This window comes from Mobula hypostoma, chromosome 6, assembly GCF_963921235.1.
Source record: "Mobula hypostoma chromosome 6, sMobHyp1.1, whole genome shotgun sequence".
In the NCBI taxonomy this organism is placed as follows: Eukaryota; Metazoa; Chordata; class Chondrichthyes; order Myliobatiformes; family Myliobatidae; genus Mobula; species Mobula hypostoma.
In genome coordinates, this window is record NC_086102.1 from 141573901 (window position 1) to 141718079 (window position 144179).

At 41.0% G+C, this 144179-nt stretch overlaps 3 protein-coding genes across 10 annotated transcripts; 2 read left to right on the forward strand and 1 right to left on the reverse strand.

Moving 5' to 3' along the window:
* Window positions 1-1662: 1662 nt before the first annotated feature.
* Window positions 1663-27721, reverse strand: LOC134347666 (shugoshin 2-like). Of its 3 annotated transcripts, XM_063050033.1 has the most exons (9): window positions 27415-27721; window positions 24831-24998; window positions 23527-23702; window positions 23001-23105; window positions 21213-21283; window positions 16816-17036; window positions 11726-13948; window positions 7597-7756; window positions 1663-2471 (listed from the first exon to the last, which is right to left on the reverse strand). In XM_063050033.1, the coding sequence occupies exons 2-9, from the start codon at window positions 24970-24972 to the stop codon at window positions 2366-2368; spliced, it is 3204 nt and encodes a 1067-aa protein (XP_062906103.1). In that variant the 5' UTR covers window positions 24973-24998; window positions 27415-27721; the 3' UTR covers window positions 1663-2365. The 3 variants fall into 3 exon arrangements, with proteins under 3 accessions (XP_062906103.1, XP_062906104.1, XP_062906105.1); XM_063050034.1 differs by lacking the exons at window positions 24831-24998; window positions 27415-27721 and having other exon boundaries at window positions 23001-23111; window positions 23527-23645; XM_063050035.1 differs by lacking the exons at window positions 24831-24998; window positions 27415-27721 and having other exon boundaries at window positions 23001-23167; window positions 23527-23581.
* A 221-nt stretch (window positions 27722-27942) lies between these two features.
* Window positions 27943-82758, forward strand: LOC134347667 (uncharacterized protein C2orf80-like). 4 transcript variants are annotated; one of them, XM_063050038.1, is made up of 9 exons: window positions 27943-28065; window positions 43346-43455; window positions 43773-43854; window positions 48972-49054; window positions 52023-52110; window positions 55985-56062; window positions 60823-60907; window positions 66010-66158; window positions 82167-82758. In XM_063050038.1, the coding sequence occupies exons 2-8, from the start codon at window positions 43403-43405 to the stop codon at window positions 66150-66152; spliced, it is 612 nt and encodes a 203-aa protein (XP_062906108.1). In that variant the 5' UTR covers window positions 27943-28065; window positions 43346-43402; the 3' UTR covers window positions 66153-66158; window positions 82167-82758. The 4 variants fall into 4 exon arrangements, with proteins under 4 accessions (XP_062906108.1, XP_062906106.1, XP_062906107.1 ...); XM_063050036.1 differs by lacking the exon at window positions 66010-66158; XM_063050037.1 differs by lacking the exon at window positions 82167-82758 and having other exon boundaries at window positions 66010-68369.
* A 57223-nt stretch (window positions 82759-139981) lies between these two features.
* Window positions 139982-141302, forward strand: LOC134347668 (gamma-crystallin S-1-like). Of its 3 annotated transcripts, none has more exons than XM_063050043.1 (3): window positions 139982-139990; window positions 140096-140342; window positions 141034-141302. In XM_063050043.1, the coding sequence occupies exons 1-3, from the start codon at window positions 139982-139984 to the stop codon at window positions 141300-141302; spliced, it is 525 nt and encodes a 174-aa protein (XP_062906113.1). The 3 variants fall into 3 exon arrangements, with proteins under 3 accessions (XP_062906113.1, XP_062906112.1, XP_062906111.1); XM_063050042.1 differs by having other exon boundaries at window positions 140096-140338; window positions 141027-141302; XM_063050041.1 differs by lacking the exon at window positions 139982-139990 and having other exon boundaries at window positions 140075-140338; window positions 141027-141302.
* The last annotated feature ends 2877 nt before the right edge of the window (window positions 141303-144179 follow it).

The window sequence follows — 144179 nt, forward strand, 5'->3', positions numbered from 1 at the left end:
GCCCAAGTCTCATACTCCTCTTCCCCCCCGGGGGTGGGTGTTATTTCAGAGAATAGGCGGAGCCTACCATAGCAGGGACTTTGAACCTGGGCATTTTTCCATTTATTTGCCAGAAAGGTAAGAGCGGATACTACCTCAGGATTCTCAGATTTCAATGGGGGACACAGATAAATTAGACATTCCAAATCCGACCACTCCTCAGAAACGACAGAACCCTGTCTTTGAAGTCTCCACCCCTAGCTACGGGAAGCTCGACTTGTGACTCAGCCCACTCTGCTACATTCCCCTCCTCCCTGACAGTATGGACAGGCCTGCCTCACCTGGGGCACTGACAGACGCTGGCAGTTCCATTACCGTTACGTCAGCACTAGTCTGAACTAAAACAAGGTCTGAGCCCACTGTTTTATCAAATCTCCGCCCTACAACAGCAACTTTGCCAGCAGCTTTAACCGTACTCAAAAATCGAATTAACAATTCATCCAGGGTATGACTATCCACCCCACTCAATATGTACACATTAGTTACTGGTAACCCCATGGAAGCACACCACCGCTCCACCCCGCCAACATCCACACCAGCACAGACTTAAACATACAACCCACTGGTTCAACGCTCAGGGCAATCACACAGCATCCAATGGAATCAATCCCGAATGATACTCCCACAATTGTAACCCTCAGGTTTGGCCAGCATGCATTTGTCTAGGGGAGGACAGCCTCTGGCCCAGCCAAACTGAGAAATCTTGTTTGTGTGGATGCTGCGTGATGTGTTGCCTGGTTACAAATTCAAACCACAAAGTATCAGACAGTACACCATATGCAATTTAACGACTGAACTTTATAAATCTTAATCTGACTAGTAAAGAAAATAAAAATAAAAAAGGCATATTTTAATGAAACAGTCTAATGTGCATGTTGGAGCTCACGGATTCAGCCATTCGTTCCCCATCCACCTCCTCCGAGCGTTACTGACTGTCAGCCCCTCATTCTGAGCCCACTCTATCTGCCAGTCTACCAACTCTTTCCATTCACATCTTCTCTCATCTCTCACTGACAAAAGACCGCAAAATCCCTGCTCCCAGATCCACAAGAAAGAACAACATGCCTCTCATTGGATAGCACACATTTCAAAGCCCCCGATATCTCTAGTCATAACCCAAATATTGCTGCTACAGAGAAACCATTACCTTAGCAGTGAAACATTACAGAGAGGCCATTACATTAGCAGTGAAACCTTACAGCGCGTTACACACTCAAGCCCATTGACACATCAGGTTGATATATCAACATTTTGTTGGTGATGTCTGTCATGTGGAACCACTAAGGTAAAAGCTGCCTTGTGCTTGAACTATTTTTTTGCTCTTGCTGGCAAAGTATTAGCTCCTGAACACTGTTCTAAAATGCTTGACTGGATGTTATATCCAGAACATTGTCAAAAAAAAACAGATTTTTGATCTCTATCTGCTGAATATAAATACACAAAGGGCAGAAGATTAAAATAGAGCAGAACAGCAGTTTTGCAAATAAGTCCAATGAAAATGATCACCTGCAATTCCAATTTATACATCTTGGGAGGTTTTAGCTTTCCTTAATTAAACTGGTATGAGTCAACGATTATACAATTGTGATTAAACATTTTCACAGAGCATTATATTTAATGCATCTCAAGTATTTATTCAGGTTCAACTGTCAAGTTCAATGCAATACAAAACTTAAGACAAGTATACTTAGAAATCCGTGACAATGCACAGTATATCAACTGAACTCAGAGAATGAACAGAAAATGGCTAACATACATTTAACAAGTTTACCCAATCTACACAAAACTAATTACATGAGCTACAGCAACAAAGCAGAACCCATTCTATATACAAAACTATTGTTGAACTAGGTTCTCCACTGCATTGTCACCTATTCAAGGATTGCCTCTTCCTGCAAGGTGCAAACTGATCACAGCGACCTCAGATATGTAGGTTGTCACAATCTTAGTACAATAAGGCTTAGCTTTCCAGCACATACTTAGGTGAGCTCTGCTGCATTAATTCTGCACAAAACTAGGTAGAATAACTATCTGTACAAGTAGGATGCTTGAGTTGTACTCCATCCATTACATAGTAACAATGGTAGTGCTGGTATTAGCATTTTTGCAACAGTCTTAATATTTACACAAGTACATTAACCTAGTTACAAAATCTTTACCTACATAATCAAACCTAAAGTAATACTGAAATATCAAAACAGCTATTCAGTTCTGATATCTTAGCAGTTGACATCTAAGTATTACTTCAACTGCCATTTTAGGAAGTTTAGAAGATTATAAAACCAAAGAAAATAAAATACAAGTTGTTTCTCTCCGCCTCATGTACCTAATTGTGACTTTTTGGTATTCGGCACTTGTCTTTCTGTCCACTTTTATATACAGGTGAATGTAGAAATTTTGTATCTGTGAAATCATCCCCTCGACGCAGTTTCCTGCAATAAGAAATATCAAGTTCATGAATTGTCGCAGCAATAATTTCTTTACATTTGAACATTTCTGCACAGTTCATAAATATGAAAATATTGCAAAAATGATAAATCCACAGAACAAATATCAAACTGATGAGGTAATCCAAATTTCATGATCAACCACACACACATGAAAGAAAGCAATATTGGGAATGCTGTGAATACGCCTACTTGAAAAAGACTTCTATTTTGAGTCCAAATGGCTGCAAGCAATTATTGAAGCTGAAGCTTTAAATAAACTTTAAATCCAGTCCTAACTCAAGAAGAAGAGAGGGCAAAATGTATAAAATGCAGGAGGAACTCAGCAAGCCAGGCAGCACCTATGGAAAAAAACAGTCGACGTTCAGCTTGAAACGTTGACTGTGTTTTGTTCCATAGATGCTGTCTGGCCTGCTGAGTTCCTCCAGCATTTTGTGTGTGTTGCTCGGATTTCCAGCATCTGCAGATTTTCTCTTGTTTGTGAAGACAGGGCTACTGTCAACTGAGTAAGATTGGCTGCTCGGGGCGTGCACTGCCTTTTTTCATAACAGTGAAAACACTTTCTGTTAGCGAAAACAGGTAACTAATGTAGGTCTTTTGTAACAGTGAGGTTTTGTAAAGCGAGCGTTCAAAAAGCTGGGGACACCTCTATTGGAATGGAAATGGTAAGTGGAATTGAAATAGGTGGCCAATGGGAGATCTCGCCTGTTCTGGTGGACAAAGCATAGATGCTTGGCGAAGTGGTGTCCCAATCTATATCGGGTCTCACTGATATATAGGGGGCCACACCAGGAGTACCAAACACAGTATAGGACCCTGACAGACTCACAGGTGAAGTGTTGCCTCACCTGGAAGGACTGTTTGGGGCCCTGAATGGTAGTGAGGGAGGAGGTGCAGGGGCAGGTGTAGCACTTGTTCTGCTTGCAAGAAGTGGCAGAAGGGAGATCAGTGGGGAGGGTCGAATAGACAAGGGTGTTGCATAGAGAACAATCCCTGTGGAAAGCAGAAAGTGGGAAGGAGGGAAAGATGTGCTTGGTGGTGGAATTCAGTTGTAGGTGGCGGATATTTTGGAGAATTATGTGCTGGACGTGGAGGCTGGGAGGGTGGTAGGTGAGGACAAGAGGAACCCTATCTCTGGTAGGGTGGCAGGAGGATGGGGTAAGAGCAGACATGCGTGAAATGGAAGAGATGCAGTTGAGGAAGCTCTTTGCTTCATCCCTCCCCCTCTAAGTTTCACTTAACGCCTGGTGTTTCTCTCTCCCCTACCCCCACCTTTCAAATCTACTCCTCAGCATTTTTTCTCCAGTCCTGCCAAAGGGTTTCGGCCGGAAATGTCAACTGCGCCTTTTTCCATAGATGTCGCCTGAGCTGCTGAGTTCCTCCAGCGTTTTGTGTGTGTTAGATTAGATTAGATTAGATTCAACTTTATTGTCATTGTGCTGGGTACAGATACAAAGCCAATGAAATGCACTTAGCATCTGACCAGAAATGCAAAGGATTGTGTTATTTACAAAATAACTGCGAATAAAAAGTAAGTGCTACAGCACACAAATATAAAAGTACTGAGACAGTACAATACGGATGCAATACTGCTTAGCGCTGTGATGTGAGGTTCAGCAGGGTCACAGCCTCAGGGAAGAAACTCTTCCTTGTGCCTGCCGGTGCGGGACCAGAGGCTCCTGTAGCGCCTACCGGATGGGAGGAGAGTAAAAAGTCCATGGTTAGGGTGAGATGCATCCCTGATAATGCTTTTTGCCCTGCCCAGGCAGTGTTTATGATAGATGTTCTCAATGGTGGGCAATAGGGTGCCGATAATCTGCTGGGCAGTTTTCACCACACGCTGGAGTGCTTTGCGGTCTGATACAGGACAATTGCCATACCACACTGAGATGCAGTTGGTGAGTATGCTCTCAATGGTACAGCGGTAAAAGTCCGTCAGTATCCTGGGACAGAGGTGAGCTTTCTTCATGCTCCGCAGGAAATAAAGACGCTGTTGTGTCTTTTTGATCAGGATGGAGGAGTTCAGGGACCAGGTGAGATCCTCGGAAATGTGGACACCAAGGAATTTGAAGCTTGATACATGCTCCACTACAGTTCCGTTGATGTAGATGGGGACATGAGTGTGACTCCTGGCATGCCTTAAGTCCACAATGATCTCCTTGGTCTTCTGGGTGTTAAGGACCAGCTTGTTGCGGGCACACCACGCAGCCAGGTGCTGGACCTCGTCCCTGTAGGCCGTCTCGTCATCCCCTCTGATCAGACCAACCACCGTGGTGTCTGCGAACTTGATTATGGAGTTAGAACAATGTACAGGAACACAGTCATAGGTGAAAAGGGAGTACAGAAGAGGGCTCAGCACACAGCCTTGAGGCACACCAGTGTTCAGGGTGACAGTGGAGGAGGAGAGGTTGTCTACCTTAACTGATTGGGGTCTGTTAGTCAGAAAGTCCAAAGTCCAATTGCAGAGGGATGAGCTGATACCAAGCTGGTGAGATTTGGCAATCAGCTTGGAGGGGATCATAGTATTGAATGCTGAACTAAAGTCAATGAACTTTAGTTCAGCATTCAATACTATGATCCCCTCCAAGAAAAGATGAACTATGAAGGTTACTTAGCTAATAATATCAAAGGGGATACCAGAAGTATTTTTCAGATGTATGAAGAGTAAAAGGGAAGCAAGTGTAGATATTGGACAGCTGAAAAATGATGACAGAGTGGTAGTAATAGGAGAGAAGGAAATGGTGGACAAACTGAATAAATATTTTGCATCAGTCTAAACCATAAAAGACACTAGCAGTATGCCAGAAGTTCGAAGAGTGCCGGAGGCAGAAGTGAGTGTAGTTGCTATTACTAGGAAGAAGGTGCTTTGGGAATTGAAAGATCTGAAGCCAGATAAGACACCTGAACCAAATGGACAACATCCCAGTGTTCTGAAAGAGGTAGCTGAAGAGACTGTGGAGGCATTAGTAATGATCTTTCAAGAATCAATAGATTCTGGCATGGTTCTGGAGGACTGAAAAATTGCAAATGTCATTTCACTCTTCAAGAAGGGAGGGAGGCAGAATAAGAGACATTATAGTCCAGTTCGCCTGAGCTCAGTGGTAGAGATGATGTTGGAATTGATTAAGAATGTGGTTTTGAGGTATATGGAAGCACATGATAAAAGAGACCAAAGTCAGCATGGTTTCCTTAAGGGAAAACTTTGGTTGACAAATCTGTTGGAATTCTTTGAAGAAATAACAAACAGGTTAGACAAAGGAGAATCGATTTCAGCAGGCGTTTTGACAAGGTGCTACACATGAGCCTGCTTAACAAGCTAGGAGCCCAGGAAAGAATCTAGTATGGATAAAGTGGTGGTTGATTGGCAGGAGGCAAAGAGTGGGAAAGAAGGGAAGCTTTTCTGGTTGGCTGCCAGTGACTAGTGGTATTCCACAGGAGTCTGTGTGGGGACTGATTCTTTTTACGTTATATGTCAACGATTTGAATGACAGAATTAATGGCTTTGTGGCCACATTTGCAGACAATATGAAGATAGGTGGAGGGGTAGGTAGTTTTGAGGAAGTAGAGAGGCTAAAGAGGATGTAAGACAGATTAGGAGGATGGGCAAAGAAGTGGCAGATGGAATACAGTGTCGGGAAGTATATGATAATGAACTTTGGCAGAAGAAAAAAAAGTAGACTATTTTCTAAATGGAGAGAAAATTCAAAACTCTGAGGTGCAATGGGACTTAGGAGTCCTTGAGCAGGATTCTGTAAAGGTTAATTTGCAGGTTCAAAGTTCACATTCAGAGTACCTTATTTATGTACATTTACGTATAAATTATACAACCTTGAGATTCATCTGCTTACAGGTAGCCACAAAACAAGAAACCCAAAAGAACCCAATTTTTAAAAGACCAACATATAATGCGCAGAGAGAAGAAATAAAAACACATATTGTGCAAACAAGAAAAGCAAGCAACAGCATTCAGAACGAAATGGGAGTCCACAGACCCAAAGCCCGGAGCCTCCAGCATTTGTGTGTATTGCTCAAGCTTTCCAGCATCTGCAGAATTTGTGTTTTGTAGTTAAAGTGCTGTGCAGTTTTAAGTCTGCTTAAACATTAAAATTGAGTACAGCATTAATTAACTGTAAATCATTAAAGACAGTATTTCTTAGTAGAACAGGAAATTAGAGAATTTGGTGGTGTTAAAATAAAAAGGGTAAATGGAAACAGACTCTTCAACAGTTGAGGAATCTACAATGAAGAGATTCATTAGAATTAAGATGTGGAAAAAATGGACAGGATTTAAAAATGTAGTTGTGAAATTGAAATGCTGGAAAAATACAGATTAAAGTCAGCTCATAATAGGTTGTGTTGGCAGTCAGTAGGTCAATGGTATATATATATATTAACATGTGGTTAGAAGGAGCTGCTGCTTATGAGGATATTAAAACAGATAGAAACAGTTGAGCTGAACAGAAATCGGTTCCATGTTATAATTTCTAATTTCTTAAGGTTCTAGGGCATTTCATCAAATGTTAGCATAAGATGTATTTTTAATCAGGAGACTGAAATCCACTATTGGCAAATATACTCAGCCCAATACAAATCTTTTAGCTCACAGATCCCTACCAGGTGTGGATGGCAGAACCTGGAATTAAATCAATTGGTGCACTGCCATATTTAAGCTACAGTTTTTCTCATTCATTTATTAATTTTGGTCTCAAAGTTTTCACCCTCAATGCAGCAACATTGGCATCAAGAACAAAGAGTCCCATCCCCATCTGGGTTGTCCACAGCTCTGAACCACTGAGCACTACTCTTAAAATGCTTTTAAATTTCAAGTTTCAAGTAGTTGGGCAATTTATATGGAAAATGAAATAGTTGCAATTAGCATCCTTAATTTGACCTTTCCTGCAAAAATTGAGACTTTCTCTGCAGGACATGCGAGGGAGCCTTCTTTGCTTAGCCACTGCATTTTCAAACAGGATTAGAATCTTGTTTGAGAACAGCAAAAACATTCTCTAAGTTTAGGTAAAGAAGCACAACTTTTTGAAGTGATTTTAATCCAACATGCTTTGCCAGTATATTGCTTTTGAGTAAAACTAAATTAACAAAATTCACATACCTATTGAGGGTTGGCTCTCTGTAGTTTGCTACTGCAGTGGCCTGGCGTTTGCTGCGTAAACACACAAGTCCTTGTTTTCCTTCTGAAAGTTGTGACTGACGGTTAAATTTGCTGGGAGTTAAGTTTGACACATCTTTGAGAACTTTATATTCTTTCTTTTCTGTATGGGGTAAAAGGAGAAGGAAACAGGCCATTGGTATATTACACCAGGTTGACATGAAAACAGTAGAAAATGTCAAGCACTACTGATTAAAAAGCTATTTCAGTAACTTGGCTTTTAAATGTAGGAACACATCCAATGACTCCATAGGGGAATTTATTTTATCCATTTATGGCAGGATGATCATTGGAAACAAAAAGCATTTTGTGCAAAGTCTGGAAAGAAAATTCATTTGTAGTCTCTAATCTCCATTTTAGGATCATGAGGTTTCAGTGAAAGTATTTTTCCTGATCAACAATTTTGTCTCATTTAAAATGCTGTTTCGGTGCTGATCCACTTGATAAGTCTGACCTAATGATCAAACTTTGATTTTACCGCAAAATTCTAGAGGAATTGTGCAGGAAATACAGAATTCTGAGGATAGGTAAGTTTACATTATTCTACAGGAAAATATGGTTAATGTGAAACTGGAAGCCAACTTTACAAGATGTGGACTTCATGGGCAACACCAGTATTTATTCAGTTCCTAGTTGTTCTTGGGAAGATGATGGTGAACTACTTTCATGAACTAGTACAGTTCTCCTTAGTGACGAAATTCCCAGTGTTGTTTGGTTGGGATCAAAGAATTTAGATAAGCAACAATAAAGGAATGGAAGTATTTCTAAAACAAGCCCAGAGAATATACTTAACTGCTATTTTATTTTTTGTAATAGAGTGGATTCTGGTTCATTGAGATACATTAGGACCAGTATACTTTGCAGCTACCCCAATTGGCCAGTCTCATGGAAATAGTTAAAAAGATGTAAAGAAAGACTAAATACCATTGAACTGAGTAACAAATTAAATATGTGTATGAAATGCAGAACAACTGGTGGTCGTCCATCGTCTCTGACAATGACGTGAAACCTGTGTGGGAAAGTTTTTGAGAAGTGGAAAAGCCATAGCACTAGGCAATTCCACTCTCTCAACCTTGGAGGTGCAGGTCCAGTGGGACGAGTGGGTCACGACTGGAGTCTTCCCTGGTTGCAGTGGATTTCCATGACTTCTTCAGTGCCTCATCTTGCCCTTCGCTCTCTACGCAGCATTGCAGAACCACTTCCCAGTCCATTGAATCTCTCTGTAGATCTGATCTGCCCAGCCCACCAAAGCTGACTTTGCATGCCCCTATCTCACTGCGGTATGACACCTGCTGGCTACCCTCATCTAGTTTAGCTTGCCTGTTGAAATGGTGTACTGAGGTATAGCCACTGTCACATGCAAACAGCTACTTGGAGCCACAGGTGAGAGCTGAGTGTCTGGTGTGGACCAAAGGCAATGTTCCTTCTAGATTTTTCAGCTGCCTGAACCAACCATTGCTCTGATCAGAATATTTTGGTATTTTGTTAAAACACGACCTGAAAACTGAGTGACACTTAATTTTTTTTGTAACATGCATACAATGAATATTAAGTTTGGAAATTCAAAAATCATATACTATTGATTTTATTTATAAATTGAAGTGTGTAATGAAATACAGTACACTTTCACATTGTGTAAACTTTTACTCATGTCTTTATTACAAATCTATTGTCTATAAACTCAGTCCAAATTAATTTTGCATCCAAATGAAAGCTGCATCTTAATCCTCATTAGATCATCCAAATGTCCCACTTCTAGTCTGTTTCTGGATTTATATGTGACTGACTTCACAATACTGAATCCATGCTTTCAGTTAGCACCAAAAGTTTGAAATGTTCCAATGATGCCAACAAGAATTGACAGTTCTTCAAATTTGTTTCCAAGCATGAGATTCAATATAATCAGTGAAAGTCTTAACTTTCTCAGAAGTGACAAATTTTAAATCACAGCATTGCTCTGATATTTTTGAGACAATGCTTTTATCGTATATAAAAGCAATTTCCAGCTGTGCAGCAACAAAGGCTACGTGTGTGCAGGAGTATTTCAGTCACTGCGCAGTGACGCATCCTAAAGGGACCAGTGACCAAAGGCAGCATCCAAGTTGATTGCTTATACCTTCAAATTCTTCATCGTTCCTAACTTGTTGAAGCAGTGAAATTGTTTCTTTTCACAGCTAGCTGTTTATGGTATTTCGAAGTCTGAATGTCTGAAACTGCAGTGAGCAAAACAGTTCTGAATTGTCTTACTGTTTATTTCTCACCAACTAGAAGAGACAAAGATCACTGCTTTTGACTATAAATACACACAACTGGCCCCATTTAAAAACTTTTTGCTCCAAGAACAGTATTAGCCACAGAATGGCCATACAAGCAGACACACCTGACACTAGTTAGAAACTTAAACACAAAATAATCTGCAGATGCTGTGATCAAAGCAACACTTTCAGTATGCTGGATGAACTCAGCAGGTCGGACAGCATCAGTTAGAAATGATGAGTCGACGTTTCGGGCTGGAACCCTTCGTCAGGACTGAAGAATGAAAGATGAGGAAAGATTTGAAGAATGCTTGTAGCTTCAGTTGAAAGACCAGTAATTTGAAAGACAAAGGGGCGGGGGAGGAGAAGCATTGACGTCATAGCCCTGAAAACAATGGTTAGCCTCCTTCTTCTACTACCCATTGTAGTAGCCCAATGAACCAGATTCCACTGTACTCCTATTACTCACTAATGGATTTAAATTGTTCCTGGAGTTACATATCAAGCTGAAAGAGTACAAATGTTACTTGCTTTTTACCATTTGCGAGAATAACCTTGTACAATTTGTAGCATGTGTGTGAAAATGAGTACTTCTTGCTGGGTTTTGAACATTCTCAATTTAGAAAATGTATAAACCACTCTATTCAGTGCAATGACCACCAGAAATGCGATGTAATCTAATACACATCTTAAAATTGGATAACTAATGTTGACTGGTCAGACCAAAGCGTCAGTACAGATGCAGATAAGTATCAGAAAATTAGTACTTATTTCTCCCTTCAAATTAATGATTCATTGAAATAATTTACAGACAAGAGCTTTTTTTCCTCCAAATATTGTTAGCAGTTAATAATGGATAAAACAGGATCCAATGAACTTTAAGAAAAGCATTCAACATCAGAACAATCACACAATTTTATTTATTCAAATACATCTTTTGCTGTAGTATTCAAGTTCAAATCTGCAATTCATTTAATGCAATTTTACCTGATTAGATGAACTATTTTGCTCATGTCCCAATTCTTTTATTAATATTTTAAAGATGTTCATCTGTTACATAGTCCATTTGGCTTCCTCTCAATTGCTTGCCATTGCCCTTAGGGCTTTATTTGTACATTAACCGAACATTTAGTTGGAAACCAAATGTATAATTGACAACCAGATTCAATCAAATGTGCCTCTATCATACTATAAAGTATATAATGGATTATTTCTTTCTCCACCTACCACAATCAATTTCACCCCTTCATTTGCCCTCCCTCTTTCATTCCACAAATATAGCCAATACACAACTCATTTACAGTTTCTCAGAAATGCCAGTAAAATGTTGATTTTTTGCTGCATTCTTGTTAAAGATTAACAATATCACCACTTTTAAATTCCAGACTAAATTATGTAACTCACAGACTCAAATTTAATGGAGTGAATTTTAATTCAGTTGGACCAAATTCACATTTATTTTTTCCAACTGCTCCAATATATTTTGCATTATCAGTGTTATAGCAAGTTTGTCAAAATTTACAAGTGGATTTGAAAGAGTGGACTTAAAAATGAAGTATTACCTAGCCAGGCAAGAATGTAGCCTAATGAGTACAGGTGATATGTGAATGGGATTTAACACCAGCGAGGACTCAAGCAACAGAATTTTAAATTGACTTACGTTTTAATAAGTAAAATTACCTGATATTTTTCTTTGCCCTAGCTCATTCTTGACATCTACATTCAGAGTAATTTGCTATATTTTGGAAAATACTTTATTTACACCAATTAGTTGAAGTAATTGTATCAGAATTGTTTGAACAGAAATAAAAGCATACCTAAAACTTCTGAAAATTGTGTTGCTGCAAGATCCACTCCAGTATTATCCACGCTGAACAGTTGCTGGTCAGAGTGATTAGAACCATTAATGCAGGTTTTCTCTTCAAAATTGTTTCCATTTTTTGAAAGAGCCATCTGATCATTTTTTGAATTCATACAGTTGATCTCCTCACACAATCCTGGTTCATTATTCACTTTATAATACCCTGCATTTTTCTCCAGCACTGTTGAATGGATTGGGCATTTAATGCTTTTACAAAAAACAGTTGTTTCAACCAGCCCCTCTTTTTTATTAGGGTTTTCCAGAGTTGTTTTTGATTTGCAACATTTTTGATTCCTCTTCACCAGACTATTCAAGCACTGGTTAATTGCCACTGGATACTGTTCTTTTTTTTGCTTTTTCTCAGGTTGGCTTGATGAATTTTCAACATTGTCATGCATTTGGTATGTTAGCAATGTTCTTTTATCTGAGATTTCCTTCATATTCTCTTGTAACACATTGGTAGCTTCAATGCTATCTTTTGAATTTGGCACGTTTTCAGCTTTTATGGCCTGTTGTCCACATTCATTGTTAATTACTTCAGAGGAACTGTCTTTAATGGTATTATGCCATTTACGTATTATAAAGGTTTTTCTATTTTCCTTGTACCTTTTATTGCTAATTTCTTTGTGAGAGACTTCACAACTTACGTTATCTACCCCCACACATTTATCTGGTACCATTTCAGGTGGCTGTATATATTTCTGTAGGGTAGGTGAATTTTTGTGCATTTCAAACACTTGGCATGCTTCAAATGCAGTGTCAACTTTTCTACAACTTGTACCCTCTGCCATGTGCAATTCACGTTTGGTATCATTCTGACATATTACTGAGCATTCTTTCATGGTGTTGCCTTGTTTATACACAGATGTACCACCTTTAGCCTTGCCTTTACTGACAGTATTTTCTTCGGAGGCACCACTTCTCACTTCTGGACATTGTGAGCCTATTGCCATCACTTGTTGCTTTTCAAATTTCTCCTGACCAGTTGATTTAGACTGGTTCTCTTTTATAGTCACATGCTCTTCTGTCACCACAAGAGTCTTTTGGCCAGCTTTCCTGTTACATACATTACCATAGCCATCACCATCCATCTCCTCAGTTTCAGGTTCTCTATTTTGATGCGCAAGTTGCTTAGATTTCCCTTCCTTGATGTTTTTGTGCTTTTTTGTCTTAGATGTTTTTGGGGCAATCTTTCCTTTCAGATTAGCATGGGTTTCTTGACAAGCGTTTGAAATTACATTGCTTTCTTGTGCATCATCTGGATTTTCATTTACCTTCAGTTCATTATAATCACTCCTATTCAACGGTACCATTATATTGGATAAACATCCTTCAACACTCTTCTTCCCTTTTTGAATCGCAAGCGGTGTTTCCTCAACATTTTTCTTTATATTAGCTGGCAAACTATTTACAACCTGGCTATATTTCTCAGCACTACTTTTATGGATGTTCTCTTTATCTACTGACCAATTACTCAGTCCAATATTGGACACCTCATTAATATTTTCAAATGCTTGGTCCAAATTCGAAAGTGTCTGGAAACAATTTTTTGGCTCCTTTTCACACACAAGAGGATTTGTATTACAACTGCCTTTAGCTCTGGATTTTTTTCCTTTGGATCGTTTTACTTTTTGCAGAGATTCCACACTATCAGGTTGTGTTTCAATTTCCAGATTTCCTTCTGGTGTTTTAAATCTGCCTTTTGTGGATTTGGTTGCAACAGTAAAAATTTCTGCTACATCATCAGCTATTAGATCCATTTCTGCATCAAAGGCCATCTCCTCCAGTTTCTGTAGCTCAACTGACTGTTCCTCCATGAACTCATCGGCAGCACATGTTTTCATGTCAGAAACTTGTGAAGCAGACTGTTCTGGTATAGTTACGGCTTCTAACATGGGCAAACTTGTCCTGCTGAACTCCAAGCTCTCACTGGATACAGAATTCCTTGATAAGGATTCTTTAGCCTGAGATGTGTTGCTTTTCTTGATTACTTCCATGGACATTTTAGAATGTTGAGAATGTGAATCTTTTCTTCTTAGTGTGATATTTTGATTTGCATATGCAGCCCCACTCAGCTCTGCTGCAGGGTTTTGCTGAACAAATGATGCCAGATGACCATGAGTATCAGTTGTTGACGTTTTGAAATTGTAGAGAACCATAGGATGACTTGAAACACCATCTAAAATACAAAAGTAAAACTTAATGAAATGGACAACATAATCACTATCAACCACATAATCATACATAAAACTAAGACTGTGCGAATGAAGAACAAAAAAAAATCCAGTAACTTTTACTTTCATCATTATTCTTTAATAAAACTGAAGCAACAACATCACTCCTGCTTTTTCTCACAAGCCCTGAAGCTGTAAAGGCATAACAGCAGTTAAAACTCCATAGACCCAAGAACAAAAAAGAAATCTTGACCAACACTCCAGTGTAATGTCAAGGAAGAGATAAATTGTCAGAAGAGTCAGTCATTGACTTCAGGAAGTAGGGCAGTGAACATGCTCAGCAGTGGAGGCAGAGAGGGTTGCAAGTTTAAGTTCTTGTAAGTGAACATCAATGATAGTCTGTCCTGATCCAACCACGTAGATACCAGTCAAAAAGGCTCACCAACCAACACTTCTACAGGAGGCTAAACAAATTTGGCATCCCCATCGACCCTTATCAACTTTTAATGATGCATTAAAAAAGCAATCCATCTGGGTGCATAGTTAGGTATGGCAACTGCTCTGTATACGACTATAAGAAATGCAGACATTTGTGGACACAGTTCAGTGCATCATCGAAACCAGCCTCCCCTTTATGGGCTCTGTCTACACTTCTCACTGCCTCAGTAAAGCAGCCGGCAAAATCAAAGGCACTACCCACCCATAACATTCACTCTTCTCCCCTCTACCACAATCTACCTTATGTCCTTACATTTAGTTTACCTGCATCGCTCTTTCTCTGTAGCTGCTACACTTTATTCTACATTGTTATTGTTTTACCGTGTTCTACCTCAATGCACTGTGTAATGAATGAATTGACCCATATGAACAGTCTGAAAGACAAATTTTCCCAGTTTCTCAGTACATGATAATAATAAACTGACCCTAACACCAGTGTTCTTATTTGATTTATATTTAGATACAGCATGGAGTAGATCCTTCCAGACACACCTCCCGATTGAATGACAGGACAATTTACAATCGTTAGTTAAATTATCAATCAGTATGTCTTTGGATTGTGGGAGGAAACTGAAGCACCTGGAGGAAACCAGGTGGTCACAGGGAAAAGGTACAAACTCCTCACAGTGGTGGGAACTGAACCTGGGTTGCTCGTACTGTAAAGCATTATGCTAACCACAACACTATCATACCGTTCTGATGAAAGAGAATTCCTAATCTGCTCTAATGAATACCAACAACCTCAGTGAATTGTTACGAAGATTGTCTCTGAAGTCCTGATCAACACCACCCTCAAAGCACTGAAACGAGATGTCTTTGTCAGAAGTTGTTGTTAGTGTACAACCTGTCACATTTCCTAATAGGCAAACCAACTAGCCCCTATTGTCCCAGATAGTAAAAACACTACAAGTATACTATTTGAATACAAGGCTCGCTTATTTCAAGAGATGCATGCACCTATGCAGATTCTTTATAATCCCATGGCACTTTGCAAAGTATAATCAAAGCTAAAGGAGGAGCTTAGTCACACCATTGAGTTTAAAGTCATTGGGCTGTCAGAAGGCACTGGGCAGCGAATGCCATAGAAAAGGTCACTGCTGCCAATAGTGGAATGAAGGCTGCAACACTGGTAGGGGGGATTAGTTTTGGATGATAATAAGTGTACAGAAAACAGCAGTGGGAGGCTGGCCAGGACAGTGTTAGAATTCACCGAACCATATTTGAACATTAAGCAATGGGCCAAGATGGTGATATGGATAGACAATAGTATTGAGATGAATAACACTGTTTAGGACTGAAAAGAACACAGGAGATGCAATCTTGCAAAATTTGACACCAAGGCCAGAAAGGAAAAGGTGATTGTATTTGACGCCAATAGCAAAGGTTTCACTTCAGTGCTAAACCAAAGTTATTAGATTTCCCAGTAGTAATCTAACACAATAAAATTATTTACAAGTTATAGTTGTGCAAAGAATACATCGAACCGGCTGAACAGCACAGTCAAGGTACTCTCAGTAATTACCAAAGTGGTAAAGTCCCAAAGATGTTTGCATTTTCATGAAGATTTGATTTTGCTTCCTCTCTAGATTAAAAAGTACGGCAGCAGAACGTGGGGAATGTATTAATTTAAAACTCTTGTGAAAATGTCTAGAAAAATGCTTTAGTGTTCAGCAAGTTCCATTAACTGTACTTGAACAGCTTTACCAGTGCTCACTGGGATCAAAGCAAGGCCTATCCATTGTGCTCCATAATTCAATACGATCATGGTTCATCCTATAATTTAATGCCACGTAACCTGCTGATACCTTTTGTATCTATTCAGTTTTAGAATTCTACAAAGAGAGTTTCTGATCGAGATAGACAGTGGCCAAAACAGAAAGCCAAATAAGGAGAAACCAGTTTTGTAGCCAGCTCACCACACATAGTTCAAACCTTCAAAGGTTTCAAAAGGTACATTTAATGTCAGAGAAATGTATACAACATACGTCCTGAAATGCTTTTTCTTTGCAACCATCCACGAAAACAGAAGTGCCCCAAAGAATGAATTACAGTCAAATGTTAGAAGCCCAAACCTCCTCCCCCCCCCGAGCTCCCCTCCCTCACACGCGTAAGCGGCAGCAAGCAACAATCCCCCCTCCGGCAAAAAAAAAGCATCTGCACCACCACCGAGCACCCAAGCGTGAGCAAAGCAACAGCAAAGACACAGACTTGCAGTTACCCCAAAGACTTCGTGCTTCAACAGGTATTCGACATACTCTCTCCCGTAAGAATGATTAAATGTTCAACAATTTATTTGTATACATTCTAGTACTACATGAATACACATGGTACACAATGATAACATTCAATTATTTTTAAAATTAGACATGCATACCTTGAATAGGCTGTTGTCCATTTCCCATATTTAAGTTTTCTAAGGAAAAATTTTCTTGGAAACTCAGGTTAAACGTTTGAGATGGAGGAGCACAGACTGAAGATTCAGCATTTTCCAATGGCATGTTTGCAGCTTCATTAACAGAAGCAAAGTTCCTCTTAATGCCACCACTTTGATGAATTTCAAGATTTTGTGGGATTCCTGATGGTAACTGAGTATTTCTGCAAGCAAAGAGAATCATTTATGGTATCAATTTCTTTTACATTCATTTTAAAATACATATTCCCATTTCCTTTCATTGTACTTCATGAAAGAACAAGGCTCCATATACTCCAAGATAAAGAAACAGTATCTTCAGTTCACTGGGACTAATTTGGCTAAAAGGATTAGGGCTTCCCCACCCCGTACCCCAAAAAGGCCGATTTCAGCAAAAAATAAAAAGGACAAATCTGAATGGTTTAGAACAGTATTCTTTTTTTTAAAGCCCAAAAAACCTTCATGCCTGCCATTGCCCGTCTTAGGCAGAATATACTTTCCTGCACCCCCATAATATAACAAAATGTCTACTATAAGCCAACATGAGAAAAATGATTTTGCTTTAAATTTCTACTTGTCTTTAAGCCTAGCTTACACAGTCCCTGTGAACTGTACGGCAGCTTTGAAATCAATGTGATTCTTGAGCTTGATTGTTTTTAGCAAGAGTTGAAATATCTGGTTCAAATTATGACAGCAAAAGGCTCAAGTCCCACGGTAACAACATCCAAGCGGTTTCTGTTTTGTTTTGGTTTTTTTTAGTATGTGGTTCACTGCACTGAAGCCTCTTTCAAAAAGATAGGAGGATGGAAATGCAATGAAGAGTAGTTCTCCAAACACCAGGAAACTTTGTATGACAGTGTAGCCACATACCACAAAAGACAACATTTTTGAAAAAGCATTTTTGCTGCTTCTTCATTCTGAATTTCGATAATTTCTTCTTGCTAGCTTTCTTCCTGTTCTTCCACCTTGAAAAGGCATAGGTTAATTACCCAGTCCAGAATTTCCAGTTTGTTCAAATCCTTGAATAGATTCTGACAACCCTTCTTCAATGACACAAGTGTAAAGCAGTACTCTTTCAAATCACCATCTGTGAAAGATAGTGCCATACTTTCCATGCAGGGAAACTGTGAACATTCTCTTCCCAATGTTTTGCTTATATATTTACAGTGTTCCAATAAAAGTGGAAAATGCACTTTTTGCCTGGATAAAATTGAAATTCTCACCCTATTTAGAATGCTCATTTTGTTATATAGATCGGCTAGGTATGCCGCATCTCCATGTAGAAGGTCAATCTTGTTTTCCAAGCTCTTGTCAACTGAGCAAAAATTCAATCAGTGTCAAAAAGATCAAAGAAATGTTTTAAGCAGCAGCCTTTTGACAGCCAATGCACTTCAGTGTGAAGAAGAGTTCAAACTCTATCATTATCTTGGTATAACTGGCAAAATAATCTGCTATTTAAGGGATGAGCTTTAATTTTGTTTATAGCAGATATCACAAGAGTCATGCTTGAAAAAAGTCACTGGCTGAGGTTTTTGGCTGCAAGATGTTTATGATGAATTACGCAATGGATTGCAAACAGACTTGGAACTTCCTTTTTCATAGATGCCACTAATCTAGCATGGCGACCTGTCATATATGCTGCTCCATCTGTTGCACAAGAAATCATGTTCCTAATTCGAATAGTTTTACCCTCTGTCATATTTTGCTGTCAGGTGTGGGTAAGCATGCCCAACAAGGGTCACCAGTTGGAGAAAAAAAGACAGATGGTAAGCTGTAACAGCATGTTAGTGCAAGGCGTTTCATTTAGTGCCAGGTGAAAAAAAAAAGGAGCAGAAGCTGCTCAAAAGTTGTGTATTTACAAATAGACAAACATGTACAAAAACTTACAAATATACAGAGGCTTTCTCCACATCACAGCTTGTCGTTAACTTTCCAATATAACTATTCACCAGCTGTCAAATCCAGCCTCCACACCTCTCAGCAAGGCCAAACTGAGGGTTTAAATCTGTCTATGTAGGGTGTGGTGCGCCTGCTCCCACTAACCCAGGCGTTATTTTAGGGTGCCCCAAATTGTTCCTTGGGTCTCCTGGGGCCACTCTGCTGGCTACAAACTGATGTAACGGTGTGAGTGAAAATAAATGAAACTGTCAGGAATGCCTGTGTCTAGAATCCTTATTTTTATAAGTTATAAACCAGTAGAGCACAATATCTAAAGCCAAGCTAGTGATTGTTTTACTGTTGGGGTGAACTCCAAGAACTACGGAATGAGAGGGCAAAGTGTGTGAACTACTGGGGAAACTGGATGAGGGACAGAATGAGGAGCAGTGACTAACCGGGCAAAGGGGCAAGGCTAGTGGGACAATTAGTATTGCCAACCCGTTTTATCACATCTTCAATATACTTTGAGCTTACCTTAGGTTGATTCTCTGTTGATATTTGTTGTCAACTTCTTACAAAAGAGAACGTCTTCATAAACTTTTCAATTTTTGATAAACTGTACATATGCCATTATCAATGACTCGTTGTCTTACATCTAATTGTATCCCATATGCTGTTTGTTGTAGCTCTGTCCATAGTGGATTGTAGCTCTGTCCATAGTGTCCATAATGCCTTCACCATTTTGTCAATACAGCCAGCTACATATTACACAGGAACTGATTTTAAGATACTGGTATCCATTTTGAGAACAGTGGTGAGCACTTCTGATACAGCAGACCTAATTAATCTTCCACCAATTATATGAAATCTTCTACAATTTGCTATCAGTTTGGAAATGTTATAAGAAGCAATGACTACCAAAGTCATTTGTAGCTTACTTGGCAAATAACTCAAGTGTGCAACACTTTTCAAATGCTTCTTTCATCTTCTAGAACTGAAGATGAAATACCATAAGTAGCCTTTTCAGGGTGTCTTTTACAGAAGTGTTCCTGCAATCTTGATGGCTTCATTGGACATTGCAGTATTTCAAATAAGACATATGGGGTGTAGCTAACCTGACCAGAATGGAATAAAACCCTTACTCCAGGTAAGTAATGTTGTATTGATGCACCTTCTACAGTTTCTTTTGCTTAGCAGGATTAAAATTCTAGACTTCAGTGCCTTCAGACTCAGATCGCACTGTATGCAGTTATCCATCTCTAATGGGGCTAAATTAAAATTAAAAAATTAACACAAGCTGGGAAGACCTATCAGATGTTGACGATGGCAGCGAGTTAACAGGGATGGAAAGATGTAGCAGCACACAAAGGAACAGCGAGGCAAAGCTGAAGAGGATCACAACAGAGAAAATGATGTTGACAAGGATTCAGATTGGAATCTGAATGTTAGTTGGGATAGAGCTGGTGCTTGACAAGCTACCTGTATTCTATTGCAGTTAGCGTGATTGACCAATCATGCGAGGTCTCAATCCCCAAAGATGGTTCTCAATCACACACATGAAGCCAATGTCACTTTGTATATCTCAGGAAGAAACCTTGGGGTCAGCAGGCTCACTGATTGACTATTTCACTGTCTGATTTCAGCCAGTGCTGTATCATTGCATGACCAGTTTTCTGTAGATCTGCTGAGAAAGTTGAGAGGGTGTATTTGACTTAACAACTATAAAATTGCATGAGCTCATTCCATACGAGTCAAGGAGAACTGTTAAGACCCTGGTTTCTAATTTATACATCTCCAATAACGTATGTTTGGTTGGCAAGGTCGAACGAGATTGAAGTTTCAGATCCGTTGTGACAATGAGTGCTCACCACCCACAGATCTGTGGTTCTTCCTGTGTTCTAGTGTCTCATTCTTATTTTTTGGAAGTGCCTGCTCTTCTAACGGTTGGTCAGGTCTTGTGCCACTTACCACCCACCAAGAAACTTGAACGCTCCCGCCCACCCCCATTTCCCCTAATTCCTCTTGGGACACTTAACCACTCCCACTGAGAATCACTGGCCTAGAACCTATTTACCCATAGCGACCTGAGAGACTTCACTAATCTCAGTGAATTTCATCAACAGACAAATTGTGCTGTCAACAAGGACTACTTAATCTAAAATTTGGGAATTGGTCACTTACTGAGCGATGGCCCGGGCAAGAGAGAAAACCTAACAGCAGTTTGATACATTATACCACCAATAAAATTAAAAGACAATACAGGACAAGAATACCAAGTAGTATTAAAAAACACAACACTAATAATTTACATTTTGAAATTCTAATGTAATAGTCATAAGATATTTGAATTACTTTCAGCTAAATTTATTGAACTCCAATGTTACAAAATCTCAGCTCCTGTTCCAAATCTTGAAACAGTAGCATAATAGTAACCTCTCAACTCTGAAAGACTATTACCATTTAATTTAGGATTAGTTACTTACAAGCTAGAGCTGTAACCCCGACTTACAGTACTGCTTCCTTCACATAAACCATTCAACTGATGTTCTTGACGCTACATAAAACATAACAAATTCTTCAATTCCAATAATACAAGTATATGTATTAAAGTTATTAGCTTAATTTTCACAAAGTAAGATTCAAGATTATTTAATGACATTTCCATTACATAAGCGTAAAGGAGAATTAAATAATTGTTACTCTGGATCTGATGCAGCACAAAAAGAAACTCAATAAGATAAATATACAATAATTAAAAAACACAATAAATATAAATAGCTTAAGGTAGCTTATATACATAGATTGATTGTATGCTCATAAAGTGACAATACACACAAGCAAAATGCTGGAGGAACTCAGCAGGCCAGGCAGCATCTATGGAAAAAAGTACAGTTGACATTTCAGGCCAAAACTCTTCAGCAGGACTGGAGAAAAAAAAGCTGAGGAGTAGATTTGAAAGGTGTGGGGAGGAGAGAGAGAGAAACGCTAGGCAATAGGTGAAACCTGGAGGGGGAGGGATGAAGCAAAGAGCTGGGAAGTTGATTGGTGAAAGAGACAGAAGGCCATGGAAGAAAGAAGAAGTGGGGGGGGGGGCGCGGAAGGAGCACCAAAGGGAGGCGATGGGTGGGCAAGGAGATAACATGAGAGAGCGACAAGGGGCTGGGAAATGGTGGGGGAGGCATTAATGGAAGTTTGAGAAATCAATGTTCATGCAATCAGGTTGGAGGCTACCCAAACAGAATACAAGGTGTTGTTCCTCCAGCCTAAGTGTGGCTCGCTACACACAAGGTTGGCAGTACATATGGTGACTCTGATGGGAAATGGTAAAGTTGTGGGGCTGGGGGTGGGTTAGTGGGTGGAGGTGTTGATCAGCCTTACTGCTTGGAGATATTAATGTTACAATATTAGAAAATTGACAATAAATATGGGATTATTGTGCAAAATGCAAAAGAAGCCTGCGCCATACCATAAAATACAATAAAAGTTCAACAAATGCATCAGGTATCCTTTGTTGGATTCTGGTGTTTAAATCCAAAGTTCTTTTAGAAGTCAGCAACAAGGCATAAAACTTGCTGCTTCATGATTGTTCTACCAACTCTTAATAAAACAAAGATCAGGAACAGAACAGTGACAAGAGTCGGATCCGATCCAACACCTTCATGAAGCAGGTGCACATCAGATACACAAAAATGGAACCCAATCAATACTGAAGAATATAAAATGAAATATACTGAGCAGGTATCCAACTGGCAACTGAATGTCATTATGGACAAGTGCAAAGTACTGCACTGTGTTAAGATCAAGTATGATATGTACACCTTGAAAAAAAATAGCAATATTTTAGTGATTTAAAAATGACTTTATTAATTTTGAATGTTTGTGGGACATCAAATATATGGGCGGAAGGCACTCAGAAAAATCTAGACACTTACTGAGAACACAACCGCAGTTGCCAAAATAAATACAATTAACTAAAAGCCACAGGTACAAGTTACTGCATTCAAGTCTCTATTATCCTAAGCAACATCAGATAGAAATCAATACTCCGTTATCCCACAACAAACTTACACTGAATAAGCTATAGATCAAATAAATTTCAAGATGACTAATTTGGATGACCTACTCTGGAAAGGAGAAATGGAAGAGGGAATAGGGAACACCAAAAATCTACATTTCGCTAAATAAAACGTACATTGTTTTTCTTAGACGTAATGTGCATAGTCACTTCAAAAGTTCAACTTATTAAAAAAAAGGACGAGGAAAATCCTTACATCACATTTGCAGATACTGATCGCAGTTGACAGGTGATTTGTAGCATCTGAGAAACAGCTTTTTATCTTCATCAAGTATTCTTCCAAGACTGAAATTTTTGCATTCTATTTCTCAAAAGAAATAACATCCAGGGGTCACATTTGCATTCTTGAACTACACATTACATCTAAATGAAAATTTAAAACAAAACATTTTCTTAAATATCTCTCAAGTCTAAGGCCTACACATTAGATTGTATAGTCAGACTTCAATTCTAAATGCTTCCCCATACCCAACCTCCAATTCACAGTGTATCTACCCATGCCTTTAAGTTGTACCTGAACATATACATTGCAAAATTAGCTTTCTGTACTCAAGCTCTTGCTCTATAAAACTTTCAGCTTAAATTTACAAGGAGCCAGAAAGAAATGAATTATCAATATATGAGAGTGAAATTCAAGACAGGCCCAGAAAGTGATTAAGTTAGCACGCCAAATTAGCTGAGGTTGACATTTACAGGAGTAATCAGAAATATATCTTTAATACCTGAGTAGTCAGTCTTTGCTGTAGCATAACAATGTCATAACTCTGAGAGCACATTTCTTTTTGAAGCATTACGTTTTCTTGCTCAAGCACTCTATATTTTTGTTTTTCTTTAGCAAGAGCTATTGCCAGAGCTTTGTTGTTATTTTTAAGTGAGATTTTCATCATGGATGAACTGTCTAAAAGAAACAAATTGTTCTGGATTTAGTCAAACTGATACTTTGAGAATAATTTTGAAATATTTTGTGTTTGTAATAAGGACAAAATAAGAGAAGGTGGCACAATAAGTAGCTTATCTAAATAAAGAAATGTCTTAAATATTATTACACGATTGCCTATCTTAGAGACATTCAATTCATTCTATTTTGTTGCAATGTGTCCATGGCTTGCAGTTGCTTGAAAATAAAGCAGAAGTCATGAATATATGGATGAGCAAATATTGCAAATAGATAAACTGTTAATAAATAACAATTTGCAATCGTGGGGTTTAATTGAACAAAGTATTTAAATAATTTTAACAACCCGCTGGAGGAACTCTGCTGGTCAGAGAACGTCTGTGGAGGCAGGCAGTTAGCCGACATCCCCTACTTGACTCCACCTACCCATCGTCCCCCTCCTCATTTTGTTACATCTGCCAACCCGTCTCTTATCTCTTTATAAAAGGCCATCTCTCCTCTAAACTAAGTCCTGCAGGGTCTTGACATGTAACGTCAACTAGCTCTGCCTTGACAGATGAAGCCTGACCCACTGAGCTCCCCCCACCCAGCAGCTTTGATCAGCACCAGATTGCATCACCAGTAAAGTGTTGTGCATCCAGTTTAAATGAAATTAGCTGATTATAAATTACTATGTGCGGAACTGGTCTTTAACTTCAAACATCACTGGTTTAGTAAGTCAGGAAATAACTGCTGGCCCTATCAGTAATACCCTCATCAAGTTTTCCAAAAATATTTTACATGAAAAGAACTATCACAATTTAGCCACCAGAAAACAAAAATCACATGAATAGCTGATTCAATGATCACTATTGTTGGGTTTCTGCTAACTAAATGGATAGTTTCACAAATGGCCTCTTTTACAGTTTAATGTTCTCAGCACTTTGAAGTGCTTCAACAAGACTCCAACCAGGATAATCCATCAAAAAATTTAATACTGTAATCCTCAATCTTAAGGAATCTACAGAAGACAATTTAAATTTGATCACAATTTTAATTTGGTGAGATTTACTGAAATTGATTGCAATGCATGATAGAGTTCAGAAAAAAAATGTTCAAACAGTAGCATATTGGGAGCAATTAAATACTTACTTAGAATCTTGGTCTTAATTTTAGAGGTCAGGAGAGCATTGTATTTTGTCTTTTTCAGCATACCATTCCTTCGCTCCTTCATTTTATCAGAAAATTCTAAACCAATGTTGGATCCTTTCATGTACATCGCTCCACTTTCCATGCTTTGAATGCAGTCTGTATGAGCACCTTAAGAGATGAATTACACTGTAATTAGCAAACCTTCACTCAAATCTAACCAAATAAAAACTGCCTATATGCTTCAATAAAAGCAAATACACCACCATAAATGTTACAACCCCTTTTCAAGTAATCAACCTAATTGAATTATAGAAAAAATAACCTTACTTTCTTTAAATTAACTAGGAGGGGAGGATTTCACCTTACAAAAGGGCATTTGATTAAGGTGAGAGGGGAAGTTTTGAAAGGAATTTAAGCAGAAAGGCTATGATTATTTCTCAAATATTCTCTCCTTAACCCTCTATAACCCTCAACTTACTCGTTTTTAAAATTGTCTACACATGCAATTTACACCCCCCCCCCATATCAAACCAATAAATTCTGACATCTGAAGTTTCGTAATTTTCTTCACCCTCACTGGAAGCGCCTGTCCCTGAACTCTTGCTCATCTTCCTTTGTCCTTTTGTTTTACACACAAACATCTGCTCCTAATCTTCTTTCACCATGTCTTGTCTCATACAAATGAAATCAGCCTCCCCTGAATTTAGAAACTCAAGCTGAGGACCATCCTTGTCCTTTTCCTTAACTGCTTTGATGTTGATCAACTATCCTCCACGATTATTGTATCAGTTCTTTTTACATGCACTTTAATTTCCTAATGCACCATTCATTGTTACCACAAGTGTTCAGAGGCCAATAGATATCTTCCACAATTTTTATTTATTCCTTCACAAACAAGAGAAAATCTGCAGATGCCAGAAATCCGAGCAACACACAAAACGCAGGAGGAACTCAGCAGGCCAGGCAGCATCTAGGAAAAGAGTACCGTCGACATTTCAGACCGAAACTGGAGAAAAAAAGCTGAGGAGTAGATTTAAAAGGTGGGGAGAGGAGAGAGAAACACAAGGCGATAGATGAAACCTGGAGGGAGAGGGATTAAGTAAAGTGCTGTGAAGTTGATTGGTGAAAGAGACAGAAGGCTGAGGAAGAAAGAAAAGGGGGAGGAGCACCAGAGGGAAGTGATGGGTGGGCAAGGAGATAAGGTGACAGAGGGAAAAAGGAATGGGAAATGGTGAAGGTAGGGGGTTACCAGAAGTTTGAGAAATCGATGTTCATGCCATCAGGTTGGAGGCTACCCAAACAGAATACAAGAAGTTGTTCCTCCAGCCTAAATATGGCCTGATCAGTGGGAGGCCATGGACGGACGTACTGGAATGGGAGTGCGAAGTGGAAATTAAATGGTAGCCACTGGGAGGATCCTGCTTGTTCTGGCGGACAGAATGTAGATGCTCGGGGAAGCAGTCTCCCAATCTATGCTGTGTGTCACCAATATACAGGAGACCACACCAGGAGCACCGAACACAGTATGTGACCCCAACAGACTCACAGGTGAAGTGTCGCCTCACCTAGAAGGACTGTTTGGGGCCCTGAGTAGTAGTGAGGGAGGTGGTGTAGGGGCAGTTGCAAGGATAAGTGCCAGGAGGGAGACCAGTGGGGAGGGACGAATGGACAAGGGAGTCACGTGGGGAGCGATCCCCGTGGAAAGCAGAAAGTCGTTTGGGGGGGGGCGGGGAGAGGAGATGATGTGCTCGATGGTGGGATCCTATTGGAATTGGCAGAAGTTCCGGAGAAGTATGTGCTGGATGCTGAGGCTGGTGGGGTGGTAGGTGAGGACAAAAGGAACCCTATCCCTGGTAAGGTGGCAGGAAGATTGGGTAAGAGCAGACGCATGAGAAATGGAAGAGACACAGTTGAGGGCAGCGTTGATGGTGGAGGAAGGGAACTGGACCAAGTAAATTTGAGGGCAGGGTAGGTCTGGCATCAAAAAAAAACAGGGAGCTTTGAGGCCTCCCTGGTGGGGGATGGAGGTGTATAGGGACTGGACATCATAGTGAAAATAAGACAATGGGGGCCAGGGAACCTGAAAGCATTGAAGAGAGTCAAGGTTTTCAGATACGAGTTCAGTGGGGCAGGAACAAGCTGAAACAATGGGTCTACCTGGACAAGCAGTATTGTGGATCTTGGTAGGAGGCAGAGGCGGGAGGTGCGGGAACTGTGAGGTTGGTGGCAGTGGATGGGAGATCCCCAGCGTTAATAAAGTTGGTGATGGTGTGGGAGACAATGGCCTGGTGTCCCCTCATGGTGTCCTGTTCAAGGGGTAAGTAAGAGGAGGTATCAGAGTTGGCGCTGGGCCTCAGTAAGTTTGAAGTCAGTATGCCAGACTACTATAGCATCTCTCTCTCCCCCTCCCTCCTTCTCCTTCTACCCCCGCCCCCGCCCCATCTGCGGGTTTGCTGGTGAGGTTAGGATTGTGCAGAGGGAGTGGAGTTTATAGCTCCATCTAAAACAATACTATTTGATTTTCTTTGAGCTCCATTCTCTGTCACATCCAAATCTTAATGAGGAAAGGCAAAAATCCACTAACCTTTGTAAAAGAGAAGATACTACAAACACTCAGGCCAAGGCGCTCTGTGGAGAAAGAACTGGGGTTAAGCCTTCAGATCTTTCGTCTTTCCTAGAATGTATTTATAACATTTTCGTTAATTGCAGATTTACAGTTTTCCCCATCCTCTTCCGATTCACCTCCTTAAAAATGACGCTAAACGCAGGCTCTGCAAGTAACCATTTACCGAACAGAGTCCGCTCCTAGACACTCAGACCACTCGGAAAACGAAGGACTGACTTCGCTGTCGATCCCGTTACGGGACGGACGGACGCGCTCACCCTGCCGCCGCTCCGCTTTAGGGATCCGTTACGCCTCATGCGTTACTGAAACAATTTAAAAAAATAACATTGATTCCAATTGGTCGAACCGAAGCTCGTGCTCGCAAAGCAAAAGACGCTCTCAATGGTTCCTCCTATCGAAGGGCGAGCTGCGCTGTTTCATTGGAGAATTAGAAGGGGCGGGACACCGAGTTCCGACAGACGCTTCCAATTGGACATTTGTGCAGTTGTCAAGCATCACGTGCTGATCACTGCTACACTTCACCGCTGGATACCAACTTGTTTTCTTCTTTCCCGCTTCTGATAAAGGGTCATCCATCTGTTTCCTTTTCCACAGGCGCTGTATGACCCGGTGAGTGTTTTCATTATTTTCTATTAATAGATAAGGTTTCCAGAATTTAAAAAAATTCAATTCTCTACTACTAACAGCATAATATGTCAGGTAAACAACAGGAATACTGCAGATGCTGGAAATTCAAGCAACACACATCAAAGTTGCTGGTGAACGCAGCAGGCCAGGCAGCATCTCTAGGAGGAGGTACAGTCGACGTTTCAGGCTGAGACCCTTCATCAGGATAATATGTCAGGTGCTGTTCATGGATTACAGCTTGACATTCAATGCCATCATCCCTTCAGTATTAATCACCAAGGTTTTGAACCTGGACCTCTGCATCAACCTTTGCAACTGGATTCTTGACTTCCTCATTGAGAGACCACAAGCGGTACATATCAGTAATAACATCTTGTCACTGACAATTGTCATAACTGCATCTCAAGATTGTGTGCTTAGCCCACTGCTCGACTCTCTCTGTACCAGGGGTTCCTAACCTGGGGTCCATGGACCCCTTTGCTTAATGGTATGGTTCACAGCATAAGAAAGGTTGGGAACCTCTGCTACACCCATGACTGTGTAGTAAGCACAGCTCATTTATAATTTTGCATTTGACACCACTGTTGTTGGTAAAATCTCAGGTGGCCACAAGGAAATGTACAAGAATGGCAGAGTGGTGTCATAATAACAACTTTGCCATCAACAAGACCAAGGAATTGATTATGGACTTCAGGAAGGGGAAGGTGCACCTGCCCTCTCAAGTGTTCAGTGGGAAAGCGTAACATCTTTAGAGGATCTGTCCTGGGTCCAACACATTGATGCAATCACAAAGAAGGCACATCAGCAGCTCTACTTCAGGTGATTGGTATAGCATGCTTTTCTGATTACAGCCTCCCATATGCAAGGTCGCAAGAGGCTGCTGAGTGTTGTAGACTCAGCCAGATCCATCTTGGCACAACCCTCCTCATCATCGAGTACACCTTCAAGCAGGGGTGACTCAAGAAGTTGGCATCCATCATTAAAGACCCTCACCAGCCAAAAACTGGTGTCTTCCCATTACTACCTTCAGGGAAGAGGTACAGGGGACTGAAGTCCCACACTCACTGTCTCAGAAACAGATTCCTCCTCTCCATTATCAGATTTCTAAATGGTCTATGAACTTATAAACACTACCCCATTATTCCTTTTTTTGGACTATTTATTTTGTGATTTATAAGTTTATGTTTTTGTACAATACTGCTGCTGCAAAACAGCATGTTTTATGTCATATTAGAAAATAAATCCTATCCTGATTAGATCAGTTTTAGCCAAGTTCAATGGTACATCATGCAATCTCATGATTGTTTTGTGCTGTTGCATGAGGTTAAGTAATAGTTCGGAGCTAGGTATGGTCACATGATGAATTCAATGGGTTGGAAACACCTTATTCTACCTTTCTCACTGTGGTAGTACATCAACAAAGCTATGAATTATCTCAAGTTTTTTCAGATATATAAAGAGTTAAAGAGTGGTGAGAGTTGACATCAGACAGCTGGAGAATGACGCTGGAGAATGACGCTGGAGAGGTAGTAATGAGGAACAAAGAAATGGCGAATGAAATTAATAAGTATTTTGCATCATTCTTCACTGTGCAAGACACTAGTAATATGCTGTAAATTTGGGAGAATTTGGGGGCAGAAGTGAGTACAGTTGCTATTACTAAGAAGATGATGCTTGGGAAACTGAAAGGTCTGAAGGTAGATGAATAACCTGCACCAGGTTGACCACATCCCAGGGTTCTGAAAGAGATAGCTAAAGAGATTGAGGAGGCATTAGTAATGATCTTTTACGAATCTCTAGATTCTGAAATTGTTCTGGAGGACTGGAAATGTCACTGCACTCTAAGAAGAGAGAGAAGCAGAAGAAAGGAAATTATAGGCTAGTTAGCCTAACTTCCGTGGTTGTGAAAACGTTGGAGTCCATTATTAACAATGAGCTTTTGGGGTACTTGGAGGCACATGATAAAATAACTAAAGTCAACATGGGGGAATCTTGCCTGAGAAATAACGGGCAGGATAGGCAAAGTACAATCAGTGGATCTCGTTTACTTGGATTTTCAGAAGGCCTTTGACAAAATACTGTGCATGAGGCTGGTTAAAAAGGTAAGAGCACATGGTATTAAAGGAAAGGTACCATCATGGATAGGAAATTGGCTGCATGGCAGGAGAGATAGATGGAATAAAGGGGCCTTTTCTGATTGACTGCTGGTGACTAGTGGTATTCCATTTGGTCGATGTTAGAATCACTCCTTTTTACGTTATATGTGAATGATTTAGATGATGGAATTGATGGCTTTGTGACTATGTTTGCAAATGATTTGAAGCTAGGTGAAGGGGCATGTAATAGTGAGGAAGCAGGGAATGTGCAGCAGGACTTAGACTGATTAGGAGAATGGGTAAAGAAGTGGCAAATGAAATATGGTGTAGGGAAGTGTATGTTCAAGCACTGTGGTAGAAGGAATAGAGGTATGGACTCTTTTCTAATTGGGGAGAACATTCAAAAGTCCGAAACACAAAGTGATTTAGTAGTCCTTGTGCAGGGTTCCCTAAAGGTTAACTTGCAGGTTGAGTCAGTGGCAAAGAAGGCAAATGCAATGTTAGTATTTATTTCCAGAGGGCTAGAATATAAGAGCAAGGATGTAATGCTGAGGTTTTATAAGGCATTGGTCAGACTGAACTTGGAGTATTATGAGCAGTTTTGGGCCCTTTATCTATGCTGACACTGGAGAGGGTCCGGGGAGGTACAACATAATGATTCCAGGAATGAAAAGGTTAACTTATGGAGAGTGTTTGATGGCTCTGGGCTTGTACTTGCTAGAGTTTAGAAGAATGAGCGGGCAATCTCATTGAAATCTATCGAGTATTGAAAGGCCTAGATGGAGTGGATGTGGAGAGGATGTTTCCTTTAATGGGGGAGTATAGGACCAGAGGACACAGGCTCAGAGTAGAAGGATGTTTATTTAGAAGAGAGGTGAGGAATTCTTTTGCTAGAGGATAGTGAATCAGTAGGATTAATTGCCACAGACCGCTGTGGCGGCCAGGTTGTTGAGTATATTTAAAACAGGTTGATAGGTTCTTGATTAGTCAGGGCATCAAAGGTTATGGGGAGGAGGCAGGAGGATGGGGGTGAGAGTGCTAACAAATCAACCATGATGGAATGGTGGAGCGAACTCAATGGGTTTAGTGGCCTAATTCTGCTCTCATGTTTTATGGTCGTGCATCTTTAGAATGTGGAAGGAAATTGGAGCACTTGTTGGAAATTCACACTGTCTTGAAGAGAATGTACAAATTTCTTAAAGACGGCAACAAGAATTGAACACCTGAATGCTGATTGCTGGCACAGTAAAGCATTGTGCTAGCTTCTACACTGATGTCACCTCCCAGTAAAGGCAGATATCGATGTTGAAATTTATCAATGCCTTCATCTTGGCAGTAAAGCCTTCGATTGACTGAGTAAAAGTTGTGTTTGATGATCAATATCGCAAACTGATAAAGATCTTATGGAGACACAAGAGACTTCAGATACTGGAACAGGGGTCAGCAACCTTTTTGCCTCTGTGGGCCATATCGCGTATTAATGAGCGGACGGTGGGCCAGATAAATGCCATAAAAAACTTGAAATATGGGAATTATCCATTTAAATACATCTAGTTCTGTTTTGTCTCAAATTAATGAATAACGCATGCTAGAAAATCATTTGTGCTTAACCAAGGATGCCAATTAGTAATCAAAGAACTCAGTTTAGTTGCAATTTATTTCAATCAAGGCATCTTTTGAATCTATTAAAAGGGCATAAAGAACCTTTAAACATAAGTCATATGAACATGATGCATTGAATGGTGGTAAATTAAGTATAATATAAAAGAAAATTTTAATGCAAACAGTGGATAAATCAATATGAAACTTGATGCTGTTTGTTGCTTGAAAGCTTCTCAATAATGGGTGTCAGACTTGTTGATGCCAAGAGCGAAACATCATCCAGATGTGCATCAGTCAATCCTGTTCTCAAATGGTTCTTCGTGTGCTTCATTTTTGAAAATAATTGCTCACACAGATTAGTGCTACCAAACAATGAAGCCATCTTTTTTACATGGTCCACTAAGTTAGGATACTTCCCACTTGGATGAATATATTTTCTACAGAAGTCAAGCACTGACACATATTCAGAATGAAATTTTGATCTCAATATGTTGTCACACTGCATCTCAGTCAATTCCATTTGAAAAATTTCTGATGCAGTGTCCACTTTTTGAGACCATAAGTTTTGAGACTAGGTAGTTGGCACGGGTATTTCCTTTATTTTCACTGCTTTTCTTGGCAAAAAATGATGTTTGTTTTCCAAAGCTAGCTTTCATTCGCTCAACTTCATCTTTCCTTGCTTGCTCAGTAAACTTGTTAAAATTTCCACTGCCGCGGGTCTGGTAATGTCGCCTGATATTTGCCACCTTCTTCACAACAACATTTTCTAGGCAAATGAGACAAACTGGTTTCCCAGCTTGCTCGATGAAGAAGTAATCTAGTGTCCAAGTGTCTTGGAAGTTTCGGCACTTAGTGTCTACCTTCCTGCGTTTTGCATTCATTGCTATTGGAATTTTTTTCTTCAATTTTATTTCGGAATGTGAGTTATTCAACAAGTATCATAGCACATGTAAATATTTGGATACTTAGCATGGATTTCTAGTTAAAACACAGTGACGCTATTTCTGTTTACAAATTTGAACGATCCCATCTGAAAATCTGCGCGTGCGCGGAGAGTATCTAATACGTATTAATAAGGTAGTCTGCCTTCCCATCATTTGTATATACCAGTGTTTGGTTTGGAACAAAATGGAACCTGGGGCCAGTGTAACAAGATGCCATGCATGTCCATCAGTGTGGTCGTGTGAAACACTCAGAATAAGGAAAAATCGCTCGCGGGCCGGGTAAGCATAGTATCCCAATATTTGCTCGCGGGCCGGTCAAAATACTTTCATGGGCCGGATCTGGCCCGCGGGCCATAGGTTGCCTACCCCTGTACTGGAATCCGGACCAACAAACAATCTGCTGGACAATTTTAGTGGAATGGCCTTTGGATAGCCGTGATATTTGCTTTTTTATGTGCTTCTGAGACCTGGTTTGCTTAAGGTAGGTATCTCGTAACACTGAAAAGTTAAAATCAATGCTGTCTTTTCAAAATCTTCCATTGGAAGGATCAGCCTCCACTCCCAGGACAACATTACCAGCAGGGAGGCCCTAGTAATGTTCTGTCAGCTTCATTGGCCAAACTGTGTTCTTTGCATGCCAGACAACAGACCAGGAGGAGAGAGGTAAAGAATCAAGTATGTGCCCACTGTGTACATACATCTATTGATGCTTCTGGACACATCTTCAGTGATGTTCCTGGAATCATCGGGTGCTTTGGGTCTTTCAACATCATACAACCTCCAGGTGACCCAGCCGGGGCTGATCAGACCCCAGCTTGTGTCCAGATGGCTAGCTACTTATGACTCCATGGCTCCCCTCTTTTGAGCCACAGCCATCTTGAGGCCCTCTCTGCTGCATCGGTGGTATTGCGGATGGCTCTCCTCTTCCTCTCTCCCACGATGCCCAAGATGCTGAAGGCTCTAACTAAAGAATGGACTACAAATCCCCTACAACCAACCTCCACTGGGAGACACCTCGCTCTCCATCCAGCCTGCTGACAGTTGCTGACCAGTCCTGCGTACTTGGAGAGCTTCCTTTCAAAGGCCTCCCAAGCTATCTTCCCATGGGACTGTCAGCTCCAGCAGCACCACTTGCTTAGTAGACTCAGACACTAGGACAGTGTCTGGTCGCAGGGTGGTGGCTGCGATGTGGTTGGGGAACTTCACCTGCCCTTCGAGGTCCACCAACAGCTGCCAGTCCCTTGCAGAGGTCAGAATGCCTGCAGATGTTCTTTTGGCAGGTATAGGCTGCTCCCCAGCTCTGACAAAGGCAATGGTCTGCTTGGAGGGTCGGGACCGCTTCGCCCACTCAACTCCTGAGCTGACGGCTTCAGTGATGGTCTTCAGGACCTGATCATGCCTCCACCTGTACCGTCCCTCAGCACTATCGATCTTGATTTGGCAGGTTTGAAATGCATCCAGGCCCACTCCACCAGCTTTTCGAGCCCTTGCAGAATTCACTGGCAGCCTGGGACTGATTCTGTGGTGACTGTGAAGTCATCCATGAATGCCCTGATAGGTGGTTGCCGTTGAGCGGAATTCATTCTGGGCCCTTTGCACTCTGGTTCAGCAGACTTAGTGAGCATGTTCATGGCTAGGGAGAACAGTGTCACTGAGATAGTGCACCCTGTGATGATGCCAATCTCCACCTTGTGCCAGGTTGATGTAATTGCTCCTGAAGAGACCCTCATCCTGAAGTTGCTGAAATAATCAGCGATAAGGTCTCTGATTCTGCTGGGGACGTGATATTTGGCTTGCAGCTTCCTATCAGCCCCTCCCTTTGCCGTTGCCTCCAGAATTTGGTTAACGTCTTCATCAAACTGCTTCCACAGTGAAGTCATGTTAGCTGCAGGCCATTTGATCCGCCTCCTGTTAGACTTCATGTTAGAGGAATTAGTTTGCAACACTTGGAGGTTCCGGGCACTATGGGGTGACTCTGGGCCTGGCCCCTCCTTCGTCTCACCAGGTTGGACACCTGCGCGTTGTGCTGCTCCTGCTCCCGCCAAACACTTCATCCTCACTTGGTGGATCTTCAAGCCGCGATTGTTCTTGCAGATTTTGCCACATGCACACTGCTTCCTCATCGTCATTTGTTCATTGCCTGAGTCTGATGTCGTTGTGTCCATCCGACTGGGGTGCTCATCCTCACCCCCTCTTGGGCACCCCGGGGGTATCTTTCCCTTAGATTCATTGTAGCTTTTGTGGGGGTCCTCCTCTCAGAGGACACAGATTGGGTTGCCAGCCCGTTCTGCCCTGGTTGCTGTCTCTCCGGGCTGTCACTGACTCTCCAGTCGTCACCACTCTTTTCGTGGTTGTCACCCAGTCTTTCCTGGTTGTCACTGAAGAGGAGCGCATCGGCTTGGCCCAGCTGATGTGCATACTACGAAAGAAGATCAGGGTCCTCCGCCAGGCAGAGTAGCATCGGAGGCGGCGGCGTGGAGGGGCCCGAAAACATGCTGCCTTTATCGCCAACCCCTTCAAGTTCACCAAGGAGTTGCTGGGGGAGAAGCGCAGTGGGAAACTGGCCTGTTCGCAGGAAGACATAGACCAGCATCTGAAGAAGATATATAATGATCCTGAAAGAAAGCAGGAGTTGGGAGAGTGCAACATCCTAATAGACCCACCTGAACCGGATGTGCAGTTCGACATGTCAGAGCTGCAACTAAAGGAAGTCAGAGAGGTCGTCCGCAAAGCAAGGGCAAGCTCGGCTCCAGGACCAAGCAACACCTCGTGCAAAGTGTACAAGAACTGCCCCAAACTCCTGCTGCGTCTGTGGAAGATCCTGAGAATCTTCTGGAGAAGGGGGAAGATCCCAGAACAGTGGAGAGTGGCTGAAGGGGTGTGGATCCCGAAGGAGGAAAATGCCACCCACATAGATCAGTTTCGCATCATCTCCCTGCTGTGTGTCGAGGCGAGGATCTTCTTCAGTGCCATATCTAACCGGCTGTGCACCTACCTAGCAAAGAACACCTATATTGATACATCAGTCCAGAAGGGTGGCATTTCAGGGATGCCGGGCTGTCTGGAGCACATCGGTGTGGTGACACAGCTCATCAGGGAGGCCAGAGAGAACAAGGGCAACCTGTCAGTGTGTGGCTCGAACTGGCAAATGCATATGGCTCCATTCCGCACAAGCTGATGCAGCTCACACTGACCAAATATCACTTCCCCAGTAGAATCAGAGACCTTATCGCTGATTATTACAGCAACTTCAGGATGAGGGTCTCTTCAGGAGCAATTATATCAACCTGGCACAAGGTGGTGATTGGCATCATCACAGGGTGCACTATCTCAGTGACACTGTTCTCACTAAGTCTGCTGAACCAGAGTGCAGAGGTCCCAGAATGAAGTCTGCTCAACGGCAACCACCTATCAGGGCATTCATGGATGACCTCACAGTCACCACAGGATCAGTCCCAGGCTGCCGGAGGATTCTGCAAGGGCTCGAAAATCTGGTGGAGTGGGCCCGGATGTGTTTCAAACCTGCCAAATCAAGATCGATGGTGCTGAGGAAAGGGAAGGTGGAGAACAAGTTCCGGTTCAGCATCGCAGGCACAGCCATCCTAACCATCACAGAAAAGCCAGTCAAGAGCTTAGGCAAAGTTTTTGACAGCTCTTTTTAAGGGACACAATATCCATTCAGGCAACCTGCACTGAGTTGGATGGCTGGCTGAAATCTGTGGACAAGTCTGGCCTACCTGGGAAGTTTAAAGCCTGGGTGTATCAGCATGGCATTCTTCCCAGAATCCTGTGGCCCCTCCTCATCTATGCAGTTCCGATCTCAACAGTCGAAACCTTAGAGAGGAGGGTTAGCAACCACCTCAGGAGATGGCTGGAGCTGCCAAAGAGCCTGAGCAGCATCGCACTCTATGGACACCACAACAAACTGCAACTGCCCTTCAAATCCTTGGAGGAAGAATTCAAGGTAACAAGAGCCAGAGAAGTGCTACAGTATAGGTACTCAAGTGACCCGAAGGTGGCTAGAACAGGGATCCAAGTAAGTACTGGCAGGAAGTGGAGGGCAGAGGAAGCTGTTCAGGAGGCAGAGGCGAGGCTGGTGGGAGCGGTCACACGAGACCAAGCTGGGCTAGGATCCTTTCCAACTCCCGAAATGGACACCAGAGGGAAGGAAAGGCGTCATCTAGTTCAGGAGGAGGTGAGAGCAGTAGTGGAGGAGATGAGAGCCTGCAAGGCGGTGGGAATGAAGCAACAGGGAGCTTGGACAAGATGGGAGAATGCGGTTGAGAGGAAAGTGACCTGGGCTGATCTTTGGAAAGCCGAACCACACCGCATCCAATTTCTCATCCAGGCAGTGTACGATGTGCTTCCAAGCCCATCAAACCTGCACACATGGGGCAAGGCAGAGTCACCTGCGTGCCCACTGTGCTCCAAGCGAGGAACCCTGGAGCACATCTTCAGCGGCTGCGCAAGGGAACTTGGTGAGGGACGGTACAGCTAGAGGCATGATCAGGTCCTGAAGACCATCACTGAAGCCGTCAGTGCAGGAGTTGAGTGGGCGAAGCAGTCCCGACCCTCCAAGCAGACCATTGCCTTTGTCAGAGCTGGGGAGCAGCCAATACCTGCCAAAAGAACATCTGCAGGCATTCTGACCTCTGCAAGGGACTGGCAGCTGTTTGTGGACCTTGAAGGGCAGCTGAAGTTCCCCAACCATATCGCAGCCACCACCCTGCTACCAGACACTGTCCTAGTGTCTGGGTCTACTAAGCAACTGGTGCTGCTGGAGCTGACAGTCCCATGGGAAGATAGCTTGGAAGAGGCCTTTGAAAGGAAGCTCTCCAAGTACGCAGGACTGGTCAGCAACTGTCAGCAGGCTGGATGGAGAGCGAGGTGTCTTCCAGTGGAGGTTGGTTGTAGGGGATTCGTAGCCCGTTCCTTAGAGCCTTCAGCATCTTGGGCATCGAGGGAGAGAGGAAGAGGAGAGCCATCCGCAGTACCACCGATGCAGCAGAGAGGGCCTCAAGATGGCTGTGGCTCAAAAGAGGGGAGCCATGGAGTCATAAGTAGCTAGCCATCTGGACACAAGCTGGGGTCTGATCAGCCCCGGCTGGGTCACCTGGAGGAGGTTGTATGATGTTGAAAGACCCGAAACACCCGATGATTCCAGGAACATCACTGAAGATGTGTCCAGAAGCATCAATAGATGTATGTACACAGCAGTGTTGCAGTGTAGCTGTGTCACTGTTGTAATAGATAGATAGATACTTCACTGATCACAAAGAAAATTACAGTGTCACTGTGTCAAAGCCTATTTCAAAGAATGCAAGGTATCTACTGGCTTCTGCGAATCCCTGGCTGATGACAATGATAGAGGGGAAGGGAAGTTGAAATGGCTTGGAGTAGGAAGTTCGAGATGGCCAATGCAGTTGGACACAGGTTTTCTGCAATATGGTTGCCTATTCTATGTTTGGTCTTGTTGATGTAGAAGAGGCCACACCGAATGCAGAAGAAATGGTCGCAGTATGTGCATGTGAATCTGTGCTTGACATGGAAGAGTTGTTTAAGATAATGATGAAGGAGGAGGGGCAACTGTCAAACCTCATACAGTTGCAGAAAATAGTGCCTAGTGACTGGGAGGAGTGAGAGATGGGCATGGGGTTCTTCTGCATTTGGCGTGGCCTCCTCTACATCAGTAGTTAGCCCCTGAATCTTGAGGCTGAGTACCCTAATTCTAGTCTCATCTACCAGTGGAAACAACTTTCCTGCCTCTATCTTATCTATCCCTTTCATAATTTTATATTTTTTTTATAAGAACTCTCATTCTTCTGAATTCCAGCGAGTACAGTCACAGGCGATTCAATCTCTCCTCATAGTCTAACCCCCTCATCTCTGGAATCAGCCTGATGAACCTCCTCTGCACTGCCTCCAAAGCCAGTATATCCTTCCTCAAGTAAGGAGACCAGAACTGTGTGGAGTACACCAGGTGCGACCTCACCAGTACCCCGATCAGTTGCAGCATAATCTCCCTGCTCTTAAATTCAATCCCTCTTTAAAAAAAAAATGAAAGCCAACATTCTATTTGCTTTCGTGGTAGCCTGCTGCACCTGCAAACCAACCTTTTGTGATTCATGCACAAGCACTCCCAAGACCCTCTGCACAGCAGCATGCTGCAATTTTTTACCACTTAAATAATAGTCTGATGTTCCATTTTTCCTGCCAAAGTTGATGACCTCGCATTTACCACTGATATCAGTTAACTTCCACTGTTACTTGGAGGTCATCATACCCATTTATTGCGTGTGAGATTGTTTTGATTCTAAAACATTTAGAAGAGAATAGATGAACATTCATATTAATTGACTCTCATTGAAACCTTCATGATGAAATGAGGGAAAGCATTAAGTGGCCATCTCCCATAATAACACATCATTATATACATATCTTTGCTACCAAATGCCCAGTTTAGAACACAACCATTTTGCCTTTTGACAATTTGTGTATTCAGGGAGCTATCCCACAACACTGTAACAAAATCAGTATGTTCTTTATAAATATATAAAGCGGAAGAGGGTGGCTAAAGTCAACGTAGGTCCCTTGGAAGACAAGAAGGGGAAATTGATATTGGATGATAAGGAAATGGCTAAGGCATCGAACGACTATTTTGTGCCGGTCTTCATGGTGGAGGACGCGTCTAATATGCCAAAGAAGGATGTTATGAATGAAATGGGAGGTGAGGACCTCAATAAAATCTCTGTCACTGAAGAGATAGTGATGAGCAAACTAGAGGGCTTGAAGGTAGATAAGTCCCCTGGTCCTGATGGGATGCATCCCAGGGTGCTGAGGGAATTGGCGGAGGTTACAGTAGACATGTTGGTAATCATTTATCAAAACTCTCTAGACTCTGGGCAAGGCCTGGCGGATTGGGAGACAGCAAATGTCATGCCACTTTTTAAAAAAGGATGTAGGAAAAAGATGGGTAACTATAGGCCAGTTAACTTAACATCTGTAGTCCGGAAAATGCTTGAAGCTGTCATTAAGGAAGAAATAGCGAAACATTTAGAAAAGAGTGGTTCCATTAGACAGACGCAGCATGGATTCAGAAAGGGCAGGTCCTGTTTGACAAACTTACTGGAGTTCTTTGAGGACATAATGAGTGCAGTGGATAGAGGGGAACAGGTGGATGTTGTATACTTGGATTTCCAGAAGGCGTTTGATAAGGCGCCGCACAAGAGACTTATAAATAAGATACGGATGCATGGAGTTGGAGGAAGTGTATTGGCATGGGTAGTGGATTGGTTAACCAATAGAAGGCAGAGAGTTGATATAAATAGGTGTTTCTCCGGTTGGCAGTCAGTGGTGAGTGGGGTGCCGCAAGGGTCGGTGCTGGGCTCGCAGCTGTTTACCATTTACATTGATGATTTGGAAGCGGGGACTGAGCGTAGCATAGCAAAACTTCCTGATGACACTAAACTGAGTGGAAAAGCAAATTGTATAGACGATGTGGAGAGTCTGCAGAGGGATATAGATAGGTTAAGTGAGTGGGCCAAGGTCTGGCAGATGGAATACAACGTTGGTAAATACGAGATCATCCACTTTGGAAGGAATAATAGAAGAGCAGAATATTATTTAAATAGTGAAAGATTGCAGCATGCTGTTGTGCAGAGGGACTTGGGAGTGCTTGTTCATGAATCACAAAAAGTTGGCTTACAGGTACAACAGGTAATTAAGAAGGTAAACGGAATGTTGGCCTTCATTGCTAGAGGGATTGAATTCAAGAGCAGAGAGGTCATGCTGCAACTATACAGGGTACTGGTGAGGCCGCACCTGGAGTACTGTGTGCAGTTCTGGTCTCCATACTTGAGGAAGGATATACTAGTGTAAGGGTTTCTTCTTTTATGTTACTGCTAACATGGTGGGAGCCCAGGGGTCAACGACGAACGAAGGAGGATCAGCGAAAGGGAATTTGTGAACTCCAACGTTTGTGCACTGAACATGTTTATGAGATTATTGGCACCTTTTATTTGCTTTCCTTTTCTTTTGTTTCTCTACTAACCCAATACTTAAATATAAAATCTTAATCATTTAACCGCACATTGTGGACTGAATGTTATTTCGGGGTACTGATGTTAAACAGGGGACACAACACGCAGCATCCACCCAAACAAGAGTGCTAAAGTTTGGTCGGGGAGGGGGCGCCACCCCTGAGATCATGCCACTAGGTAAAGCGAGTCTTACAATGGCTTTGGAGGCAGTGCAGAGGAGGTTCACCAAGTTGATTCCAGGAATGAAGGGGGTTAACCTATGAGGAGACTGGGATTGTACTCTGTAATCGGAAGAATGAGAGAGAATCTTATAGAAACAGAAGAACGAGAGGGGATCTTGTAGAAACATACAATATTTTGAAAGGGATAGATAAGATAGAAGTAGGAAAATTGTTTCCATTGGTAGGTGAGACTAGAACTAGGGGACATTGCCTCAAAATTCAGGGGAGAAGAATTAGGATGGAGATGAGGAGAAACTGTTTTTCCCAGAGAGTGGTGAATCTGTGGAATTCTCTGCCCAGGGAAACAGTTGAGGCTTCTTCACTAAATATATTTAAAATCCAGTTAGATAGATTTTTACATAGTGAGGAATTAAGGGTTATGGAGAAAAGGCAGGCAGATGGAGCTGAGTTTACAGACAGATCAGCCATGATCTTATTGAATGGCAAGGCAGGCTCGCTGGGCCGGATGGCCTACTCCTGCTGCAATTTCTTATGTCCTTATGTTTTGATTGGTATTTGATGCCAACCAGGGCAGTCCTGTTGTGGATTGTGGTGAAAGATGGAAATGGACAGAGTGGGGTTCAAGCACAATCAGGTTAGAGGCTATGGAGGGGAGGTCCCCTGATGTGATGAGATGTATGATGGCCTGGTGTTTTGTGTTTGCTGTCTATCCATCTGGAAAGTAAAAGTCAATCCTGCAGACTGTAACTGTTCTACTCTAGCCTGTGGGTTCAATGATCAGGCTAGGGATGGTGTGAAGTAAACGAAGAATGCCGTTCAGTCAATGAGGTTGGAATGGGTGAAGTCTGCTCTCATTACCCCAGACAGAACAGAGCTAAAGTTTTCTTGATAAACACCTTTCACCTACCAGCTCCACATGAAGCACATCACTCTTCAACTTTTCTGCCAGCTGCAGTGGGATCTCACCACCGAGTCACATCTCCTCCCCATCCCTCTCTGCTTTACACAGGGACCACTCATTCCTCTCCACCTATCCCTCTCCGTTCCCTGGCATTTTCCTCTGCAGCCTGCAACATTTGTCCCTGCACTCCTCCCTCACCACCATTCAGGGACCTAAATAATCCTTGGAGTTCAGGCAAAGATTCACTTGTGCCTCTTCCAATTTCTTCAATTGCGTTGGTGTGACCAAGTCAAAACTAAGTGACTGTTTTGCGGAATACCTGCTCTGTCCACAATAGCTATCTTTGTCGGTGGTGGGGGGTGGATTGGTGTTGATTCAGAGACACTGTTCAGGGACAGTAAGAAACATAAAACGTAAGACACATTGAGCCTTAGGTAAAGCAGAGACAGAGAGTGGAAGGTGTTAGCAGGGTAAGGGAGATATAATGGGCAGACGAAGCTGGGTGGGGGAGGAGGAGAAGAGGGAGGGGAAGATAGAGACAGGCTGGAAGGTAAAAATGAAAGTAGGTAAGGGGGGATGATAGGCAGATTAAATTTAATGGAGGAGGGCATTTGGTAGGCAGAAGAGAGTATGTATTAATGTAGATAACAGATGGCAGAGGGGTCTAGGGTGTGAGAACAGAAAAGGTGAACCTTAGGGAGTGAGAACCTGGCTGAACAATTAACAATGGGGAAGGATCATGGGAGGGAGGGTTACCTGAAAACGGAAAATTCAGTGTTCATATTATTATGCTGAAATCTATCCAAATTAAATTTGCTTAACAGGTTAAATGGCATTGATGCTGATACAACAGTGTTCTATGAAATATTTAAAGAAGGAGGTATTCTAGTAAAATTTACTCTTAACTAAGCGAGTATTTCCTGTATTCTAGAAAGAAATTTGAGTATCCTACATCATTTTTTTCAGAGTATCTGAAAGCTACTCGTACTTTATAACAAAAGAAGCATTTCTTTGTTGGTTTCTAATTGAAGATAAATCAACTGAGTAAGCATTTGGGAAATGTTATACCGTAAGTGAGACACATGTAATTTAAACCCAGGGCACATGTTGCCATTTTTGTTTGCTGCAAGGTTTCCAACAACAGAAGAGTACTTTGATTCTTTGAATTGAGACCAGAACCCTAGGTATTGTCTTTTAGTAACTAAAGAAAATTTCTCAGCTCAATCTGCTATCAATGACTATAATTTTATTTGAAGTCAAGAATAATTGGATTTTTTTTTGGGAATGGAACTCCTGGGAGCCCAGGACAGCACTCTATACGAATTCAGATATTGTGTATTTAATTATGAAAATTATATCTTTGAGAGTAATTTTCCACACATGAAAATATATCAAAATGTCTTTAATCATTTAATTGTCAAAATGTTTTGTCAGTAAATGCAGATGAAATTAGAATTGTGATGCTGTTCCTGGTAAAGAAACTTAATTTTCATTGCAGAGAATAAAATAAAGCACAGTCTCTGGAGTCCATTCACAACGGGATTTTTGAAGGAGAATGGCACTGAAATTGGAAAAAAAACGAATCAAGAAAGAAATTGAAAAATTATTGTATGTATCCGATGGTAATAATATGCTACTCTATTTTGTATGCAAGCTTAAAAAAGTCAGAAGAATATGCTCTTGTAATTTTTTTCTCTCTCATTAGCCCAGGAATATTGATTGTGTCATATCTTCTAGTGAATTAAAGAATTGAATCCAATTTTTATGTTTGCTCTGGCTTAACATTATAGAAAGCTAAATTTTAACTTGCATGCAGAAGTTCAGTGATCTGCCATAGATTGTACTTTTAATAGGATAGGAAACAAAGTAGTTATTTTCAGCTGTTGTACTTTTGTCATGTAATCAGGATTTATTTTTGTATAAAGGAGAAATTACATTGGTATCAGAATTTATGAAAATAACTTCGATCCCAAGGGAAAAATGGAGTCAACCTACTTCACTGATCTGGTAATAATATAAACTACACATAATTCTTCTTACTTGGACAATCTGAAATAATATTTATTTGTTTGAAATATTCTTACTCAGAGACCTGGACTAAAGACTCAAATCCCATGACGGCAACTGTGGAATTTAAATTCAGATTAATAATTAGGAATTTAAGAACAAACGACTGTTGTCATAAAAGCCATAGGGTTGTCAGAGGAGGAAATCTGCCATCCTTATCTGGTCTTGTCGAATGGTAACTCCAAACTCACTCATGTGTTTGACTCTCAAATGACTTCTGGAATGGCCTCTCAAGCTTTTCAGTTGTATCATTACTGCATATACTGTACAAGGTAGTAGATGGTGACATTTATGTACTTCGTTAATGAATTTACTTTGAAGTTTGAACTTTTTGGAATAAAGAAAAAGTAGAAGTGGATGGTTCACCTGTATCAGACGGCCCAAAAATTGGAGACAGTGAAGTTGTACCTATCACAGGTCAACTCACAAAATTATCTTCATAAACGTTAGAGGTTGGTGTTAAAATTTAGAAACCTGTCAAGCTATAGTCCGTCCACTGACTGCAGTATGCACCATCTATAAAATGCCCTACATCCCAAAAATGTGACCTCTGCCATCAGGAAGGGCAAGGGCTTTAGGCACATTTAAACTTGAGTCAACACTGGGATGCAGCTGGTGGAATTATTGGTATACAGCTCAGTGATCTTGATTCAATCCTGACCTCTGTTGTGCAGATGGACAGGTTAATTGGTGATTGTCAATTGCTCCTAGTGTAGATGAATGGTAGAATGTGGACAGAGTAAATGGGAAAGTGGAGAAAACAGTGGGATTCATGTACAAGTGTGCTTGATGGCAAGTGTAAACTACTGGGCTGAAGGGCCTGTTCCTGTATGGTATGGATCTATGGCCCTAGGTTGCCCACCATCCTTACCTGGAAATACCTGTACATTGCCATTTCTTCATTGTTCTGGGGTCTAAGTCAAGGAACATCACACTCAACAGCACTGGGGGTATACATTCAGTGGAATTGTTGTCACTCAAGAAAAGTGGCTCGCCACCGACTGCTCAATTATAAGACCATAAGATATAGGAGCAGAAGTAGGACATTCGACCCATCGAGTCTGCTCCGCCATTCAATCATGGTCTGATCCAATTCTTCCAGTCATCTCCACTTCCCTTCCTTCTCCCCATACCCTTTGATGCCCTGGTTAATCAAGAACCTATCTATCTCTGCTTTAAATACACCCAATGACTTGGCCTCCACAGCTGCCCGTGGCAACAAATTCCACAGATTTATCACCCTCTGACTAAAGTAATTTCTCCACATCTCTGTTCTAAATGGACGTCCTTCAATCCTGAAGTCGTGCCCTCTTGTCCTAGACTCCCCTACCATGGGAAATAACTTTGCCATATCTAATCTGTTCAGGCCTTTTAACATTTTTATAAGTAGGAATGAAAAAAGTTAATAAAATCAGTTTATTTTTTCTTAATGCTCAATGCATGAATTCTGTGACCAATACCCCCAACAAATCCAAATCCCTTACCATTTTGCCAAGAAATTATATGGGTTATCTTATTCTATGCTTAAGGGTAAATAATGCCTTCAGTGTTGTGCTTAACTGAATTCTATAAACCAGTTCAGATTTTATAAGGAATTGTACCACAGACTTTCCATTAACTTTAGCACATGAATAAATGCATTCCCTTGTGAATTATTAAACAAGACAAAATTAACAGCTAATGATGGTTTCTGTGCAGAATGATGCTTAGCATCTGCCTGATTCTGTGTTTGTCTTTGAGTGGGGTCTAAACCAATAACATGTGAATCAGAGGTGAGAGAGTTTTTGCTGAAACAATACTAACACATGTTACTTAAATGAATTTTACATGATGTTTCAGATAGACGTTTCATATTATATTTGCAGGATGGGTCGTTTCATTAATTTCTTTTTAAATGAGCTTTAGGGGCTGTTAAACTGTCAAATTCTGTTTATATATCAACTGGGTAAGATTACAGCTTCTAAAATCACAGAAAATAGAAGCAAATATATATCTGGAATTTAAATCTCTTTACAGAATCACAGCAAAATTACAGAATAGAAGGAAGCTATTCAGCCCATCCAGTCCCTGCTTGCTTGAAGAAAAATAACCATCATGGCCCACAATTTGTGGTCAATAATGGCTTACCACTGACTTAGAGGAAAACCCCATACAAATTGAATAGTCATTACCATGAGGTTCTTTGTTACTTTAAAGGGACCTTGGACATAAATATTTTAAATTCATTTAACTTCAAGTGAGTTGCCTTAATTGTTGGGAAGAAGGCTGAAGATGGTAGGCACAACTGCAGTTACAAACTCAAAATTTCCATGATATCATATGAATGTATGAAAGTTATTGCCAGTTTCATAGTTAACATCTTTAATCTTGCCATCATATCTCACCTTTAAGTTACTTTTAGATGTCTTATTGTGCTCTATGCCTTATTCTGATTGTAATTTTTAGGTTACTTCTTGGTGACTGTTATTTACAGCTCAGCATTCAGTACTAACATCTGCTCAAAAATAATCAAAGAACTTCAAGACCTAGACCTCAATACCTCCTTGTGCAGCTGGATACTTGATTTCCTCACTTACGGACTCCAGAAAGTTCGGATTGGCAACAACATCTTCTCTGCAACCTCCATCAGCAAGGCTGTGTGGTTAGCCTCCTGCTCTACTCACTTTACACTTATGATTATGAGGCTAAGTACAACTCCAATGCCGTATTTAAGTTTGCTGATGACACCACTGTCATTGGCCAAATCAAAGGTGGTAATGAATCCGCATATAGGAAGGAAATTGAAAATCTGACTGAGTGGTGCACAACAACAACCTCTCACTCAATATCAGCAAGACCAAGGAGCTGATTATTGATGTTAGGAGGGGGAAACCAGAAATCCATGACATCGTCATCAGGATCAGAGCCGGAGAGGGTCAGCAGCTTTATATTTATCATTGTTATCATTTCAGAGGATCTGCCTTGGGTCCAGCACGTAAGTGTCATTACAAAGAAAGCATGGCAGCACCTCTACTTTCTTAGAAGTTGTTAAGATTTGGCATGTCATTGAAAACTTTGATAAACTTCTCTCTGTGTGGCAGAGACTATATTGATTGCATCGTAGCCTGGCATGGAAACACCAATGCCCTTCAACAGAAAAGCCTACAAAAAGTAATCGATACAGCCCGGTCCATCACAGGTAAAGCCCTCCCCCACCATTGAGCACACCTACATGGTGTTCTGTTACAGGAAAGCAGCATCCTTCAACAATGACTACCATCACCCAGGTCATGCTCTCTTCTCGCTGTTGCTTCACTAGGAAGCTCCAGGTGCATCAGGACCCACACCACTAGGTTCAGGAACAGTTGTTATCCCTCAGAGGGGATAACTTCACTTGCCCCATCACTGAACTGTTCCCACAACCTATGGACTCAACCTTCAAGCACACTTCAACTAATGTTCTTGATATTTATTGCTTATTTATTTATTGTTATTATTTCTTTCTTTTTCTTTTTCATTTTATATCTGCAGAGCTTGCTGTATTTTGTACATTGGTTGTTTGTCCATTTTTCAAAATACGATCATTCATTAATTCTATTGTAAATCTTCTATTTGCTGTGAATATTGGCGAGAAAATGAATTCAGGGTTGTATAGGGTGACATTTATGTACTTTGATAATAAATTTACTTTGAATCTGAATTTCTGTCAAAATAATTATGACACCCGATCTGATGGTGATTATACATGTTGTCCAATGATACAAAAGAATTCTGTTTAATTAATAGATTTAATTAATTTGTGGATGACTTAGAAAGTAAAGACATAGTTATAGTTGCTAATAAATCCAGTTATGGAATTCTTAATATTCTTAAACTTAATCAGTTTAGAATGTGGAAGCTAGTATCAAATAGAATAGCTGAGAGGACTAGCACAAATGCATTTGAGGAGAAGTTAGGTATGCATCTGTGGTCCAAAGAAAGAGTGATATTGATAGAGCCATGATGGAGTGGGGTGAAGAGTGGCGAGAGAAAGATCATGTAGAGAAAAACAGAAACATGACCCTATTGGAATCTGCTCTTTGTTGTAACATTTATTATAAAAGGGGAAGAAAATATTCTTCTTTTCTATGAAATTTACTCTGAAAGTACAACGTGTACGCTTATCACATGTTACCCTACCAGAAGAGAAAGTCATGCATTCATTTTCATCATTTCCATTTCCTTGTGATTCTCAGTGTTAATGGAAGTGGACAGCACTTTTGTAAAAAATATATATTGACATGAGAAATGTTAAAACTGATTATTCTATTATTACCATCAGACATTTACCAAATTAAAAGTGCAACATATTTTCCTCTTCAGCTGTACCTTTCTTAAAGGGTGTAAACTATGAAGGCAGAGCTCTACCATTCCATTCTCTCATTGTAATTCCGCGTGTGCACAGAGAATATTCCTTATAATTACCTTTGCACCAGTCACTCTGTCCTTCAATTGCACTGGCATTCAGTCACACCAAGTTTAGCATTCAAAAATATAATCTTGGCTTTAAAAACTTGTTCATAATTTTAACTATAGCACAAAGATTGTCTAGAGAGCACAGGTAGAAAAATGATGGGTACTGAAAGGAATACTAATTATATAGATTACTACATCAATGCCACAGTTGATAGTGAGTACTGTGTTGGCTATGTTGCATTAGACTTGCACTGGACCTCAAGGTACTGATATTTTTTAAATCTTTAAATAGTCATAAGCTTTCACTAAAATTCATCTGTACAGAGTTGTGATAGTATTGTTTCAGCACCAGAGTTATATTGTAAATCACCACTGAAACAAAAATTGAATGTAGTATCAAGCATGATCTTATCTTACCTTCTTATGATGATGTTCAGGTCTACTGCCTACCAGATACAGAGGTGTTTGGCTAAGTGCTGGTAGTTCTGTTTCTCAATGAAATGACATTCCAAAAAGGCTCAAAAGTGCATGAATGCAACAAACAGTGCCTGCATAACATACAGCACAGAGAAAACTGTAGTCAAAATAACCAGAAATAACCCATTTAAACTTTATTGTTTTAGGCACATTATGACCTGGCTATCAATGTTGCTTTGCTTTGGTTAACTGATGGGGAAGACAGAGAAGACCTTGAAAATGAAAAAGTGTAAGTACCCCAACTGTGACCAATTAAAGATTGATCAATCATGATATCTTAATAGAATAGGTCACTTTTAAACAACCAAACCTTATGCTATGGGAACATATATTAAACATAAAATCACAGAATAATAAGAGCTCCATTTACATCATTTAGGGAGTGACAAAACAGTTTGATGAATGTAGAGCAGTATATGTGGTGTATTTTAGTAAGGCATTTGGCAAAGTTCCCCATGGAAAGCTTGCCTGGAAAGTCATGAATGGGATCTATGGAAACTTAGTAGCATGGATTTGGAATAGACCTGCCTACAGAAGACAGGGTGGTTGTAGCTGGAGTGTATTCTGCCTGGAAGTTGGTGACTAGTGGTGTTCTGCAACGATCTGTTTTGGGATCCTTGCTCTTTGTGATATTTATAATTGACTTGGATGAGAAAGTGAAAGGGTGGGTTAGTAAGTTTGCTGATAACATGAAGGTTGGTGGTATTGTGGATACTTAGAAAGATATAGTAAGTTACAACATGACATAGACTGGATACAGAGCTGGGCTGCTGAGAAGTGGCAGATGGAGTTTAATCCAGTAAAACGTGAAATGATATACTTTGAACGATCAAACTTGAAGGCAAATTCAGGTACTTAGCAGTGTGGAGGAACAGAGGGATCCTGGTGTCCAGATCCAAATATTCCTCAAAGGTGTTATGTGTGTAGATAGGTGGTTAAGAAGGCATACGGCAGTGGTTTTCAAACACAACTGGGTTACTTCTCCCTTGGCTTCCAGACCACATCCCTAGTGCCCACCCCTGTCTTTCTGGCCGTTACATAAAAACTATAAATAATTTTGATTTACAATGCCCAGTAAAAGAAAATAAGAACTGCAAATTTAAAATAATGACAAATAATTGCAAAAATTATTCAAATCTATTTAAGGCTAAAAATAAAACTATTTCTTTAATTACAATAGAAAGCAATTTTCATCAATACTTTAGAGCATACATTAGTAGTCTAACTATTTATTACTTCATTGTGTTTCACCTTTCAGTGAAATAGATGGCTTGGTGCAGTGATATCAGCTTCTCAACATCAGGCTGAATGTCCCTCAGAAGGAATCTCAGATCCCCACATTCAGTAATTTGCAGTCTGTTTTGTTGCATTGAAGGAAGTTGGGTGATTGCTCTCCACTAAATATGATGTTGGAAAGGCACTAAAGAACATCTTGACATTTTTCCACTGTGCAGGATAGTGTTTAGAGATTTATTTCTGCAACCAAAAGTCTTGAAATGATCTTTTGAACCTCTGCTTCAGCTCAAAGTCATTTTGTAGTGAGATCAGTTCTTCCTCCATCCTTCCTGTTAATTTCTCATTACAAGTTTTCAGGAATGGATTTATTTCCCCATTTGGATGAAGAGAGGATCCTGAAATCTCTCTGATGTGTCTTTATGCAGCTCACCCAGGTGGGCACAGGATACTTAAAGATCATCATCTGGTATTCTTTCTTTCTCTTCCAACTCAGAGAGGCCTGGAATTTGGAAAAGGTCGAGATGGTCAATGTTGCACCTAAATAGGGTTAACTTGGACAGAAATGTAAAGGTGACAGAATTGACTTTGATAAGATACAGTCACTTCCTTGCAATTGAAGATTGATTAAATTAAACTTTGTGACTAATGCTGACAAATAAGCAATGTCATGCCTAATAACTGCTGTAACTATGTGTTATAATTATGTGGTCTTGTCAGTGTTAGTCTTTGGTTTGTCCTGTTTTTTTTTGTGATATCACTCTGGAGGAACATTGTATCATTTCTTTAATGCATGCATGCATTTCTAAATGACAATAAGCGAGGACTGAGTGTCCTCATAATCTAATCTAATATTCTTGTATCGATTACTCAATGAAGCATTCAAGGCTTCAAAGAATTTTATGATAGTTTCAAAAAGTACATAGAAATGTCTCTTTTATATAAGCATATAAAAGTGGACTCTTAGCCAGCGAGTCTTTCCCTGGGCAGCAATGGCTAATACTAGAGGACATCCTATTAAGGTGAATGGAGGAAGGTTTAGGGGAGATGCCAAAGGTAGTTTTCTTACACAGGGAACGTTAAGTATCTGGACTGCATTGCTGGTTGAGGCTGATATACAAGAACATTTAAGAGGCTTGGGCACTTTGATGGAAAAATAGAAGGATGTGGACTAAGGATGGAAGGGTTCGATTGATCAAGGAGTTCGCACAACATCATGGGCCAAAGAGCCTGTACTGTGCTGTACTTTTCTGTTCTATTCTAATTAAATAGATAGTCAAAATCCAAAGAGGAACAATTTTTAGTGCATTTTGAAACACAGAATAAATAATCTGTTGATGCTGTCTAAGATCAGAACACCATTCATAGTAAAAATTAGCTTTCGTGGAAAGGCATTATTACTGCTGGAATCAGCAAGTATATGTAGTTTTGAGTTACAGTACTTTTAATCACTAATTTTTTATGTACAGCCTAGTTCTATGGAATGAATAACTTGTTTGTCAAAATATATTCGTGCATTAGAATTTCAGGGTGAAGGGCACCTGCTTGTTTTTCATGAAAAGGAAAATAAAATTCTGAATAGTTCATCTGGGATTTTTGACAGCCTTTGAAATATAAGCAAAAGATGATTGCATTTTGCATATAAGTGATGCTGTAAATAGGATATTGTCTGGACAGTAGAGTTTGGAAGATGTTAAATCTTCCTAGCAGCTACTTTAAATTATTTTGTGTTTAAATTAATTAAAATTTTAAATCTGATTTGATTGCAATTTATATGATACTGATCACTTACTCTTCAATTATTGCTCCTTCCTTTTGAAAAAACTGTTGTGTCTCCTCTCCGAATTCCTCTCTTTCAATAATGAAAACAATGGAGGGTCAAGTGGAATACAGAATATTATACCGCTATTGCAAAACACTGCTACTTTCCTGAAGAGAGCCTAATTTAATTTTATTGACTATAGGACTATATCAAGCCGTGTTCTTTCTAAATACCCAAATAAACTGGAAAGAGAAGCAATGATCCTTTCTTCTTTCGCTGGAATTTTAATGGCAAGTCATTGCATTTTCATTATAGTGAACTATGTGTATCTTTTTATACTGTGATAAGACTTAAAATTATATGTATTTATACAAAAATTTTTTGTCAAATGTAAAATAGAAACAAAAAGTGCTGGAAATATTCAGCAGATTAAGTTCAGGCTGAGAGCCTTTTATAAAAAGATAAATTAAAGTGATAATTCTTCTAATAGTTTCAATCATCCACTTTCATTAAAATCTATTGGAAGGAGTTTCTTTGTTGCAGGTAGTTTGGACTTGCAGTTGTTCCTAATTTTTGAAGGAATAGCAATATTACAGGTTGAAAATAAAAAAGGAAACTTAGCATTTTTAAGAATTAAATACTTGCTCAATGCACACTGTGCCTGCCTTATTTGATAAACCTGTACACCTGCTCGTTAATACAAATATTTAATCAGCCTTTCGTAGCAGCAGCTCAATGCCTAAAAGCACGCTTACATGGTCAAGAGGTTCAGTTATTGTTCAGACAAAACATCAGAATGGGGACGAAATGTGATCTAAATGACTTTGACCGTGAAATGATTGTTGGTGCCATATGAAGTGGTTTGATTATCTCAGAAACTGCTGATCTCCTGGGATTTTCTCACAGAGCAGTCTAGAATTTATAGAGAATGGTGCGAGAAATGAAAAACATAGAGTGAGTCGCAGTTCTGTGGGTGAAAACAGCTTGTTAATGAAAGAGGTCAAAGGTTGAATGTCCAGATTGTTTGAAGCTGCCAGGAAGGTAACAGCAACTCATATAACTACATGTTACAAAAGTGGTGTGCAGAAGATCATCTCTGAACACACAACACATCAAACCTTGAAGTGAATGGACTACAGCAGTAGAAGACCATGATCATATACTGAATGGTCTCTTTATTAGGTACAGGAGGTACCTAATAAAGTAGCCACAGAATGTATATCATTTATTAAAATAGCTAGGACAATGAAACAGATTCTGTGATGTTTTACAAGAACACCATTCATGTCCACCTGGAATATCAGTAAAACTTTGAGATTCAATCCTAAGGACTATTGACCCATTAATGACTTAAACTATGAGGAAAGGAATTGTACAATTTAAAGTCAACAAGAAAAAGAATGGACAAAGGGTAACTGTATATGGCACCCCCATCTCCAAAGTAAGAGTAATCTGTTGAATCACAGTTGGCGGTTATGAAGTTATAGAGTTATGCAGCATAAGAACAGGCCCTTCTATGCTGATGATCATGCCTGTCTATGTCAATCCCAGTGGCCTGCATTAACTCCATATTCCTCCATGCCATGCTTAATGCTTCTTAAACGTTGTTAATGTTTTTGGCTCCACCACCTCCTCCAGTAACTCATTCAGATACTAACTGCTCTTTATGTGAAAAATTTGTCCCCAGATCCCCATTAAAACCTTCTCCCTCTCACCTTAAACTTATGTTCTCTTGTTTTAGACATCCATCCCTTAGGAAACAGACACTGGCTATCTCATGATCTATCTGTATCATAATTTTATATACTTCTATGATGTCACCTCAAAGATTACCTCACTCCAGGGAAAGCGGAGCCAGTCTACCCAATCTGTTCTAGGCTCTGCAATCCAGGAATTTCCTTGTGAATCTTGCTGGATCCTCTCTATCTTAATCATGCCCTTCCTATGGTGTGGTGACCAGAAATGTAGCATCAGTGTAAAAAGCAAACACACTGATGCATCAAACTTCCTGCCTCATTGACAATGTGTTCTGAAAAGGCAGAAGCCTGTGTGTTACGGTGGGATTAGTACTGAGGGCAAGCTTAACCTTCTGGTCAACTTGGGTATAACCTGGACAATTTAAAAATCAGAACTAAATGATACAGGTAACAAGGGATTGTCAAGCCTTTTAGTCTTGCGGTACAGAATAGTGTAAACCATGCCATGAATTGCATCAGGATGAATGCAGATTGTGCTACAATTTGCACTAAAGACATTCCTTTCCAATACAAAATCTACCAATACCATATAGTTTTGATATTTGTAACCCTGATTTCAATTGTCCATTACAAGTCATTGTTTGATCAATTACTTAATCTAATCTATTAACCATTTCCTTCAGTTTTGATGCATAGCACCAAGAGGACTTTATATATTACAGTGAAAGCTACTATTATCCTGAACATTATTCTGGAATTAGGGTGTAAACTGAGGCCATTGCTCCCTCCATAGATTGAGACTCCCAGCTAGGCTGACTAACTTACTTTCAGGAGTCTAAACTTCGTAAGTTTTGGCCTATCATGTAACAAAGCATTCTATCATGGGAGTTTGTGAGAGAAAATGTCATAGTTATTTATCCAGGTCAGAGAATAAAAATACAATGGAGATATCCATAATAATGGATCATCCAGATCTGTAGCCAAAAGTATTTTAAACATTTAAAATTGGATAAAATCTGATGTCAGAACCTTAAAAAAAAGTGTTTTAGCCAGCATGATTTAATTGGAGATTCAAACAGTTTAGCTAATAAAATAGTATAACTTCAATTACTGGGTGTATTACAAGTGCCACATTTCTTTCTTCTACTGTTAAAATCTAAATGATTTCCATAGCCTATACTAATTAGATCATGAAGTCATTTCTGTTAATTATTGTTTAGTGATGTGAAAAGAATTATTTGAAATATTTTGTGTCATGTTATTTATTTCATTGCAATGCTTGCTGTGATTTTTTTCTTCCATTATTATTCTGAAATATTCCTAATATTTCTGAATTCCTCCGTCAAATGCCATCCCCTTTTTTCAATTCCTCCATCTCCGCCTCATCTGCTCTCAGGATGAGGCTTTTCATTCTAGAACAAAGGAGATATCCTCCTTTTTCAAAGAAAGGGCTTCCCTTCCTCCACCATCAACGCTGTCCTCAACTGCATCTCTTCCACTTCACGCATGCCTGCTCTTACCCCATCCTCCCGCCACCCTACCAGGTATAGGGTTCCTCTTGCCCTCACCTACCACCCCACCAGCCTCTGTGGTCAGCACATAATTCTCTGAAGTTTCCACCACCAAGCACATCTTCCCCTACCCCCCCCCCACTTTTTGCTTTCCTCAGGGATTACTCCCTACGCAATTCCTTTGTTCATCTGTCCCTTCCCACTGATCTCCCTCCTGGCACTTATCCTTGCAAGCTGAACAAGTACTACACCTGCCCCTACACCACCTCCCTCACTATCATCCAGGGCCCTAAATAGCCCTTCCAGGTGAGGCGACAATTCACCTGTGAATCTGTAGGGGTCACTTACAGTGTCCGGTGTTTTCCAATGTGCCCTCTTGTACACTGGTAAGACTGACCATCCATAACCTCCTCAACTGTCATGATGAGGCCACACTTAGGTTGGAGGAACAACACCTTATATTCCGTTTGGGTAGCCTCCAACCTGATGGCATGAATGTCAATTTCTCAAACTTCCAGTAATGCCTCCTACCACCCCCCCCTTCTCCATTTCCCATCCCCTTTTCCCTCTCTTACCTCATTTCCTTGCCCACCCATCACCTCCCTCTGGTGTCCCCCCCACCCATTTTCTTTCTTTCATGGCCTTTTGTTCCTTTCAGCAATCAACTTCCCAGCTCTTTACTTCATCCCTCCATCTTCAGGCTTCACCTATCGCCTGTGGTTCTCTCTCCTCTCCCCCCCACCTTTTAAATCTACTCCACTGCATTTTCTCTCCAGTCCTACGAGAGGGTTTTGGCCTGAAATATCGACTGTACTTTTTCCCATAGATGCTGCCTGGCCTGCTCAATTCCTCCAGCATTTTGTGTGTGTTGCTCGGATTTCCAGCATCTGCAGATTTTCTCTTGTTTCTAATATTCTTCTAAAGGCTTTAATCATTTTAAAAAAATCTGTTTTCAGAACAGTTTGCCTGTAGAAGACATTCTTGAACTTTACAGATTTAGACCCTCAAGTTTTCCATTCTGTAAGAGAATGAAGGTAAGATTATCTATGGAAGGATAATGACAATAAAAAAATAAAGTCCTGTTGGTCATGTCATAAATCTTGCTTCAAGGTTTTTTTCTTTAGTTGTTCATTTATTTTGTTTCAAAATCATTTAGATATTATATCAATATGTGTCAATAATTTGAATTACAAGCAAGCAGTTGTTTTAATCATTGATCCTGGTGAGGTACAGAAGCATCACACAACATTTCCACTCTCCATTTTATTGCAACTATTTTGTGTATGCAGCTTTAAAACTAATAGACACATATAACTTTTTCCTATTGGTTGTTCTGAATCTTTAACAGTGGAACAGTTTACTGCAGCTAATTCTTGATTCAGTAGTGTGAAAAATTGTCAGTTTTTATAGTTTGATGCTATTCCCTTAGTTGCCAAATATTGACTTGGTTAAAAGAAAACTATTGTAGCTGTTTATATTTATCCCACTTTATAGCTTTCTCCTTCTTCAAAGAATGAAGTTTTCCTTCCTCCACCATTGATGCTGCCTTCACCCACAATTCTTCCATCTCCCAAACATTCCCACAGCTAACAGTTCCTCTTCTCCTTACCCACCAAAAAGTTATTATCAAAGTATGTATACATTATCCAACCTTGCAATTCATGTCCCAACAGGCAGTCAGAAAACAAATACAAACATTCAAACAAAGACCATCAAACACCCAATGTGCAGATAAAAAACATAACAAATGCAAACAATAAACGAAAGCAGATTGTGTTCTGAACTGAAGTGCACAAAGAGAGTCCTTCCACAGATCCTTAGTTCAGCACAGAGCGGAGCGGTGAACTGAACTGGCCCATTCCTCCCTCAGGCCCCGACATCCCTGACTTTTTCAGTCTGGCCTGGTACCTAAATTGTTGTTGAAACATCAGGTTCAGTTGCTTCAATACACTTTGGCGCCTGGACCCCGCCACCTCGATTTGCCTTGTATCCGACCTTTCCGATTTGGCCTGGCACTTTAATCAATTGAAGCTTGGGTCTTCCCCACCCTTGGCGATGGGCTGTTGCCTCACCTCACCTTGGTTCTGCCACATCGAATTGCCTCCGAGTCCAAAGGGAAACCGCAGGGTATTGTTCGTGAAGATTGTTTACCAGAAAAAGAGTGATTAACAAAGTATTTAGTTGATTTCTTTGCTTCACTGGCCAGAAGTCAGAAGTCGCTGAGATTCACCAGTGCCATCTTAAACCTCAAAATGGAGGAGTAACACCTTGTATTCCTTTTGAATACCACTCCATGAGCCTCTGCATCCAACACATCATTCTCTGCAACATCCGCCATCTCCAAAGGATCCTACCTCCAGACACATTTTTGCCTCCCCCCTCGATCCACTTTTTGCAGGGATCATTTCCTCTGTGGTTCCCTTGTCCATTCATATCTGCCTACTAATCTCCTTCCCAGTGCTTATCCCTGCAAGCAGCCATAGTGCTACACCTGCCCATTCACCTCCTCCATCACCTCCATTCAGGGCCTCAAATAGTCCTTCCAAGTAAGGCAGCACTTCATCTGTGAATCTGCTGGGGTCGTCTATTGTGCCTGGTGCTCCTGATGCAGCCTCCTCTACATTGGTGAGACCCATCGTAAATTGCAGGATCGCCTCGTCGAACACCTCCACTTCCTCTGCCAAAAATGGAACTTCTTGGTGGCCAAACATTTTAATTCCGATCTCCTTTTGGCCTTTTCCTTCTCTTTAGCCTTTTTACGGGTGCAGAAGAAAAACGAGGTAACAACTGATGGTCACTGATTTAAGTTACTGATACATTGAATTTTTTTTATGGAGTTTGTTTCTTGGAATGGAGGTTGGTGACTACTGGTATTCTGCATGGATTGGTGTTGGAACTTTGTTATTTGTTATTTATATAAATGATTTTGATGCAAATGGACGAGGTTTAATCAGCAAATTTGCTGCTGACACGACATTAGGAAGTGTTGATAATGAAGGTGGTTATTGTAGATTCCAGGGGGATCAATTAGGGAAATGGGCTGAAGGGATTTCAGTACAGATAAGTGTGAGGTGATGCACTTTGGAAAGTGAAACCAGGACTTGCAGCGTACTTTAAATGGCAAAGCATAGAGAGTGCAATAGAACAGAGGGACCTAGGAGAACATACAGTAGTTCTTTGAAAGTGGTGTTACAGGTAGACAGAGTTGTGAAAAAGGTATTTAGCACACTGGCCTTCATCAATTAGGGCATTGAGGATAGGAGTTGGAATATTATGCTGCAGTTGTACAAGTCATCGGTGAGGCTGTACTTGAAGTACTGTGCACAATCTTAGTCACCCTGTTATAGGAAAGGCATGATTAAACTGGAAAGAATGCAAAAAAGATTTACAAGGACTTTTGCCAGGACTACAGGACCTGAGTCATAAGTAGAGATTTTCCAGGCTTGGTCTTTATTTTTTGGAATGTCGGAAAGTGAGGAGTGACCTTATAGAAATGTTTAAAATGATGAGAGGCATAGATAAGGTGGATGTCTTTTTCCCAGGGAAGAAGAGCCCAAAACAAGGGGGTATTGATCTGAAGTGTCTACTATTCCTTTGCTTCCACAAATACTGCCTGACTGGTTCATCCTGTAGTTTGTTTTCTGCTACAGATCCTTGCATTTACAGTCTCCCGTGTCTCCTTGTAATTATGCTGTCTTCTGCATGATGATCTGCAGGTCAGACTATTAACTGAACATTTCAGTGTTACAGTAGTACAGTTGTTAACTTTCGTACTTCTGACATTTTTAAATTTGGAAGTTTACAACATTCCCAGGATGCTGCCTGGGTATGTCATTCTCTGTTCTGAGGAGAATGAGAAGCAAGATATAGCACTGGTGCCATCATCAGGAAAGCTGAATATTGTGTATGTGGCCAGGTTACACAACAAAGCTATAAATAAAAATGCTGGAGACGGGAGCTAAGTTAACTGGGTTCTTTACTGACTGAAACCGAACTGAACACACATGTACAGATCAATACGCACCTAATAGCGCATGCTCAATGATGTGTTACTACAACATAAAGTAGTTCCATAATATACAGTAGGCTATATGGTACACTAAAGAATATTTTATCATGGGAACACTAAATATAACCACAAGACATGGTGAATCAATTCCATCACATTGCTGCTATCCCCAAAATAATGAAAGCAATGAATAGCAACCATATTCTTACATCGATTTATTTTCTTCATGCAAGAGTGTATTCAAACTATGTGGCCAACTACAATGGACTGGAATGCAGCGATGACTAGTTGGTAGTTGCAAAAGGCTCCTAGAATAATGCCACATGTTAGAAGTCAGTTGTGGGAGTGTTGCCCTCTGCTCTGCCCTATAGTTATACCATAGGCTTCCTAATAGTCAAAAGGAACTGGAGGAATAGATAAATAAAGATGTTAGTTACTCTCAGTTTCTCACATTGAAATCGATTTACATAGTTTTACCCACTTGCTTAGTGTGTCAGTTTCTCTGCAATTGAATGCTTCAATCTACTTTTCTTACAGTGTCATCTAACATTGTGACAACAGCAAAACTGAATGCTTAACTCTGCACCTCATCATTAAATCATGTATGAATGTGGTGAATACTTGCAGAATTTATGGGATGTGGCTAATTTGAACCCGTCATTCTGCACCCCTTCCTTTTATCTCCTTATGCTTAGGCAATCCCTAGCCAAGTCTATTTTTAGGGTAGTGAGCATTGATGCCAGCAGCACTCTATGGGATGGTCACCACCACCAATGTCATAACCCTACTCTTCAGTAGTTGCCAAAACAAACTTATATCCATCAGCATCATCCGTCTCTTTTGCCACTGTTACAAAAAGCATAGCAGTGAATCTGTGCTAGTGAGATTCCATAAATAGTGTCAAATTAATGAGCAATTAGTCTGTCCCAGCGATAACAGTCAAAGGATAGATCCAAGACATCAGGGACAACCCTCCTTCAGATAGCTCAGAGTGATTTTTTTTCCCACACTCACCTGAGAGGGCTGGGGTCATGGATCAAGATTTCATTAGAACAATGAGACCTCTGATATTAAAGCACTCCTTACAGCACAGCAGAGTATTGTAGACTGAAGTCTGCAGTGGAACTTGAACCTACTGTACAAGCCATGTTGTTACAGAAGACAGGTATGGAAGACCGCAAAGGCAAGGTGGGCTGAATAGCTTTGTGTTAATTTCCAATGATACAATTTTTCCAATTGTGCTTAATGTTGTTAAAATCATGCATTCAATTACTACATTGAGAAATTTTCTTTCTTTGTATAAGTGCTTAGTAAATACACAAAATAGCTGGAGATCTGAATCCCTGTTATAAACCTGATTGCCACTTTGCTGTAGCTCACAGTTAAAGGAATTTTACCAGACATCTGAAGAAAGATTAATCCAATTGTTATTTTTTTCACTCTGTGGGATATACAGCAGGAATCTAAAATTTGTCTCCTCTAAGGAGCATGGTGCAATGTTGCAATTGTTGACAACAAATAATATTTCTCCAAGTGTTGATCTTTGACTCAACTATATTATATGTAGCCTAACATCACTGCCCTGATTAGCACAAATACTAATAACTGGGAGACATCCATTTAAAATATTGGCAAATACTTAATGGTAATCTGCCTAAGTGTGTTGGTTTAGTAAGTCTGATCTGTAATTTTAAATTCACTTTCTCTCTGAGTTTTATTGGAAACTGTTGGAATGTGTGTTTCAGAGAATGCTTGATAGAGGTATTGTTTCCTTTTGTCTTCCAGGGACATGTTCAACCATCTGGTTTGTCCATGCATCCTTTTGCAATGCTGACCGCAGCCTGTGCAGCAGAACATGCTAAAAGATTGAGTGAGTGGGTTATATCCTTTTATTTTGAAGGTTGAGCTACTTAGTTTTTTTCCTCAAGTTTTTCCCAGATAATTTGTACAGTAGGATAGAGTCATAGAGTTATATAGCATGAAAATAAGCCCTTCAACCTCTTTATCCATGTTGCCTTGCAAGCTAGTCCAATCTGCTAGTGTTTGGCTCATAGTCGTCTAAACCTGTCCCATCCATGTACTTATCTAGATGGCTTTTAAATGTTGCTATGGTACCCAATTCAACCATTATTTCTGGCAGCTCATTCAAATACACACTGTCCCTGAACTGTTACCTCTCAAGCATATGCCTTCTCGTTTTTAGCACCTCTTCCCTTGGAAATAGACGATGTGCATTTACCCTGTAATGTCCCTCATGGTCTTATCTACTATCACGTCACCCCCTCAATCTCTTACATTATGGGGCATAATGTCTAGTCTATGCAATGTCTCTTTGTAACTCAGGCTCTCAAGTCCAAGCAGCATCCTCGTAAAACTTTTCTGCACTCTTTTATAGGTTAATAACTTTTCCCTATGACAATATGACCAAAACTGTACCCAACTACTCCAAGTGTAGCCTCACCAACATCTTGTGTAATGGAACACCATTACCCAACTCCTACGCCTCTGCCACACCCGTGACTCTGCTTTCACTGAATTACACACTTGTACTTCTATGTCCTCCTGTTCCAACACACTCACCAGGGTCCTACCCTGGTTCATATCTAAAAATATAATACCTCAAAATTACCTAGATTAAAAGCCATTTGCCAATTTTCAGCCCACATAACTAGCTGAACAAGATCTCCCCCCAAGTAATTTTTATTAACCTTCTGCATTATCTGCAACACTACCTATTCTACTGTCATCCATAAAATTGCTAACCGTGCCCTGTAAACCACTAGACACAGGCCTCCAGTTTGAGAAATAACCCTCAACCATCACCTTTTGCTTCCTACCACTGACCCAATTAAGAAACCACTTCTCCTGTGATCTAACCTTACAGCCTAGCGTGCCATGAGGAACATATCAAAGGACTTGCTTAAGTCTATATAGACAACAACTGTTGCTCTACCCTCCATCCCTTTTTGTTTACCTCTTTGAAGAATTCCAAGTGATTTGTCAGACACTAATTCCACCCACAAAACTGTGCTGATGGTCCTGAACCAGGCCTTTCTTTCCAAACCTTGGTACATCCTATCCCTCGGAATCCCCTCCAGCAATTAACCAGCCACTGATGTCCAAGCCTGTAGTTTCCTGGCTTGTCTTTGTTACCCTTTTTGAACAATGGTACCACGTTAGCCTGTCTTCAGTTCTCCAGATCCTTGCCCGTGGCCAAGGTTGAAGCAAAAATCTCTGCAAGGGCTCCGCAATTTTTTCTCTATCTTACCACAGGGGTCAAGAGTGTGTTAGAACTCTGATAATCTGCTTTCCAATTTGGAAATCCTAAATTTGTCATGTGGCTCACCAAGTGATATTTTCAATGTTCCCTTTAAGCTCATCTGGTTCTATTGCTGCGTTCATTTTAATCTTACTTTGGGTTCACTGAAATGCCACTGAGTAGCATTTTAAAAAAATGTGAATTAACGTTGTTGGATTATCAATAAAATAACATTTGATAGTCTGGAATACCTGCTAGTCTGGCGTGATCAAAGTCCTAAACATACAAGATTAACAGAGACAACAGGAATTCTGCAGATGCTGGAAATTCAAGCAACACACATCAAAGTTGCTGGTGAACGCAGCAGGCCAGGCAGCATCTCTAGGAAGAGGTACAGTTCACATTTCAGGCTGAGACCCTTCGTCAGGCCGACAGGTCCTGAGATTGCTAAGATTAACAGAGTTTTATTTTATTTAGATAAATAACCAATATGTTTTTATTTAATCTTCTAAACTATACACTCGAACTGGAAACTGTTTGAATACTAATTCATTGTATTTGCACATCAGTAGCAAGATTAGCATTGTTTGGTCTTTCTGATTGTTGAGTTGTGAATCTTCCTAACCCATTTCAAATAACAGTTAAGTGACAAAGTTGGTGTGCATTTGAATCACTTGAAATAAGATGAGATTAGGTTATTTGTCAAATGTATATCGAAACATACAATGACATGTGTGGTTTGCTTCAATGACCAACACAGTCCAAAGTTGTGCTGGGGGCAGCCCGCAAGTGTTGCCATTCTTCAGGCATTAACATGGCATGCCGACAACTTCCTAACCCTAACCCTAACCTTCACAATTTAGGAAAGTGTGTGGAAACTGGCACAGCCGGATGAAATCCACACAGTCACGGGGAGAATGTACAGGCCCTTACAGTCAATAGCGAGGATTAAACCCCTGTAAAGTGTTACCCTAGCTACTACGCTACCATGCTGCCCCCTAGTGGCACAGTAGCTGCAAGGAGGCAAAAGCACTTCGTGAACAAGTGGAACAATTACAACAATCTAAAATGGTTACTTTTGCTGTCCCCAATTGTCGTTTAATTACTTTATTTCTCAAATTTTCAAATTTCATTTCAGCTCAGACTTTTGAACTATCAGTCCTGCTACATAACCACTGAATTACCCCAGCCCTAACATTAGTTTAATGCTTTAAAATTTGTTAGATTTTCTTCCAAAGGACTTAATTTTCCATGGTACTCAAGACAACTTCCATGATAAATGTCACAAAGAAGACTTTGACCAGAAAATTAAGTTGATTTAGAATAGATTTCATTTTGGAAATTTTGATTTTAAGATTATTTACAATAGATTGTTCTGAAAATTTCAGTCATGATGGTATACATAGGTGACATAGGATCAGAAGATGTAGAATCCTTGTGGGTTGAGTTAAGAAACGGTAAGAGTTAAAAGACCCTCATGGAAGTTACATACAGGCATCCAAATATTAACCAAGATGTGGGATACACATTACAACAGGAGATAGAAAAGGCATGTCAAAAGGGCAATTTTATGTAGTGATGGAGGCGTTTAATATGCAGATACAGTAGATTAGGAAAATTAGGTGCTGGATCCCAAGAAAGAGAATTTGTAGAAAGCCTACGAGATGACTTTTTAGACCAGTTGTGGTTGAGCCCTCTAGGGGAAAGACAATTCTGGATTAGGTGTTGGGTAATGATTATGGAGCTTAAGGTAAAGGAACCCCTAGGAGCCAGCAATCCTAATATGATAGAATTCATCTCGCAGTTTCAGAGGGAGAAGATGAAGTCAGATGTGTCATTATTACAGTGGAGTAAAGAGAATTACAGAGGCACGAGCAAGGAGCTGGCCAAAGTTGATTGGAAGGGGACACAGCAGGGATGATGGCAGTAAAGCAATAACTAGAGTTTCTGGGAGCAATTCAGAAGGTGCAGGACAGATACGTTCAAAAAATGAAGAAGTACTCTAAAGGGAGGATGAGGCAACTGTGGCTGACAAAAGAATTCGAAGACAGCATAAAAGCCAAAGAGAGACCATGTAATAAAGCAAAAATTGACGAGGTGTTAAAGAATATTGAGAAGTTTTTTAAAAACCAATGGAAGGCAACTAAAAAAAGAAGAGAAAAGATTAAATATGAAGGTAAGCTGGATAAGTACATAAAAGAGGATACCAAAAGTTTTTCCAAATATAAGAGTAAACGGGAGGCAAAGTCAGCATGGTTTCCTTAGGGGTAAATCTTGCCTGACAGATCTGTCAGAATTCTTTGAGGAAATAACAGGTAAGACAGACAAAGGAGAGTTAGTAGACATTGTTTACTTGGATTTTCAGAAGGCTGTTGACAAGTTGCCGTAACAAGATAAGAGTCCATGGTATTACAGGAAACATACTAGCATGGAGAGAAGATTGGCTGACTGACAGAAGGCAGAGAGTGGGAATGAAGGGGGCCTTTTCTGTTCGGCTACTGGTGACTAGAGGTGTTCTGCAGGGGTCGGTGTTGGGACTGCTCCTTTTTACATTATATTGTAAATCAGTGATTTGGAAGGCATAATTGATGGCATTTCAGCCAAGTTTGTGAATAATACGAAGATAGGTGAAGAATTAAGTAGGAATGAGGAAGTAGGGAGTGTGCAGAAGGACCTAGACAGATTAGGAAAAAGGGCAAAAGAAGTGGGAGTTGGAAGATAGTGTGGGGAAGTGTGTGGTCATGCAGTTTGGTAGAAGGAATAAAGGCGTAGACTACTTTCTATTTGGGAAGAAAGTTCAAAAATCAGTAATGCAAAGGCACGTAGGAGCCTTAAACAGGATTCCCTAAAGATTAACTTGCAGGTTGGGTCAGTGGGATGGAAGGCAAATTCAATGTTTGCATTCTTTTTGAGAGGATTGGAATACAAGAGCAAGGATGTAATGCTGAGGCTTTATAAGCCATTGGCCAGAGTGGGAGCATTGAGAGGAGTTTTTGGCCCCTTATCTAAAAAAAAAGATGTGCTGGCATTAGAGATGGTCCAGAGGAGGTTCATGAGAATGACTCCAGGAATGAAAGTGTTAACATATGAGGAGAATTTAATTGCTCTGGGCCTGTACTCACTGAAGTTTAGAAGAATGAGGGGGGTTTTGTTGAAACATATCAAATATTGAAAAGTCTCCATAGAGTGGATGTGGGGAGAATGTTTCTTATTGTGGGTTAGGACCTGAAGGCACTGTCTCAGAATAGAGGGACATTCATTTAGAACAGAGATGAGGAGGAATTTCTTTAGCCCGAGGGTGGTGATTTGTGGAAATAATTGCTACAGATGGCTGTGGAGGCCAAGTCACTGAGTATATGTAAAGCGGAGGGTGATAGGTTCCTGATTAGTAAGTGCATCAGAAGTTACGGGAAGGAGCAGGAGAATGGGATTGAGAGGGATAATAAATGAGCCATGATGAAATGGCATAGTAGCCTAAATGGGCCGAATGGCCTAATTTTGCTCCTATGTATATGTCTTATTATACACTTAATTTCTGTCCATAAGCAATGATATATTTACCATCCCTGGAAATTCGTTACATACGAGCAGACAAAATCTATCCCAATTAGTACAAGTTACAAGAAAGTTTAATCTGCATGAGAATCTAAATGGTATATGGCAGTGTAAATCATTTATTTAATATTAAACTGCCCATATTTTTTTCTAAATAGGTATAAACCTGAAAGTTAGGAAAACTACCTCGAAGCAGAACTGTCTGAGCCTTCCTACCACAAGTCGAGCAGCTGGCCAGCCTCAGGACAATTATAGTGGGATTCAAGAGAATTCTGTATGTACAGTCAATACAGACATTTAAGGAATAGTAAGTAGTGTGGGTGAGAGGAATAGCAATTATTATTAAAAGAATAGACGCCAATTTTTGGGTGAATGAATATCAGTTGCTAATAGCTTGGAAGAACTCTGCTGAAAACAAAATCAATTGCTTTGTTATTGAAGATATTGTGCAAGGTAGGTTGGCACGAAAGTTTGTTATAAATTGGACTCAAAATATTTGAAACCCCAGTCAAGCATATTTTCAGGGTTGTGCAGACATGCATTGTTGCTCTTTAGACTGGAGACTTTAGAATCGTTAAAACTTAAGCACAGGAGGAGATAATTTTTTTCTATCACGTCCATGCTGCCCAAAAATAGAGTCTAGGAAAATTCATTTCCCAGTTCTTGGTCCATAGTTCTGTTAATTATGGCTTTCAAAATGGTCATGCAGTATTCTTCATACATGCTGAGGTTTTCTCCCTCCAACACTGTTCATATTAGTGACGTCTATGTCTCAACTGTGTGTAGTTTAAAATTCCCTCTAAACCTTCTACCAAATAACTAAAATATTATTCCTCAGTTATTGTCCTCACAGCAGGACAGATCCATCTTATTTAATCAGCTGCAGATAATTTGATACTCACATTTTCAATCACAAAACAAAATTGATTTGCATTAGAGATTGTCATTCAAAGCTTCCCCTTTGTAATAGACTATATTTCTGTAATTAAGGATGTTTAAATGGATCAGTTTAACAATGTAGATTTATTTGGTGATCATTAGGTAATCAGCAATATGCTGCATTTATTGAAACAAGTTGATTGGTAGCTTGACTCACAAACTTGAAAAATATTACTAATTCAAGAAACTTGATAATTCCAATGTACTTGGGTGTATTTCAGTTAATGGCTTCATGATCCAGAGCATAGGGGCAATATTGACTGATCAGCGTTATTGATGTTTGAAACCTGATTTTGGAAAATTAAGTAAAGCATGAATGGAAACATAGAATGGGACATTCCCACTGGATGTGAATTTATGTACAAATGAACACTGCACAAATACTTTTATACAGTATGATTAAGAGTGTTACTGTTGTAATGTGAGCATTATTAAAAGTAAGTTAATACTGTTACGTACCCCGTAACTGGGTTGCCAAACCAGCAGAAATGGATCACTCAGTTGGAGTCTGGAGTACTAGAACTAAGAAAGTTTTATTAAAGAAACAAGCAACACAGTAATCGAAAGGATAATAAATGCAACAGTTCAGCAATGATAAACACACATGTGCACAGAATTAAGATAACACCATCAATCAAGCTCTATCGTTGTCTAGGGGTAAATGACCAAATTTCAAAATGACTCAAAGTTCAGTCCAGTTCAGTTCGCAGTAATCGTTGTCATGGCGATGGACAACGTGGGGGAAGAGAGACAGAGAGAACAGGAACAACTGATCATTCAGAACACTGCTTCACTCACAGACCAGCGAGATGGCTCACAAACAGCATTTGGGCGGGTCCTTGGTGATGTCACCTGAGGTCACCGACTGTGACCCCTCCTCCAGATGCGGTCGATCCTCTGCAGTGAACCCGGCACCCAGGCAAGGGCGGACACACACCGGGTTCCCGCTGATCGTACCTTTCCACCCCGGGCGTTGTCTGGTACTTCTCACCCACTCGTGAGAGGCGCACCACTTCCAGGGTCTCGTTACCTCGGGTGGCGTGTGTCCTGCCTTAGCGAACCGGTCCCTTTTTATCCCCCTGCTGGGGTATCGCCTGTCCATCACTTCAAACAGTTCAAGGTTCAAAGGGGGGAGCCGCTCCAGACAGCTCTCTCTCTCCCCCGTTCCTTCATTACACATCTCCAGACGCTGCTCCATTGTTCCTTATCTCTCCTTCCCCTGAGGGCAAGTGGCAGACCAACTGCTGATGCCACTGATGCTAGCCCAGGCCAGCAAACATCTTAATTTTATGTGTATTCTCGTAACAATACTAATTAGGATAATGGGGGGGCGGTTTACTTCCGTTCTGTTTACTTCCAGTGTGCTCTGTATATAGTGTGCCTGCCATGCCGTACGGGTTGTGAAAGCCTCTGTATATACATAATGGTTTTGAAATTTGAGATAAACTTGTTTCTTTGGGTATGAAGTTGTCGAGTGTGCCTTTTTCAAAGTAGAAGTTGCTACATATTTTTGGCGACGAGGTGAACTGGTTTTGTGAATGTATCAGCACGTTTTTCGAACGGGAGCTTTGCGTTTCAGATGGCTACGTTTGGAACTATCGGGGAAATTTCTGGAAGGAAACGAAGACTGGCCAGAGTATGAGGAAAGGTTGGGACACTTTTTCTATGCTAATGGAATTACTGAGGAGGCTAAGAAGCACTCTATTCTCCTGAGTGTGTTTGGGGCAAAGACTTACAAGCTAATAAGGAATTTAGCTGCACCGTGGAAACCGGGGGACATTCCATATGACGAACTGGTCAAGCTCGTGGGGAACCACTACAATCTGAAATCTTCTGTGATTGTCCAACGGTGTAAGTTTCACAGCCGTTTCAGGAAGCCAGGTCAGTCTGTGGCCAATTTTGTGGCCGAGCTTCGGCAGCTGTGGGAGCATTGTGATTTTGGAGTGGTGTTCGATGACATGCTCCGTGATCGATTGGTATGCGGCATTAATAATGACGACATACAACGCCGCCTGTTGTTGAACCCCACTGGGATCTCTAAGAAAGCCTTACAGATTGCCCAAGGCATGGAGGTGACTGCTAATAATGTCAAGGATATCCAGAAAGGACATGGGGGGTCGCAGTCGGTGGCAGTGCACCAAGTCAGGAGGGAGACTGGTAAACAGGCAAAGCGGGTGGAATGTTTCCAGTGTGGAGGGACACACTATGCAAATGGTTGCAAATTCAAAGACACAGTCTGCCATGCTTTTAGCAAAAAGGGACATTTAGCTAGAAAGTACAGAAGTTCAAAGGGTAAGATTAAGCCTGGGCGGGGGGAAGCTCAACAGGATCAGGCAGCCACACACCATCTAGAAGAAGCAGATGAAGAGGCAGCGTGTGCCTACAACATGTTTGCAGTGGAAACAGATGAGGAACCACCTGAACCATATTATGCCACAGTCACTGTCAGGGGAAAGGACATTAAATCTGAGATTTATTCAGGGGCTACTGCATCGGTCATTAGTGAGGAGACCTACAGGAGGACATGGGGGTCCAACCTGCCTCCCATTAGACCGTCAAAGCTCAAACTTTATATGGGGCAGCCCATACCTCATTTAGGGGTGTTATATGTGGACATTTCAGCCGGGGGTCAGAAGGCTGAAGCCAGGCTAGTGATAGCTAAGGGCAGGGGACCCAGTCTTTTGGGTCACGAGTGGCTTCGCAAAATCCGGCTAAACTGGCATGAAATTAAGTATGCGCACACGACGGAGGACATTCTGCAGTGGTACAGTGACGTTTTCAGGGACGAGCTGGGCACACTGAAGGGTGTAACAGTGAAACTCCATGTTGGCCCTGAGGCTACACCATGTTTTTTAAGCCCAATTCGGTGCCCTATGCCATGAAAGGCAAAGTCGAGGAGGAGCTGGAAAGTTTACAGAGGCTGGGCATTATTGAGCCCGTCCAGTTTTCAAGATGGGCGGCTCCCATTGTTCCAACTTTGAAGGCAGGCAAAATGGTGAGGATATGTGGGGATTATATGCTCATGGTTAATCTAGGCTGGAGGAGTACCCATTGCCTCAGGTGGATGACCTGTTTGCGACCTTGTCAGGGAGTAAGCTGTTCACAAAGCTGGACATAAGCCACGCCTACCAACAGCTGCTGCTCGACCGGGATTCAAAGGAGTACGTCACAATTAATACGCACAAGGGATTATTCAAGTACAATTGTCTGGTTCTTGGAGTGGCGTCCAGCCCTGCCATTTTCCAAAGGACAATGGACACTTTGCTGCAGGGGATTCCACACGTAGCAGTGTACCTTGATGATAGTTTGATCACGGGGGCTACGGAGGTGGAGCATCTGGCTAATTTAGAATGGGTGCTGAAGAGGCTCTCAGATGCAGGGCTGCGGTTGAAACACGGAAAATGTGTGTTCCTGGCATTGAGTGTGACTTACCTGGGACACAAGATCACAGCTGAGGGGCTTTGTCCTGTGGAGGACAAAGTGAGAGCTATTAAGGAAGCCCCAAGCCCTACGACCGTCACGGAACTCAGATCATTTTTGGGCATGGTGAATTATTATGGCAAGTTTCTTCCTGACCTCTCAAGGGTTTTGACCCCACTGTATAAGCTGCTTCACAATGACACTAAGTGGCAGTGGGGTGAAGAGCAGGAGAAAGCTTTCAAGGAAGTGAAAGAACTTCTCCACTCAGCGAAGCTGCTTGTTCACTATGACCCAGACAAGGAGATCACCCTTGCATGCGATGCCTCGCCCTATGGAGTCGGGGCAGTTCTCTCACATGTAATGGAGGACCGCTCAGAGAAGCCTATTGGTTTTGCTTCACGTACCCTGACAGCTGCTGAGAAGTGATATTCACAGCTAGACAAAGAAGGTCTGGCCATTGTTTTTGCGGTCAAACGCTTTCATCAGTACCTTTATGGACGCATATTTACAATTTATACGGACCATAAACCACTGATGAGCCTGTTCAGTGATGCATCCCACCGCTAGCCTCAGCCAGGGTACAAAGTTGGGCTCTTACATTGTCAGCCTACCAGTACACTATAGTGTACAGAGTGGGTGGGAATAATGCAAACGCCGATGCACTGAGTTGACTATCTTTACCTGAGGCAACTGTTACTACATATGTGCCTCCAGAAACTGTGTTTTCATTGGAGAGGCTGTCAGGGACACCTGTAAAGGTGACCCAGATCAAGCAGTGGACAAAGAGGGACCCAGTCCTGTCCCAAGTCAAGACTTTTCTTTTACAAGGTTGGCCCAGAGTCGTGGAAGGAGAGGAACTGAGGCTTTATGCCAAACGCAAGACAGAACTCAGTCTGCAGGATGGCTGCATTTTCTGGGGGGTGAGGGTCATCGTGCCTCCCCCTGGCCGTTCACAGATTGTGGAGGAAGTTCATGAGACTCACCCAGGAGTGTCTCGAATGAAAAGCCTTGCAAGATCTTACGGATGGTGGCCAAGAATGGATCAGGATCTGGAGAACAAGGTAAAATCATGCACACAATGTCAGACTAATCAGAATATGCCACGACCAGCTCCTTTGCATCTATGGGAGTGGCCAGACCACCACTGGTCTAGGCTACATTTGGACTTTGCTGGCCCTTTTATGGGGCAGATGTTTCTTGTAATGGTAGATGCGCATTCCAAATGGATCGAAGCTCACATCATGAGCAACATCACAGCCCCCTCAACCATAGACAAACTCAGGCAAGTGTTTGCAGTCCACGGGTTGCCTGACACTTTTGTCACTGATAATGGCCCGATGTTCACCAGTGAACTGTTCAGTGAGTTCATGCAGCAGAATGGCATTCATCATATTCGGAGGGCCCCTTTCCACCCAGCCTCCAGTGGTTTGGCTGAGCGGGCTGTTCAGACAGTGAAGGAAGGCCTGAAGTGGATGACAGGGGACTCTCTTAGCATGCAGCTTTCACGTTTCCTGTTTAAATACCACCTCACACCACAGACTATGACTGCCCGCACTCCAGCAGAAATGCTGATGGGGTGTAGGCCCAAGTCAAGATTGGACCTGCTGCGCTCGGACATGAAGGCAAAAGTGGAGAGAAAGCAGGAAAAGCAGAAGGAGGGACATGATCAACATGAGCGAGAGAGACAGTTAAAACCAGATGACAATGTCTATGTGAGAAACAATCAGCAATGACTGCCTGGGGTTATACTTAAGCAGAGTCGTCCCGTCTCCTATGTTATTAAGCTGACTGATGGGCGTGTTTTCCGCAGACATCAGGACCATGTGCACCTGCATCATGATACTGGCTCAGAGGCAGACAGTTCCATGGAGTTTCCATTTGTGAGACAGACTACGGTGAAAGCATGTCCACCAATGACTTTACTAGAGGGAGAGACGCTGGCAGAGGGGTCAGGGTCCCCTGAGGAGGAGGATGGACATTCTCACGCAGACACACAGACCCCTGTCATGCCCCCAACACTGGACCCAACAGAAATACCCTCACCAGCGGTGCCTGCAGGGTCACCAGGGGTAGTGCGCAGATCACAGCACACTCGTAAACATCCTGACAGACTGAATCTTTGATGGGATAGTTTTTTTTTGTTGTTGTTACGTTGAATGTTGAATCAGTCATGTTTCCTAGATGTTTTGTATTGCTAAACTATTGCTGAGATACTAGTATGTTTTCAGGGGTACACAAGTTAATAACACCACTGTTTTTATTTCCTAGTTTTTACATTTGGGGAATGTTGGATTTTAAAGGGGGAGAAATGTTGTAATGTGAGCATTATTAAAAGTAAGTTCATACTAATTAGGATAATGGGGGGTTTTACTTCTGTTCTTTTTACTTCCAGTGTGCTTTGTATATAGTGTTCCTGCCATGCCGTACGGGTTGTGAAAGCCTCTGTATATACCTATCAGCTTTGAAGTTCGAGATAAAGTTGTTTCTTTTGGCATGAAGTGTCGAGTGTGCCTTTTTCAAAGTAGAAGTTGCTACAGTTATACAGGTTACTGGTTATACTTAGCGTGCTGCAATTAAAATGATTTTGTTGGAACTTGTATATCAGTAAACAAGTGGCCAATCAGGAGAAGACAATACAATATAAGAAACCGGATGCTAAGCAGAGTTTGAATAAAATATTGATTTTTTTTTTCATCTCATGTAAAAAACCAAAATGAAAAAGTTAAACTTCAAGATTTCACTCTTGTTTTTTTGGAGTTAGAAGCAAATTAAAATTGCAATGTGAACATCTCAGAAAAGCACACCATTCTTTTGACTATTATTAATGTTGTTGCTTTTAATTTATTATATTGAGCTCCAAATATTCTTTAATATTCTTGAAATAGGCTTGCAGCCCTAGGTATTGAAGATGGGAGAGATGTGTAGTCTTAGTTATGTGAGATAACAAATTGAGCAAGGTATGTGGAATTGGATGCTATATATTCAAGCTGTAACTGTGTAGTTACAGTATTTACAACTGTCCAATGGCATGGAAAGTTGCTCAGACATGTCATATGAACTAAAAAAGCAGGGCAAATCCAACCAACTAGTAATTGCCTAGACGGTCTACAGTCAATCTTCAGCAAAGTTTCAGAAAGAGTAATATACAGTGTTCTCAAATGGCACTTACCAAACAGCCTGCTCATTGAGGTCCAGTCTAAGTAATGCAACAACCATTTAGCAACCATCCAGTCCTCATCACACGCTCAATCTATGTTTGGACTGAAGAGCAGAATTCTAGAGGTATTGTTACAATTACAATTCCGTTGTAATTTCCATCCATACATTTAAAGTTGGGCTCTCCTGTGATAACCATTTCCTGGTAAGGGTCTTTTTACCAGCCACCAGCAGTACATTCATTAAATATTTATCTCTTTTCAACCATTCTTGAGGTATATACCCAAAATATATGGTCTTATTCTCTAAGGGTATTTGAGAAACAGGATTTCCAAGGTAGTAGTCTCTGGATTGCTACCTGTGCCATGTGCCAGTGAGGGTAAGAATCGAATAATCTGGCAGGCGAATGCATGGCTGTGTAACTGGTGCAGGGGCACTGGTTCAGATTTATGTATCATTGAGGTCTCTTCTGGGGAATGTATAACCTATACAAAAGGGACGGATTATACCTGAACCCAACAGGGTCCAATATCTTTGCTGGTAGTTTGGCTAAAGTTGTTCGGTTGGGCTTAAACTTATTTAGCAGGGGGATGGGAACCGGAGTGATGGTGCTGAAGGTGAGGTAGTTGGTTTACAAACAGAGGCAATGTGTAGTGAGCCTACTAGCAGGGAGAGACTGATGATCGGGGAAAATTACAGTCAACAGGATGAGATGCAACATAAAAGGTGGACAAAATCAAAAGGGTGAATACAGGACTGAAGGTGTTATACTTGAATGTGCGCAGTATATGGTCAATGAACCTGTAGCACAGTTACAGATGGGCATGTATAATGTTGTAGGCATCACTGAATCGTGGCTGAAAGAAGATTATAGCTGGGAGCTTGCTGTCCAAGGATACACATTGTATCAAAAGGACAGGCAGGAAAACAGAAGGGGTGGTGGTGTTCTGTTGGTAAAAGATGAAATCAAATCATTAGAAAGAAGTGACATAGGGTCAGAAGGTGTTGAATCATTGGGGATAGAGCTAAGGAACTGTAAGGGTAAAAAGACCCTGATGGAAGTTATATATAGACCCCCAAGCAGTAGTAAGGATGTGGTCTACAAATTACAACAGGAAGTTGAAAATGCATGCCAAAAGGGCAATGTTACAAAAGTCATGGAGATTTCAATATGCAGGTAGATTGGGAAAATCAGGTTGGTGTTGGATTCCAAGAGGAGAAATTTCTAGAAGGCCTATGAGATAGCATTTTAGAGCAACTCATGGTTGAGCCCCCTAGGGTATCAGCTATTCTGGATTGGGTGTTGTGCAATGAAACAGAATTGATTAGAGAGCTTAAGGTAAAAGAACCCTTAGGGAAAAGTGATCATAATATGATTGAATTTTGAGAAGGAGAAGTTGAAGTCAAATGTATCAGTATTACAGTAGAGTAAAGGTGATTACAGAGGCATGAGAGAGGAGTTGGCCAGAATTGGGTAAGAGTTCGGCACGGACTAGAAGGGCTAAGGTGGCCTGTTTCCGTGCTGTAGTTGTTATATGGTTATATATAGGTGAGAGTGACTGTTATTCACAACACTAGCATTTAACTGAATATAACATCAAAGAGCTCTGGTAAAATAAAGTTATTGGGCATCAAAATGGAAACACTCCAGTGGTTTGAATCATGCTTGCAGTAAAGTTATGGTTATTATTGTTATTGAAGGTGAATAATTGCAGTCCCATAATCAATGCAGGAATTGTTCAGAACAGTATCTTGGGCCCAACCTTTCTTCCATTACATAATATGAAGCAGTGACATTTGTTTGTGATTGTCCAATGTTCAATTCTATTTACAGCTCCTCTGTTAATGTAGTGGTGCTATATGCATGCAGTCTTATCCAGAAGGTTTTCATTTGGACTCATAAATGGCAGCATCATTCACATCACCAAAGTGCCAGAAAGTGATCATATCTAATGAGAGAACTTAATCACCTACCTTTCTATTCTTTGTTATTACCACTTAAGTCTCCCATAGTCAGTATCCAGGGATCAATATTCATGAGAAATCCAACTGAACTATTCACGTAGCTACTGTGACTATGAGAGGCCAGGTATCTTGTAGTCAGGAACTCACCCCATAGTCACCAGGATCTGCAAGGCACAACTCAAAAACATGATGGAATACTTTGCATTTGCCTGGGTGGGTACAGCTCTAACACCACTCAGGAAGTACAATACCATCCAGGAGATGACAATCATTACTGTAAATCTCCTCTACCACCAACCACAGTGCGGATCATTTATAAAATGCACCCGAGTTACTGAACCGAGTTACTGAACCAAGTTACTCCTACAGCACCTCTTCAATCTCTGATCTCTGCACCAAGGGAGACATGCGCAGCAGGTGATGGAAACAACACCACCAGTAGGCTCCCCACCAAATCGCAGACCATCTCAGCATGTTGCCATTTCTTCATCATTGCTGAGTTTGAATTGAAACGCACCCCAACAGTAATATGGAATACAGTTTTAAGAAATTTCTTCATCCCAAGAAAAGAATAAATGAAAATAATAGAAACATGATGTTATCCATGAACTGTATGTTTTCTGTCTAATTCACAAGAAGGAATGTAATAGAATTAACCACAGGTGTGAAGTGAAACAACACAAGATAGGAATTATGATTGATGATCCATTTTCTGTTTCTAGATTGGTTCTGTGGTTAGAGACAGTTCTTCTGCAGAATGTAGTACATTACTCTCCCAATCTTTGGAGCTCATCTTCTTAAAACCATGGTTTGAAATTCATTCCTAGATGCTGTATAAACCACCATATTAAGTGTGGGCCTCTGAAGGAATATCTGACTGGCCCTTCATGTATGCAGAATAGCAACCATGTTCTGTGAAAGGTGCTAGATCGTTCTGAGCCCACAGTGTAGCCGAAGTTGCTGCCCACAATCTCAGCTGACCTGCAGTTAATTTAAATGTGCAGTCAGATTAAATATACACCAAATCACTAATGAGTAACCAGAAATATTACTTTAAAAAAGAAACAAAACACTCACTTGCAGTTACTTTATTCAGATGAATAGGATAGCCATTCTTACACAATCCTCCCTGGCAGGAATTTGTGAGGTGCAACCAGCCCTGTAGAAACATAAGACACAGACCAGTATCAGACCATTCAGCCCATTGAGTCTGCCATTCCATCATAGCTGATTCCCTCATCCCCCTCAACCCCATTCTCCTGCCTTCCCCCCATAACCTTTGACTCCCTGACTAGTAAAGAACCTTTCAACCTCTGCCTTAAATATACCAAATGTCGGCCTCCACGGCCGTCTGTGACGATGAGTTCCACAGATTCACTGCCCTCTGGCTAAAGAAATTCCTCCTCATCTCTGTTCTAAATGGACATCCTGCTGTTCTGAGGGTTATGGAGGATAGTGAAGGAGCAGTGGCAGAAGAGAGAAGGAGATCATAGGGAGGAGAGAGAAACAGAGAGGAGAAAGGGATGAGAGGGTCAGAACAGGAATGAAGAGAAGTGTGGAGTGGAAAATGGAAAAAGGGAATGTATTTTTCCAAGTCAGGAGCATACTCTTTGGCCATTGACTTGAAGCTGCACTCCTACCCTTCTATCTCTTTTACTACTGTATTCCATTTTCTTTTCCCTACCACTGTTCTTGCAGTCTTCCCTATCTGTTTCCTTCCTGATCTCCTTTCTTCCACTCCCTCTGTTTCCTCTACTTCCTCTCTCTTCTGACTCCCTCGCTACCCTGACAAATCTTCGCCTCACTTTTTCTCTCCATCCTGACTCACAGCACTCTGTCAAGGGCAAAGCATTGTCCTCCTGTAGTGTTCAAAAATATTGATGCTCTCTGAAGTGGAAATTCTGATTGTCATGAATTATTTGAATTTCTCAACAGCTGTAATAATAGTTATCACATTCAAGATGTTGAAAACATTATGTTACATTAGTTGTAATTTAAAGATGTTCATAATTAACACAGGAAGTGATAAAACTTTGTAGATCTCCATTAATAAACTGGCCAAAATTCTGCATTTCATCTTATATAGTGTTTTATCATATAATATAGTATTTTGCATTATAGTTATACTTCAAAAATGTTTGAAGTCAGAGAAGTATTCCCTCAGAGTTAGAACCATTTCTTAAGGGATTAGTAAACTATGTGTACAAGTTGGACTGAAAAGGGTTGGCAAGTATGAGTAAGAGTAATGTGCCAAAGTCATCTCCTCTATCTCCTCAAACAGCAAGTTTCCAGTCAATCACCAACATGAAAAAGTTTGCCGATGATGGAAATCCAAAGCAACACACAAAAAACACTGGAGGAACTCAGCAGGTCAGGTACCAGCTATAGAAAAGAATAAACAGTTGATATCTTGGGCCAAGACTCTTCTTCAATTCCCAGTCAAGGTTGATTCCCATGATTTTGCTTCCTTCCTTACCTTTGGGTTGTAGTTTCTAGAAAAATGCAATATTCATTTTTGAATTTACAGAACTCATTGGGATGTTTTGGGAACTTACTTTGTTAAATTATTGTTTGAATCCACCTGTGACCCTTTCTCAGGTGACTTTATCAGGCATTGCTTAGTCATACTGGAGTCAAAAAGGCTTATGTAAGAATTATACACTAATATAGTAGTTCAATATGAAGTAGGATATCACCACCCCCATAACACTGGGTCTAGCCAGCTCCCTGGAGAGTCCCATTTCCTCTCCTTATTTCCTTCTAATTCTGCAACTTATTATTTCTTGCACATTCACCAGAATCATTTTCTCTTTAATATTTCTTTATTAACCTACATAATTTACAATAGCCAACTGACATCATTGGTTGTGGAAAGAACATGCAAACTCCTTACAAACACCAACAGAGGTCAGAATTGAGCCTGAATTCCAATTACATTTAATATTTTGTGCCAATGTAACATCATTAACTCTTAAAACCTCTTTTGCAGGGTGTATTGGATGGTTGCAATGCAAAATTCTATTATTATACACCTGTCCAATGGAGGAGGGGGCCAAGGGGTCCCGATGCTCAAAGTTTTATTACCGAAATTCTGAGGTATATGGATTGGACTGTGGTTCAAACTAACTGTAGTCGACTGTACCTCTTCCTAGAGATGCTGCCTGGCCTGCTGTGTTCACCAGCAACTTTGATGTGTGTAGCTTGAATTTCCAGCATCTGCAGGATTCCTCGTGTAGTTTATATTGGCCTCTTTCAGTTTTATGTTCTTTTCGTATTCTCCATCCATTCTTTCTTGTTGTGGATTGGTGGGCTGGGGGGTTTGGGTGATCTATTTTTTTGTGCGAGGGAGGGGGTGTTGTGTTTGGGGTTTGCGAGTTTTTGTTTCTTTTTTTTCACTCAGGGGTGGATTTATGTCTTTCTTTCAATTTCTTATATGGTTTCCTGTATTCTATGGCTATCTGGAGAAGACAGATTTCAGAGTTGTATTCTGCAGACATACTTTGATAATAAAATGAACTTTTGAACCTTTGAAGAGGTTCCTCTTAAATAGAAGGGATTTTTAAAGTATGATACAAGAACAATAGACACTTTTGCCCACTCTTTGAAAATGAAATAATATTTCTGAGATTTAAAGCATACTTAAAACCATTTACTAATTATAACCTGAAAAATAAAATGAGTAGAAGTGTTCTATTGAGACGTGGGTCAGGTTAGAGTTCTGTTGAAGGGTAGTTGCACATTGCAAACAAATTTATGAAGAGTGATTTTAGAATGGTAAGTCTTGTGAACTTCTGGTCAGGATTCATAAACTTGGCCTCAGATGGTGACAAGGAGGCAGACAGGATTGAGATAGATTGGGTGGTTGAGTGGTGTCTGACAACAACCTTGGTCAACATTAGTAAGACCAAGGAATTGATTGTGGACTTCATGAAGGAGAAGTCAGGAGATCTATTCTGGGTTCAACATATTAATACAATCATGAAGGCATGCTTGTGGCTATATTTCATAAGGAATTTGAAGAGATTTGGAATGTCACCAAGGACTAGCAAATTTCTACAAATTACTGTGGAGAGCATTCTGACTGGTTGCATCGCCACTTGATATGGAGGCTGCGACGCACAGGATCAAGAAAAGCTGCAGAGGCATTTAAACTCAGCCAGCCCTATCATGGACACCAGCCACCCCAGCATCATGGACATCTTCAGAAGGCGATGCCACAAGAAGGACCCTCACCATCCAGGACATACCCTCGTCTCATTACTACCATCAGAGAGGAGGTACGGGAGCATATTGATGAACACTCAGTGTGTTAGGAACAGCTTCTACCCCACCGTCATCAGATTTCTGAATAGTCCATGAATCCATGAACTCTCTCATTATTCTGCTCTCTTGCTGCAGCATATATAAGACCATAAGACATAGGAGCAGAATTAGGCCACTCAGCCCATTGGGCCGGCTCTGCCATTTAATCACAGCTGATTTATTATCCCTCCTAACCCCCATTCTTATGCCTTCTTCACATAGCCTTTGACACCCTGACTAATCAAGAAATTATCAACCTCTGCTTTCAATATATTCAATGACTTGTCTCCCATAGCTGCCTGTGGCAATGAATTCCACAGATTCACTACTCTCTAGCTAAAGAAATTCCTCTTCATCTCTGTTCTAAAGAGAAGTCTATCTATTCTGAGGCTGTGCCCTCCAATCCTAGACTCCCCCACCATAGGAAACATTCTTTACACATTCACTCTATCTAGACCTTTCAATATTTGATAGGTTTAAGTGAGATTCCTCCCCCCCACCATTATTCTAAACTCCAGTGAGTACAGGCCCAGAGTCATCAAACACAAGTTATACATTAACCTTTCCATTCCTAGAATCACTCTTGTGAACCTCCTTTGGACCCTCTCCAATGTCAGCACATCCTTTCTTGGATTAGGAGCTTAAAATTGCTCATAATACTCCAAGTGTGGTCTGACCAATATCTTATAAAGCTTCAGCATTGCATCCTTGCTTTTATACTCTAGTCCTCTCGAAATGAAAGCTATCATTGAAATTGTCTCTCATACGATTGATTTATCCTGCAATTTAACCTTTAGGTAATCTTGCATGAGGACTCCCAAGTCCCTTTGCACCTTTGATTTCTGGATTTTCTCCCCAGTTAGAAAATAGTCTATGTCTTTATTCCTTCTACCAAAGTGCAATACAATATACTATATTCCATCTGCCACTTCTTTGCGCATTCACCTAATCTGTTTGAGTATTCTGCAAACTCCCTACTTCTTCAATATTAACTGCCCCTGCAACTATCTTTGTATTGTCATAATACCATAATATCAAATTATGGTATTGTTTTGCACTGCTGTAACTATATGTTCTAATTATGTGGTTCTGTCAGTGCTAGTCTTTGGTTTGTCCTGTTTTTCTGTGATATCACTCTGGAGGAACATTGTATCATTTCTTAATGCATGCATGCATTTCTAAATGACAATAAACGAGGACTGAGTGTTCTCATAATCTAATTGTCTGTGGTAGATATATAAAACATTATGGCACAGCACAGGTTCTTCGGCCCAGGATGTTGTTCACTATTTTTATATACTTATTTTAATTTACAGTAATGTCAATGTATTGCACTATTTTGCTGTTGCAAAAAAAAATTCATGACATATGTCAGTGGTAATAATTCTGATTCTCATTCTGACCACAGCCATGTTTTTTCAGTCCCTGCATTATTTGACTTTCAAGCAATCTTATCCAGGATATTCTCCATCATTTACTCTGTACTTGTACCTTTATCCGATGTAATTGGTTTTCTCGTACTCTACTCCTAACACAAAGTTGCAGCTTTTCTGTTGGCCTCTGCCACTGACCTATATTGTTGGCAGCTTGGATATCAAAGTAACCAGGTTTGCACTGGATAATCTACTTAGAAGTAGAACCAAATCAGCTCCACTAAAATGTGATCTCTTCAATGTATTTCCCTTCTTCTTTATGAATTACTCCTTGCATTTTACATTACATCCATGGATCAAGTATTTAATTTCCACTCTTCATGGTGGAACAGTTTAAGCTATTTCCACTTCACCTGACACTTAATTCGTCCTTGTCTCCAGTGCTTCCATACTCAACTGTGTGATTTGCTGTATTTGTTAATGATTATGCCTTTTTCATTCATTCATTTTTATTTATTTACTCAAAGTACTAATTCGCATATAGTTATAGATCTTCAGTGGAAACATAATCATTGAACAAATGAACTGAAAACAGCAAATTATTTCTCAATGTCTTGAGAATTAATCTGCAATGAGAAATAATGGGAAATTCTCTAGTTTATTTTCAAGTCAAATGATTCCTTTAAATAGGCCATTGGTTAACTGCTTCTGTACATGTGCTTTAAAAGGTTTAGGTTGGTGGCCCACTACTAATTTGTCCTTATGACATTTTCACTTCAATCAGAAATTCTTTTTTCTACTACTAAAGCTACTTCTGTGAAGAACAACATTTATCAGAAAGTGTGAGTTGGGGGTAGTGTGCTAGGTGAATAAGGAAACAAAAATGAATTACAAGCTATGGAAAACATTTAATTATTTTGCTGACATTATAAATAAAGGTACATAAGAGATACAGTTGCAAGAAGTCAGTAATCTCATCCACAGGGGTATTGAATAGTTGTCCAATGGCAGAATGTGAAATTATATACTGTTCCTCTAAAATGAAAGTTAATTATGGCAACACCTCATGGATCTAAATGTGATGTTTCATAGTTTTCATGTGTCCTGACCCAAACTATCTGTAAACGGTAACAGTTTTATTTCGATTATAATCTATTCAGGTTCCCACGTGAGAATTGAAATAACTTTATCATCCCGCTGCTGGACAGACTGTGATTTCAGCACTATCGTTAGTGAACTAAGTGTCCTAGGATCTGCATTGGTTGGTATCAAAATAAATCAGATAACTCAATTCTCTTCTTGTTCCACAATTGATCATTTTTTGTGAGGGGAGGAAATTCCAAGGTGCTGTGCTGTATCTTACATCGGACATGGTCAGCTGCTGGGACCCTCTTCCCCAAGCATGCTCACTTCTGCTGGTGCCAAGGACTGAATGAGCTGATCCACCGCAATACAGAGTGGGGGCTGAGTAGCGACCAGGCAAGGTGTCCAAGGCCTTGTCAAAGGCCATTGAACAGTTTTCTGATATTTAAAAACTATACAAATGTATTTAAGTATGTTAAAAAAGAAAAATGATTTTGAAAATACATTAAAACAATTAACTTACAATTTTCAAACAGAGTAAAACATTTCAAACACACCTTTTCTATGCCAGTCCTTCCTGTTCAAAGCTGAGGGCCAGGACTGGTACATTCAAGTCCTCACATCGGCATGTGACTGCAATGCTGCTGAGTTCAGTGCAACAGAGTTCAACCCCGAACGGAAGATCTGAAATACTGGCTTCCGAGCTCCAGCTCAGATTGGACTTCCTTGTTTGGCAAAGCATGCATCAAGTACATGATTATGTGAGTCATGAGCAGCCAGTGGTTGATGGTGCCCTGGGCAATCACTAGCAGTCTGTTAGCTCAAATGCTACCTTATTTCTATGAATACTAGCATCTTTCTGACTTCCTCTATCTTATTAGTTTTTATTGAATGGAATGTCAAATATAGATGTTCTGCTGCCTGTAATGTGTTTATATAGCACATGAATGGCCAGTTGTTTTGAAAGATGGCAAGCATCAATATATACATACATGCAAAGATAGACCAAGAACAAAATATCGGTATTTAAAGATACATTTACACACTTTGATAGTTTAAGTTGCAGCACATTGCATTACATACAGTACATCATAAAATTAATAGTCTGGATTGTACTGGCTTGGCACCCATTCCACTTATGGACTTGCCACCTCTGATCTTCCACACCTGCCCTTATACTTTCCTTCAGTGCGGAGGGGCTATCATGTTGAGCTTCTGCATCCGAAATTCCAGTGGTGTAGTCCTGCAAGCCAGAGGACCTTGGGTGTGGAAGCCTCAGTCTCAGAACACTGGGTGGTCAAAATTAGTGCAGAGTTTTGAAAGCTGTAACTGGTTTTGAGAACTTGCAAACGTCTCTGACTTCCAAAGGCATTTTAGATCTGAAGAGAAGGTAATTAAAAATAGTGTTTTAAAAAATATGAAATAAGGTAACTAAAGGAAAAGGTCCTCAATTTGCTTCACTATTCACCAATTAGAAGAAATTAGGTGAACGTAAGGACAGCATAGAACAGGCTGATATGCTGGAACATGTCAATGTTAAGAAGGGGGATGCGCTGGAACTTTTGAAAAACATTAGGATAGATATGTCCTTGGAGCCGGGCAGGATATACCCCAGGTTGCTATGGGAAGTGAGGGAAGAGATTGCTGTGCGATCGACAATGATCTTTGCATCCTCACTGGTCATAGGAATAGTACCAGAAGATTGGAGGGTGGCAAATGTTATTCCTTTATCCTAAGAAAGACAATAGGCATAATCCTGGGAATTATAGACCAGTGAGTCTTACATCAGTGGTAGGCAAATTTTGGAGTGGATTCTCAGAGACGGCATAGTCGAATTCGGCATCATCAACATGGCTTTGAGAGGGGCAGGTCATGTCTAACAAGTGGGTTTAATTATTTGAGGAAGTAACAAAATAAGTTGATGAAGATAAGAACAGTGGATGTGGTGTATATGGATTTTAGTAAGGTGTCCAACAAGGTTCCCCATGTTAGGGTATTTAAAGAAGCCAGGAGGCAGGGAAACTAGGCTATGTGGACTCAGAATTGGCTTGCCCACAGAAAACAGAGGATGATAATAGATGGAATGTATTCTGCTTTGAGGTCAGTGACCAGTAGTGTTCCACAGGGATCTGGGACCCCTGCTCTTTCTGATTTTTATAAATGACAGAAGAAGAAGTGAAAAGGTGGGTTAATAAGTTTGCAAATGACATGAAGGTTGGTGGTATTGTGGATAGTGTAGAAGGTTATTGTAGGTTACAACAACCTTCTGGTAGGATAGGATGTAGAGCTGGGTTGGGAAGTGTCAAATGGGGTTCAACCTAGAAAAGTGATACACTTTGGAAGGTCAAATTTGAAGGAAAGGTACAGAGTGCATGGCAGGATTCTTAGTAGCATGGGGGAACAGAAATATCTCGAGGTGCACTTTCAGTGAACCCTCAAAGTTGCCGTGCAATTTGGTAGGGTGGTAAACAGGGCATATAGTCTGTTGGCCTTCATTAGTCAGGGGATTGAGTTCAAGAGCCGTGTGATAACATTGCAGATCTATAACACTCTGTTAAGACCACAATTGTAGTATTGTGTTTGGTTCTAAAAAACCTCACTATTTTGCTCTGTTCCTGCACTACTTTTTAAAATGTATTTATTATTGTAACCTGTAGTATTTTTTATGTATTGCATTGTACAGCTTAATGCTTCTTAGTTTGTCTTGAAATGATTCTTCAGCATGAGCAGTTGCTTCCCTCACTGTCATTGCTGTGTTCCCGGACACCACAGATAGCCTGCAGATGGCAATGAATTTAAACACATCATAAAAGAGGGGGTGTGCAGTCCAAAGATAGCTTAAACTTTGTGGGCAACTTTTATTCAGCTGAATTTCAAGCTTCACCCCTTTAACTCTAACCAGAAGAACAAGACTAATGAAAAGATTTCAGATTAAAGGGTCACTTTCAGTGATGTTTATTTATTTCCTAATGAGATGATTTATAAATTCTGTTCTGCCAGTAAAAGGCCATAGGAGCAGAGTTAGGCCATTTGGCTCATCAAGTTTGCTCCAACATTTCTTCATGGCTGATCAATTAACCTCTTGGCCCCAGTCTCCTGCCTTTTCCCCATAACACAGTAGTGTAGTAGTTAGTTAGCACAATGCTCCACAGTACCCGCAACCAAGGTTCAATTCCTGTTGCTGCCTGTAAGGAGTTTGTATGTTCTCCCTGTGAGGCCATTGGTTTCCTCTGTGTGCTCTGGTTTTCTCCCATAGTCCAAAGGCATATTGGTTCATAGACTAACTGGTCATTGTAAACTGTTCTGTGATTAGGTTAGGATTAAATTGGGGGATTGCTGGGTGGCAAGGTTTGAAGGGCCGGAGGGGCCTGTTTCGCATTGTATTTCAATAAATAAATAACCCTTCACATGCCTTGACTATCTGGCTAAAGAAATTCCTCCTCATCTCTGTCCAAAATCAACATAACCTCTATTATGAGGCAGTGCCCTCTGGTCCAAGACTTCCTCACCATCGTAAGTCTCCACATCCACTTCATTGAGGCCTTTCAACATTCAATAGGTTTCAATGAGATCCCTCCTCATTCTTCTGAATTCGAGTGATTACAGGTCCAGAGCCATCAAACAGTCCCCATATAGTAATTCTTTCATTCCTGGAATCATTCTTATGAACCTCCTCTGAACCTTCTCCAATGTCAGCATATCCTTTCTTAGATAAGATGACCAATTCTGAAGTGAGACCTTACCAGTACCTTATAGATCTTCAACATTACATCCTTTGTATAGGTATATGCATTGATGGGGAGGGCTTTATCCATGATGAACTAGCTATTAACCGGCCATATCCACTACTTTTTGTAGGATTTTCTGTTCAAGGGCATTGGTATTTCCATACCAGGCTGTGCTGCTGCCAGACAATATACTTTCCACCACACATCTATAGAAGTTTGTCAAAGTTTTAGAATCTTGTCATGTCATGTTGAATCTTCACAAACTCCTAAGGAAGTAGAGGTGCTGCTGTGCTTTCTTTGTAATTGCACACATGCTGGGCCCAGGACAGGCATTCTGAAATAATAACACTGAGGTATTTAAAGTTGCTGACCCTCTTCACTTCTGATCTTCTGATATGGACTGGCTTATGGATCTCTGGTTTCCCTCTCCTGAAGTCTACAATCAGTTCCTTGGTCTTGCTGACATTGAGTAAGGGATTGTTGTTGTGGCACCACTTGACTAGATCTTCAGTCTCCCTCCTATATACTGATTTGTCACCACCTTTGATTTGGCCTATGACAGTGATGTCATCAACAAACTTGAATATGGCATTGCAGCCGTGCTTAGCCACACAGTCATAAGTGTAAAATGAGTAGAACAGGGGGCTAAGCACACAGTCTTGTGGTGCACCTGTGGTGATGGAGATTGTGGAGGAGAATTTGTTGCCAATCCAAACTGATTGGGCTCTGCAAGTGAAGAAATCAAGGATCCAATTGCACAAGGAGGAATAAGGACTTGAAGTTTATTGATTAGTTTTGAGGGGATGATGGTATTGAAATCTGAACTCTAATCAGTAAAGAGCATCCTAATGCATGCATCTTTGCTGTCCAGATGTTCCAGGGTTGAGTGAAGAGCCAATGAGATGGCTTCTGCTGTGTGTCTGTTGCTCCAGCAGGCAAATCGGAGTGGATCCAAGTTGTTTCTCAGGCAGAAGTTGATATGTTTCATCACCAACCTCTCAAAACACTGTGGATTTAAGTGCTATTGGACAATAGTCATTGAGGCAGGTTACCATGTCCTTCTTAGACACTGGTGTAATTAAAGCCTGCTTAAAGCAAGTAGGTAGCTCAGATTGCTGCATCAAGAGGTTAAGGATCTCAGTGAATGCTCCAGCCAGTTGATCAGCACAGGTTTTTAGTACGTGGCAGGGTACCCTGTATGAGCTAGATGCTTTTTGTTAGCTCACCTTCCTGAAGACTGCTGGCATGTAGGCTTCAGAGACTGAGATCACAGGACCATTGGGGGCTGTGGGAGTTCGTGATGGTTTCTCCAAGCTTTGATGGTCAAGGCAAGCATAGAAGTCATTAAGCTGATCTGGAATCAAAGCCCTGTTGTTGCCTATGTCACTTGATTGAATTTTATAAGAGGTGATCCAAGCCCTGCCACAACTGTCGAGCATCCTTCATTGATTCAAGTTTGGTCTGGAATTGCCACTTTACTCATGAGATGGATTTCAGGAGATCATGCCTGGACTTCTTGTAACTTTTGGGGTCACTAGACTTGAATGCTTCTGATCTGGCCCTCAGCAGATTGTGGATCTCATGGCTCATCCAGGGCTTCTGGTTGTGGAAGATTCTGAATGAATCCGTGGGGACACATGTCTACAACTGTTTAGATAAAGTCCGTGACAATCATGGTGTATTCATTCAGAACCACAGATGAGTCCTTAAACATAACCCAAATCCACCGACTCGAAGCAATCAATCATGTAGCTACTCTTCGGCTTCCTGCAACCATCTGTTTGTTGTCCTGATCTCTGGAGCTTTGCTCTTTAGCCTTTCCCTGTATGCAGGTAGAAGGACAGCCAAGTGATCCGATTTACTGAAATGCAATCTGGGCATGGAACAGTAGACATTCTGTATAATTGTGGTGGAGTGTGTTGGGACCTCTGGTGCTACAAGTTATATGCTAATGGAAATTGAGCAAGGCTTTCTTCAAACAAGCCTGGTTGAAGTCCCTGACTATAATTTGATATGCTTCAGGTTGGACTGTTTCTTGTTTGGAGGCAGATCATGCAATACCTCAAGCACTTGATTATAGTCGACCGCTGGTGGTATGTAACCTGCCGTCAGGATTGTGAAGGAAAACTCCCTAGGTAAAAAGAATGTATGGCATTTGACCATTAGGTGTTCACGGTTGGGGAAACAGGAGTTCAACAAAACAGCTACATCAGAACACCACCAAGAGCATTTAGAAAGAGATTCTTCCCCTCTCCCATCAGATTTCTGTGCAGTCCATAAACACATGAACACTGTTTTGCTTCTCTTTTTGCACTACTTACTTCATAGTTTATAATCATGTTACGCCTTTGCACTGTACTACTGAAACAAAACAACAAATTTCATGTCATACAGTGATAATAAACTTGATTCTAATTCTGATTTTAAAAAAAGGCATCATGCTCTGACATTCAATGATTTCAGCAAATTTCCATAATTAGTGCCATAGTGTTAACTGCCTGTGAAATGGCCTTTTCCAAATAGCTTTGTCTCCGAGTGTCCCCTGAACGCGAGCAGCCAGGTATTAGCACTGTAACATGCCCATGTCCAGTCTCCTGGTGGTCATGACCTGGATCCTTGGCAGGGACAAAACCAACACTTTAAAATTATGGCCAAGAACTCAAATACTAGCTGTTTCACAGTACTTTCCAACAATTTTTGCTTTTACTACAGATTTCTAGCACCTGCAATTATTTTGATTTTCGTTTACTTTTGCACTGACTGTTACCACTCTCCCAGAAATGCCACGTTTGAAGACATTTAACTCTGCTCTTCAATGCGATATCTACCTGTTCCTTTGGCCTGTTCACATTCAATGGTTTCTATTTCCTTCCTTACCTTCGATAAGCTGTTGACCAAAACTCACTTCCACAGCCACATCTCTTTCCTTACTAAATGGCTCAGACTCCAGCTTTCTCAGTTGGATCTGCACTCAAATTTCACTCACCCTTCACAATTTGGACCCACCCAATATGAGAGACGTGTTCAAACTATCAGATGTTTCTTGAGATAAGCACGAAAGATTATGGAATTTCAAAGAAACACACAAAATGCTGGAGGAACTCAGCAGGTCAGGCAGCATCAATGGAGAGGAATAAACAGTCAACATTTCAAGCTGAGACCCTTCATCAGGTCTGTAAAGAAAGGGGGTAGAAGTCAGAAGGCCTTGCTCGAAATGTCAGCTGTATTCCCTTCCATAGATGCTGCTTGACCTGCTGAGTTCCTTCTGCATTTTGTGTGTTGCCCCAGGCATTTCTCTAGGCGCTGTTCATTCTGAAATACAGCATGGTATAGGGCGTACCAGCCCTTCGAGCCAAGCTGCCAGCAACCCCTGTTGACCCCCTTACAATCCCTGATTTAACCCAAACCAAACCATATGACAATTTACAATGACCAATTAACTTACAAACCAATACATCTTTGGACTGTGGGAGGAAACTGAAGCACCTGGAGAAAACTCACACATCCCAAGGGGAGGATTTACTAACTCCTTACAGAGGATGCTAGGAAGGAACTCCAAATTCTGATGCCCTGAGGTGCAATAGTGTCGCACTAACTACTACACCACCATGGCACCCTTGTTATGTGATCTGAGAGGTAAATCTGCTGATGACATGAAGTATAGGAGTTTGGTCTTCATTGCTCCCTGAAATTCTTGCTCTGTGCCACATACACAGTCCAAAAATCTCCCTGTAATACCAACTCATTCTATCTCAAAGTCATCATGATCCTCAGTTCTTCCTTATTCTCCGCCAACTTTGCTTTGGTGTTGCAATAGGCCTCTTCTTTCAGTCCTTTCTGACCTGCTCGGATGAAGGGTCTTTGACAGGAAACCACTCTCTTTACATCAATGCCTCCTGGGCTGCTGAGTATATCCAGCATTTTCTCTTTTTACTTTGAAGAGAACAATTTATGAGCAATAATGGCTTCCCAAACTTAAATGTGCCTTAAGGCGGCAAGCTTTTAGAGCAATTGAAAGATTATTTCTTGTTCCTCTGCAAGGAATGTTACAGAAATTAGTAAATCTTACTGCTGTATGGTTTCTAGCTTTAGACTTCCATGACACAGTTAGATTTTTTTGAGGAGTATGGGGAGAGGGAAGGAGTGAGATGAAGTTTGCAAAGCCAGTCTATATTAATCCCATTTGCTTTATTTCTTTCCCTGTCTTGCCTGTTCAAATGCCTATTTAATTTCACCTAAACATACTGCTTGTATTTGATTCCACCTCTTCTTCTGGCTGCACAAACCAGATATTAACAATTCTTGGTCGAAACAATTTTTATGCTCATAAGAGCATAAGATGCAGGAGTAGAGTTCGGCCATTCAGGTCATCGAGTCAACTCTGCCATCCCACCATGGCTGATCTGTTATCACATTTTTTCGTAGATAAGGGGCCCAAAACTGCTCACAATACCCTAAGGGAGGTCTCACCAGTGTTTTATAAAGCCTCAGCATTATACCTCAACATTGTATTTGCCTTCCTCACTTACTCAATCTGTAAGTTAATCTTTGGGGAATCCTGCAGAAGGACTCTCAAGTCCCGTTGCACCTCGCATTTTTGAATTTTCTCCCTATTTAGAAAAAAGTCTGCTTTTATTCCTTCTACCAAAGCGCATGATCATATATTTCCCAACACTGTATTCCATCTGCCACTTCTTTGTCCATTTTTTTAATCTTAGTCCTTCTGTAGCCTTCCTGCTTCCTCAAACTTATCTGCCCCTTCACCTGCCTTTGCATCATCTAAACTTGGCCACAAAGCCATCAATTTTGTCATCCAAATCATTGACATACCATATTAAAACTGTCCAAAAACTGATCCCTGCAATAGTCACCAGCAACCAATCAGAAAAGGCTCCCTTTATTCCCACTCTGCATCCTGCCAATGCTCAATCCATGCTATTATCTTTCCTGTAATATCATGGGCTCTTATTTTGCTACACTGCCTCATATGCTGCACTTTGACAAAGGCCTTTTGAAAATCCAAGTAGATAATATCCACCAATTCTCCTTTGTCTATACTGGCCATCATTTCCTTCATTAATTCCAACAGATTTGTCAGGCAATATTTTCTCTTCAGGAAACCATGGTGACTTTGGCCTGTTTTATTATGGGCCTCCAAGTACCCTGTAACCTCTTCCTTACCAATTCACTCCAATATCTTCCCAACCACTGAGGTCAGACTAATTGGCCTATAATTTCCTTTCTTCTGCCTCCTGCCCTTCTTGAAGAGTGGAGTGACGTTTGCAATTTTCTAGTCCTCCGAAACTATGCCAGAATCAAGTGATTCTTGAATAGTCATTACTAATGCCTCCACAATCTCTTCAGCTATCTCCTTCAGAACCCTGGGGTGTAATCCATCTGGTCCAGGTGATTTATCTACTTTCAGATCTTTCCATTTCCCAAGCACCTTCTTCTTAGTAATAACAACTACACTCACTTCTGCCCCCTGATGCTCTCAAACTTACGGCAAACTTACGGTGTCCTCCATAGTGAAGACTGATGCAAAATACTGATTCCAATTCACTAGCTATTTCCTTCTCTCCTATTACTACCTCTCCAGCATCATTTTCCAGTGGTCCGATATCTCACCTCCCTTTTACTCTTTATATATACGATAAAACTTTTGGTATCCTCTTTGATATTATTAGCTAGATTACATTAATATTTCATATTTTCCCTACCAATGGTTTTTTGGCTGCCTTCTGTTGGTTTTTAAAAGCTTCCAAATTATCTAAGTTCTTACTGTTTTTTTCTCTGTTATATGCCCTCTCTTTTGTTTTTACGTTGACTTTGACTTGCCTTGGCAGCCTTGGTTGCCTTATCCTGCCTTTAGAATACTTCTTTGGGATATATCTATCCTGCGCCTCAGAATTGATCCCAGAAATACCAGCCATTGCCATTCCACTGTCATCCCTACTAATTGTTGTTCCTCTCCGCAACTTGTGCCATGTCGGATGGCAACCTTGCCATTTTTTTTTAGCATTGATCCATCTTTTACATGGCCAAGTTGCTAGCTTGATCTCAACCCAACACTGATGGAAAGCGTGCATGGAGCCAGCTGGATTCGAACTTGGGACCAATAACCTTGAAGTCCGGTACTGATGCCACTACACCACTGTCTGGCTGGATCCCTACTAGTGTCTCCTTCCAATGAAATTTGGCCAGCTGCTCTCCCATGCCTCTATAATACCCTTACTGCACTTTAATACAGATACATTTGACTTTATCTTCTCAATCTCAAATTGCAGTGTGAATACTATCGTACTATGATCACTGTCTCCTAAGGGTTCCTTTACCTTAAACTCTCTAATCAGATCTGTTTCATTACATAATGCCCAATCCTGAATAGCTGATCCCCTAATGGGTTCAATACAAGCTGCTCTAAAAAGCCATCTTGTAGGCATTCTACAAGTTCTCTCTCTTGAGATCCAAAATCAGAACCAAACTCATTTTCTCAATTAAACTGCACATTGAAACCACCCCCCCCCCATGGCTATCATTACATTGTCCTTTTGACATGCATTTTCTATCTCTTATTATAATTTGTAGCCCACATCCTAGCTACTGTTCAGAGGCCTATATATAACTCCTCTTATGGTCTTTTTACTCCTGCAGTTCCTTAACTCTAAACCACAACAATACTACATTTTTTGATCCTATGTCACCTCTTTCTAAGGATTTGGTTTCATTTTTTTTTTACCAACAGAGCTGCGCCACCCCATCTATCTCCTTGCCTATCCTTTTGATACTAGGTGTATCCTGGGATGTTAAGCACCCAGCTATAATCTTCTATCAGCCACGACTCAATGATGCCCACAATGTCATACCTGCCAATCTCTAACTGTGCTACAAGACCTTATTCTGTATACTGTATGCATTGATATATAATATCTTTAGTCCTATATCCTGATTTTGTTCCCCTGTTACACTGCAACTCATCCCACTGACTGCAATTTTGCTCTATCATCTGCCTGTCCTTCCTGCCAGGCTCATTACATACCGCCTTTGTTTGTATTCCATCTGCCCCATCCACAGTCCTATCACTCAGTTTCCCATCACCCTGCCAAATTAGTTTAGACCCTCCCCAACATATTCCTATGTATTCCTTCATATTCGCTTTCAAACCCCTTCCTCTCATGTTAAACCTGTGCCCCCCTTATTTTTGATACCCTAACAAGAGGTTTGGCAAACTTTAGAGCCTTTAAAACCAATTAGAGTAAGGCTGAATGGATTCATGCAGAGTGTATTTTGGTAAATCCTTATCGGTACACACTGATGATTCAGAATTCACTTGATTTAAACGATTAATCCACTTTTACTTGTTTCAAAACCAAAAGCTTTTGACGTTAATGATGAAATATAAAGCAAGGAAAATTTGTGATGCTGGAGTTTGCTAATGTTGAATCAGGATTTATTTTCCAGTTTTGAATGTATATGCTGTGCTGTTCAGAATAGGAATGACTTTCTACTAACGAAAGATTAGCTCTGGATTAATATAGGATTAACAAAGGGTGCGGTCTTTCATTGATTCTATTAAGGATTTACTGAGTATGCCTGCATGAAAAAAATCTCTGTGTTGTATCTGGTGACATTGATGTTCTTTGTTAATAAATTTACTTTGAACTTTGAACTGGATTTTTATTAATTAAGTTGTATAAAAGAGGCCAGCATTATGAGATCTGGTGAGCATGTGAATTAGACAAAATAGGAAGGTAAAACTAATTCACTGTAGATTTTTTTTCATAAAACTCTGTGAATGTGTGAAATTTCAGCCTCATCTTATTTTTGCAGGTTATCTTCTATGAGAACAGCAGCTTCCAGGGTTGGGACTATGAGTGCAACACCGACTGTGTTGACCCAGTCTTACTTTAGCCTCTGCAGCTCCATCCACGTTGAGTTGTGTACGAGAAAGTAAAGTACATAGGATACTAGTACATCCTAACCAAGTAAGAGTATCTGGATTTGGATCTGGATCTGTAAGTGCCGGATTTAATGACTGCATCCGGCCCTGCCACAGCTATACTTTGATAAGCTTTAGATCGTTTAACAACTTATGAATCTTCCTCCATTTTCTAAATTTCATCTTAATTAGAGTGCTGTGTGGTCATTTCTTCTTGTTAGAATGTTAAAGAGTTCTGCAATGCAATAAGTGCTCACAAGACACAAAGATTTGTAATTAGGTTTGAAATCACTGTGCAGATTAATAGCTAGGTTGTCTCAACAAAATACAGTACAGTATATCAGTCTATAAGCTATTTTTAGTACAGTTTCCAGATTTTAGCACTACAAGTTTAAATATAAACAAAAATACTATTACTGTATTATAGACTGTAAAAGTAACTGATTCAAATTATAGTTTATTTTCATATATATCAGCATACAATGCAAGTCCTTGCTCATGTAAAGCTCACAGAATAAGGAAAGGAAAACATATTGAAATAATTGAACTTAATATCCAGTATAGATTGTGTTAACTACACAAAGTTAACCCTTGTAATTGAAATTCTTTACTTGAGTCATGCGATAATTGTTTGTACAATGACAATATCTGCTCCAGAAATTTGCCGATTATGTTGACTCAAAACCACTGGTAGTAAATATTTTTGAGTATTTTTTCTGTCTCTTAAACCTCAATGTAATATGTTACATTCTTAATTTGATTGCATTTAATGCTGCATTATGATAAGTTAAAGAAACATAGAAAACATAGAAAACCTACAGCACAATACAGGCCCTTCGGCTCACAAAACAATGTCCCCTTGGATCCCATGCCTCCTTACTTTCTCAATAAGCCTCACATGGGGTACCTTATCAAATGCCTTGCTGAAATCCATATACACTACATCTACTGCTCTACCTTCATCAATGTGTTTAGTCACATCCTTGAAAAATTCAATCAGGCTCGTAAGGCACAACCTGCCCTTGACAAAGCCATGCTGACTATTCCTAATCATATTATACCTCTCCAAATGTTCATAAATCCTGCCTCTCAGGATCTTCTCCATCAACTTCCCAACCACTGAAGTAAGACTCACTGGTTTGTAATTTCCTGGGCTATCTCTACTCCCTTTCTTGAATAAGGAAACAACATCCGCAACCCTCCAATCCTCCAGAGCCTCTCCTGTGTTGCCCTTAAGGCATTAATTTAACTTTATTAGATTTCCACTTTAAATAATTTGTTTGTAATTATTTTCTAGTTAAAGTTAAAGTTTGATAACTACATTACAGTTTAAGAAAGGTAAAGTTCATTGTGTATGGTATATCGCGGCATGTGATGACATCACCTCCAGTTTCGCCGCGTCTCGTGGGTAACTTCTGGTTTGGAGAAAGAAAAAAGGTGGGGTCCCGCGCATGCAGCGTGAATGTGAAAAGCTCCGTTTCTACCCACAAAGCAACATTATAGAAGCAACGCCGTAAGTTCATATGACGGTAGACACGTTGAAGTAAAAATATTAATGCGGATTCTGTTAAAGGAAGCGGAGGTTGGAGTGGCGCGTGTGGTGGCTTTTCAATTTCAAACGCGGGGTCGGCTCAAGCTCGGCAGCGGTTTGACGCGACCCCCTCCCTCCCCTGGGCGGCTGAAGACACTCGCTAAAAGAAAAGAGCGTGCATGGTCTCAAGAATGAAACAGACACTGTATACGTTTGTATTTTTTCATCAGCAGTTTTCACCATACGATGTTAATGTGGAAGAGTCTGTCTTCATTGGCTCTAGTTTAACTTGGTGTTTAGTCAGAGTGTCAACACGCTGCACGAGAATACTACATCTCCCTTCCCCATTGATGATGCAAAGATCATCACCAGAGGCTCAGCAATCTCCTCCCTCACCTCCCACAGTAGCCTGGGGTACATCTCATCCGGTCCTGGTGACTTATCCAACTTGATGCTTTCCAAAAGCTCCAGCACATCCTCTTTCTTAATATCTACATGCTCAAGCTTCCCAGTCTGCTGCAAGTCAGCACTACAATCACCAAGATCCTTTTCCATAGTGAATACTGAAGTAAAGTATTCACTAAGTACTTCGGCTATTTCCTCCAGTTCCATACACACTTTCCCACTGTCACACTTGATAGGTCCTATTCTTTCACATCTTACCCTCTTGCTCTTCACATACTTGTAGAATGCTTTGGGGTTTTCCTTAATCCTGGCAGCCAAGGCCTTCTTATGGGCCCTTCTGGCTCTCCTAATTTCCTTCTTAAGCTCCTTCCTGTTAGCCTTATAATCTTGTATATCTCTAACATTACCTAGCTCTCTGAACCTTTTGTAAGCTTTTCTTTTCTTCTTGTCTAGATTTATTACAGCCTTTGTATACCATGGTTCCTGTACCCTACCATATCTTCCGTGTCTCATTGGAATGTACCTATGCAGAACGCCACACAAATATCCCCTGAACATTTGCCACATTTCTTCCGTACTTTTCCCTGAGAACATCCGTTCCCAATTTAAGCTTTCAATTTCCTGCCTGATAGCCTCATAATTCCCCTCACTCCAATTAAATGCTTTTCTAACTTGTCTGTACCTATGTCTCTCCAATGCTGTTGTAAAGGAAATAGTATTATGATCACTATCTCCCAAATGCTCTCCCACTGAGAGATCTGACACCTGACCAGGTTCATTTCCCAATACCAAATCAAGTACAGTCTCTCCTCTTGTAGGCTTATTTACATGATTGTGTCAAGAAACCTTCCTGAACACACCTAACAAAATCCACCCCATCTAAACCCCTTGCTCTAAGGAGATGCCAATCGATATTTGGGAAATTAAAATCTCCCACCGCTACAACTCTGTTATTATTACACCTTTCCAGGATTTGTTCCCCTATCTGCTCCTCGATATCCCTGTTACTATTGGGCAGCCTATAAAAAACACCCAGTAAAGTTATTGACCCCTTCTTGTTCCTAACCTCTACCCACAGAGACTCCATAGACAATCCCTCCATGACGTCCACCTTTTCTGCAGCTGTAACACCATCTGTGATCAACAGTGCCACACCCCCACCTCTTTTGCCTCCCTCCCTGTCGTTTCTGAAACATCTAAAACCCGGCACTTGAAGTAACCATACCTGTCCCTGAGCCATCCAAGTCTCTGTAATGGCCACCACATCATAGCTCCAAGTACTGATCCATGCTCTGAGCTCATCCACTTTGTTCACAATACTCCTTGCATTAAAATTGACACATCCCAAACCGTCTGTCTGAGCGCGTCCCTTCTCTATCACCTGCCTATCCTCCCTCACACACTGTCGACAAGCTTTCTCTATTTGTGAGCCAATGACCTCTTCCCTAGTCTCTTCAGTTTGGCTGCTACCCCCTAACAATCCTAGTTTAAACTCTCCCCAGTATCCTTAGCAAACCTCCCCACCAGGATATTGGTCCTCCTGGGATTCAAGTGCAACCCGTCCTTTTTGTACAGGTCGCACCTGCCCCAAATAAGGTCCCAATGATGTAGAAATCTGAATCCCTGCCCCCTGCTCCAATTCCTCAGCCACGCATTTATCCTCCACCTCATTCTATTCCTATACTCACTGTCACGTGGCACAGGCAGTAATCCAGAGATTACTACCTTAGTGCTCCTGCTTTTCAACTTCCTTCCTAACTCCCTGTCGTCTTTTTTCAGGACCTCTTCCCTTTTCCTGAATGTGTGACAAAGGAACTGGAGGCCTTTAAGAATAATTGGATCTCAGGTCCTTCTCCTTAACCTGAGATTTAAAGGTTGATGAAATATCATGGGAACTAAGGAGAAGGGCTGGGAATCAGAAATGTAAATTAGTGTTAGTCAAGTACAGCACAGTAAAGAAAGAGACGGATTGGATTAGAAGATGCAATAGAAGTTTTGCTTCAATAAATTAAAGCTAATTTATCACATAGAGGAATGAGGTTGAATAAATTATTCTCTTACAGGCAGCAATGAGATTAATGGGCACTGTACTAAAATTAGCACTTTGCTAAAAGGTTCAAGGCTGCTGTGTTCCAGCTCTTTCTTTATATGACAATGTAAAGTTCATTCACATACAAATATAAACGCCCACGTAGATCTGTTTGTGGAATGACATTAATTACCCAGCACATTCTGCAGATTCATAATTCACAGACAATCAGTAATTGATTATAGTGCATTTAACCAGGTATCTTGGTCATGGTCCAAATGCCTAGGTGGGAATTGGAATGATTTGTCCTACAGCACTATTAGATACTTTATACTTCTAACAGATATCGTTACTGGGGACAGAGAATTCTGTTGCCTAAACAACAGCACCATTTGGTAGAAAAAGAAATATTTAAATTTTCTTTTGTGACACACAGGTCATCTTCTACGAAGATGGGGAATTATAGGGTTGGCACCACGTGTGCAGGACCGATTGCATTGACCTGAACTCCTTTTTCAGACGCTGTAACTCCATCCATGTTGAGAGTGACTGTTGTGTGGTGTACGAGAGACCCAACTACATGAGATACCAATATGTCCTGAGCAGGGGAGAGTATCCTGACTACCAGCGCTGGATGGGATTCAATTTCACACTTAGGTCTTGTCACACCTACCCATGTGTAAGTCACAACTTCTTTTCATTGTATTTTGCAAATAATGCTGCCTTTTCAGAGACCTTTCAGTAATTATATTTAGACAGACCATCATCATCATTATCATCATCATCATCATCATCATCAGGCTCCATGCCCAGTTTGAGCTTTGACTGCCATGGTCCACACACTCCTGTTTCGGGTCAAGTGGATCAATTTATTGGTATTCATTTCCAGTTCTCTGCCTGCTGTCTCCATCATCATTTGTCTTTGTGTAAGGGGGTTTCGACTTTTATGTTACTGCGGAGGCTAATTAAAATGGCGTCTTTGTTATGTTAATCTGGGGAATGCGGCTTTGTTGTGTTAAACGTTGAGAAAGTTTGCACTAGCAGCTTGTTTTTGCTTTAGAGTGTGATAAGAGAGTGCTATTAACCAATTGGGATAGTTGTTATGGTTTTGGTGTATTTGAAGATACTGTATGCGTGGGGTTTTGGGGCAGAAGGCGGGAGAGCAAGACAGAGGATGGACGATGTGCTGTGAGTCCGCTAACGGAGTTGGACCCCGAGGAGGGCTTTCGGTGAGGAGATGGAGACGGACTCGTGTGGAGCGTCTGGTCGACCACCGTTGTTGGTCCCAGGCGGCCGGTCGAGGTGGTCCGAGGGGGTCGCAGGGTGAAGAAGAAGGTCCTTGAGCTCCAACGGTTTTGTGCACGAAGAGATTGAACTTTGATAAGTGTGGCGCCTTTTATTTTCCTTTTATATTTTATTCTCTTTTAATTATATAGTTCCAGTAATATCTATAAACTGTATATCATTTAATTGCATCTGGTGTATTGCCTGTTATTTGGGCAGGGTGGGGTACCTCACACAGCATCCACACAAACGAATTATCCAGTTTGCCGGGGCCGAGGCTGTTTCCCTGGACGACAGCGAGCCGAGCGACCCTGGGGGTGGCCGGGGGGGCTACATTTGTCTTCCTCTTGCTTTCTTCCCTTCAATCTTTCCCATAATTACCGTGCATTCTAACTCCTCTTTCCTAATCGCATGTCCAATGAAGTTACATTGCCTTTTCATGATCTCATATATTATTTCTCTTTTTGTGTTTTGCGCTGTTCATGACATCCTCGTTAGATATTCGTTTTGTCCATGATATTCTTTGCATCCTCCTCAAAAGCCACATCTCTGCTGCTTCAATTTGTTTCCTCGTGTTACCAGATATTGTCCCAACATTCTGAGCCATATAACATAACTGGATAAATGTAACATTTCAGTACTCTGAGGCGGACTGTCACGCCTATTTTAGTATTGGTCAGTATACTCTTCAGTCTCATAAAGGTGTCTTTTGCCATCCCTATTCTTCTTTTGATGTCCATGTCGCACCTGCTATCTGATGTCACCCAGCTTCCTAAGTAGCAAAAGTTCTGTACTTGTTTTATGTCCTCCTCATTTATTTTCAGCCTGCAGATAGGATTCTCCTTTTTGGATATCACCATGCATTCTGTCTTTTTGCAATTGATAGATAGACCCATTTTTGCACTTTCTTCAACAATTATATCAATTAAGATTTGTAGTTCTTCCTCCGTACTTGCAATTAACATAGTGTCATCTGCATATCTGAAATTATTGATGTTTTCACCGCCAACTTTGTTTCCCAAGATGTCTCTTATTTTTTGTAATATTGTTTCACTGTACACGTTAAATAAATCAGGGGAGAAAACACACCTTTGTCTGACACCTCTCTTGATTTTCGTAAACTTTCTTTCTTTTTAAATCTTTTTATTGAGTAAGTATACAAAAAAGGTAAGCCATATAAACATTAATACAATGTTAAAGTATAATAAAATTCCAAAAGATAACAATACCAAAAAGAAAATACTACAAACAATGTAATTTAAGCATAAGAAACCAAGATAACATAATAGTATACTAGATTTTATATATATCAATGGAAAAAAAGAAAAAAAAAACCCCAAAAAAAAACCCACCGTGCAACTAACTAAAAGCAAAGCAAAGCAATGGGCTAACTTGAAACCAAACAGAGTTAAACTTAAAATCACGTCCTCAATCCCGACCTCCATTAAAACAGTGAAAAAAAACAAGAAGGGTAAATATTACATTAAATGAAAATATCGAATAAAAGGTCCCCAAATCTGTTCAAATTTAAATGAAGAATCATAAAGGTTACTTCTAATTTTCTCCAGATTCAAACATAAAATCGTCTGAGAAAACCAAGAAAAGGTAGTTGGAGCATTAAGCTCTTTCCAATGTTGTAAAATACATCTTTTCGCCATTAAAGTAAGAAATGCAATCATTCTACGGGCTGAAGGGGAAAGATTACTAGAAATTTTAGGTAGTCCAAAGATAGCAGTAATAGGGTGAGGAGAGATATCTATATTTAATACCTTAGAAATAATATTGAAAATATCTCTCCAAAAAGTTTCCAAAGTAGGGCAAGACCAAAACATATGAGTTAAAGAGGCTATCTGCCCCGAACATCTATCACAGAAAGGATTAATATGCGAGTAAAAACGCGCTAACTTATCTTTGGACATATGTGCTCTATGCACCACTTTAAATTGAATTAGGGAATGTTTAGCACAAATAGAAGAAGTATTAACTAATTGTAAAATCTGCCCCCAATCATCCACAGAAATGGTAAGCCCCAATTCCTGTTCCCAATCTACCCTAATCTTATCAAATGGAGCTTTCCTAAGTTTCATAATAATATTATAAATCATAGCCGATGCACCTTTCTGACATGGATTAAGGTTAATTATCGAATCTAAAATATATATAGGAGGAAGCATTGGAAAGGAAGAAAGTATAGTACTTAGGAAATTTCTAACTTGTAAATATCTAAAAAAATGTATTCTTGATAAGTTATATTTATTAGATAATTGTTCAAAAGACATAAGGGAACCATCTAAAAATAAATCCAAAAACCGTAAAATACCCTTAGTCTTCCAAGTTTGAAAAGCGCGATCCGTAAAAGAGGGAGGAAAAAATATGTTACCTAAAATAGGAATCGCTAACCCGATTTTCGTAAACTGACTCACTTCTCCATCTATTCTTACAGTGGCGGTTTGTTCCCAGTACAGATTTCTGATTAGGCGAAGGTCTTTCAAATCTAGATCTAGAGTTTCCTGTAATATTTCAAACAACTTATTGTGCTTCACTTTATCAAATGCTTTTATGTCAATAAAACAAACAAATCTTTTTGCACTTGAACAGCTTGTTCTGATAGTATCCTTAACATCAATATTGTGTTTCTTGTACCTTTCTCTTTCACAAAACCACATTGTTCTCTACCTATTTCAGCTTGTATCTTATTTTTAGCTCTTGTCATCAAAATTCTTAGAAGTATCTTGGTGATATGACTCATTAAACTTATGGTCCTATGTAATTCACATTCTATTGCTCCAGGTTTCTTAGGAAGAGTGATAAATACTGATTTTTTTTTCTTCTTTTCTGGCATTATTCCAGTCTTATAAATGTCATTGATTAAATCAGTAAGTTTTTCAATTCCATAATCTTCAAGGGCGATAATTTGTTCTATTACTGATTCATCAGGACCTGCTGCCTTTCCTTTCTTCACTTTATTTATTGCATTACGAACTTCAGATTTTAAAATACTTGGACTTTCAATGTTTTTCATAATTTCTGGTTTTTCACCTCGATCGTCTTCAAACAATTCCTGAATATACCCAGTCCATCTGTTCATAATCTCATCTTTTTCCATGATAATGGTACCATCCTTTGCTTTCAAGCATCCACCCGAAGAACAGAGGAGCTTTTTACCAGTGATATTCTTGATTTGTTGATGTAACCTTTTTGGATCAGTAATAGGGATTCTTTGTATTTGCTCACAATCCTGGTTTAACCATTCTTCTTTGACTTTTTGACATAAGCTTTTAACTTTTTTATCTAAGGACTTGTATTCTATAGGATTTGCTTTCTTCCATCTCCTTTCTTCCATTAGATTTTTGATTTCATCTGTCATCCATTTATTCTTTGTGCTTTTTTCTTTTTTTAGGAATCACTGACTTTGCTGATTCTACCAAGGCATCCTTTTGAGAGTTAAATTTCATTTCTACATGATTGCTATCTTCTTCAACAGATTCTATTTCTAGACTTTGAAATCTATTCCTTACTTCAATTGTAAATTTTTGTTGTAAGTTTTCTTCTTTAATTAATTGCTAGTAGTCAAGGGATTGTTCAGGTTTTTGCTTCTTTAGTTTTTTTAAGTTTTTCTTTTACATGACATACTACTTGGGTTATGGTCATTATTGCAGTCTGCACCTGGTTATGTTTTGCATTGAGTCACTGAGTTTCTAAATCTTTGGTTTATGGTAATAAAGTCAATTTGATTTCTGGTGTTATCACCTGGACTTTTCCAGGTCCACAAGCATCTTGGATGGTTTTTAAAGTAGGTATTCATAATGACGTGATTATTCATCTTGCACCATTCTACCCATTTCTCACCTCTTTCACTTCTTTCCCCTAGTCCAAATTTTCCTATGGTATTTCCATCAGCACCTTGCCCTACTTTAGCAGTTAAGTCTCCCATGACAATAACAATATCTTGAGATTTGCATCCATTCTTTGCTTGTTCAAGCTCTTCGTAGAATTTATCTATATCCTCATTTGTTCCATCTGTTGTTGGTGCATATACCTGTGTAATTGCTAAATCAAATCGTTGTCCTCAGAATCTAACAAGGAGCACTCTTTCTGACAGTGTCCAAATCCTAAAACACTTTTTGCCGTGTTTTCATCCATAAGAATTCCTACTCCATTAGTAGGGGATGTTCCACAAGAATAAATTAGTGTTTTTCTTTCTATTTTGACATGTTCCAGCACCTATCCAATGAACTTTGCTAATTCCCATGATGTTAATCTTTAGTCTTTCCATTTAATTTATCACATTGTCCAATCTTCCTGCTTGATATAGGGTTCTTACATTCCAAATGGCAATAATTTTCTTTTGTGTTACTTGAATTTTATGAGCAGTAGCTTGATGACAGTCAGGGATCCCCTGCTGACCAGAATCAACCCTACCGAGCGAAGCATCTTCTGAATTGTCTTGAAGATCCTCTTGACACTGTTGTTATGTGATACATTTTATGAGTTTGACCATGGTTTTCTTAACAAATAGATTCTAGGAAACGTAGTATCTAGCAACGGTGATTTGCTATTGCCTACCATTGGGCGAACTAAAGAAATCGCCATATCTCTTCCCAAATGTTCATCCACCTGTAGTATAGCCATTGATATTTGAGGTCCTAGCTCATCTGCCTTCTCCCTCATAAGTTCAGTTTCTGAACCTGCCGGATCTGCTGTTGGCCTTCGCTCGTATCCTAAGCAGGAACCCTTGCAGGTGCTACCGTTCCAGGTCAGAGCTGCCCTGGGAGCAATGAATGACTAAGGGGTAACTCCACTTTCCCCAAAGCTCTTAAAGTCCCCAATCAGAGCCTCATCACCAGATGCAGTTTAGAGTCATACCCAGGAGTATTTAGACAGATACAGAGTTAAATATTGCAGTACCTACTAAGAGTAAAATGGGAAGATATCATCACATACCATGCAGCAAAAGACAAAAATAATTAGAGCAAAAAGCTGTAGCTGTGGCATTATGGAATCACATATCCTACGTACTGTATTTGAAACAAATTATCTTGCATGAAATGAATTGATACTAAATATTTACAAAAGTTGAATCTGAAGCATAAATGCCTGATTAAAACTGCATGACCTTATTAATATGGAACAAACTGAAAAGGATCTGGTGCTTTTACTGCGTATGTGACAAATAAACTCTTGTCGGGCTTCCAGCTGGGTACAGGTATCGATTATACAAACCCCTTTCCAGCAAAGTTGGGATATTTTCCAAAATACAATAAAAACAAAAATCTGTGATATGTTAATTCACGTGAACCTTTATTTAACTGATAAAAGTACAAAGAAAAGATTTTCAATAGATTTACTGACCAACTTAATTGTATTTTGTAAACATACACAAATTTAGAATTTGATGACTGCAACACACTCAACAAAAGTTGGGACAGAGGCATGTTTACTATTGTGTTACATCACCTTTCCTTTTAATAACACTTTTTAATCATTTTGGATCTGAGGGTACTAATCGTAGTAGGTTTGTAATTGGAAATTTTGTCCATTCTTGCTTGATATAAGACTTCAGCTGCTCAACAGTCCATGGTCTCCGATGTCCGATTCTCCTCTTCATGATGCGCCATACATTTTCAATAGGAGATAGATCTGGACTGGCAGCAGGCCAGTCAAGCACACGCACTCTGTGTCTACAAAGCCATGCTGTTGTAGCCTGTGCAGAATGTGGTCTGGCATTGTCCTGCTGAAATAAGCATGGACGTCCCGGGAAGAAATGTCGCCTTGATGGCAACATATGTCTCTCTAAAATCCTAATATATGCCTCAGAGTCAATGGTACCTTCACATACATGCAACTCACCCATGCTGTGGGCACTGATGCACCCCCATACCATCACAGATGCTGGCTTTTGCACCTTTCGCTGATAACAATCTGGATGGCTGTTTTCATCTTTGGCACGGAGAACTCAATGCCCGTTTTTTCCAAAAACTAGCTGAAATGTGGACTCATCTGACCACAGCACACAGTTCCACAGTCTTTCGGTCCATCTGAGATGAGCTCGGGCCCAGAGAGCAAAACAAAACAAAAGAGATGGTCGTTGACTTCAGGAGGAGGCGGAGCGAACTCTCTGCTGAACATCGACGACTCCTCCGTAGAGATCGTTAAAGAGCACCAAATTTCTTGGTGTTCACCTGGCGGAGAACCTCACCTGGTCCTTCAACACCAGCTCCACAGCAAAGAAAGCCCAGCAGCACCTCTACTTTCTGCGAAGGCCGAGAAAAGTCCATCTCCCACTCCCCATCCTCACCACATTCTACAGAGGTTGTATTGAGAGCATCCTGAGCAGCAATTATTCGTAATAACAGTGGCAATAGGGCTTATATATATCATTCTAATCCACTTATTAAAATTAGTACCAATGTTGAATCTCTCTAAAATGTTAAGTAAGTATTTCCATTCAACTCTATCAAATCCCTTTTCAGCATCAAGAGAAACAACACATTGGGGAGTCTTAGAAAGGGATGAGTACATAACATTTAACAGTCTCCGAGTATTAGAAAAGGAATAACGGCCTTTTATAAAACCTGTTTGGTCCTGAGAAATAATTTTAGCTAGAATATTCTCCAGTCGATTAGCCATTATTTTTGAAAGAATTTTAGCATCCACATGTAATAGTTATAGGTCTATATGAAGCGTAATCAGTAGGGTCTTTATCTTTCTTAAGAATTAAAGAAATTAGAAGCTTCATAAAATGTGGAAGGTAACTTTCCTAACAAAAAAGAATCTTTGAGCATTTCCAACTTCAATTTTTTTTATAAAATCCTACAGAAAAACCATCCAATCCAGGAGCTTTACCAGATTGCATTGAAAGAATTGCTTTCTGAATTTCCTTTTCAGTAATTGGACTATCAAAGGTTTGTTGATCTTCAACAGATATTCTAGGAAAATCAATCTTTTGTAAAAAGGTATTCATTTTAGAAGGATCAGCTGGAAACTGAGATTTATAGAGTTCACTGTAAAAGTCTTGAAAAATTTTATTAATGCCTTCATATTTAGAAGCTAAACTACCATCTCCCTTATGAATTTTTAATATTTGTCTTTTAGCTCCAGCTGCCTTTAATTGGGATGCTAATAGCTTATTATTTTTATCTCCAAACATATAAAATTGACTTTTTAATTTAAGCAAATTTCTTTCAATAGGATAAGTTAATAGTAAATTATATTATGATTGAAGTTCAACCCTTTGTTTAAATAAGTCAATGTTAGGAGAGACTGAATAAATATTATCTAAGCTTTTAATTTGTTTTGAAATCTTATCTAACTCTATTTTTGTCTGTTTCTTAAGCTTAGCCAAATAGGAAATTATCTGACCTCGCAAATATGCTTTAAGTGTATCCCATATAATCACTTTCGACACATTTCCCATACTATTAAAAAGAAAAAAAAATCTTTTATCTGAGTCTCAATAAAATTGACAAAGTCTGAACTTTATAATAAATTTTCTGGAAAACGCCAACGCAAATTTACAATACCGACACCACTCAATTCAAAAGTTAAGCTTAAAGGCGCATGATCCGAAACAGCGATAGCGTCATGTTCACATTTCAGGACTTTGGATAGAAATCGGAAATCAGCTATAAAATAATCAATTCTCGAATATTTTTTATGAACATGTGAATAAAAAGAATAATCTCTATCATTAGGATGTAAATTTCTCCAGATTTCGATCAAATCATAATCAATTTTAAAAAAAGTTAATAAGTGATGCTGAACAACTCGGAATTCGCTGATTAGTTGAACTCTTGTCAATCAAAGGATTTAAACAACAGTTAAAATCACCACCCATTAACAACATATATTCATTTAAATCTGGCAATAAACCAAATACATTTTTAAAAAAGGATCATCTACATTGAGTCCATATAGATTAACCAGGACAATTTTTCTATTACAAATTGCTCCTTTGACAATTAAAAAACTACCATTAATATCTGACATGATATCTTCTTGGATAAATAAAATATTAGATTTAATAAAAAAATAGATACCCTCTCTGTTTTACTTTGACAAGTGGCATGATATTGAAGGCCCTTCCACGTCTTAAAAAATCTATTTTGATCGCCCGTTCTGATATGTGTTTCTTGAGCGAAAATTATATTGGACGGGAGTCGCAAACAGCATTATGAAGGACCCCACGCACCCCTCGTACAAACTTTTCTCCCTCCTGCCATCTGGCAAAAGGCACCGAAGCATTTGGGCTCTCACGACCAGACTATGTAACAGTTTCTTCCCCCAAGCCATCAGACTCCTCAATACCCAGAGCCTGGTATGACACCAAACTACTGCCCTCTACTGTGCCTATTGTCCTGTTTATTATGTATTGTAATGCCCGCACTGTTTTGTGCACTTTATGCAGTCCTGGGTAGGTCTGTAGTCTAGTGTAGTTTTTGTGTTGTTTTATGTAGCACCATGGTCCTGAAAACCATTGTCTCATTTTTACTGTGTACTGTACCAGCAGTTATGGTCGAAATGACAATAAAAAGTGACTTGACTTGACTTGAGTTTTGTGCCATAAAAGTTAATCCTATGGCCATTATGAATGCAGTGCTCTGGTGCCGCTGATTTTTCTGGGTAACCCAAATGGATGCACCTCCTGTGCTCCTTGATGCGGGTTTCCACCGTGTGTCCCGTCTGGCTGATATATGCTGTTCTGAATTCACGGGGAATCCTGTAAACACCAGCCGACCTAAGTCCCTGGTTATCTTTGACCCACATAAGCTGTAACTTGAGCTTCCTTATGGGTTTGTGGGTGGTATTAATCTGGTATTTCTTCAGGTTCCTGACGATCCTTCCAGAAACCGTGGAAATATAGGGAAGACAGGCAGTAGCGACAGGTTCTTCTCAGTGTTAGGTTTCCTAGTTTTTCTGTCAGCTGTTTTAAGGGCCCAATTGATTTCCTTCACCTTGTAGCCATTCTGTAGGAATGTCATGCATAATCGTCTTATTTCTCGGGGAGACTCCTTGGGTCCAAAATAGTTTTTGCACGGTTAATTAAAGTAGAAAGGACCACTCTACGTTGGGAGGTGTGATGTTGGCTGTTATTGTTACATAGGAACATAGAAACAAAGAAATTTACAGCACGTTACAGGCCCTTCGACTCACAATGTTGTGCCGACCATGTAATTTACTCTAGAAACTGCCTAGAATTACCCTACTGCATAGTTGTCTATTTTTCTAAGTTCCATGTACCTATCTAAGAGTCTTTTAAAATACCCTATTGTATCTGTCTCTAGCACCAACGCTGGCAGTGCATTCCACACACCCACCACTCTCTCAGTGGAAAAACTTGGCTCTGATATCCCCCTTGTACCTACTTCCAAGCACCTTAAAACAATGTCCCCTCATGTTAGCCATTTCAGCCCTGGGAAAATGCCTCTGGCTATCCACACAAAAGGCCAAGTTCACTCAACCGATTCTCATAAGGCATGCTCTCCAATCCAGGCAACATCCTTGTAAATCTCCTCTGCACTCTCTCTATAGCATCCACATCCTTCCTATAGTGAGGTGACCAGAACTGAACACAGTTCTCCAAGTGGGGTTGCACTAAGGTCTCTTCTAGCTTTAACATTACCTCATGGCTCTTGATCTCAATCCCATGGTTGATGAAGGCCAACACTCCATGTGAGTGGGTTTCCAATAGATGTCATGTCCGAGGCTACCAGCTGGTTTGCGTCAAATTAGAATGTCCAGGAACAGGAGGCAACCATTCTTCTCCATCTCCATCATAAATTGAATGCTTAGATGTATGCTGTTCAGATGTCTTGGAACTGTTGGAGTGCCTGCAATCCAAGAGGCCACACTACATAGGTGTCATCGACGTATCTGAAGAAGCATTTGGGGTGTAAGGGTGATGAGCCCCCTCCTCAAAGTCCTTCTTATAGAAATTAGCAAAAGCTGGCAACAAGGGTGATCCCATGGCCACTCTGTCTGTTTGTTCATAGCAGTTCCCCTTATAGAGGAAGTACATCAAAGTAAGGGTGTGTTCAAAAAGGCTAATGGTACCCTTATCAAACCTTGATTGCAGGAAGACCAAGCTGTCCTTAATGGGAACTCTTGTGAAAAGTGACCCCACATTGAAACATTATGTCCTCCGGGTTCAGCTGGATGTTTTGCTATCGTTTCAATAAGTTGGTTAAATTTGTGATGTGATGCTCACACCCCCAACAAAGGGAGACAGCATGTTTGTTAAATGCTTAGGAAGGTAGTGGGTTGGACAATCTATCCCACTGACGATAGGCCTCAGGGGAACCCTCCTGTGTATCTTAGGGAGCCCGTAAAGTCTTGGTGATACCGGCGCCTGAGGTAGAAATGTCTTGCATTTGACTGCTGGCAGTCTGGATTTCTTCAGTAAAGCGGAAGTCATCCTGACAATCGAATCTGTGGGATCCCGCTGTAGAACTCCGTAGGTGGGATCATCCAGAATCTGTTGGACTTTCCTCTGATATTCCTTGGAGGACATCAAGACCATTGTAGTTCCTTTGCCCGCTGGTAAAATCACGACGGCTGGATTTCACCGTAGTGCCTGGAGGGCCAGTCGCTCTCACTTTGTAATGTCTGATTACCACCAAGACCACCAAGCATGGGGGATTTCAAAATGCAGTTTAATTGGGAAATTCAGGTTGGTGCTGATTTAGAAAATTTGTAGGATGCCTGCAAGATGGCATTCTAGAGTCAGTCATTATCAGTCTGCAGGAGTGCTGCAGATTATGTCACATAAGGTACTGCAAGTATGTCCAGTTGGTTAACAGTATATAAATCATATACTGCTGTGCTTTCTGATCCACTCTACTTTGAAAAAGGCATCTCAGAAACAGCAGCTACACTGATGAATTTCTAACATGATTTTCAGAACTATTAAAACATACTATTTCCAGAACTAAATAAAATATATTATTGAATAATAGATTATACTTTAACATGCAAGGATACACCGTGTATCGAAAGGACAGGCAGGTAGGCGGAGGGGGTGTGGAGCGGCTCTGTTAGTAAAAATGAATTTGAATTCTTAGAAGGAAATTACATAGGATCAGAAGATGTAGAATCCTTGTGGGTAGAGTTAAGAAACTGCAAGAGTAAGAAGACCCTGATGGGAGTTAGATATAGCCCTCAAACTGTAGCCAGAATGTGGGATATAAATTTCATTGGGAAATAGAAAAGGCATGTAATACGATATCAAGCAGTAGTAAATCAAGGCAACTGGACTTGCTGTGTTGTCTAGAAGACATTTTGCTGCTCATCCGAGAGGCTTCTTCAGTTCTGATCCATGGAGCGTAGTTTCCTGGTTTATAAACTCTGTGAGTATAGTAATCACATGAAGGTTGTTAAGAGTTGTAGAGGTAATGTCATTCTGTTTGCATTTTAAACAGCAGTTTTACATGAAGTTAATGATTTTGTTCATTTTATTGTCCAGTTCTACGAGAGGCCTTTCTTTGGAGGGAAGATGAAGGAATTCATGTCATGTACTGGATTTCCAATTCGCAGATGCTGATATCTGATCCTGAGAATTATTCAGTAATGAAGAAATAAAGTTAATAATATTATAAATGGTTTATGATTTTCTGTTTTCTGGTAGTAAGAATGGCTCTCATATTAGTAACACAATGATTCATGTACCACTACAGCTGCGAGGTGGGAACTGAACTTGTGTGAGCACCTATCTGAAAGCAAGAACCATCCATGTCTAAGAAACTTCAAGGCCTCTAATCTTGCATCAATAGTCTAACCTGTAAGGAATATAATCATCTATCTCTTAAAAAGCCAAAGGCACTGGACAAATAATGTTGTCATAAGTTCAAGGAGAAACTCAGAACATGAAATCATGGACTAAATTTCCTCACTAACATTTTTTGCTACTTTTGTTTGCACTGTTTTAAGATAGAGCAATAAGGGTGCTCAATGCATGTAGCTGGTCATTATTAACTAAAGGGATTAATAGCCAGGGTCACAAGAGGATTCAGCTTGTTTCACAGAGCCTCCAGAGCCTATTTACCAATATTCAGGATTAAAATGATGTGTACAAGATGCTTCAGGATTTGGTTTTGTGCAAAACAGAAATTAATATCTTTGAATAGCAGAATTACTGGGTAGCATAACAATTATTTACTTCATCTTATTATTGATAAGAGCACATTTTCTGCTAAAGCTCCTATATCAGATTCATTCTTGTCCTTCTGAGTTAATGCAACTATGTTGGTGATAACTCTGCCCTTGGAAACAAGATACGTTGAATAATTTGCTTCTGTTGGTCCATCAGAGAACTTCAAATTCCTTGAATTCCTGGAAGATTTCTCATATAGAAGATTACTCTGGGTTTTCTGTTATTTATGAGTCAAAACATCATTTGGTTTCCAGGGAAAATAGCTTTTGTATCATTTCTTCATTTATTGGCCATCAAGTGTTCAAAAATGAAAAGCCAGATCTGTTCATTAATTGCAAAACATAGTGCTTTTCCTATCTTTGAACTTTGTGGCAAGGATTAGTCCACCCTATTGTCAAACTGAAAATCTTTATTTACTTTGCATGTTTTGGTATGTTGAATGTCAATCTTCTGGAATATATTTTAGTTGTTAAATTATTTGTGGTAATATTTCTTTATGTGCTGTGTGTGAGTTATAGAGTATGTACTGTGTAGTGCAACTTGGTCTGGAGGAACTTTGTTTCATTTGGCAGTATACATGTAGATGGTTGAATGACAATAAACTTGAATTTGAGCTTGAATTTGTAGCTGAAGGTCTTACAAATTAAAATAATGCCTCAGTCTTAGATGATTATATACCTTATAGAAAGGAAATGTTTAGATGGATATGGACTAAATGCAGGCAAATAGGACCAGCTCAACTAAGTAACCTGGTTGGCATGGATGATTTGGTCAAAGGGTTCTGTATAATTCTATGATTCTTTGACTCAATTAACTGTTTCGGATTTTCTTGCCCTACGCTAAGCCTTCATTTTACATGTTTAAGTTTTAGAGTGGCTAGCCTTATGCATTAATGGAGACCAGTATGTAAACAGTGAAAGATACATTTGATCTCATGTTACAATTTCGGCTCTTGGCACATTTCACAGAATTTTTCTACAAATGCATTTATTTTCCTGCAAATCATAGGTACTTAGATAGGCATCTTCATCATATAAAAGTAATGGGATGTTTGAAACTACAGTACTTTTAGATTTTGGACAAAAATCTCTGTGCAAAATTGGAATTCAGGTAAAATATTGATGCTTTCAAGCCTAAAGAAAGTAATGATTCACGTGAGTCATTCAGTTGATAGATATGTTTATTATTTTGTAAATTTAGTGATTAACTCTACTGTTGAGATACATTATTATCCAGACCTTGTAGATCTTTGTGGATCAGATAGAATTAAATCAGACTGAGCCCTTTGAGTAGATCAGTGAGTCTACTTTCTTTTAGCTTCTTTTATACCTATATATTCAAAGTCTCAGGGCTCTGCTTTCAACTATTTCTCATCCTTCCTGAAGTCTCCATTATCCAGTGCATTCACTTCAAGCTTCTCACATTTAGACTGTCTCCAAAGTTACTCAGAATTGGACCCTGTTCAATTTTGCTAGGTGACTTTGCTGTATGTTGTCTCCTCAAATTCATCAGTTGTAGTCTCTTTCAACTATTCCACCATGCTTTCATGTTAACTGTGCACTCACCCTGTCCATAGACCTTTCCAAAATCTTACTCTTCACTCACATATATTTGGAGTTTCTTTTCACCAAACTTTTTGTCACTGCTTGATGTACATTTCTGCTTTGTGAAGTATCTTTGGACAAATTACATTGTAAAATGTTTGACATGAAACACACTACTCTTTTATTCAACATGAGTGCTAATATTTGCATCAACAGTTCGGACAGAGACCTATACTTACTATAATTTTCCCTTTGATGTTTACTAAGTTCTTGTGCTCTCTAAGTTGAAAGAAACATTCCTAGATTTTAGTTAGATGGCTGCTCAACTTAAACCATTAAGGGTATAGAACAGCTGTAAAATATTCCAATAAAGATCAATTCTCCTTATCTTTCATACAAGCACACACATTTAGAAATTTTAAAGACAGTAACAATGAAATCTAATGAAGATTTTTGGTTTTAAAGTAGATGAATGGACAAATAAGTTGTATAGGACTCAAATTTTTAAGTTCAGCAGGTAGTTATAAAAAGGAAAAACAAAATGCTGGGACACAGATGCTATATAAATAAAGCACATGGCCATGTAGCAAATGTAAGAGCTTTGTTCACAGCTGGGTACAGTATCTTTAAATTAAAGGTCTCCAAGATTCAACCATTTCAATGAAGTTGCTAAGGATATTTTCCTGACTGATAAATGTGCAACCGCTTTAGGCACAGAAGATGATACAGTACAAACATGAAGAAACTGTCATGGTCTGGTCCGTGAAGTCCGCATTCCGGTTCATGGTCCGGTCTGTGGACTCAGGACTCTGGGTCTTCCAGCTGTCCCTTGTTTGGTTGAGTTGATCATAGGCACCTGATTCCCATCTTGGGGCTTGGAATATAAGTGGCCTTGGGGTCAAGTGTGAGTTGCTGGTTTGCCCTTGTCAAGATCCCCTGGGAGCAACCCACCGGTGGAAGGCTGGAGCGGCCGCTTGCCATCTTGAGGCCGCGATTAGGGAGCCATCCCCTCATGGAGCCTTGCTGTCAGTAGTTGGAATATTTGCGGTATGGATTCGGCTGTTTCCTGGGCCAGCTGAGTGGCTGCCAGCTACTCCGGGCTAGGTAGGGATCTAGCTATTTCCATAGCCAGCTGAGGTTGCTGGCCGAACTGGTTGCTGGCGGAGCTACCCCGGAGCAGAGATGGAACTATCTGTTGTTCTTTGGTGTTGTCTCTTCTTGTCCTCGCCTCCACCATGGGGTAAGCCAGGCCGTTTTGCCGTTGCCCTGCGGGGAGATCTGTCTTGTCTTGCCCTCGCCTCCATGGGGTAATTCAGGCTGTTCTGCCATTGCCCTGGGGGAGGGGTGTCCTGTCTTTTCTTGTCTTGCTCTAAGTCAGGCCATATTGTCGTTGCCCTGCAGGGGGATATGTCTTATCTTGTCTTTGCCTCTGTTGGGTAAGTTCGGCTGTCCTGCTGTTACCTGACGGATGGTCCTGTCCCACCTTGGTGTGGAGAAGAAGTTAAGTCCTGGCTTGTGTAAGTATAAGTTCCGGCTCTATGTCTATGTACTGTCCTGTCTCATGTTAGTGTCGTGTTAAAGATGAGTCCCAGCCTTTCGTATGATAAGTGTCAGCTCTATGTTAATGTACAGCTCCCAGTCTGTCTCCGAGTTCCAGCCTCTGAGTTATCAGCCTCCGCATCTCAAGATCCCAGACCCCAGCCTGCAGCCAAGCTCAAGCTCCCAGACCCCAGCCTGCAGCCAAGCTCAAAGACCCCAGCCTGCAGCCAAGCTCAAGATCCAAGGTCCCAGCCTGCAGCCAAGCTCAAGATCCCAGACCCCAGCCTGCAGCCAATTTCTGACCCCAGACTGCAGCCCAGGTCAAGATCCCAGACCCCAGCCTGCAGCCAATTTCAGACCCCAGCCTGCAGCCAATTTCTGACCCCAGACTGCAGCCAAGCTCAAGCTCCAAGACCCCAGCCTGCAGCCAAGCTCAAGCTCCCAGACCCCAGCCTGCAGCCAATTTCAGACCCCAGACTGCAGCCGAGCTCAAGTTTCAAGACCCCAGAATGCAGCCAAGCTCAAGATCCAAGACCCCAGAATGCAGCCAAGCTCAAGCTCCCAGACCCCAGCCTGCAGCCAATTTCTGACCCCAGACTGCAGCCCAGGTCAAGATCCCAGACCCCAGCCTGCAGCCAAGCTCAAGTTTCAAGACCCCAGCCTGCAGCCAAGCTCAAGCTCCAAGACCCCAGCCTGCAGCCAAGCTCAAGCTCCCAGACCCCAGCCTGCAGCCAATTTCAGACCCCAGCCTGCAGCCAAGCTCAAGATCCAAGGCCCCAGCCTGCAGCCAAGCTCAAGCTCCCAGACCCCAGCCTGCAGCCAATTTCAGACCCCAGCCTGCAGCCAAGCTCAAGATCCAAGGCCCCAGCCTGCAGCCAAGCTCAAGCTCCCAGACCCCAGCCTGCAGCCAATTTCAGACCCCAGCCTGCAGCCAAGCTCAAGATCCAAGACCCCAGCCTGCAACCAATTTCAGACCCCAGCCTGCAGCCAAGCTCAAGATCCAAGGCCCCAGCCTGCAGCCAAGCTCAAGCTCCCAGACCCCAGCCTGTCTCCGAGCTCAGGTCTCTAGACCCCAGCCACGTCCTGTCCGGTAGCCATGTTATGTCCTTGCCTGGTTCTGGGGTCCGAGCCTGAGGCAAGACCCAGGTCCTGGGTCCTTGTCCAGTCTCTGGCTCGGAGTCCAATCCCAGGCTCCTGGTTCATAGTTCCTTGTCTGGGTTCCCTATCTAGTCCATGTCCTAGCCCTTGTCTGCGTTTTTGTCCCTGCTCCGTGTCTGTATCCTGTCACGTCCCTACTCTAGTCAAGTCCTGTTCCTTGTACTTCAGCGTCTGTGTCTTGCATTTGGGTCCACTACCAGTGCCCCACTGTGACAGAAACTTCCTGCAGGATTAAGTTAACTTGTGAAAACTTTCTTGAATTGTGCAACTTGTTGACTGATTACAGAATAATTCTTTGTGAAAATATATGCACACACTGACTATGCTAATAACTTTGTCATTGGGAGAAAAGGTCATATGGTTGACATGTAATAGCAGTATAACAAGGGTGAGCATGGTTGGCAGGTTAACACTGTTGGCAGCAATGACAATTCATAACCAGTCAATGAAAGTGTAGTGGATGTGTCTGGCAAAGACTGTGCAACTGGATCAGAGGGAGCTTGGCATAGTAATAGGAGGCCACTAATTCAATAATGGTTTCAGCCAAAGGCAAATAACTCAAGGTCATGTTTTATCAAGAGAGCAATCATAAACATTGTGGACGCAGTTTTTGTTGTTGGCAGGGAAAAGGAGCTGGCAGAGTAAATGTGATTACATGGTATAAATAGCGATATAGTTCTAAATGTTTCCAAAACGATATTTAGTTTCCAGGACCATGGCTGATATTGGAAGCATTAATATAGTAACACTGTAGTGGTGTGCTACACACAGCGCTAGAATAACGACACGTAGTAGGTGAGTTGTAGTTGCGAAAAAAGAGATTTATTCAAACTTTGCGGCCTCCTTTAAAGCCTTCCCGTTCCTGCCCTCCCCGGGCGGGACTGCTGTGGGGAATGCATATTCGCAGACACTTGCCGCGCGTGGGTTTTTCCCCCTGCTGGTGAAAATGGCCTGGCGCCCTTTTTGTGAGCCGGTTCGAGTGCGCTGGAAAGTGGGTCACCACAGCACTCTCCCCCAAGAACTGGTGATACCTCCCCCAATGTCCCAGTCTGGATTGCCCTCTGTTTGGGAGGTCTGCCCCTGCGCCGCGGTGCCTGAGCCTGGACCGGCTGCACCAAGTCCACATGGGCCGGTTTGAGTCGGTCCACCGTGAAAACCTCCTCTCTCCCCCCAATGTCCAGCACGAACATGGACCCGTTGTTCCTGATCACCTTAAACGGCCCCTCGTAGGGCCGCTGTAGCGGTGCCCGGTGTCCGCCCCATTGTACAAAAAGAAACTTACAGTTCTGCAGGTCTTTGGGTACGCAGGTAGGGCTCTGTCCGTGCTGTGAAGTGGGTTTGGGGGCCAGGTTACCGAGCCTCTCACGTAGTCTGTCCAGGACTGCTGTGGGTTCCTTCTCTTGCCCCCTTGGGGCCGGTATGAACTCTCCTGGGACTACCAGGGGTGCACCGTACACCAATTCGGCTGACGAGGTGTGCAGATCCTCCTTGGGTGCCGTGCGGATTCCGAGCGGGACCCAGGGAAGTTCGTCCTCCCAGTTAGACCCCTCCAGACGGGCCATGAGAGCCGACTTCAGGTGACGGTGGAAACGCTCCACTAGTCCGTTCGACTGTGGGTGGTAGGCAGTTGTGTGGTGTAGCTGCGATCCTAAAAGGTTGGCCATAGCCGACCACAGGCTGGAGGTGAACTGGGCGCCCCTGTCGGAGGTCATGTGGGCCGGTACCCCGAAGCGGGCTACCCAGGTTGTGATCAGTGCTCGGGCGCAGGATTCGGAGGTGGTGTCAGTGAGCGGGACTGCCTCTGGCCATCTGGTGAACCGGTCTACGATAGTTAGGAGGTACCACGCTCCTCGTGACACTGGCAGGGGCCCCATGATATCCACATGAATGTGGTCGAACCTCTGGCGAGTGGGTTCGAACTGCTGCGGCGGAGCCTTGGTGTGCCGCTGCACCTTGGCCGTTTGGCACTGCATGCACGTTTTGGCCCATTCACTGACCTGCTTACGAAGTCCATGCCAAACAAACCTGTTGGAGACCAGCCGGATGGTTGTCCTGATGGAGGGGTGCGCTAAGTTGTGAATGGAGTAGAAAACTCGCCACCACCAGGCTGCCGGGATGACGGGGCGGGGTTGGCCGGTAGCTACGTCACACCGTAGAGTCCTTTCACCTGGGTCTACGGGGAGGTCTTGGAGCTGCAAACCGGAGACCGCAATTCTGTAACTGGGGATCTCAGCGTCTCCCTGCTGTGCCCCTGCCAGCGCTGCATAGTCCACCCCCTGGGATAGGGCCTGTATGGTAGGTCTGGATAGTGCGTCCGCCACGACGTTGTCCTTTCCCGAGACATACCGGATGTCAGTCGTGTATTCGGAGATGTAGGACAGATGTTGCTGCTGGCGGGTCGACCAGGGGTCGGACACCTTAGTGAATGCAAAGGTAAGTGGTTTGTGGTCCATGAATGTGGTGAAGGACCTACCTTCTAAGAAGTACCTGAAATGCCGGATTGCCAGGTATAGTGCCAATAGCTCCTGATCTAAAGCACTGTATTTGAGTTCGGGTGGTCGTAGGTGTTTGCCGAAGAATGCCAGGGGTTGCCAGCAACCTTTGATGAGTTGTCCCAGCACTCCACTGACTGCTGTGTTGGATGCGTCCACCATGAGGGCAGTAGGAACGTCCGTTCTGGGGTGCACTAGCATCGCGGCGTTTGTCAAGGTTTCTTTGGTTTTAATGGAAGTGGCTGTGGCCTCTTCGTCCCAGGTAATGTCCTTGCCCTTACCGACATTAGGGTGAACAAGGGGCGCATGATTCGGGCTGCTGAGGGGAGGAAACGGTGGTAGAAATTCACCATACCCACGAATTCCTGCAGGCCTTTGATTGTGTTGGGTCAAGAGTAGTGGCGGACCGCGTCTACCTTGGCGGGCAGAGGGGTTGCCCAGTTTTTAGTAATCCTGTGGCCCAGGAAGTCGATGGTGTTGAGTCCAAACTGGCATTTGGCCGGGTTGATTGTAAGGCCGAATTTGCTCAGTCGGGCGTAGAGTTGACGGAGGGGGGACAGATGCTCCTGACGACTAATGCTGGCTATGAGGATGTCATCCAAATAGATGAATGCAAAGTCCAGGTCGCGTCCCACCGCGTCCATTAGCCGCTGGAACGTCTGTGTGGCATTCTTTAGGCCGAACGGCATACGGAGGAATTCAAAGAGGCCGAACGGGGTGATGAGTGCTGTTTTGGGGATGTGGTCCAGATGTACTGGGATTTGATGGTATCCCCGGACGAGGTCAACCTTGGAAAAGATCCTTGCGCCGTGTAGGTTTGCTGCAAAGTCTTGAATGTGCAGGGCTTTGAATGCTGTGTATTTGCCGTCCTCCAGGGGCGACTGTATAAACTCCTCAACTTGTGCAGCTGTCTCCTAGTCCAGGGAGCTCACCATGTAGTAGTAACGAGTGAAACCGAGGTTATCTGCCAAATATGGAATTGGGCTTCTGCTTGTTCGAACCATAGGCGAGGTCGCAGCTTCCAGAAGCTTGGCAGTTTTAATGAAACTGCATGAACAGATGCGGCGTTGGTCATCTCTGGTCTAAATATCGTTCGGGCTGTCGGGGTCACCAAATGTAGCGGTGTGCTACACAGCGCTAGAATAATACGTAGTTGGTGAGTTGTAGTTGCGAAAAAGGAGATTTATTTAAACTTCGCGGCCTCCTTTAAAGCCTTCCTGTTCCCGCCCTCCCCGGGCGGGACTGCTGTGGGGAATGCATATTCGCAGACCCTTCCTGCGCATGGGTTTTTCCCCCTGCTGGTGAAGCTGGCCTGGCGCCCTTTTTGTGAGCTGGTTCGAGTGCTCTGGAAAGTGGGTCACCACAGCACCTCCAAATGTGGAACTGTAATGATAATCCATTAATAGAGGGCTAAAATAAGGAGGAAAAATGTCCCATATATGGAATTAGACCATAAGACATAGGAGCAGATTTAGACTATTCAGCCCATCGAGTATGCTCTGCAATCTCATCATGGTTCATCCCAGATCCCATTCAACTCCATACACTTGTCCCCTCACCATATTCCTTTAGGTCTCGACCAATCACAAACACCTCAACTTCTGTTTTAAATATGCCCACGGACTTGGCCTCCACCGCAGTCTGTGGCAGAGCATTCCACAGATTCACCACTCTCTGGCTAAAAAAATTCCTCCTTACCTCTGTTCTGAAAGGTCGCCTCTCAATTTTGAGGCTGTGCCCTCTAGTTCTGGATACCCCCACCAGAGGAAACATCCTCTCCACATCCACCCTGTCTAGTCCTTTCAACATTCGGTAGGTTTCAATGAGATCACCATGCATCCTTCTAGATCCCAGCGAGTATAGGCCCAAAGCTGTCAAAAGCTCCTCATTCGTTAACCCCTTCATTCCTGGAATCATCCTGGTGAGCCTCTGCTGGACTTTGTCCAATGATAATACATCCTTTCTGAGATAAGGGGCCCAAAATTGTTGACAATACTCCAAGTGTGGCCTAACAGATTGTCAGGCAAGATTTCCCTTTACAGAAACCATGCTGACTTTGACTTATTTTATCATTAGTCTCCAAGTACCTTGGAACCTAGCCCTTAATAATGGACTCTGACACTTTCCCAACCACTGAGGTTAGGCTAACTGGCCTATAATTACCTCTCTTTTGTCTTCCTCCTTTCTTAGAGTGGAGTGACATTTGCATTTTTCTAGTCCTCTGGGAACATGCCAGGATCAAGTGCTTCTTGAAAGATCATGACCAATGCATCCGTTATCTCTTCAGCAATCTCCTTCAGGACTCTAGGATGTAGTCCATTTGGTCCAGGTGACTTATCCACCTTAAGACCTTTCAGTTTGCCTCGCACTTTTACCTTTGTAATAGCAATGGCACATGGGCACGTGGCCAAGTGGTGAAGGCATTGGACTAGCGACCTGAAGGTCGTGAGTTTGAGCCCCAGCCGAGGGAATGTGTTGTGTCCTTGAGCAAGGCACTTAATCACACGGTGCTCTGCGACAACACTGGTGCCAAGCTGTATGGGTCCTAATGCCCTTCCCTTGGACAACATCGGTGTCGTGGAGAGGGGAGACTTGCAGCATGGGCAACTGCTGGTCTTCCATACAACCTTGCCCAGGCCTGCGCCCTGGAGAGTGAAGACTTTCCAGGCGCAGATCCATGGTCTTGCAAGACTAACGGATGCCTTTACTTTAGCAATGGCACTCACTCCTGTTCCCTGACATTCATGGACCTGTGGCGTACAGCTAGTGTCTTTTACAGAAAAGGCTGATGCAACGTACTTATTAACTTCATTTGCCATTTCTTTGTCCCCATTACTACCTCACCAGCATCATTTTCCAGTGGTCCGATATCGACACTCACCTCCCTTTTATTCTTTATATAACTGAAAAAACTTATAGTATATATACTTTATATAATTAGCTAGTTTGTCCTCATATTTCATCTTTTCCCTTCTGGCTTTTTTAGTTGCCTTTTATTGGATTTTAAAAGTTTTCCGATCATCCAACTTCCCATTCACTTTTGCTACCTGATATGCCCTTTCCTTGGTTTTTATGCAGTCTTTAACTTCTCTTGTCAGCCATCATTGCCAGTTGGATTGGAGGGGGTTACTGGTGGGGATGACTACAGAACAGAGGTTGCTGAAGTTTCTGGGAATAGTTTGCCAGGTGCAGGAAAGATATATCCCACAACAACTTCTTCAGTGGGACATATCCACCCTGCACCTTGTCAGCTATTCCCAGAAATTTCAGCCATCTCTGTTTTGCGGTCATTCCCACTGGTATCCCCCTCCAATCCACCTGGGCAAACTCCTCTCTCATGCTTCTGTAATTCCCTTTATTCCATTGCGATACTGATACATGTGACTTCTGCTTCTCCCTCTCAAATTGCAAATTGCAGTATGAATTCAATGCATGATATTCATGGAGGACTGTCCCTCTGCCTACAATCACTTCCATTACTGTGATTTTCACTCCTGTCAGGTGGTGAATGGTTACTGGATCTTCCGTGAACAGTGAAACTATCGAGGCTGACAGCGAATACAAAAGATACAGTCGTTGTGATGGCCATTGTGGGGTCTTTTAGGTGCATGAGGGACTTGCCGATCATCTTTCAGCAACCTGAGCTTGACTTGCTAAAGTCATTCTTAACATAAGTAAAATACTGTTATTATATTAATTTCATTTTTTTTTCACACAGTAAACCAGGAATAAAAGCTTTTCACTTCTTTTAGCTTTTGAAGCATTTTAGTGAGAATAAAATAGTGATTTAATCATACACATAGATGAATGAAATCAAACAACTTAAAACAGTAAAGTTAATAATATTATCTCTAAAATATAAATTTGATGACATTTTGAAATATTTCTGAAGGTGTTAAATTCTGCAAGTAAAACTAGCTTTTCAGAGCCTAAGATATTTTGAGGTAATAATGACGTTTTAGTGTGGCATTAAATGCAGTCACTGCTTTCATTAGTTATTCGGATGCCACTTTGATGACATTTCTTGTATTTAAACACATAACTGGATAAGTGCAGGTCTCAAACAAGAGAAAATCTGCAGATGCTGGAAATCCAAGCAACACACACAAAATGCTAGAGGAAGTCAGGAGACCAGGCGGCATCTATGGAAAAGAGTACAGTCGACGTTTCAGCAGGACTGGAGAAAAAAGGTGAGGAGTAGATTTAAAAGGTGGGGGGAGAGACACAAGGTAATAGGTGAAACCGGGAGGGGGAGGGGTGAAGTAAAAAGCTGGGAAGTTGATTGGTGAAAGAGATACAGGGCTGGAGAAGGATGACTATAATAGTATAATAGAGAGAGGACAGAAGGCCATGAAAGAAAGAAAAAGGGGGAGGAGCACCAGAGGGAGGCAATGGGCAGGCAAGGAGATAAGGTGAGAGAGAGGAAAGGGGTTGGGAAATGGTGAAGGAGAGGTGGGGGGTGGGGGACATTACCAGAAGTTCGAGAAATCGATGTTCATGCCTCCAGGTTGGAGGTTGCCCAGATGGAATATAAGGTGTTGCTCCTCCAACCTAAGTGTGGCCTCATCACGACAGTAGAGGACGCCATGGATAGACATATTGAATGGGAATGGGAAGTGGAATTAAAACGGGCGGCCACTGGGAGATCCCATTTTTTCCGGTGGATGGAGCATAGGTGCTTGGCGAAGCGGTCTCCCAAGCTGTGTCGCTCTCACTGATATGCAGGAGGCCACACCGGGAGCACTGAACGCAATATATGACCCCAACGGACTCACAGGTAAAGTGTCACCTCACCTGGAAGGACTGTTTAGGGCCACACTCAAGTTGGAGGAAAAACACCTTACTGTGTATTCTGTTTGGGTAGCCTCCAACCTGATGGCATGAACATCTATTTCTCAAACTTCCGGTAATGCCCACCCTCCCTCCACCCTTTTCACTATTCCCCACCCCATTTCCTTCTCTCACCTTATCTCTTTGCTAGATGAATCTTTTTGCTGGGCTAAGTCCAGAATCAAGAATCCGGCAAATAACTCACAGAATCTGAATCAGAATCAGGTTTAATTTCACCGGCATACAGTATATTGTGAAATGTGTTAACTTTACGGCAGCAGTACAATAAAATACATGATAAATAGATAAAGAGAAAAAAATTGAATTACATTAAGTATATATATGTCTACTGTTACATAACCGGCAACAATGAATATCAATCGAGACAGGTTATATAAACACAGATAAGCGATAAGGAAAAAAAACAAACGAAAACTTTAACCGGAAGTTAACTGATATGCAGCCATTCAACAAATCAACACTCAGCACCGGTTCTTAAAGTGTTAAATGCGAAAACAGTTCTTAAAGCGATAAAGTCAGATATAGTTCTTAAAGCGATAAATTCGAAAGTCCAACAAATCTATACATTCAATTGGGGCGAGACTTCTCTGGAGAAGGATTTCTTCACAGGCGCAACTTTCCTGCTGGTTTTGTGCACCGAATCCACATGGAGGTAAATAAACAGTTTAAAACAACTGACCTCAAATTCTTTTAGAGAGAGAGAGCAAACTGTTGCATGAACTCCTTTCTCTTTTTGGCAAGAGTTATCCTCGATGCAGGTTGCTACTCCGCCAATGAAGGCTCAATAAGGTCGATCCTAAGTTAAACTGCCAAACGATGCCGACTCCTCTCGATCCTGCACTTTGATAAATTCTTCACTCTCCCTTCTACTCTTCGAATTGAGTAAATCAACACATCTAGCCAAAAATTTCCAGTCCAATAATATGGCCTCTTGCAATAGTATGCAAAACCGTTTTAAAAAATGAAACTGCATCACAAAAACAAACATGCAACAGAAACGGAGATACAGCACGTTCTACCTGGAAATCTACAAACTAAAAACCCATTGCATCACCTGGGTCGACCCTTATATAGTCATGGTGCACATGTCATCACGTGACCTCACATTGGCAGGAAAATCACATCAGGTGACCTCCAAAAGACCATTACATCATTCTCACAAAAAAAGCAGATCTCCTTGAGCATGTAACACTACTAAATAGTTAATTTGAAATAAGTAGAACAAAAATAGCAAAAATAAAAACAGTAGTGGGATGGAGTTCATAGGTTCAATGTCCATTTAGAAATTAGATGGTAGAGGGGAAGAAGCTGTTCCTGAATTGCTGAGTTTGTGTCTTCAGGCTTCTGTACCTCCTTCCTGATGGTAACAGTGTGAAGGGGACATGTCCTGGGTGGTGGGGATCGTTAGTAATGGACGCCGCCTTCCTCAGGCACCACTCCTTGAAAATGTCTTGGATACTACAGAGGTTAGTACCCATGATGGAGCTGATTAATTTTACAAGTTTCTGCAACTTACTTCGATCTTGTACAGTAGTCCCCCATCCCCCCAATACCAGACAGTGATGCAGCCTGTCAGAATGCTCTCCAAGGAACATTTGTGGAAGTGTTCAAGTGATTTAGTTGAGAAAGCAAATCTCCTCAAACTCCTAATGAAATATAGCCACTCTTACCTTCTTTATAACTGCATCGATATGTTGCGTCCAGGTCAGGTCCTCAGAGATATTGACACCCAGGAACTTGAAGCTGCTCACTATCTCCACTTCTGATACCTCTGTAGGGATTGGTTTGTGTTCTCTTGTTTTACCCTTCCTGAAGTCCACAATCAGCTCTTCAGTCTTGCTGATGTTGAGTGCAAGGCTGTTGCTGTGACACCACTCCGCTAAATGGTATATCTCACTCCTGTACGCCCTTGCGTCACTATCTGAAATACTGCCAACAATGCTTGTATCAACAGCAAATTAATATCTGGTATTTGAGCTATGCCTATCCACATAGTCATGGATGTACAGAGAATAGAGCATTGGGCTAAGCACACATCCCTGTGGTGCACCAGTCTTAATTGTCGGTGAGGTGGAGCTGTTATTTCCAATCTGCACAGATTGTGGTCTTCTGGTTGGGAAGCTGACTGTCCAGTTGCAGAGGGAGGTACAGAGGCCCAAGTTCTGTAGCTTTTCGATCAGGACTGTTGGAATGATGGTGTTAGATACTGAGCAGTAGTCAATAAACAGCACACTGGCATACGTAGGTATTAATATTGTCCAGGTGATCCAAGGCTGCGTGGAGAGCCATTGAGATTGAGTCTGCTGTAGACCTTTTGTGGTGATAGGCAGATTGTAGTGGGTTCAGGTCCTTGCTGAGACAGGTGTTGATTCTAGCCATGACCAACCTCTCAAAGCATTTCATCACCGTAGATGTGAGTACTACTGGACAATAGTCATTACGTTACTCTTCCAGAGCACTGGTACAAATGTTGTCCCTTTGAAGCAGGTGGGAACTTCCGACTATAGCATTGAGAGATTGAAAATGTCTTTGAATACCCCCATCAGTTAGTTGCCGCAGGTTTTCAGAGCCTTACCAGATACTCCTTCGGGCCCTGTCACCTTGTGAGGGTTTGCTGTCTTGAAAGGCAGCCTGATGTCAACCTCCGAGACAGAGATCACATGATCATCCGAAGCTGCAGGAATCCATATATCTGTGGGTGGGTCAGCCCAGTTTCTAGGATTAGGCCCAAAGATAGAAAGATAGAAAAACTACAGCACAATACAGGCCCTTTGGCCCACAAAGTTGTGCTGAACATGTCCCTACCTAAGAAATTACTAGGCTTATCCATATCCCTCTATTTTTCTAAGCTCCATGTACCTATCTAAAAGTATCTTAAAAGACCCTATCGTATCCGCCTTCACCACCATTGCCAGCAGCCCATTCCACGCACTCGCCACTCTCTGCGTAAAAAACTTACCCTGACATCTCCTCTGTACCTACTCCCCAGCACCTTAAACCTGTGTCCTCTTGTGGCAACCATTTCAGCCCTGGGAAAAAGCCTCTGACTATCCACACGATCAATGCCCCTCATTATCTTATACTCCTCTCTCTGGTCACCTCTCATCCTCCGTCTCTCCAAGGAGAAAAGGCCAAATTCACTCAACCTGTTTTCATAAGGCATGCTTCCCAATCCAGGCAACGTCCTTGTAAATCTCCTCTGCACCCTTTCTATGGCTTCCACATCCTTCCTGTGGTGAGGCAACCAGAACTGAGCACAGTACTCCAAGTGGGGTCTGACCAGGTTCCTATATAGCTGCAACATTACCTCCTGGTTCCTAAATTCAATTCCATGATTAATGAAGGCCAATACACTGTATGCCTTCTTAACCACAGAGTCAACCTATGCAGCTGTGTTGAGCGTCCTATGGACTTGGACCTCAAGATCCCTCTGATCCTCCACACTACCAAGAGTTTTACCATTAATACTTATTCTGCCATCATATTTGACTTACCAAAATGAACCACTTCACACTTAGTCCTGACGAAGTGTCTCGGCCTGAAACGTCGACTGCACCTCTTCCTACAGATGCTGCTTGGCCTGCTGCGTTCACCAGCAACTTTGATGTGTGTTGCTTGAATTTCCAGCATCTGCAGAATTCCTGTTGTTCACTTCACACTTATCTGGGTTGAACTCCATCTGCCACTTCTCAGCCTAGTTTTGCATCCTAACAATGTCTTGCTGTAACCTCTGACAGCCCTCCACACTGTCCACAACACCCCCAACCTTTGTGTCATCAGCAAACTTACTAAACCATCCCTCCACTTCCTCATCCAGGTCACTTATAAAAATCACGAAGAGTAAGGGTCCCAGATCAGAACACTGAGGCAATCCATTGGTCACCGACCTCCATGCAGAATATGACCCGTCTACAACCAATATATCACCATTGTTTGAGCTTTCGTTTTCAGCAGCCTTGGCGGGACTTTGAAAGTGATGCCAGGGAAGTACAAAACCTTTTTCCTGTTGCTTCAGATACGAATCATCATTTCAGCATTCCTGTCTGAGATTTGGGTGGATGAAGTCTTACTTCACACACAAGAGCAGAAGAAAACAGGAGCAGAAGTAGGTCACCAGGCTCCTCAAACCTGTCCATCATCCGGTATGATTACAGCTGATCAGTCCTGACCCCAAATCCTCTTTCAAGCCAGTCCGCATAATCCTCCATTCCTGAAACTCAGTCAAATTACTGGATAAGAAGAAAAGGAGCTGCAAGTCCCTGTTTTATGCTGATAATAATGACAAGGACAGAGTAATCTTAATAATAAACATCCTTTAATAAGTATTTTAATTCAAATATTATTCATGAGCCAGAATACACAATTGGCAATCCATTGAGTTAGAAATTTAAGTTATTACCACCACAGATAAAAACCTAACACAGGAAAAAAGGCCAGAAGTTTAAAAAAAAACAAACTGCTGGAGTCAAGCAGCATCTGTGGAGAGGGAGAAATTGTCAACATTTCAGATCAAGACACTACATTAAGCTATTTCATTTACCATATCTTAACTAATCCCTGGTTTAATAGGGAATTTATGTGTGGGTTATATAGTGAGGAAAAGGAGCTTACATGTAGATATCATTAGCTTGTCTGGATGTAGAGGCTTCAGAAAGGCTGCAGGTTATATTCACTAGAAAGGTTTCCTGGCTTATTGGTTTCCCCAAAGCTGCAGAGAGACTTGATACAGGTATAGAAACTGATATGTAGTTTAGAGGAGGTAAGTAGGGAGAAGTTGTTTACTTTAACAGATGGTTCTAGAAACAGAAGAGCGCAGGTTTTAAGTGAAGAGGAAGGATACGTAGGGGATGTAAGGGAAAAGGTTAAACTGGTCAGTGGATGAGTGGGATCAGACTTGTATTTATGCTCCGGTTTGATGGAAGTGTGGATATAGACAGGTGGGATTGGTGTTTAGAGGATGTGATTGGTGGGTGGAAGATGTGATTGAGGATAAGGGGCCGGAAGAGATGGCAGCAGGGAGTCAAGGAAACACTAAACAATTATTAAAGAAGGATACTGATGATGAAAATAAATAGCCAATGAGTGGACTAGATAAGACTAGTTTATTTAAGTAATTAGGAACGAAGTCTAAACTCACTTGTCTGGCCTGCTTCCACAAAAATTCTGTGCACTGCTTGTTGGTCTTGGATGAACAAATTAACTTTGCACAAGTGACATTAAATGCACATGCCTTGTCATCTGATGTTGCTGGATGTGCTGAGTGATTTCTGCATATTCACAGTGTGATAAAACCCAGAGCAACATTTTAGAAACTAGCATCTTGCAAACATAATGCCTGGTCACATATAAGAAATATTTGAAATATTTTTGAACCAGATAGTTCTTTACTTGAATGATAGAATATAAGAAATGGTTTACTTTGATAAAATTGGTACTTCAGTCTGAACAGACAAGTTATTGACAACATACACAAATGCAGGAGGAACTCAGTAGGTTAGGCAGCATCTGTGGAAAAGGATAAATCGTAGATGTTTCAGGCTGAGACCCTTCACTAGCAACGGAAATGAAAGGCGAAGATGCCAGACTAAGAAGGTGGGGAGGGGAGTACAATCTAGGAGGTGATAGGTGGAAAAGGTAAGGGGCTGGAGAAGAAGGAATCTGAAAGGAGAGGAAAGTGGACCAAGGGGAAAAGGAAGAGGAGGGGCACCAGGGGAGGTAACAACAGGGATAAAATTATCTGCAGACAAATCCCGAAATGGAAAACTTATGATTACATCTCCCGAAAAATGACATGACAATGATAATTTAAACATAAGCAAAACTCCTCACCAATTCCTTCATGACCTGTCTGGAATAAAGACAGATAAGATTGCAAATGCACACTATATTTTACAAGTTATACTCTTAATGTAACTCTGTGGAAATAAATCAGAAACTATAGAACAAATCAAAGATTACTTTTTATTTGTCACATATACACTGAAACAAACAATGAGAAGTATCATTTGTGTCAAATCAAATCAAAGAGGATTGTTCTGGGCAGCTCACATGTGTCACCATGCTTCCAGTGCTGACGTCCATGCCTGCAGCTCACTGACCCTTGCCTTTGGAATGTGGAAAGAAACAGGAGCACGTGGGTGGAACTTGTTTACCAATGTCTAATTTGTTCTTTTCTTTTTGATCACTTTCTACGAGGACAGGAACTTCCAGGGTTGGCACTATGAGTGCAGCTCCGACTGTGCCGACCTCTCCCCTTACTTCAGCCGCTGTAACTCCATCCGTGTCGAGAGTGACTGGTGGGTGTTGTACGAGAGACCTAACTACATGGGATACCAGTATGTCCTGAGCAGGGGAGAGTATCCTGACTACCAGCGCTGGATGGGATTCAATGACTATGTCAGGTCCTGTTGCAGCTACCCATATGTAACTTCATCCTAGTGGTCACTTTGTCTGTTTGTTTTGCAATTATACATTTCATATTTTATGTTTGTGCTATTGATATAATTTTGTTAGCAGGTGGCATTTTTATACAGGTGTAGTTCCCTCATTTTTAAAAAAATAAGTAATCTTTTATCCATTCGGTTAAGCTTTTGTTTCTGAAGATAAATTTGCAACTTAAGATGTAACTTTAAATGATTATTTCACTTTGGGAGTGGAAACTATAACTCTCTGAGTCTGTCCTTTTTTGGCCTGATTGCATAGAAATTATATAAAATTGCCTTATGTCTGCTCCAGAAGGGCCCACAATAGTCGCCTAAATGATCTATAAATACAAAATTGCAGATATCTCCGAGTGGATCACCTCTATAACAGGAAAAATGAAAGGAGATCTTAAATACTGCCTATCCTCAATGTACTGAGAGAGCTCACCATAAGAAACCAATTCCAATTCCAATTCTAAATCCAATTTCAAATGCACTCAACCGAGATACTTATACTGCTTATATAAAAACTTCTGCTGCAGCTAAAAATCAATTCTGGAGGTCACTATAAATGACACAGTGGGCAGATTGGGAGTGAGAGTGGTGTTATTCAATGAAAATACAAGATCAAAATATTTGAATGGAGATTTGTGATTTATTTTATTAATAGCTTGATCTGTTGTTTGATTTTCTTTTATTCTTGCATTGTTTTGTCTGATTGTTATGCAAATTATCCTCTATATGCATTAACATGCACGCCATTGTTACTTCCATTACTGTATAGGGGAGATACCAATAGGATATGGACTTACAAGAAACCTGACTTTGGAGGGAGATGATGGAATTCATGGACGACTGTCCCTCTGTCTATGATCGTTTCCGTTACCGTGACATCCACTCCTGTCAGATGATAGATGGTTACTGGAGTTCTCTGAACATCCCAACTAGAGAGGTCAACAGTACTTCCTGAAACCCGAGGAATACAGGAGATACAGCGACTGAGGAGGTTACAACTCAACCACTGGGTCGTTCAGGCACGCGAGAGACTTGCAGACTTTTGCTGGGAAGTCATACTATTGCACCGAAATACTTCTGAGCAGGATAACATGCACATACCTGAATTTTACTCCATTTACATTGCAATCTCATTTACTAATTATGTTTTATGAAATACTGCCTCACAAAAGCAGAGTAATCAGATAATGTCCAGATAATATCCATAACTGTTAAAAAAAAGTTTTCTCTTGTTTTTGTAAATTGGTCTTACTATGACAGATTATTCATTCTCTGGTTCCTCGGACATCAACAGCATAATGTGGGGAACTAATCTGGCAAGGTGCACAAACCTCTGATCAGATGATGATAAATTGCAATAATCTCAATGACATTATGTTGATGAACCAGGTTTTTACTGAAATATGGAAGATTGAGCTGGCTCCCAGTAATTCAGTAAATGAAAAACTGAACATAGATTTTTTAACACAGCTATATTTTTAGAGTTATTTACCTTTACACTGAAGTTGATCATTGGTAAGTGCTGTGCACATTACACTGCAGGAACAGGTGTTGTACAATTGGAATGGAATGATTGTTTGATGCAGAATATAATGCCTGTCAGTCTTGTGCAGCCCATTTAGCATAATGAGCTTCCTGTCTCATACAGTATGTCTCTTATCATATGCTTTGGTTAGTTCAAGTTATAGAGTGCAGCCACATGATTTTTGACAATATGAGAGCCATCTTATACCTCATAATTATGTACATACTAAAGCTAAAGATAGGAACAATGAATAAGGAGGCTCACCCTTCCGAAATCTATAGGTTGCAGCAAAAAATAATTTCAATTGGGCCAATCAGTCTCCCAATGAAAACATTGAGGTTTCTCTACACACCTGCTCTCCAAATCCCTGCTGACTACTTGTCAGTCTATAATACAGCCCCTTAAAGTGGGTCTCCCCTTCTTATTTCTAACCTTTTGCTCATATGACCTCACTGGATGATCCTCTTCCTATTGATTTGCTGACCTCTGAGCATTTCCAGTGCTTTCTGTTTTTATTCTAAATTGCTTTAATGTGCTCACACACCTCCTGAAGTCTGACATCCAGAAAGGTGCACAATTCCTCATGGGAAGCAGAATCAGGTTTACTATTGGTGACGTAAGCCATGAAATTTGTTGCTTTCTGAGTTACAAAGTTATAAAATAAATAAATAGTGCAAATGAAAAATAATGAGGTAGCTTCCATGGGTTCATGGACCGTTCAGAAATCCGATGGTATTCAGTGGCTGATCTGACAATTGATGTAGGTTTGGTAGAGTTTGCTGATTTTGTATTCCTTGTCCTTATTGATAAACCCTCATGCTTTATCACCTGCTTGTTGTCCTAGCTTGTAGTAGGGAACAGCCCAATGGCTTTACAGCAGACAAAATAATGAAACTCCACAGTAGATCTATGCCTGATGACCAATATACCAAGTATCCCACAAACTCCAGGGGAAAAGCTCACCATTGTACAAATAAGTGAAGGCAAAATTGCCCACGACTCATGAAGCTTGATACAAAGTGCTGAAGCTTGACAGCTCATGGAGCATATAGGTACTGAAGCTCGATGGTGCAAAAGGCTTACCTCACTCTATGTACACTCAACACATGCAGAGATAAAGGGGAAGCAAGTAGATAAGAAGAATGCTAGTTATTTATTTAGAGATACAGCATGGTAACGGCCCTTCCAGCCCAATGAGCCTGCACCATCCAGTTACACCCATGTGATCAATTAATCTATAAACCTATACATCTTATAAGTATATCAGATTTCTGGGGAATGTCAGTGTGCCAACTGACTTGAGTTAATGGTGAGTAGAGTTCACATGCACTGCAATCACCATGGGAAACTTCGGGGATGGGAGTGGTTCTTTACAAATGCAAGTCTTTATTTCATTTTACCTGTGATAAACTGCTTCCTGTTGAAGAGAAGGAAAAGAAGTGTCCTTTAGCTTGGCTTGTTGTTTTAACTTATTCCTGCTTCTCAATGCTGCAGGTCGCTCGAGGGGGACCGAAGATCATCTGGTTTACACTGTTGAGTGTCATTAACACTTTGGTACCCCTTTTGCCAATGACATGCCACCCATTGCAAATTGTTGGATAATTCCAGCTGCTTGGAATCCCTTACTCTCCACAAACATCACTCTCATCTGCTTCAAGGGCTTTTCATCAATCTTTACCCTGCACAAATCCTTCCATTCTCACCAAAGCACAGTGCTCTGACAAACTGTACAGAAAACCTGATCAGAATGTCCTAAGAGCTTACTTGCTGAATATTTAATTAATCAGTTCACTACTACTGAATGAGAGCCACTTGCATCTCTAGTTCTCTGGTATAAGAATAATTGAAAATTAAATTGGGAAGCATTTGTTCCAGGATGAGTGATTCTTTTGTTCTTTTCAGCTCGTAATAAAGAAAGTTCATTCTGAAGGTAAAGCCTGGTCTCTTTGTGAATTCTTTCCCTCTACAGCCACATCCAGGCCTCTACTTTCTTGCACCTTCTTTAAATATTACAATTGAACTTACAGTTCTCTCCATATTCTTCTTCCCAAAATGTATCACCACACACTTTACTGTATTGAATTGGCCACGTCTGTCCATTGAATAGACCTGCTCATGGCCTTTCGAAGTCTATTACTATTGCAGTTTTTTACTATTCTTCCAAGTTTTGCATCATATGCATATTTTGAAACTGTGCTCACTATTCTCAAAACTGCGTCAACAATGTATATCAAAAACAATGGTTGTCCCATTAGTGAACCCTGTCGATTGCTCTTGTATTATTCAATCTACAAATAGCCATTCACTCCAACTTTCTACAGGACTCTTTATCTATTTTATCTGCCTAGTTTCCAAACAATCACCAGATTCTATGCAAATAGCCAACAGATAGAATGCATTCAATTTTCAGCCATGCATTTTATATTTAGCTTAGGCCTTCATTTTGCTTCCTAATCAGCTTTAGATTTTCTCTGTCACCACATTAATCGATTGCTTTTTATTTTAGCTGCTATTCTTCTCCTGTTCCATTTCTTTATCTCTCACACTGATATAAACTGATGAGCTAACTTCATTTTTAGAATCTGTACTTGTCTGGTTATTTCATTTTATTGGATTGCGAGCCAATGGTTAAATATCTACTTGCTAATACACACATTGTTTCTGGAACTTACATGGTCCTCACCTTCCTCTGGGAATAGGCTCTTAGAATGACTGGAAAACCTCTATATCTTTTCATTCAGAATCCCCATCTCCAATATAAACTACTTTCTCTGCTGTTGGTTGCATTTTCAAACTCATTTAAGTCTCATTTTCCATGACCTCAATAAAACTTGGGTAACATATTGACCTGAATAAGACTGCTGTGATCACAATGAGAAAAAAGCAAAGGAAAAACAACTCAGACATGGCAAACATGAATTAAGAACAGTACTGGATGCAAAGAGGAGACATGTAAAATTGCCAGAAAAATGCATATCTGAGAACTGGGGATGTTATATAATTCAGTAAAAATATGACCAAGAGACTAATTGATAGAGTGAAGATGAGACTGAACATGGAAGGAACATAATAGAAGATTGTAAAAATTTACTGTATATAAATAAGAAAAAATGTAAAAAAAAAGACCACTGAATAATATTGGTATAATATTGGTTCTTTACTGTCAAAAACAATTGAATTTTTAATAGGGAACAAGGAAACAGCAGAACAAATGAATACATACTTTGAGTCTACCCTCAAAGAAGAAGGCAATTCGTAAATAGGTTTATTATTGTTATATGTACTGAGATTGTTTTGCAAATAATAGACACAGATCATTTCATCACATCAGTGCATTGAGGGAGTACATGGGAAAACATAGCAGAATAGAGAATAAATGTTACAGTTAGAGGGAAAGTGCAGTACAGGCAGACAGTGAGGTGCAAGACTGAATGAGGTAGATTGTGAAGCCAAGAGTTCATCTTGTCTTATGAGGAGACCATTCACTATTCTTAGTGCTGTCTTAGTGTGATAGAAGCTGCCCTCAGGTCTTGTCGTACATGGCTTCAGGCTTCTTCCTGATTGGAGTGAGGAGAAGACCGACTTTCCAGGGTGAGCGGGGTATTTGATAATGTTGGCATGAAGTCCTTCCAGAAATTCTATGGAAACAAGAGACCAATGAATAGCAGAAATGAGCTTAATTTAAAGTAAACTATTTGAGCAATTAATAGATCTGAAAGTCAATAAATCTCCAGGCCTGATAATCTGCATCTCACAGCATCAACAACATATGGTATGTAAATATCCAATGCATTAATTGTCGTCTTCCAGAATTCTAGAGATCATGGAACAGTTCCCATAGATTTGAAACTGGGAAACGTAACCTCACTATTTACAAGAGGGGGAAATAAAATAGAAAACTGAAGACCAATTTTTTTTCATACTGCAGTAGTAGGGAAGATACTAGAGTCTATTATAAAGGATATGAAAAAGAACAACTAGGAAACACCTAGGAATAACAGGTGGACATCATTTAGAACAGAGACGAGAAGGAACTTCTTTATCCAGAGGGTAGTGCATCTGTGGAATTCGTTGCTACAGATGGCTGTGGAGGCCAAACCATTGAGTATATTTAAAGTGGAGATTGCTAGGTTCTTGGATAAGCAGGGTGTCAAAGGTCAGAGGAAGGAGGTAGGTGAATGGGGTTGAGAGGGATAATAAATTCGCCATGATGGAATGGTGGAGCAGACTCGATGGGCCGATTGGCCGAATTCTGCTCCAATGTCTTATGGTCTAAACATTAATGTGATTAGACGAAGTCAACATGGATTTATACAAGAGACATATGATTAATGAACTTACTAGTGTTTCTTGAAGCTATGTCTGGCAGAATGGCATTGGATTCTAATGTTCTAATCCGAGGTTCTTTCAGAAGTCAGGAGAGAGGCAAAAAACCTGTTGCTTTATGATAATTTTATTAAGCATTAATAGAATAAAGAATATTTGAAATGAACAGTGATAGAGGTCTATTAATTGAAGGGAGGGACAAAAGGACTAAGAGACTAAGATGGCGCAGTTTTGTGGTCAGCTATTTTGTACCGGTAGATAAGAACAATTCCATTCAAATTCATAAATAAGAGTCAACCAATGAGAAAGCCTCTATTCAAATGATACAGCACTAAGAGAAGCTTCCAGAATCATACCAGTGAAACCACTAGGGGAGCACACTGAACAACTGCATAAGAAGCATCATAAATTATCACAGGTATATAACATACAAATAAGTAATGAATTGTTAAACTGCAGAGAAGATAACAATTTACTTATTTATTTGTTTGTTTATTGAAATACAGTGCAGAATAGGCCCTTCTGGCCTTTCAAGCTGCACCACCCAGCAAACCCCAATGTAATCCTAGCTTAGTTACAGGACCAACTGGTACACCTCTGGACTGTGGTAGGAAGCCTGAGTAGCCAGAACTGAATTAAGATGAAGGGGAATTGGAGTTTCAATGATCAAAGAAATTTCCTGGTCTCCATTAGCCAGTGTGTGTGACATGCTAGACTTCAGTTCACCCTCTATCAGTCAGACATTTGGTGCCTTTAATGATCTTAAAAGCAGTGAAGCACAGGATGTGAGACACACCAAGATTATTCAGGATATAGTTCTGTTTCCCTTGATGTAGTGCGTTCAGATACAAGCATTTGAAGCCTTGTCTTCTATTCCCGCAAAGGGAACATTTTATTTCTGTAGCCTTGCTTGATTTACTAGTTTAACTACTTCTCTTTCTGAGCAGGTATTTTATTGATTTCAATTTGAGGAAACATTTAAGGAACATACAGTTCGAGTCAGAAGTTTACATACACCTTAGCCAAATACATTTAAACTCAGTTTTTCACAATTCCTGACATTTAATCCCAGAAAACATTCCCTGACTTAGGTCAGTTAGGATCACTACTTTATTTAAAGAATGTGAAATGTCAGAATAATAGTAGAGAGAATAATTTATTTCAGCTTTTATTTCTTTCATCACTGTCCCAGTGGGTCAGAAGTTTATGTACACTTTGTTAGTATTTGATAGCATTGCCTTTAAATTATTTAACTTGGGGCAAATATTTTGAACAGCCTTCCAAAAGCTTCTCACAGTAAGTTGCTGGAATTTTGTTCCATTACTCCAGACAGAACTGGTGTAATTGAGTCAGATTTGTAGGCCTCCTTGCTTGCACACGCATTTTCAGTTCTGCCCACAAATTTTCTATCGGATTGAGGTCAGAAAATGATGTCAAGTCTGGTTCATCCCTGGGAGAAATTTCCAAATGCCTGAAGGAACGTTTGTCTGTACAAACAATAGTACACAAGTATAAACACCATTGGACCATGCAGTCGTCATACCGCTCAGAAAGGAGACGCATTCTGTCTCTTAGAGATGAATGTACTTTGGCACGAGAAGTGCAAATCAATCCCAGAACAACAGCAAAGGACCTTGTGAAGATGCTGGAGGAAACAGGTAGACAAGTATCTATATCCACAGTAAAATGAGTCCTATATCAACATGACCTGAAAGGCTGCTCAGCAAGGAAGAAGCCACTGCTCCAAAACCGCCATAAAAAAGCCAGACTACAGTTTGCAAGTGCACATGGGGACAAAGATTTTACTTTTTGGAGAAATGTCCTCTGGTTTGATGAAACAAAAATTGAACTGTTTGGCCATAATGACCATCGTTATGTTTGGAGGAAAGAGGGTGAGGCTTGCAAGCCGAAGAACACCATCCCAACTGTGAAGCATGGGGGTGGCAGCATCATGTTGTGGGGGTGCTTTGCTGCAGGAGGGACTGGTGCACTTCACAAAATAGATGGCATCATGAGGAAGGAAAATTATGTGGATATATTGAAGCAACATCTCAAGATATCAGCCAGGAAGTTAAACATCGGTCGCAAATGGGTCTTCCAAATGGACAATAACCCCAAGCATACCTCCAAAGTTGTGGCAAAATTGCCTAAGGACAACAAAGTCGAGGTATTGGAGTGGCCATCACAAAGCCCTGAACTCAATCCGATAGAAAATTTGTGCGCAGAACTGAAAATGCATGTGCGAGCAAGGAGGCCTACAAACCTGACTCAGTTGCACCAGTTCTGTCTGGAAGAATGGAACAAACTTCCAGCAACTTACTGTGAGAAGCTTGTGGAAGGCTACCCAAAATGTTTGACTCAAGTTAAACAATTTAAAGGTAATGCTACCAAATACTAACAAGGTGTATGTAAACTTCTGACCAACTGGGAAAGTGATGAAAGAAATAAAAGCTGAAATAAATTATTTTTTCTACTATTATTCTGACATTTCACATTCTTAAAATAAAGTAATGATCCTAACTGACCTAAGACAGGGAATGTTTTCTATGATTAAATGTCAGGAATTGTGAAAAACTAAGTTTAAATGTATTTGGCTAAGGTGTATGTAAACTTCTGACTTCAACTGTATATGACTGAGAATTTGGCAACTAAATCAAATGATGGCTAGACATGCATTAAATTGAATGACTCTTTGAGAGGCATTTTAAATCAGATGCAGCTCTGTTGATTGTTAGCATTTTCCTCCTGGGAGTGTATTTGCCTTGCTAAAAATTTGGAGAAATAAAGCATTATTTAAATGTTCACAAAAAAATGTTAGGCATTTCCAAATGTATAGTCAAAGATTTCATTTTCTCTTAAGACGCAGAAACAGGGAATTTGATTTTCTCCCTTTATATAAAAAATCAGCTCCATTCACTCATAAAAATTCTAGAAAGGACAGAAATTCAATTGACTAAACACTTACATAATGAGCAATAAATTTAATGCAGATAACTTACAAAATGTTTAACTTATCCAAAATAAAGTCAAAGGATGGGATGAGATGGGATAAGAATAAAGAATTTGACAAGATGTACCATAAGACATGCCAGAAGGAGGAAGCTAGACTAACACTAGTGACTGTGAGTGGATAAAATGGGAGGTGGGTTGGAGATTGTTTGTGTAGGGTTTGTGGAGATTGTTTGTGAAGTTCAAGAGCTGGTGTTAGCCTTCAACTTGACACTTTTGGAATTTTAATCATGCATGTCGGCACACATTCTAATACCTGTGTAAACATGCAAGCTCGCATAACTTCCAATATCTATACCTCAACTTCTTTCCATGATGGTTTATCCATTTTACTTTTACAGTCTTGGATTATTAAAGTACATGTGAGGAAAAAGCTTCAGATTGAAGTTTGTGCCTGCGCTTTTGTCAAACTAAACATTTCACTTCTGCCTTCATCAGTCAGTCAGCCAGTCCTGATCACGTGCCTCAGTTCAACTGTTTATCCACTTCGTAATTGTTGCCTGATGTGCTAAGTTCCTCCAGCATCTTTGTGTGTGTTGCTCAAGATTTCCAGCAAGTGCAGAATCTCTTGAGTTTGTCCTACTTCTTTATCGCACATTTCCCTTTTCTAACCTGAACTGTGGACAGAATTGGAGAATCCCAGTGTACCCCTGGTTTGCTGGTTAGCTGTTCAGCTTGGATAATTTCACAGGGTGAACGTAAGTTAATTGTTGCCACTGGAATGTCGGTGGGATTCCTAAATCTGTCCACGGCCTCATAGAACAGACGGATGCAATATTCGCGAGAGAGGTCACCGAGGTTGGAAGCAAAATAGTTTCAATGTTCCTTAAAGAAAACATGTTTGAACAGTTCTTCAGATAAGCTTGGAGGTGCTCCACCTTCTCAGCAACTCCAGTGGAAGTAACCAGGTAACCGTGCTATGGTAGTGTAGTGGATAGTGTGACGCTATTAACATCTTGCCACGTCGGAGTTCAATGTTTCTTCCAGGTGCACTGGTTTCCTTCCACAGTTCAAGGATGTACTGGTTAGTAGGTTATCCTGTGATTAGGCTAGGGTTAGATACGTGGATTTCTGGGCACTGCGGCTCATTGTACTGGAAGGGCCTATTCTGCACTGTATTTATAAATAAAAGTAAGTAAAAGTAGCAATAATATTACTTCAGCACAAAGGATTGTCTTACCTGAGTGGCTCAGTGGCTTAGATGGTAGAGTCGTTGCCTCACAGTTCCAGAGACCTGGGTTCAGTTTTGACACACTGAGCGCCGTCTGTGTGGGGCTAGACTGCCTAAACTCTGAAAGATGGCGTGGTTGGCCTCTCTTAACAGTTGCATTAAATTAAACTTTTTGTTATGGAGTTTGCTCGCACCTACATCATGTAAATTCCAGTCCCATATAAGGGTCTTGGCCCAAAACGTTTCCTGTTTGTTCATTTCCATGGATGCTGCCCGGCCTGCTGAGCCCCTCTAGCATTTAGTGTGTTTTGCTGATGTAAATTCCAATCCTGCTTTAAAACATGCAAAACATTTAGGAAGAAGATAGTCAATATTTAAATAAAAAGATAATAAATTCAAGTTAAATGTTATGCTATTTCCATCATGGTCACCACGCAGTAAGTGTAAAGTTTGGCGTGTCTTTCAAACTCCCAATTCTGAGAAGCATCACCAACTCTTTTACCTCAAATCTGCTTTGAAATGGGATAAATAAAATGGAAAGTAAAACAAAGGTTAAGTGAAAATATTTGATGACTGTTCTTTAAAATATGTGCATTGGTGTTAGTTTTAACACATAAGCGATAGCTTTGTTTTTGTTCTCCTTTCTGCCAATCCTCAGTCCTGAATTATAAGCAGAACAAACCATTCTTTACATTGACCTTTCAGTCCAGCATATAAATACCAGGCTGCACCAAGCAGGGACACAATCAGTCAGTGGTTGCTTGACTAAACTCAAAATGGGAAAGGTAAGGCCTGTAATTTCCATTCATGCACCGTATTTTAATTGTTTTACATCATAAAGATACCCTGATGTGATAAATTACTGAACTATGCTTCTCTTCTCACCACAGATCATCTTCTACGAGGACAGGAACTTCCAGGGTCGGCACTATGAGTGCAGCTCCGACTGTGCCGACCTCTCCCCTTACTTCAGCCGCTGTAACTCCATCCGTGTCGAGAGTGACTGGTGGGTGTTGTACGAGAGACCCAACTACATGGGATACCAGTATGTCCTGAGCAGGGGAGAGTATCCTGACTACCAGCGCTGGATGGGATTCAATGACATAATCAGGTCCTGCCGCAGCTACCCTTATGTAAGTTTCAAATTTGTGAATGCTCAGAATGATGCACTTTTTGCACGAGATCTAATTTTTACTGTATTTCCCTCACCCCTCTTTGCAAAATGACTGAACTCCTTGCTTTATTAGACTTGGCATCTCACTGATTGCATTGCAGGGGAGTGTTAATGTCAATGATTATGTGAGATACAGGACAAATAGAGCAGATTGAATTTCAGATGTCTCAAGTAGCCGACATCAATAGCTTATTCTTTCCCTGCATTATGTGAGACGGAAACAAAATAGCTCAACAGTAGCTCAGTTCATTGGACAAGCTCTTGTTCAAGGTACCTCTGTTCTGAGAGGGCCAGAGAAAATGGAACAATGTAAACTATGGTAGCAACTCCACCGGACCCTTGTGGCTGTTGAGTTAGAAGAGCCAGGTTTAGGGTGAAAATATGGAAGTAACCTCCACAATGTCTGAACTGATCTGTAGAATTATTGATTCATTATCTGGAATACATTAGTTTCAAACCAATTAATAAATTCCACTTCATACATTCAATACACTTTATCAGTGAGCTGCATATTAGGGAATCCTGGAAGCAAATCTCCCTGACCCTGAAGTATTCTGCTATAGCCTAGGAATTCCATCCAAGTTATCTGTTTTCTACCATTGTCAAAGTTATGCTCTCATCAGTAAAGTTATAAATTTCTATTCCAGTACCGAGGTGGAAACTACAGGATGAGGATTTACGAGAGGCCTGACTTTGCAGGGCAGATGATGGAATTCATGGATGACTGTCCCTCTGTCTACGATCGTTTCCGTTACCGTGACATCCACTCCTGTCAGGTGATGGATGGTTACTGGATCTTCTATGAACATCCCAACTATAGAGGCCTACAGTACTTCCTGAAACCTGGGGAATACAGGAGATACAGTGACTGGGGTGGCTACAACTCAATGATCGGGTCCTTCAGGCGCATGAGGAACTTCTAGACAGTTATTGTAAAACATAATGTTGTGAAGAGTAAGCTTTGGTAGATACAAATAAAGTCCTTTATTGAGTTATCAATTCAGTGTACTGAGTTTTCTTGAAATTATATGCAGTCTTTTCTAATGTATAAGTTTCATATAGAATGCAACCTACATTCAGAGGTAACATGGAAAAGGCACTCTTAGAAACTGCTGTTAAAAAGAAAACTGAGAGAAAATTTAATCTGCTGCATTTCTAAACCTGTTTACAATTATGCACCAGAAGATAAGAAGCACTGGAGTAGAAATCCATCCCTGGTCATATCCTTGGCAATGGCAGTATTGACACATTATACTCCATTTCCAAAGCAAAGTTCAAATAAATTCCATAGAACTGAACTTTGAAAGTGAAGATCAGCACAGGTTTGCTGCTGTCTCCTGCACAGGTGTGGATGGACAATCTCCAGCTCACTCTATCATTGTTTTATAGTCAAAACGAGTATTCAAGGATTCAATGTCAGCACAGATATCCTTCAATTGGTCCCACCAGTTTTACAGCACAAGGTGCTCCTAATCTTACTGTGGACTTTCAACAGAGGTTGCAAGTTGCACTCTAAAGACCTGATTTACGGGGATAAAACATGCCATGAGCAGCATGTGGCTGATGTCTGGAAACGAACTGTCATGCTGAGGAGAAATGTGTACAGAATCGTCAGGGTCATTGTCCCAATGAGTCCAATTTCACCTGGAAATAATCACTACAGTCATCCGGCCCAGGTACAGTTGCAAATTTCTGGGCAAATTGTGCATGAGAAATGTCCAGTGATATATTGAATTTTTGAGCTGAAGTACTAAACTGTCCAACTCCTTAAACTTGTTCTGAATCTGTAACAGAACTAATACCCCATTTCTCCTGAATCCTTTCAGCTTGTTTGAAAAGAAAACTTCCAACACTCTGGTGTCCAACTCACTGCAGAAATATGGAGATACAGTAAATAGTCAAACTGAATAAACTAAATGACCGACCCTCTACTTGAGTTCTCATTCTAGGTCAACAGCTGATGGAAAAAAGCTGTAAGATGAGACATGACTGAATACCTTGGATCCACAAATGCAGTGGTTCACTCTGTGGTTGCACATCCCCTGTGAAGAGCTGGGAACAAAGCAGCACCTTGCTGACAGTACAAATCATAACGGGAGTTAAAGAGGATTTTTTCTGCACAGCAAGTTATGATAATCTAGAATGCACTGTTTGAAACTGAGGCTTGAAATGGATTACTGGTTAGTTTCAAAAGAGAATCATATATCTACATGAAAAAGAAATGACACTGCATTCTCGGGGCAAGACATGGTTGAAGGTTTCAGCGATGTGGAGATGAAATAGGAGTAGAGGTTGGCAAAGTCGACTGGCAGCTGTGTAATAATAAGCCTCCCATCACAGCATAGGAAACCTTACAACAAAGAGTAAATTAGGTTCAACTTTGTAGCTTTGGAAATATTACACTCTAAACACCACATCCGTATCAGCACTGGCCCACCTCCTTTTCACAGATTTCAATAGGTTTCAATAGGTACAATAGATTTTGAAGTTTTATGAAGACACATTCATATTTTCATTCACCAATATCTAGAAATAAACAAACCTGTTAAGTGGTACTTGAGAGTCTACAATACTTCGTTCTCTTTCATTGTTTGGCTGGAATTCATTGCTTCTCTTCTAACAACATTGTTGAACTTTTCCAAAGCTTTCCCCTGCTTTACAAATCGGTGCATTGAAGTATGTGCTGGGAGTGACCGAAAAAAAAGTTATGTTTCAATTATTTCTATTATTCGGGTGTATGTTGTGTCTGCGGAGGGTGGCACCTCAGGTGAAGGGGCTTGTTGTGCCACCTTTGGTCTCCATTTGGCACTCATCTCTCACCTGTGGCTCCAAGTAACTGTTTGTATGTGGCCCAGGCCACACATCTGTACACCGCTTCGACAGGCAGACTAAACCAGGTGAGGGTGGCCAATGGGCCTCATGCCCAGTGAGATTAGAGTCCCGCCTGTCCTAGCAGGCACAGTCAGCTCTGACAGACTGACAGATGAAACTAACAGTGTGATCCAATGGCCTGGAAGGTGGATCTGCAACACTTTGTGGAGAGTAAATAGCATGATGAGGCACAGAAGAAGTCATGGTCATCCACGGCAACCAAGGAAGACCCCAGTTATGATGACTACTCCTACCACCGCACCTGGATTTCTGAGGTCGAGAGAGTGGTACAGCCCCAGTGCAAAAGCTTTTCCGCTTTAAAAACTCTCCCATACAGGTGACTTCAAGTGGTAGTAGAACCGCACAAATCCATCTGTCACCGACGGATACGACAGACAGACAAAGAATCAACCATTAGCAATACATATTATCGTTTGAAATAGGTCTGTGGAGCAGGTGAAGTCAAGTTCATTCAGCCTGCTGATCACATATAATGGGCTTGGTATCTTCATGACTTAAATTTTGATTGATTAGTAAACTAAGTGCAATTGTTCCTTTTGCAAGAGCATGTTCCAAAGCCCAGTCATTTTCAGCTGTTGCCTCAGTGAACTTTCTTGCATTTTAAAGCCAGAAGTGGGGATGTTTTCAGATGTTTGCGCAATTTTCAATTCTATGTGCTTTTCCTCAGCAAACTCCAAGCCCGTATGCAACAAGATCAAGATAATATTCAGGTCAGACAAGAGAGAATCTAACTTCTGTCCCCAACATTCAGTGGCATTATTGTTGTTGGGGTCCACACCATTGACATTCTGAGGAGTAGGGACGGGCACACATATCATCATTGTCTGCAAGTCAAACTGGATTGACGACAGATGTACATACATTAGAGAGAGGGTTAGGTCAGAGTTTGGATATCTTCTGCTGAGTGA

Excerpts from the sequence above, each read along its gene's own strand:
- LOC134347666 (XM_063050033.1), bottom strand. The coding sequence starts at position 24,972 with ATGGAAAGTGGAGCGATGTACATGAAAGGATCCAACATTGGTTTAGAA. Across the intron at positions 23,703-24,830 it reads AATTAAGACCAAGATTCTAA|ACAGTTCATCCATGATGAAA; the intron begins GTAAGTATTTAA and ends TGTTTCTTTTAG. Across the intron at positions 2,472-7,596 it reads AGAGAGCCAACCCTCAATAG|GAAACTGCGTCGAGGGGATG; the intron begins GTATGTGAATTT and ends TTCTTATTGCAG.
- LOC134347667 (XM_063050036.1), top strand. The coding sequence starts at position 43,403 with ATGGCACTGAAATTGGAAAAAAAACGAATCAAGAAAGAAATTGAAAAA. Across the intron at positions 49,055-52,022 it reads GACCTTGAAAATGAAAAAGT|GACTATATCAAGCCGTGTTC; the intron begins GTAAGTACCCCA and ends TATTGACTATAG. Across the intron at positions 56,063-60,822 it reads CATTCTGTAAGAGAATGAAG|GGACATGTTCAACCATCTGG; the intron begins GTAAGATTATCT and ends TTTGTCTTCCAG.
- LOC134347668 (XM_063050041.1), top strand. The coding sequence starts at position 140,075 with ATGCTTCTCTTCTCACCACAGATCATCTTCTACGAGGACAGGAACTTC. Across the intron at positions 140,339-141,026 it reads CCTGCCGCAGCTACCCTTAT|TACCGAGGTGGAAACTACAG; the intron begins GTAAGTTTCAAA and ends TTTCTATTCCAG.